The 144,179-nt window shown below is 46.8% G+C and overlaps 5 protein-coding genes across 9 annotated transcripts; 2 read left to right on the top strand and 3 right to left on the bottom strand.

Annotated features, from left to right (window-relative positions):
- Nucleotides 1–16,074: 16,074 nt before the first annotated feature.
- On the bottom strand, nt 16,075–21,036 carry prok2 (prokineticin 2). Its single transcript, XM_056437347.1, is given in 5 exon segments — nt 16,075–16,197; nt 16,461–16,586; nt 20,809–20,917; nt 20,919–21,006; nt 21,009–21,036. Coding segments are annotated over 5 exon segments (474 nt in total).
- Nucleotides 21,037–52,594: 31,558 nt separating this feature from the next.
- Nucleotides 52,595–67,347, bottom strand: rybpb (RING1 and YY1 binding protein b). Its single transcript, XM_056437889.1, has 5 exons — nt 67,192–67,347; nt 66,421–66,546; nt 56,245–56,553; nt 56,049–56,150; nt 52,595–55,865 (listed from the first exon to the last, which is right to left on the bottom strand). The coding sequence occupies exons 1-5, from the start codon at nt 67,215–67,217 to the stop codon at nt 55,613–55,615; spliced, it is 816 nt and encodes a 271-aa protein (XP_056293864.1). The 5' UTR covers nt 67,218–67,347; the 3' UTR covers nt 52,595–55,612.
- A 22,022-nt stretch (nt 67,348–89,369) lies between these two features.
- shq1 (SHQ1, H/ACA ribonucleoprotein assembly factor) lies at nt 89,370–119,168 on the bottom strand. Its single transcript, XM_056437884.1, has 12 exons — nt 119,079–119,168; nt 118,039–118,208; nt 117,816–117,880; nt 114,890–115,018; nt 114,626–114,795; nt 114,055–114,167; nt 113,852–113,949; nt 110,417–110,574; nt 109,889–109,942; nt 104,488–104,611; nt 99,531–99,651; nt 89,370–90,279 (listed from the first exon to the last, which is right to left on the bottom strand). The coding sequence occupies exons 2-12, from the start codon at nt 118,179–118,181 to the stop codon at nt 89,709–89,711; spliced, it is 1,746 nt and encodes a 581-aa protein (XP_056293859.1). The 5' UTR covers nt 118,182–118,208; nt 119,079–119,168; the 3' UTR covers nt 89,370–89,708.
- A 509-nt stretch (nt 119,169–119,677) lies between these two features.
- On the top strand, nt 119,678–134,399 carry gxylt2 (glucoside xylosyltransferase 2). Of its 2 annotated transcripts, none has more exons than XM_056438489.1 (7): nt 119,678–120,517; nt 128,094–128,292; nt 129,257–129,388; nt 130,648–130,899; nt 131,266–131,389; nt 131,633–131,805; nt 133,468–133,730. In XM_056438489.1, the coding sequence occupies exons 1-7, from the start codon at nt 120,183–120,185 to the stop codon at nt 133,642–133,644; spliced, it is 1,392 nt and encodes a 463-aa protein (XP_056294464.1). In that variant the 5' UTR covers nt 119,678–120,182; the 3' UTR covers nt 133,645–133,730. The 2 variants fall into 2 exon arrangements, with proteins under 2 accessions (XP_056294464.1, XP_056294463.1); XM_056438488.1 differs by having other exon boundaries at nt 119,679–120,517; nt 131,266–131,394; nt 133,468–134,399.
- Nucleotides 134,400–136,625: 2,226 nt separating this feature from the next.
- ppp4r2b (protein phosphatase 4, regulatory subunit 2b) lies at nt 136,626–143,159 on the top strand. Of its 4 annotated transcripts, XM_056438178.1 has the most exons (9): nt 136,627–136,779; nt 137,398–137,479; nt 137,777–137,947; nt 139,719–139,812; nt 139,894–139,931; nt 140,041–140,115; nt 140,258–140,413; nt 140,501–140,808; nt 141,589–143,159. In XM_056438178.1, exons 1-9 carry the CDS (start codon nt 136,746–136,748, stop codon nt 141,978–141,980), a joined length of 1,350 nt encoding a protein of 449 aa, XP_056294153.1. In that variant the 5' UTR covers nt 136,627–136,745; the 3' UTR covers nt 141,981–143,159. The 4 variants fall into 4 exon arrangements, with proteins under 4 accessions (XP_056294152.1, XP_056294153.1, XP_056294150.1 ...); XM_056438177.1 differs by having other exon boundaries at nt 136,626–136,779; nt 140,258–140,808; XM_056438176.1 differs by lacking the exon at nt 136,627–136,779 and having other exon boundaries at nt 136,792–137,479.
- The last annotated feature ends 1,020 nt before the right edge of the window (nt 143,160–144,179 follow it).

Raw genomic sequence — 144,179 nt, 5'->3', positions numbered from 1 at the left:
CTGGCTCCCAGTAAAATCTAGAATCACTTTTAAAATTCTTCTCTTAACCTACAAAGCCTTGATTGGTGATGCACCATCATATCTTAAGGAGCTTGTAGTACCATATTGCCCCACTAGAGAGCTACGCTCACTAAATGCAGGACTACTTGTAGTTCCTAGAGTCTTAAAAAGTAGAATGGGAGCCAGAGCCTTTAGTTATCAAGCGCTTCTTTTATGGAACCAGCTTCCACCTTCAGTCCGGGAGGCAGACACAGTCACCTCGTTTAAGAGTAGACTGAAGACCTTCCTCTTTGACAGAGCTTATAGTTAGGGCTGAATCAGGTTCACCTGGTCCAGCCCCTTGATATGCTGCTATTGGCTTATAGCTGCCGGGGGACGTTTAGGATGCACTGAGCACCTATCTCCTCTTTTTTTTCTCTCCTTAGGGATGAATTTTCATCTCTCCATCACACATTACTAACTCTGCTTTCTCCCCGGAGTCCTTGTGACTTCACGTCTCATGGGGTCATCGGACCCTATGAGACGGCATAGATCCTATCTGCCTGATGGATCGTCTGGGTCGTGGAATTCCTGCTACCGACTACACCACTGTCCTGTTGAGACTCCGCCCACTCCTCCTCCCCACCGCCATCTGCCTGATGGATCGTGGAGGTCTCCATCGTGGAATATGCCTACTATGAACTATTCATACACTCTGTCATATTCATTGAATGTATTTTAACTCTAAATCTGTCCTTCTGTACACATTACATCTATTGCATCTGTCCATCCTGGAGAGGGATCCTCCTCTGTTGCTCTCCTGAAGGTTTCTTCCCTTTTTCCCCTGAAGGGTTATTTGGGAGTTTTTCCTGGTCCGATGTGAGGTTTTGGGGCAGGGATGTCTATGTGTACAGATTGTAAAGCACTCCGAGGCAAATTTGTAATTTGTGAAATTGGGCTATACAAATAAACTGAATTGAATTGAATATATATATATATATATCAGAATCAGAATCAGACACAGTTTTATTGCCAGGAATGTTTACACAAACGAGGAATTTTTTTTGGCGGTAGGTGCAACATTTGGACATGACAAACAACAATCATCACAACAGAAAGACAACAAATAATGTGAAAGTGTTTGGGTGTGTGCTTCAAGTGATGTGTGTTTTAGTTAAAAGTGTATGTTACATGTGGCGTGTGTTTAAGTGTTTAAGTTAAAGTGCATGTAAATAAAGTGACATGTGTGTGGAGGAGGCCTCAAGTTAAAGTGCATGTTAAAGTGACGTGTGTAGAGGAGGCCTCCAGGAGGGAAGAAGAAGGAGGAGGGAGGAGGAGTAGGAGGAAGAGGAAGGAGCGGGAAGAAGGAGGAGAGAGGAAGGTGGAAGAAGAGGTGGTAGTCCTGGGGGTGACAGTCAGTCAGTCCCGGGCTCCATTGATGAGCCCGACTGCCGACGGGAAAACACTTTTGGTGTGGCGGGAGGTCTTTGTCATGATGGACCGCAGCCTCCTCCCAGAGGGGAGGGACTTGAACAGGGAGTGTCCAGGGTGGGAGGGGTCAGCGACAATCTTGCTGGCCCGCTTCAGTGACCTGGAAGTGAACAGGACCTGGAGGGAAGGCAGATTGCAGCCGATAACCCTCTCGGCCGAGCGGATGATGCTCTGCAGCCTGCGCTTGTCTTTGGCTGTGGCTGCCGGGTGCCAGACGGTGATGGAGGAGCAGATGATGGACTCAACGATGGCCGTGTAGAATTGTACCATCATTCTCCCTGGCAGGTTGAGTTTCCTCAGCTGCCTCAGGAAGAACATCCTCTGCTGGGCCTTCTTGGTGATGGAGCCGATGTTCAGCTCCCACTTGAGGTCCTGGGTGATGATGGAGCCCAGGAAGCGGAAGGACTCTACAGCGTCGACGGGGGAGTCACACAGGATGAGAGGGGCGGGTGGGGCTGCATTCCTCCTGAAATCCTGTACTTTATGAATATTATGTACTTTGACTTTTACTGAAGCACATTTGTGATGAAGACGTTGAGAGGAGATCTGAAGCCCCTCCACCTGGTTGGTGGTTTAACGTGAATGAAAGGAGGCGGGGCCTATGTGATGATGTCATCGGTCCCGGTGATTCATAAAAGGAGATCACAGAGAGCGAGCTGCTCGCCGACGGCTGGCAGGAAGAGACGCGGCGGAGGGGGGCGCCTGAATGCAACGTCTAATTATGCACTATGTGTGTGTGTGTGCGTGCGTGTGTGCCGTAGTTACCTGTTGTTGCTCCTGGATGTATCGGGAGTTGGCCGACACCAGGTGAGCCTCCAGACCTGTCCTGAGCTGAGGGACAAGTCGACAGAGCCTGGACACACACACACACACACACACAATATTATGATATAACATTACCTTGTCCTGAAGGCATGCAGTTTATTTTTACGTTACTCTGAACGTGTGTGTGTGTGTATTTGTGTCTGTGTGTAAACATCAACCAACCTCTCTATTCTTCTTCTCTGCCTGAGCCACAGCAGAAGGGCTGGACAGCTTGCACACACACACACACACACACACACACACACACACACACACACACACACACACACACACACACACACACACACACACACACACACACACACACACACACACACACACACACACACACACACACACACACACACCTCGTTACAGATGATGAAGGCCTGAACCAATCAGGAGTTCGGTAAAGTCAGAAAGATATTCACAGATTCGGACTTCGAAGATTGTTTCCATGAATTCTGACAGAATATTCATAATTATTTAAAAACACATTTCTCCAAAGTAAGAGGTGTCGTCCACTCATGGATCCCATTGAGAGTTATTTAATGATTTCACTCTCCACTTGATAGTGAAGCTATTGAAGATTTTTTCCATAAAATCTGAAAAAATATTCATAATAATTATTCAAAATCTTTTTTCTCCAAAGTAAGAGGTGTAGTCCACTCATGTGGAGCCCATTGATGTAGGAAATGAATGTGTTCACTCTACACTTGATAACAGTGAAGCTATTGAAGATTTTTTCCATAGAATATTAAATATAATTCATAATAATTATTTAAGATGAGTTTTTTTCAAAATAACAGCTGTAGTACAACACAGGGTGGCCATTTGACGTATGGTATACGTTATGTCAGCCTACACAATCTTTCAGGGGAGATGTTGAATATTTTTGGAATACGTTCTTTCTGGATTGCTTTTTGCAGACGGTCCCTGGGCTTAGGTCTCACAGCTGATCGCACATTGAGACCAACGTTATTCATCGATCTCGGAGACCGGCTTGTTGTCGACATCACTACGGTCACAGAGAGGTGTTGTTTGTGTTTTAACTCCGTTTTGTGAGAGCGCTATTGAGCCGGGAAGTCCGAATCTGTGAATATCTTTCTAACTTTACTGAACTCCAATCGGGGCCGAGGCAGGTAGATGGTGAATAGACTTGCTTTTTTATATATATTTATTCGTATTCCAACCACTCGAAGCACGTCAACATGTACACACACATTCACACCGAGGACAAGATGCTGTGCAAGACTTCACGAGAAGTGAACTGAAGCTTGAAGGCATCATTCGTTTTATTAATTGTTTTATTGATTGTTTTATTTGGGACCTCGTGACGACTTCGTCGTAGAGGGCTTTATCATATCCTAAAGTTGTTACATTTAGAGTGGCAGGACAAATCAGGACTGATTTGCCAGTCTTAAACCGGACAACCGCGGAGCACATCGACAACAACACAACAGTCTCATTTCCCAATAACAATTGTTTGTCATAGCTGGGAATAGAACACTGTATCCGGGGAGAGGGTTCAGGCTTTGAATGCGTTCCCGGTGTTACGGTTTAAGAAGCGACCGTGTTAACTGGCGACTTTGAACCGAACGTGTCTGTTGTTGTCGCAGTTAGACGGGTGTTGAACATAGGAAGAGAACATTGAGCTATACCGCCGGACACACATGCCGCCGTCAAACGGGAAACACCTCACTTAACGGGTGCACCGCGGGCTGTTGTGACGCGAGTGAGCTAACGGCTATACACGTAACACCTGGCTTACGGTAAACTTACGTGACCAAAATGCCTGTTTACCGACATCGTACCCAGCCGACACAGCGGGGTTTTCTCCGGTATCCACTCTGGTTCAGCTGGCGGAAAGCTCCCGGTCCCCTGCTCGATAGCTAAAGTTGTACAACATTAGCAGCTAACAATGTAAAACTGTAGCTTACGGTGAATGTGTTGGTAGACTGAGGCATGAGATCTCGCGAGAACCAATGAATGAGACTTCACTCTCACATGGCGGAGCCAGATCAAAGCGCATTCCATTGACGTCATAGAGTCCCTTATGTCATGAAGGTGACCTTGATCTTTTTTTCTATATATCGGAGTAGGTATAGCCAGTAGCCATAGAGGTGCAGTTTTTTCTTGTACAAGTGGACGTATAAGATAAGATTAATTTCAGAGACCATTGATCAAGATTTATTCCAACAATGTTTAAGTGTATAAAAAACATGTTTGGTTTTGCCGAAAGGAAAGAGGAAAACCAGGCACCCGATCCAAAGGGAATCAAGCTGGAAACTTCAGAATCCGGTGTGCAGCCAGCAAAAAGAAAAAGATCCAATCCAGAAATCAATGTGGAATATTCAGAATCAAGCATGCAGCCAGGAAAAAGAAAAAGATTGAATCCAGAATCCAGCGTGCACACAGTAACAGTAACATGGTTGAATCCACGAGAAATCAGCCCAAGCCCACAAATCGTTGTCCGATCGAAAGAGGCATTAAACAACTGCCGTGGTAATATCTGCACAACACATGTGACGCAGTCGCTGGAAGTCATAGAGGCGAAGAGACGATTGCGTAGGGAAACAATTAAACGCAAGGCCCTGGAGAATGAAATAAAGTCTCAGAAAAATAAGATGGTCCAGTTTGGTAAAGAGGTACTGGAACTTAGAGAGACAAGTAAGCAGCAGGTGAGAGAAAGATGTAAACAAAATCTGGAATGGACTTCGAATCAACATACAATAGCAGAGTTGGAGGAACAGAATCGGGTTCTTAGACAGGACAATATACAGGTCTCTGAGACTCTCAAAAAGACAAATGTGGAACTCCAGAGAAAAAAGGCTGTGGAGGCAGAATACAAGTCTCAGGGAGAGAAGATGGCCCAAGAGCTGGAACAGACACAACAGGCCGCCTCTCTGCATAAGGTTCACAATAAAGCTATTGTAGTCGATTTGGAGAAACAAATCATGGTTCTTACAGCAACAAAAGACGAGCTGCAAGAGGATATAGAGGAACTAGACACGTATCTGGTAGAGAAGATACACAATGCTGTATCAGAATATCAAATGAGGGTGATCAAGTTGGAGAGTAATATCCTTTTCCTGAACGCCGACCTTAGCGCCGCCCCTGCATTCGCCCCTGCAGCCGCCCCTGCATTCGCCACCTTTCCAAATTATATTGAAAAGGTTGACGCTGCAGCCGCCCCTGCATTCGCCCCTGCAGCCGCCCCTGCACTCGCCACCTTTCCAAATGAAATTGAAATGGTTGAATACAAGGCTCAGGGAGAGAAGATGGCCCAAGAGCTGAAACAGACACAACAGGCCGCCTCTCTGCATAAGGTTCACAATAAAGCTATTGTAGACGATTTGGAGAAACAAATCATGGTTCTTACAGCAACAAATGCCGAGCTGCAAGAGGATATAGAGGAACTAGACACGTATCTGGTAGAGAAGATACACAATGCTGTATCAGAATATCAAATGAGGGTGATGAAGTTGGAGAGAAATATCCTTTTCCTGAACGCCGACCTTAGCGCCGCCCTTGCAGCCGCCCTTGCAGCCGCCCCTGCATTCGCCCTTGCAGCCGCCCCTGCATTCGCCCCTGCAGCCGTCCCTGCAGCCGCCCTTGCATTCGCCCCTGCAGCCGTCCCTGCATTCGCCCCTGCAGCCGTCCCTGCATTCGCCCCTGCAGCCGTCCCTGCATTCGCCCCTGCAGCCGCCCTTGCATTCGCCCCTGCAGCCGTCCCTGCATTCGCCCCTGCAGCCGTCCCTGCATTCGCCGCCTTTCCAGATGATATTGAAATGGCTGACGCTGCAGCCGCCCCTGCAGCCGCCCCTGCATTCGCCCCTGCAGCCACCCTTGCATTCGCCCCTGCATTCGTCCCTTCAGCCGTCCCTGCATTCGCCCCTGCAATCGCCCCTCCATTCGCCCCTGTATACGCCTCTGCAGCCGCCCCTGCAGCCGCCCTGCATTCGCCCCTGCAATCGCCCCTCCATTCGCCCCTGCATTCGTCCCTTCAGCCGTCCCTGCATTCGCCCCTGCAATCGCCCCTCCATTCGCCCCTGTATACGCCTCTGCAGCCGCCCTTGCAGCCGCCCATGCATTCGCCTCTGCATTCGCCGCCATTCCAAATTAAATTGAAATGATTGACGCTGCAGCCACCCCTGCAGCCGCCCATGCATTCGCCTCTGCATTCGCCGCCTTTCCAAATGATATTGAAATGGTTGACGCTGCAGCCGCCGCTGCATCCCCCCCGCCAACCTTAACGCCGCCCCTGTAGCCACCGCCTTTCCCGGTGCTCCGTCCTGGCCGACTCCCTGTCCCGTCTCCGTCCCGGACGGCGCCGCTTCCCGGTGATCCGACTCCGTCCCGGCCGACTCCGGTTCCCCCTATCCCATCTCCGTCCCGGCCGACTCCCTGTCCCAGCCAACTCCCTGTCCCGGCCGACTCCCTGTCCCGTCTCCGTCCCGGACGGCGCCGCTTCCCGGTGATCCGACTCCATCCCGGCCGACTCCGGTTCCCCCTGTCCCGTCTCCGTCCCGGCCGACTCCCTGTCCCGTCTCCGTCCCGGACGGTGCCGCTTCCTGGTGATCCGACTCCGTCCCGGCCGACTCCGGTTCCCCCTGTCCCGTCTCAGTCCCGGCCGACTCCCTGTCCCGGCCGACTCCCTGTCCCGTCTCCGTCCCGGACGGCGCCGCTTCTCGGTGATCCGACTCCGTCCCGGCCGACTCCGGTTCCCCCTATCCCGTCTCCGTCCCGGCCGACTCCCTGTACCGTCTCCGACCCGGACGGCGCCGCTTCCTGGTGATCCGACTCCGTCCCGGCCGACTCCGGTTCCCCCTGTCCCATCTCCGTCCTGGCTGACTCCCTGTCCCGGCCGACTCCCTGTCCCGACTCCGTCCCGGCCGACTCCGGTTCCCCCTATCCCATCTCAGTCCCGGCCGACTCCCTGTCCCGGTGTTCTGTCTCCGTCCCGGCCGACTCCATTTTTCCCCCTGTCCCTTCTCCAGGGGGGGGGGGGGGGTGAAGGTGTGGACAGAGGTAGGTGTAGACAGATGGAGGTGTGGACAGGTTGAGGTGGGGAAAGGTGGAGGTGTGGACAGGTGGAGTTGAGGACAGGTGGAGGTGGAGACAGGTGGAGGTGTGGACAGGTGGAGACAGGTGGAGGCGGGGACAGGTTGAGGTGGAGAACAGTGGAGGTGTGGATAGGTGGAGTTGAGGACAGGTGGAGGTGGAGGCGTGGACAGGTGGAGGCGTGGACAGGTGGAGATGTGGACAGGTGGAGGTGGGGACAGAACCTCAGCACACACAGTGTTTGTTCGTATAATGCCTACTGATTTCAACAGAACACACACACACACACATATATATAAACCTGGTCACTTTATCTCAGGAGAGGAAGAGGCGTTCAATCTGTGAAGGAAAAAGAAGATTACTTACATGACAGCTCCAGTAGCTCCATGGAGGAAGTGAATTAAATCAGCATTAATTGCTTAAAATGTTTTTATAACAGTTGACTTCCCATCTATTAAACCCAGTCGTCAACCTGAAAAGTGAAGCCATTGCTCCAGGGGGCGACTCCTCTGCTCTTTACGGGAAGAACATCTTTGTTGTCGGACAGTTTCTTCACAAATCAAAATTAGTATTGCAAAATGCTAGCTAGCTAGTACTAGTGTTAGCTGGGAATTAAGCGTTTGCTGTGCTAACAGTACCTGGGCCCACTCATCGCCTGCTCCGACATGAGCTCCACCCCCTTTACAAAATATGTTCACTTCTGCCACCAAAAGCAAAATGGGCATGGCCATTATGCCAAATTTGTGACTTGAAACTTGTAGTCCACCAACCAACGGCTAACCGTGACCGTGAAGCCCTCAACTTCTAAAACCCCTTGGTCCTTGGTCCTGACATTTAAACTATTCTTGCAACAACACTATTCGTAGTAGTAATGTTTGTTCCTTCTCACTCTATATTATTTCCATCCATTTATCAAGTTGGGATCTAGTCCCGTTTCCCAACAACATTTCTAAATCTGCCCATCTTAAACTCCACCGATGTTTTTGCTTTGTAAATAAATAATGATCAGATCTTTTTTTTGGACAGCCCCACCAGCATTAGAGCACCCCTTTGTTCAGCTACATCTTTTTCCAACGGTTTTGATTGCTTTTTAAAATGCAGTTTTAATCTTTACTCATTTGCTCGTTGATGGGTCTCGTTTATGTTCTTTTTAATGCAACTGTATTTAATCTGTAAATGTGAGCTCTGTAAAGCACTTTGAATGGCCTCATGTCTGAATGCTTCTTTATAAATAACATGTCCTTGCAAACACTGCACTGTTTCAATGAGTTACTGTTTAATGATGGATAGTGAGTGTAGTGATTTAGGAATTTAGCGTCTCAGAGATGTTGTGGCCACATATAGTTCTGAGTAATGAAATAAATCTGATTGTTGAGCTCCGTTTTTTTTCTTCTACACATACGACCCGTGAGGCTCCCTCCTGTATTGGAGCGTATCACCTCAACGCTAAACCTCACGGCCCTTCCCAGGAGACGACCCTGCAATTCTGGGATAGCACTTATTATGGTCCTTTTGTAGTTCGACTGAGTTGAGGAAATGTTACTTCCTGTATTCTTGTCGTTCTTAGTTTATACTCTAGGTTGAAATGCACTTGTAAGTTGCTTTGGATAAAAGCGTCTGCTAAATGACATGTAATGTAATGTAATTCAGGCTCCGATTCGCTCCGTATATTACATTGACCCCACTGTCAATACTCACGCGTAAAAGTAAAAGTGGGAGTGACACACGACGGAGGCCATGGAGGAGGAACTACAACTGACCACTCGCTGTCCATGCATCACAACATACCCAACACAGGAAGCACATTCAATGTTTTGCCGTAGTAAAAGTGGAACGCTCAGCTGCTCAATGTGCATGCTGACGTCTGATGTTACGCACATCTGCTAACTGAGCTGGCAACAACAATCCATCTTAATTTCACACTATGGGCCTTCTGCCATCTGTTTTCAGACACATTCAACCACCCAGGGATGTAACCCATCTGTCACACTGGTTCTTGCTGAGGGAAGCCATTCAAGTGAAGTGTTCAAGCGGCATTCTCTCCACTGCCCACCAGGGGGGCGACTCCTCTGGTTGTATAAAGTATAAGAGAAGATTTCTCTAAATCACTGTCAAATATGGTCACTTGTGTTCATTGGCTGCATAAAAACAACATGGCAACGACCATAATCACATGCTGTGCCGAACTCAAGACTTCAAAACGTCATTATACAAACCAATGGAGGACGTCTTAATGACGATCCACTTCTTATAGACAGTCTATGATTTCATCAGACCAGGAACTTCTGGAAGAAGTAGGATAACAGCGAAATTCCAGTATTCTCATTACCAAAGTAAAAACAAAACCAAACTATGCACTTCAAGATTCAACACTCATCTTTTAAAGTTTGCATTAACCCGTGATATTTCGCTTTACACATGAAAAGTCAACGTACAGACACCTGTGGCTGCGATAGACGCGATATTTCTCCGGACGCCGTTGTTTGGGGCGTTTGGGGCGACGCGATGTGGGCGGCGCGTTTACAGCGGTGCAATTTTCGCCCCCAGCTGAAATATTTAAACTTTGAGGCGGTAATGTCGCAACTTGGGCCAATCATCTATCGAGTTGCTCCACGCATCATCGCTGTCCCGCCGCCGATGAAGGAAATGATAACGGTCTTTACGGAGACGAGACACAGAGATAAGCCCCGCCCCTCGCAGAGCGTCTCGACGCTTATGACGTGAACACGGCAAATGGTCGAGCGAGTAAACGCACGTGTTTTGGGCGACAAAAATCGCATCGCTTTTGGTGTGAACGCACCGTTACAGTGTAAGACCCTGTTCTGTGTCTCCTCTGTCTCCTTGATTGTTTCATTCCCTGCACATGCCGTCGTCTCGTTACTGTCTCATGCCATACACCCGTTTCCCCCAAGAAATATTATGCCAGTCTTTCCCCTGTCTCTTGCTGGATTGTTGTCTTGTGTCCGTGTTCCTGTCTTTCGTGTTGCTGGTGTCTGTTCTGACCTGCCTGCCCTCCGATCCTCTGTCTGCCCCTTTTTTTACATGCCACAATATTGTGAGAACATTTTAAAGAATGCACCATTGGTTTTCAAGTACTTTCATTCTATCAGTATGATTTTAGTCATGTCAGTTTTATTCCACCTATATAGCCTAAGATTAGCATCAAAGGGCTTCATAGAGAAAACATATTGCACTCTGATCATATCCTGATACCCAATCAGTTCAGATTAGGATGAACTAGATTTTTAAAAAAGTAAACAAATGCGTTATGGGTTTCGTCATTTTAGGTGGCTTTTAATGACACCAATATATGTTCAGGTTTTTTTGGTTTCACTTTTGTCCAGTCAAAAGAAGTGGAGACACCTTTATCTAGAGTCTATGATTTAAATTCTCTGCTCATTTTGCCTATATTCCTAAGTAAAAGTGCACTGCTATTTAAGATAACTTCATCAAGGATGAACAAATCAAGCCTTAAACTGCTTTCAATGTACCAAATTACACACATGGATAACATGTAAGAGCGTGGAAGTCTGAGCTGGTTAAGGCAAATCTAAAGAACAGGACCCAGATCTGCTTAGAAAACAAACCTCCATCAGGACCTTTGGATTACAAACCATTTTCCTCAGCCAGTTGTCTAAACGAGCCGTTTCCTCTCCTGGGCCACTTCCACCACAACATACACAACACCCCGTTTCTGACCTCAACACAAGATCTGGGTCCCGTTATCAGTTTGTGAAGGACCCGGTTATCCTGATCACAATGTTGACAATTTGACATCTAGGAATATAAAGATGATAAAAAAGTAGAAACTATGCAAAGAGAAGAGGAAAGTGGAGATGTAAAGTAAAAAAAGAGGGCAACACATTGAATGAGAGGCAGCCAGAGGAGCAGCACGAAGACGAGGAAACCTTGTGCGGACCGAGTGGCAGTCTGGGACACCTCGGCATTAATCACCTCCTACGTTTCCGAGGCCATTACATCTGAATAGTTTATCCACATTCCATAAGCGGCAAGAATAATTTAGGCAAGTCAACAGTCGATTAGTAGGATGAATATTTTATGAATCAATAATTCATGAGCCGCTGAAACATTTTAGCATTCAAACCTCTGAGGCAGTAGGAAGATGCAGCTGATTAAATAAACACGAGCCGACTGGGTTCAGGCCAGGTTCCAGCAAGCATCTGGCCTTGGGTGGGATGACCTTTGACCTTTAAACTTTTAAAGGTCGAAGACAGAATTGTGCCAAGAGAAAGTGGATTTTCTGTCGGGACAATTCATTTCGCTCAATGGGGTTGGATGTCTTTTGAATTTTAACATCTAGTTATAGAACTGCTTTTCGAAATCATGTTGCCTTTGAAATAATTTAATTCTCATTTGCCAAACCGTACTTACCTAACCAGACTTATCTGTGTAAAGAAAGACCCATCGTTTCAGCTTAGGGTAGTATGTGGTGTACATAGTTAATACATCTCTCCATGGATGACGAATAAATCAGAGGCTGTGGAGATGACCTAATAAAGCAAATTCACCGAGCAAGGAAGAAATAAGTCACAAACATGTTTTTCTTTTTGTTGTTGTTAATTCACAATTGCCACCTGCTGCTCAGTTCAATGTTCATTTGTAGCGTGTCGCTTGTCAACAACTAAGAGCAATTAATAATAAAAAAATTAAAAAGATAGAATTACTTAAAAATGCCGTAACTGTACAAAGAAGAAACCTCTTCACACAGAGAAGATCAGGACAAGTGCAATGCAGCATTTTTAAAACGAGATTATGAAATGAAAGAAATCATTCAAGATAAAATTGGGCTGTCATGCAAAAACGGCGAGTGAAAAAGTGACATTTTTAACTCCAGAGGTGAAATGCTTCTTGTAATGCCTATTCTTAGCACTGTGAAAATGACAATGTTATTTTAAGTGTCCGGCAGAAGAAATTATGCCAAATAATGTATGTTAAAACGATATGTAACCTCGACTGAATTAAAACTCCCTTTCAGGAAAGATATGCTCGACAGAAAGCTTAAAACCGACACGGAGATGAGGCCACGCCTGAAAGTCAGGCAGATTGTTCGACTGTCACGTCTTGGAGGGATACAAAATGAAACCTCTTCGACAGTCCGTGCAGAGAACTGATACATGCAGCCATGTGACCCAAATGCTCAAAAGTTCCTTCATGCATTAAGAATAAAAGGGATGAAACTCCCGTGGCTTAAAAACAACTCAGCAAATGTGGTTTTGTGGGACACAGAAAGCAGAACGTGGTTCAAAATGTAGCCGAACAGCAAATCCTGCCAGTTTTAAAGAGCCCTTGAACATTTTGGTAAGTGCGTGTGTTCTAATTCTTTCTGAGACAGAGCTGTGAAAATCAATTCCACTTTCATGTCTGAGCTTTGAGTACAGAGCTGAAGTCAGGATGTGGCTAGCCTAGCTTTGCATAAAGACTCAAAACAGATGCACCCAACAACAACAACTGACGGATCAACACGTCTAATCAGTTTAAGCGAGAGGTTTCCTCCCCTCTCTCTGCAAATCTAAGGTGAATAGGTTCCGGCTCCAGCACCGTATTTAACACCGGCCGTGTTTCCGTTTAAAAGTTCAGCTAATTTTAAGAAAACTTTTGAAATGTCGCCAAAAAAGAAAGCGAATTAGCCGCTTTTCCACTCACTGGTTTAGAGCAAATAAACTGGGCTTCAGCATAGTTGGGTCAGAAGTGGGAACTACAGGCTACGCTTTATGCATGATGTAATCCACCAGTAAATTCAAACGCGATACTTCAAAATATACATTTAAATATGCAAATGGATACACGGCTTCAGTGACATGATATTGGTGTCAATCTTCTCAGTGAATAAATGCACTTCCTAAAATTCCAACTAGAATTAATCCTTAAAGTCAATAAAATCCTCTTCTCTTACAGTATTTTTATAAGCACAAATACAAATATTTTCTCATTATTCTTATCAGAGGTGAGACTCGATAAGACCCGACAGCTCTATGTTGCCGTACAATAAAAAAAGTCTTACAGGGCACAGCGCCGAACGCTTTATTGCAAAGCTAACGCTGCTAATGCTCTACGGTCAAAACTTGCATTTACGATCAGCCGCAGACACCCCAAGCTCTTAGAACCATTAAGGAGAGAAAAAAATACACCCGGCACTGGTCCTGAAGAAGAAGAGATCCGACCCAGTGTTACTGAAGATAAAAAAAGGCACAACAAAAGGTCCTGAGGTACAGCAGCCGTCTAAACCGTATTGGCCACGCCGACAAGCTAATTCCAAATCAACAGGACTCTTAATCAGAAAATTACTTAAAACGTGTGAATCGACACAAAAGCAGCTCAGGTAGAAATGTCACGGGCTTTTTTTGAACAAACTTGTGCGATAACAGCTGGGCAGAAATCATAGGAATCACGTGGACCTCGCTTCACCGGAGTCAGACCGTGCACGGGTCCGCTACCGCGATGCTCAGTGCCTCTTGTGCTACCATGTCAGTGCTACTGAAGAAGAAGAAGAAAAAAGAAAGAAGAAGAAATGACCAGATATGGACTCAAGGAGGTAATATGGAGACATCAGAACGCCGAGGGGGCGAAGACGATCGTAAACTCAACGTTACTACAATGTGTAAAATGCCTGGTGTTAGATTCAATGATTAAAAATGTGCATGTGGTTGGTATATTTGAGGCTAATTCCAGTATTTTTAGATATTTATTCATCCCCAGGGGGAATTTGTTTGTAGCAGCAGCAAGCATGTTTACAATATATGCAATAAAATAAAATAGCAGGGAAGGACATATTATATTTAAGAATTGGAATAATGAATGAAAGAACATTTTAATACAAAAATGTAATTAAAATACAAATTGTATACGGTGTATCTTAGTGTATATCAGGGCTGCCTGCCCTCAGAGCACCCATGACCATTAGCATCGCGACACGCCCGCTCCTTCCTGACCGATGGCGGCACTCTGCTACCGGCGTGCTGAGGTCTTGTGGTGTAATTGCCGCCGGAGGCTCCTCACCTGCACGTGCAAATTATGTTTTTTTTATTTTTTATAGCATCGCGCCGTTCTCCGGACTCTGTGTGCCGCTCTTTTTTTGACCTTTTATAAACTTTTCCAGCCTTTCTAAACACCGAGAAGCTGCGCTGACCTCGGTGCTCCCCACTGGGGTTTCCCTGAAATACAATTTGGACAGCTGGAAATGTAGCTTATCAAAATAACGCTATCATTTAATGAGGTTTAGGCTGAGTCAGGTATCCACAGTTCTTAACTTCAGAATCTTCCGAGCTCCATTTTTTCTTGTCAAAACAAGCCGCCTACATTACCCGCAATGTAAGTAAGTAAGTCTTTTTGTTCCATGGACATGAACAGTCCTGGATGAAGTCCGATGTTTCTTCGACCGTTACCTACGTGCACATAGAAGACGAAATATGTTTCCCTCAAACCCGATTGCGCACGCAGTCTGGTTGTACGGGAATGAAACCGCCTCGACCTGGAGCTCGGGAATGTTTCTGCTCAAAAACGACGTGATTGAAGATCAAAACAGCCGAATCGTTATCCGTCAGTCAGTCCATCGATTCATTGACTCGTTACCAGTATTCCCTTATGTCAGTGGTCACTAACCTTTTTGAGCCCAAGATCCCTGACCTCCGCCTTCGTGACAGGCAAGATCTACCTATTGAGGCGTTGAGAGAAAACGACTGTCCAGACTGGACTTGCAGCTTGAGGCCTTTTTATTTGGCCTAATTATAATTGAATGAAATCAAAACACTTTGGTCTTTCTGCATTTCCCCTGCGCCCCATATGTAGTACCACTTTTCCCCACTAGAGGGGCACGCCCCACCTGTAGGACCACTGTGGACTACATTCCCCTCTTTCGGTTTTCTGACGTCGATCTTCCAGTCAGGAAGAAAACGTTTCAGAAGACACTTTATAACGTTTTCGAGAATGAGGAACAATGTGTTTCTGATTTTATTTTCATTTTATTTTATGTGCTCTCGCGTTCTCGTCATCATTTGAGCATCTTTTTTATACGATCGATGTGACTCATTGCGTTACACATTGGGCAAATCTAATTATAGCTTTGGACCTTGAGCCAACGCTGCGAATCACGGCCTGACTGATTAATTTCGTACGTGTCCGGCTGTTTCCTGCCGCGATAAAGACTCGCTGCCAAGGTGAAGAGGAGGAAAAGACTCTCTTGTCTGCCCTCGTCTTTTGACCACCATTCATTCTCCGTTAGCGAAAACATGAAACCTGACCACGGCTTGTTATGAGCGGATCATCAAACTGTAACTTAGCAGCTGGAAACTGTGAGACAGCATGTGTCATTTAGTCTTCTTACCGAATACTAATGAAGAAGACGGCTTGTTTCCATGCGGATTTTGAATCCAAGAATCGAATAATATACACATTTGAACATTGAATACGATAGAATGGATATATTATATATGTATATTTATATTTGGACTTCATTGTGAGGTGTATGTAACTGACATAACTTAGACTGAAGATGCACTTATACAGAGAAGGGAGCAGTCATCATTCCCCACATCCAAGGGGGCATTTCCCTTTAACTATAGAATTTAATTGCCTACAAAAATGACGATGCATTATATATATATATATATATATATATATATATATATATATATATATATATATATATATATATCTTTATTCAAAATAAATAATTAAAAACAAACGGGCAATTCAAGGCGGATAGTGAAGTGATGGTCCTCAGAAGTAGTCTGGATACTCGTATGTCGAGAGACATTTGGACATTCCCTGCACTAAGGTGATACACGACAAGTTGGGCATGCAGGGGCACGTGTGGTGGAGTCTTTTCCCAGCGAAAGGAACCTGAAAGCAGCAAGAAAGACACATTTTAGTACGAGATTTATTTCATTTGCATCAGGTTTAATGGATGTACGTGGAATGTGCCGAAATGCCAAGAGACTTCGAATAAGTCTTGTTAAGTGCTTCTAAGACATCGCTTTTTTTCTGGCTCTCTTACGAATAAATTTTTTGAGATGGGGTGCTTTTTAAAAGCATCGCTGCACTGAACGGGGATCAATCATTGGTGGGCGGCTCTCCGCTGCACACCTGTCTGCAGACGGTCTCACCTTGTGGCTCATGGGGTGACAGTTGTCTCCTTCCCAGCCCGCGGCCGTGCACATCCGCAGGCTGCGGAACCACAAACTCACCGCACAGCACATCCGTCCTCCACACTGAGAGTCCTTCTCACAGGCCTACACACAACACACACACACACACACACACACACACAGAACTGTGATTTAATTCAGCAAATTATTGACTTATGCAAATACTTTGGCTTTATGGACATGCAGTTATTTGCCACCATTATTTAAAGGAACAGAGTGTAGCATTTAGGACAGTCTATTGAATATGAATAAGCATGTTTTATTTAGTGAATAATCATCTGAAAATAAGAATTGTTGTGTTTTCGTTACCGAATGAGCCACTTATTTCCACGGGAGGAAGAAATAAGCCTGCCGCCACATTCCTACGGTGGTCCGGACCGGACCAATCAAAGCATTGTTCCACATAGGCTCAGCCGCTCTCCTGAATGCTGCCAAATCTTACACACTGCACCTTTTAATTCTGTAATAACAACGTCCCATCCCACTAATAATTAATGCTGAACACTACTATCGTGCTATATGAATGTCATTGTTAAAGGAGCAGTGTAAAGAAATTAGTGGCAACTAGTAAGGTTGCAGATGGCACTGAACTGAATACCCCTTGTCTCAGGCCTCCCTTCCCAAAGGGTGTTGGAGAACCATCGAAAGGCCCAGACGGTACTTAAGAAGTAGACGTGGTCACCCATTGGTTGGTGACCATCGTTATGAGGCCATTTTGAGGGGATCTCATTCGTAGACAGCGAGATTGATAACCGGATGAGGACATTTCATGAAGTAGAATGGGCACTCGGTAGAGCGCATACCTTCGCATATCACAAGATTGGGCATTGAATTATGAACATTTTGGCATTAGTTGCATGCCAATTGGATACAAATTGACCGTGTTATGGTAAAAAGAAGATTTTGACCTTCTCATGACATTGACCTTGACCTTTGACCCGATCGATCCCAAAATATAATCAAATGGTCCCCGGATAATAACCAATCATCCCACCAAATTTCATGCGATTCGGTTTAATACTTTTTGACTTATGCGAATAACACGCATACAAATAAATAAATACACGGCGATCAAAACATTACCTTTCGCATTTTCAATGCGAAGGTAAAAATGGAAACAGACTGTAAAACACAGACGACTCCTAGACCAGACAACGCCATGGGAGCGTCAGTCACAAGGTGGCCCCGCCCCTAAATCGTCCCCTGCCTATCATCTATTTGACTCTAAATGGGACCATCATTTACTCAATGAGCATCATGCTGTGTTGAAGAAGACTTCAAACTAGAGAATTAAAACATGAGCTCACGAGAATGTTTGGTGAGGTAGTAAATCAAATGAGAAGTAGAGTCATTTTCTCATAGACTTCTATAAAATATTTTTGTCAAATGCACATTAAGGCACTTCCACATTGGGCCCTCTCTACATGGCGACTCTATGAAGAGGACTCACTCCCTCTGTAGATATTAGTTATCAAAAACGCTTCTTCAATCTTAATTTCAGGTGATTATATGCCAATAGAAAACAAAATATGAATATTATTTTCCATTTCAGCCAACAGATTCCCCTGAATCCCACACACTGATCCTTTAACTTTAGGACACATTTTGTGAATGCACATTATTTGGTTTGAAATTGGTCCAATCTGCAATGAACAGCTGTCACTGGTGTAACTGCTGCTAATCTAAGGAGATACGTAATTGGTAATATGTATGTAGTGATATCACGCATACATGTTATGCAATCTATTTAAACACAATGATATGCAAATTATGATACAAAAAATAAATAAAACAGGTTGTGTGTTCAAAAGATTTTAGACAGGTGAGAAATGTAATATCAGCAGAAGAGCAACAAACAACGCAAACTGGTGTCACCCTAACAGCATATTATGCAAATGCTATTGTGTTCTAACACCATTAGTTATGTCATACCTCAACAAAACACCTTGGTATCGGTGGTGGTTTATTGTCTTGAGTGCCTGGGTGAGACGCCGAGTGACAGTTCTCGCTCTGGATGAGATGAAGAGGGACACAATGAAGAGGAGCAGAGGAGATGTCATGTGACAGACGAGGATGAACATCGCTTCAGTCTTATTGCTGCGTGTTCCAATCGCAGCTCACATCAGCCACCGGAGGGTTGTTGTGACAGCGAGGGCTGTTTTATGAGCACGTTATGGACACAATGTATGCTCATAGAATTATGTAAATCCTGATTTAGAAAAGGAAATATTTCGAAGAACTGGGTAAATTGACATGTCTATGTATATATATATATATATATACATATACAGACCCAAAAAATAATAACAATTGTACATATGCAGGCACGTGCACAGACATTTTGGGGGGCAGGTGCTCAAATCAAAAGAAAGGGCACCCAATGCCAAAAAAAAATTCTGACAGAGTTGAAGCATAATCAGCAAAACACTGATGATGATGTCCTCGACCTGCGTTTCCTATGGCAGCATCAGACCGCTAGCTTACATTTTCTTTATGAATAAAGATGAATTATTAGATAGCAACAACAGTACAAGCATTCTGATTGGCTAATAGGCGTCATGCCAGCCACGTATTGCCCTCCTGGTCTGACACAGATCCGTATTGCCCTCTTACGTCATTTTCAAAATGAGCGATATTGATAGACATCAACAGCCAAGAGCAGAGGTCCTCAAACGGCGGCTGTAGCTCAGTGGGGTAAGAGGGCCGTCCTTCCACCGCAAGGTCGTGGGTTCGATCCCCGCTCTCCCCATTAGCTGCAAGTCGAAGTGTCCTTGAGCAAGGCACTGAACCCCCGGGTGCCTCACCGCAGCCCACTGTTCCTTAATAACTAAGGTTGGGTTAAATGCAGAGAACTAATTTCCCCTTGGGGATTAATAAAAGTGTATATTTATTTATTCATTTTAAAACTAAGGCCCGCCTCCACATTTGGCCCGGCCCTCTGAACAAGAGAGGCCTTCTGATTTTTTTTCAGTCTGGCCACGAAAATCCTAGACTAGCCCCTGTTGAATAGAACGGAATAAGAATTCTCTCTCTCTCCTCTCTCTCTTTCTCTCTCTCTATCCTCTCTCTCTTCTCTTGAATTCTCTCTCTTTTCTCTCTCTCTCCTCTCTCTCTTTCTCTTGAATTCTCTCTCTCCCTCTCTTCTCTCTCTTCTCTCTCTCTTTTCTCTTGAATTCTCTCTCTCTCCCTCTCTCTATTCTCTAAACAAAACTAACGTCAGTAAACAGCTGGACGAGGCTTTGAAATCACGGAGTTTTTGTTTGTTTATTTGTTTAGGAACCGTCGGACCAGTGACGTCATGTTTTCAGCAGCGCTAATGTTGTGGTTGATTTATCACAAAACAACGTCAGGGGACAAACACCGTCAGGTGTGTCTGGTGCTGCGGGTCAGAGGAGAAGGAGGTGCAGCCGTTCGGTGGCGCGAGGAGCACTGCGCGGAGGAGGAAGTGGAGGAGGAGGGAGGGGCGCGGTGGGGGGAGGGAGAGGAGGGGGGGCTCGTGAGCGCCGCGGAGCGGTCGGGTCGAAATTCTCACAAGAACTCAAATAAATGCCCCGTCGGATATTAAAACACATTTGGGAGGACTTGATGACAGAAAGAGTAACGTTTATTCTTAAATACGGATGAATAAAAAAAATGTGTCTCCAGCAAAAAGGGCACTTTACTCATCCAGGGCAAAGGGGCTGGTGCTTGAGCACCACTAGGGCTCTATCTGTGCACGTGCCTGTACATATGTATATATATACATATATAAATACATATATATGTACATATATAAATATATATATATATATATATACACATTTTTTTTTTTTGGGGGGGTGGGCAAACTGATTGTTTACATCATAGTTCCCTTCATGCGTTTAGATAACTAAAAATGCAATAATGTGGGCTGTCTAAAATTTTCTTTTTGTGTTTTCCAAAATAAATAAATACATTCTCTGTACAGGATGCTTTAAATTTGTTCCAAAGCTAAACTCTAAATACACAGGATAATTAAAATACTGAAATTTAAAGAATAATTTGCAAATATTTTCATCAGAGAATGAATGTCACTTTTGAGGTTTTGGTCTAAACATAAATAAAATAAGACTGTGTGTACTTATTTGATGTTTTTAATTTTTGACCTTGTGTTAAAATGCCAATGTCAAAAAAATTACCGCAATTTGTATGGTAAGAATGCCATTCACACCAAAGAAAATATGAAGCAGTGCACGTCAGGCAATATTATTTATATTTGAAAAGCAAGCGCTTCCTTATTGCCATCACCCCCCCCCCCCCCCCCCCACACCTGTTTGCTCCTACTTACCCCTGTGATGACTGCTGTAGATCCGTGGGACACCAACAGCAGGGTGAAGAACAGTAGGAAGAAGGACCTCATGATGAAGAGCCGTCTCTTGCTTCTCTCGTGAGGATGCTGAGGCTGAGGCTGTCGGACTTTGCCGCATGTGCATACGTGACAGAGCGTGGAGACGAGTGGCCTTCAGAACTCACGTGTGGAGAGGGCTGGCGGAGGTTTATAAACCCAGCCCGCCATTCAGACACTCAGTGACTCACTCACGCCAAGCATCACCTCACAGGGGCTACAAAATAAACCACATGCCGAGGGTTGAAAGTTAACAGGACGAGCCTGCTTTTTAAGTTGATGTTTTTTATTTACGGTTAATTGTTTCCGTACCAAAAGTGTCATTCTTTCAATCACACATGCTCAAGGTGATTTAATGATTGGTGCAGTGCTGTTCAGCGTGACATCCTGACATATTTCTCCAGCATCTTCATTCCGGCCCCCTCCTCACTGTCAAAGAGTGCAAGGCCACCGTTTTGAATGCATCTTTTCAAGCCCACAGAGTGTCCTCAACAAGAAAAGAATTTGCGAATCCAAGTTGACTGTTTTTTCTCAGATTTCTTTTATATCCAATAATACACATGAAGAAGACCCATCAGAGTCTCAGTGTCACACATGATCTACATCCACACAATATACTGTATATTGTTAATCGGATATTACCCCAAAACATTTAAATTTACATATATTATATATATATATATTTATATATATATATAAATATATCTTTAAATATATATGTCAACAAATTTCATAATAAATCATTCTTTAAAGTAATTTACAGAGGGAGAGTTCAAACTTACCGAAAGTTATTTGCTATTTTTATCTGTTTCATATCATTGTAGGCTAATTCTAAATCTTTTCTTTATTTTGAATCGTTGTCTTATCGTCGTTCATTTTTGGAACCCAGAGAACACAAACACACAGTATTTATCCAACCTCTATCCAAGTGACTAATGGAGACAGATTTTGAAATGACTCCTACTTGTTCTTGCCACTGACGGGCTCAAACTGTTGTTATAAATGTCTGGCAACATTAGAGTCTCGCTCAAGGGAGAGTCTCAGCGAGACAACGGTGGTCCGGCGACGGCTGGTGTTGTCTTTCATCCATATGCGTCAAACTCAAGTCTTCAAAACATAACTCCACCGTATGTTGGATTTCACAGACAGCAGTTCAGCCGGAGCTCATCCTCTGATTCTCTCGCTCCTCTTCCATCTCCAATGTCATTTGTTCATAAACAAGCGAGTGTAACATGACACCAGATGCCCCCATCCCTCGCCATTAATCTGCTGCTTTTCTCTCTCTCTCTATAACATGACCCTCATGACTCTAGTTTAAGCCACGCCCCTCCACCTACTGAAACCATCCCAGAGAAGAGATTATGGAGGAGTATGGGTGAGCAATCGAAACAATCTCCACACAAGGTCGTAGCTAATCCTTTTTGTCGGATGTCCTTGCTTTCACGACATCCTTCCACAAAGGCTTCCACTCATGGACCCGCATCTATTCTCGCCTCAGCTATACAGTGTGTCTCACACTCTGATAGAAATGTACATTCTTTCCCACCAGGGTAGCCCACACTCGTGCATCACCTGCACCTGGAGGCTCTGAGCCCAGTAAACGCTGCATGGAGAGGATGAGTTGATGGAGTTCTCACGGAGCGGCGTCGACACCTCACTTGTTTACCGGAGCAGTCAGAGCGCAGAGGGCACAAAGAGAGTGGCGTCTAACGACAAGTGGGAGGAGTCTCTGTATGTCTTGCCGTCAGTGCGTGTGTGTGTGTGAGTGTGTGTGTGTTTGTTTTTCTGGCAACCGCTGATCCACTCAAGCTTTGTTTTGCAGAAGATTCTCGACTTCAAGTAATTATTTGTTTGTTTGTATTTGTATTTTATTTTTTATTCAGTCAATCAAATCAAATACAATACAATATTATCCTATATAATATACAAAAGAGAAAGACTGAAAAGGTATAGGTAGAAGCAAAGAATGCTTATAAATTCCTATCCTAAATTGAAATACAAATAAATCATAAAATTAATATAAAATAAAGAAGAAAAAACCAACAACAAACAAAATAAAAAACAAAATATATTTATATATACTACCACATACATCTTCCATATTAATACGTTTTTAATCTATTATGACAGGAGCAAAGGAGGAAGTCAGTATAGTATAAAGTATAATACTATACTGACTTATAAGTGTAATAGTATAAAAGGCAACGCAGTCCACGTATAGAGAGGAGGTCGGGGGTCAAACAAATACTGGACTTTCACCCAGGAGACCACTGACCGTGTTTACATGCATTCGAATAACTGGCTTAGTCGGACTGAAATCGAATTATCCGTTTCATGTAAACACCTTTGTTCGACTATGTGCGGTCCGACTACGATCCGATTAACTCCCCTGGATAACTCGATCCGATCCGGTTGATAATTCGACTATCGCGGCATGTAACGGTGAATTGGATTAGGAACTGGACTTTACGTCTTTGCGCATGCTTGAGATCCCGCCGCCCTCCTCCCTCCCTCCCTCTCATGTCGTGACCCGGAAGTCGAAAGAGTCGAAAGAGACGCTAATGTCACCATTAACATCATGCAAGAATAGTAGAGGGATGTAGCTTCGCCTTGCTCTCTGTTCGCCATCTTTCTCGAAATGTTGATGTTGTTGTTGTTGTTGGTTGTTGTTGGTGGTGGTGAAGAGGTCAAGCGGAAATGGCTGTATCACCACGAGTTGTAATGAAAACAGCGCCGCCTATCGTATCGGATATGACATGCTTTCGGCCAATGATTCGAATTACTCACTGCCATGTATATTGGGATACTAGCAGATCCCCCAAAAGATAGCAGAGTCCGACTAAAGCAAGATTCGAATTATACCATCATGTAAACGCACTGAATGTTTGTGTAAACTCCGGGAAACACAAAGCCAACGTTGACTTCTGACGTGTATCTGTTCACTCTGCTGTTCAGAGAACAGCGCGGGACCTTCTGCAGCTCTTCAGTGTGCGCGAAGCGTCTCGAAGGAGCCGCTCTTCATCATTCAAAGTGAGTACGATCTGCAATTATCTTCTCCGTCTGTCTGATTAATGTTGAATGTTTTTTTTTCGCAGAGTAGTGGAATGAAAGGTGCTTCCGCGCTCCGCCGCGCTTCACAGCTGTCTGAGTGAGTCAGTGGATTTGGGTCTTCAGCCTCGGTGCGTTTGTAATTCACACAGAGGCCGGGGGCGCTAAAAAGTGTGTGATATTCACACTCATCAACTCCATATCTACGATGGAGACGTTTTAATTAAAGAACCGGCGAACTGCGGGGCGTTTGGTCTCTTCGCCGTGACAAATCTGTTGCACGTAAACACTTTTGGAGTTTATGTTGGCTTCTTTTTTTATTTCCGCAGCCTGAAAACTCAATTTATTCCGGAGTTCGCTGACGAGGTCGTTAGCGTTGTAGCCGAGTAAACAAGCCCGTAAACAAGATTTAGATGTCTCATTAAGCCTGCCGGTTGTAAAGAGATCTGCTCCGGATGCTCATTATCTCACAACGGCTGAACTTGACATGGCTGTGTGTTAAAGACGGGCGCGCCACCGGAGGTACGCGGGGGAGGGGGACCGCTGGGCCGAGCTCTCGTGGATTTGAAGGCGTTTTAATGGGGACTTCACAAAAAGATTTGGATTTGCCGAAAAGCCCGAAGAAGCCTTTCACACGCTTGTGTTGATCTCTCATTTGATCCTTTCTGTAGGCTTATAGGCCTCTGGGGGACGTTTTAGGATACACTGAGCTCCTATCTCCTCTTCCCTCTCTACTTATGGATGAATCTATATCTCTCCATCACACTTTATTACCTCTACTTCCTCCCTGGAGTCTTTGTGACTTCACGTCTCATGGGGTCCATTGGACCTGGTTGTGTCTGATGCCTCCTGCCTGGTGGGCCGGCCTCCTGCTGATGCGGCAATGATGCAAGTTTCTCCTGATCCGATGTGAGGTCAAAGGTCAGGGATGTCGTATGTGAACAGATTTTAAACCCCACTAAGGCACATTTTAATATTGGGCTATGAAAAATATATAACTGAATTGAAAATCCATGACTCGCATGCTCTCAAGAGGATGGTGACGATACGCCGGAATCTCTCGCTTGAGGTATGAAGGTTAGGGTCCGAGGAGTTAGGGAGTTACTGAGGCCCGCGGCTGCGTGTAGTGTTTCTGATGACACACAGCGCCCCCCACAGCGGGGTGGGGGGCATAGAAAGAGTGCAGGGGGGGTGGGGTCCTCCCTTCCTCCCTTCCTCCCGCCCTTTCCTTCCTTCCTTTCTTCCTTCCCCCTTCATTCATTCCTTCCTCCCTCCCTTCCTTCCTTTTTTTCCTTTCCTTCCTTGCTTCCTTCCTTCCTCCCTTCCTTTCCTTCCTTTCCTCCCTTCCATTTGAGTCCATGACCAGGTTTCACCGTAGCTGCTACCCCCTTTCAGTTGTCATTACCGTGTCAAAGATTAAGCCGTGCTTAGTCTTAGTGCACACGGCTCCTTGGCCCTTTCTTTCCCACCTCCCGTCCTCGTCCCGCTTACACAAGACAACTGCCCCGGGGTGAGAGACGAACAGCAGGAGGAGGAGTCCTGGATAACAAGGCGCTCCTTTCATTTCTGACGAGACGTGGCAAACCCTGCCTCCTCCCTCTCTGCCCCCCAGAGGGTCTCTGATCGAGAGCTTGAAAGCTGACTGATATCTTAGTTACTCTGTTTTCTTCTTCTGTATCTGGGTAAAGCCTTGATCTTATAATATATATATATATATATACATATTTAAAAAGCCTTGATCATATAATATATACAAATATATATATATATAAATAAATATATATATATATGTATAAATAAATATATATATATATATGTATAAATAAATATATATATATATATATTATAAGATCAAGGCTTTACCCATATATATATGTGTGTGTGTTGTTACATCTTGTGTATCAGATCTCCAAAACAAAACAAAAATTTCTTCCATCCCTCCTTCCTTGTTTGAGGAGCGATAAAAACATGATGCACGACGATATCCTGGGAGCTTGTCAAACAAGCTCAATGAGCAAGCACACGTGTCTGTGAGGAGAAGTGGAGCAGCAGTTGCGGCGCATTAAATATGCAGACCGGTCCATAGATTTTGAGTGTCACGGGAGTTAATGAGTGCTGTGATTCATGTCGACAGCAGCTCTGTCTGGCTCCTTGATCACACAGAAAACACTCGACTGCTTTGAGTCGGGAACAGAACTGTTTAGCTCCCTCACTTCCACTTGTCCTCTGCCAGATTGTCTTGTGTTTTTCCGACCGAGCCCTCGAGCGATCCATAGTTTGATTATTCTGTCTGTTCCGATCTTGACGACGCTTTCAGTCAAGAATCTTTATTTGAATTATCTGTCTCCTGAGTCGTGCATTTGGGTCCACCCTAATCCCGTCGTGACATTGGCCAGATTGTAATGTCACGACGGGCTTGGTCGGAAAAACACAAGACAATCTGGCAGAGAGGGAGCTAAATAGTGAGGGACTAATGAGGGGATGGGCTGCAGGTGAGAAGGGCGTGAGGACCAGGTGAAGGGAATGAGGGACTAACGAGGTGATCAGAGGCAGGTGAGGGGAGTTGGATTGACGAGATGGGAAGCAGGATCTGGAATGACATGATACTTAGTGACAGGATGAAAACAACTAATACAAAAAGGAAGGCGTGGAGCTAAACTGTTACAGCATTAGACGAACACGCCAGCCTTGATTCGCTGTTACCGCTCCGATGGAGGAAGTCCAGCGTCATAATATAATTATACTCACTGTTTCATCTGTGAAATAATTCACTCAGTTTTTCTGTGTCCCTGTGACTGCCTGAATGAGTGAGTGTGAACTCACAGAGTGAGGCGTGAGTGCGTGATGGCTCGGTTTCAGACGCAGTGGGACCTCTGCAGCCCGGCACAGCACCAAATGTTGCCATCACATTCTTCATCTCAGAGCAAATACATTACACAATACATAAACAACAAAAAAACATGAATAATTATAAACTATCACGACATTGTGAATGTTTTTTTGTGCTATTGCTGCCTGGATTTTTGTTTTACTCCATGTTATTGTGTAATATAAATAAGATTTTATTCAATCTTTCACAACAAGTTCAGGCCATTATGTGTAATGGGGTCATGCAATTACTCCCCAGCTTCCCATTTGAACACAATTACCTTCATTCCCATAATATCTTTAATTTAATTTCCGCCCCGTACAGGAGCATCACATATATTATGCAATATGTCGTGGAATAGTTCATTGCCTTTCACCCTTTTGCAGCCAATTTGATTATCCTATCCTTTTATTCTATAACCAGGAAGTCATATTATTGTGTAGAAAAGTGTTTCACAAGAAAAATATCCTCATCAATAGACCCTCTGCCAACCAGCATCACCCCAGAGTCCTGTTAAATATATAAAATATGCTCTTTTTCTGCTGACTGCAACAAAATCCTTACCTTGATTGATCATATTTGGGCAGATATCACTCCTCCTACCCCCGTGGGAGAGCGTCCTTGTGCTGTGACTATAGATCTGCAAGTCATGTCTCGTTTCTTGTTGGGTTTGAATGCCACGAAAACTACGTACCATACACCGCAATTCACATATATTGTATAAAAGGAGCGGCTTGAACACAGGGCCATTGAACATAAAGAAAATGGTCACCGACCGTAACCTACTGACACGTTCTCATTCCCAGCTTGACTCATACAGACAGATTGTCTGGATCCGTTGGCATCACTTCTGTTTATTTAAATTTATTTCATAAGGGACAGAGCACATTAATTAAAAAAATTCAGTAAATGTGCCAGAGTTATTAGCCAAGAGGCTATTTTTTATCTGTAGTCCCGAGAGGCAGAAACCTAAACACACAAGATTACATTTACAATGTTTGTCCAATATTTATTTATATTTACAATAATTATTATAATTATGAGATTATGAAATAATAATCATTGTTATGAAATGCTAAATCATAATTATGAGATAGTAAGTTATAACTGATTTACAGGATCCTAATTTTTCTCATAACAATGATTATTATTTCGACTTACAATCTCATAGTTATGACTTGCTATGTCTAATGAGATGGTAAGTCAAGATGATGAGATCTTAAGTCATAATTATGAGATAGTAAGTCAAAATGATGAGAAAGTAAGTTATAATTATGACTTACAGGATCCTAATTCTTTCGTCACAGAGATGGAAACGGCCTTCCATACTAGTGTTTGTTACGTAACTTTAAACTTTTTAAAAAATGTGAAAAAAGTCTACGTTGAGTTTGACTCGGGACCTCCTGCCCATGCGTAACCGAGGAAACGGATGAGCGTCTTGATGTTGCCGCAGATGGATTCACACACAGGTTGAGTGAGTTGAAAGCCGGGCTCCTCTCACCCAGAAGCCAAAGGACCTGATGTCTCGCGTCTCTCACTCTGCCGAGTCACTTTGTCCAATTCCGTCCGAGGTTTACGAGGTCCAGTTGATGTCTGCCGATCTGCCCGGGACCACAAAGACATTGGACGGGTTTATGTCCACTTCCTGAAATAACCACGAGTGTTTCAATAGATTTTTTTCTAATAATGAAATGTCCAGACTCCACTTCCTCACAGGTGGGACTGTGACAGCAGCACAAAGGGGCTCAGAGACGCTCCGACGTCTCGCTGTGTGCGTTACACCGGTACCAGAACTCAGAGCGTGTCGATGCCTACAGGGGAACAAGATGGCTGCCATGTCCCCATCCTCAGACAGAAGCTGCTGTCTGCGTGGCAGATGTGCCAGCATCCAGGAAGATGAGGAAGTTGTTTTCTTCTTCTTTTTTTAGAAAAGGGAAGTTGTGGCAGTTATTTATATTTCTGTGTCTTGGAGGTTGAATTAACTTTCATGCTTTGGGGCTTCGAGTGGGATGAATCAGAATAGCTCTGTATCTGACAGGCGTCCTTGGACGTAGCGGGACATCACACACACATGCACGCACACACATGCATATACACACACACACACACACACACACACACACACACACACTAATGCACACACACTTCTCTCTCTGCCGCTGAGGTGATGCAACCTTTGAGAACATTTTAAACCAAAGCCTTCACTCGTGCACTCTGCTTGTTACATGAACAAAAGATGGATATTTTCATTTTTTTCTGTTTTAGAAACTGTAAATATAAACAGCTCTGTGCTTCTCTGTTAAAATAATTGACCTTTGTGTTATTTAAACTCACATGAGGTCATGTTAGTGTCATTGGAAACCTCCCTGTTTCTATAATATAAGGTAATAATGTAATAATCATCAACACAAGAGCAAGCCAAACGTTCATCACATTAATTCAGGGTCAATGCCATCAAATGAAAGGATTTAAATGCAAACATGAAGTTATATAAAAGGAGAAACTGCTTTGGTTTTGTTTCCTTCAGCGCGACAGTGCGTGTGCTATTATGTGAAAATAGATTCCATAAATAGAAAGCGTGGCTCGTTAATGTTTTTCTAATAGTGCTTCGTCAGCAGATTTATCCTTTAACAACATCGTGTGCAATTATGCGCGCCCGCAAGTGTGGACGTAATTCGTGTCGGATACTGCCTTCATGTCAGCAGCCAATCGGAGGCTCCGCTGGCTGCACTCGGCTCACACAGGGGCAGCCTGATGATTAAAGGCCCAGCGCTTTAATGGCCCCTGTCCCATTCATCGGGCTCCTGGTTCACCTCCAGCCTCTCCTGACGTCATCTCCTGAAGAAAAGGATCAAAAAAAGATCCCGTTGCTCTGCGGGAGGAAAGTGCTCTTCCTGCTCGAGGGCAGGAAGTGAGAGGCGGCCGAGCACACTGGCCCAAAGACAACCGGTTCTCATCAACTGCAAACCGGGACCGCGGCGATGTGTCGCCGAGACGAGCGAGGCCGACGTACTTGTTGATCGTATACCGATGAGCTTTCCTCTTCAGAGGGCACCGATCCGTTCACTGGGATTGGACGCGAGGTGAATTCACATGTTTTCGTGCCAGCTGCGCTTCTAATGAGGCGGTTAATTGAGCCGTTGGATTATAGGACACCGCGGGGCTTCCTTTCAATTAACCCAGTCTGGCTGCTCGTGTGGTAATGCAGTTCAATAATGATGAACCTTGGAAGGAGCCCGAGCGGATCCGTGTGTGCTCCTATTGGAGGCTAATTTTGATTAAGCAAGTAGTGTGTCGGAAGAAAAAAAACACAAAACACAATCTGTGTTGCTTTTCAAAATGAGTCTAAAATATCCTGCCTTTTTCATATATATATATTTTTTTTCTTTTTTAATATATATATATATACAAATGTATCATTTTTATTATTTGTGGGGTCTGTATATATATATATGTATATATACATATATATATACAGGACTGTCTCAGAAAATTAGAATATTGTGATGAAGTTCTTTATTTTCTGTAATGCAATTAAAAAAACAAAAATGTCATGCATTCTGGATTCATTACAAATCAACTGAAATATTGCAAGCCTTTCATTCTTTTAATATTGCTGATTATGGCTTACAGCTTAAGAAAACTAAAATATCCTATCTCTAAATATTAGAATATCATGAAAAAGTATACTAGTAGGGTATTAAACAAATCACTTGAATTGTCTAATTAACTCGAAACACCTGCAAGGGTTTCCTGAGCCTTGACAAACACTCAGCTGTTATAAATCTTTTTTTTAACTTGGTCTGAGGAAATATTAAAATTTTATGAGATAGGATTTTAGAGTTTTCTTAAGCTGTAAGCCATAATCAGCAATATTAAAAGAATAAAAGGCTTGCAATATTTCAGTTGATTTGTAATGAATCCAGAATGCATGACATTTTTGTTTTTTTAATTGCATTACAGAAAATAAAGAACTTTATCACAATATTATAATTTTCTGAGACAGTCCTGTATATGTTTATATACATATATATATATATACATGTCAATTTCATTAATCATTAAGAAAGACTTTTAGGTCAGAAAATAATGGCTACACACACACACACACACATAATGCAAAAGTGATGCGATGTGGTTCACATCTCTGAGGATTACATGGCAGCAAAGATGACGACTGAAGCACATTGTTCAGCTCAATTGCCCGAGCGCTCCTCTAAAAATTGGGCGCACAGCTGAGAGCTCTTGGAGGGGGGGGTCAGGGGGGACGTGGCACTCGGCAGAGAAAAGGAGGGGGTGGGGGGGGGGGTAGGGCTTTCACTTGAGAAGCAAGAGAAAGAAGAGATCCTTCTAAAGCTGCGGGAGGGGGATGATGCAAACGGTGGGCCACGCGGAGAAAGAGTCTGAAGCGAAATGTGTGTGTGTGGGGGGGGTAGAATAAAGCTGACCTAAAAACCCTTACCCGCCCTTTCGTACGGGCTGAATTCCTCACGACGGAGGCGTCCCGCTGAGCGGGCCTTGATGGGTCTGATGGGTCCGACGCAATTTGAGGTTTCAATTTCCTGCCAAAAAGTGAACGAATCCCAGAGCGGAGATGATCCCTCTTTCTTTCTCTCGTTCTCTCGGTGTCAGCGTGAATCAAAGGAATGCTGAATGGGAAACTTCAAGAGCCGCGCGAGGCCCCTCGCTGCAGCTAATTTGATAATCGCTGTTGATTTCCGACTCTTTCAGAGCGGCGCGGAGCGTCCCGGGAGGCGACGCGTCCCATAAACCTGTGAATGGCAATAGCTTTTGTCACCGGGAAGCCCCAAAAAAAACGATATTGGATCAGCAAACTCAAGATGAAGGCGGGTATTATACGCACACAGATCACTTGTGACACGTTATCTTTTGTATCCCGCGTGCACCCGTCTCTGATTCCTCCTCTCGTTCATATGCAAACACCTGGAGTGCCTCTCGGTTCCGCTTCACGTGAGTTGTCGCGTTTCCGCGTGCTAGCGCGTCTGCTCTCCCTTTGTGGTTCGGACAGTCGTTCCTTTCTGCTGCTTTTTGTAGAGATTTATTCATCGGCGTAAAAGGAAAAAGGGGGGGGTAAAAAAAAACATCTCCGTGACTGAACAGCGTGACACGGAACGGCAGGCTTTCTTCGGCGGTTATGAAAATTCAGTTTAATGAAAAGCAGAAAAAGAAAAGAAAACGTCAAACTGAGCCCAGAGAGGAATGTGAGCCCGTTTTCCCGCCTCTTCATAAACTAATTCATTGGCGACCAACCGCCACCGTACGTATCGTTTTCACGTATTCTCGGAGTGTGATTTGGTCTTCAATGGACGTCAACCTCCCAGTGTGATCACACACGTCCTGGACTGGACTGCGTCTGTGTGGGTACAGAGGAATGGCCGGGAGGCGGGGCTACATCTGTGTGATTCAGCATCTTGGCTGCACAAGACGAGATGCCCGTGCCAAACCATATACACTGCTTTTAAAGTCCAACAGCATTGCTATCATTGCCAAATGTATTGTAATATCTACAAAGTAACACCAAATGTTTAGTATGCCAGCATTAAAAGCAGTTTTCCCGAAACAGTTATTTCACCGAGGTCCTAAAATGGCCTTGTGTAATTAGATACAGTATATTATCATAAATAAAATGTTTGTACGTGCTGATCTGGAGTCAGTTTGGTAGGATTTGGGTATAAATAAATTATTTCATTTAAAATATGGATTTTTATTTAAAGATATTCATGTAATTTGAATGCGAAATAGGTCTACCCGAACCAGCGGACAAAAAATTCAACCCGCGGCAAGACTTCAAAAGTAGCCCAATTCCACGGGAAAACCGCAGACCTGGCAACACTGGGAGTGAGACAAGCAGGGTTTAAATACACAGGGCGGCGGAGGTGATTGGACACTGGGGAACGAGACACAGGTGGACACAATGAGGGCGGGGCCAGCAATCACACGGAAGGAACCAATCAGGAGCAGGGCGGACAATCGCAGGGAAACAGACGCCCGGAGAGACAAGGACTTCAAAATAAGACACAGAACAAGACACGGAAACTGTGGATCACGACAGATGTGCATCATATGAGGACAGCTTTTTTTTGGTGGTGGCTACACTCACTGTCTTTATCGGAAAAAGAGAGTATTTCAAACTTTTGTGTAGTCGACTGCTCCTCTGTGCTGATTTCCTGGAGAGCTTTTCTGAATCATGCAGCACGCATCACTGTCCAATCACCGCCGCCCTTCAATGGCAGCCGGCATCCAACCTGTCTGCATGCTCAGAGTACCTTCTTTTCTTTTTTTAAGCCCCGCTAGCGCCTCTTTGATCGGGTCAAAGGTCAAGGTCATGAAAAGGTCAAAATCTTCTTGAATCGCATGGAATTTGGTGGGATGATTGGTTATTATCCGGGGACCATTTGATTAGATTTTGGAATCGATCGGGTCAAAGGCCAAGGTCAAGGTCATGAAAAGGTCAAAATCTTCTTTTTACCATAGTGCGGTCAATTTGTATCCAATTGGCATGCAACTAATGCCAAAATGTTCATAATTCAATGTCCAATCTTGTGATATGCGAAGGCATGCGCTCTACCGAGTGCCCGTTCTAGTTACCTCAATGTTTTGTTCAGGGGTCACATTTTCAGAATCTTACAATATGTACTCATGAGCTTTTTCTGGGTAAAAAAAAAAGCATATGACAAGGTATTACATCACACTTAAGAGACATAGGCAGAGAGATTTTGGGGGTTTGCGTTGTATCTTTGTGCCGGAAAGCTCAGACGTCAGTGTGTTAAGATTTCTCGAGGTGTCCCTCTCTTTCCTTTAAGAGAGCAGTCGCACAATGGGCCTTCGCTCTCCATCTCCGGAAGGTCCACCGAGTTCCCAAGATCACCTCGTCTGCCTCCCAGAAGTATCTTCTGCGTGGGCTCGCTGAGCGGAGGCCGTATTGTCAGTGAGCCCTGGCGCTAAACCTCTATGCGTCACACCGGCTCCAACTAACCCGGTCCACAGGAGAGCTCCAGGTGTCCCAGAACAGCAGAAAACGACACTATAATGAATGACGTAAAGTCTCTCTGCCAGATGACGACGGGAGCTGAAGGAGTGTGTGTGTGTGTGTGTGTGTGTGGCTTTCAGCCCGTCAGCGTGCGGTTCACGGGGAGGAGACGGAGACGTTCTTAACACCTGGATCCCATCCTCCCCGGGGCCCTGAGACGTGATGATGGGATCCCTTTAAACGTTGATCACTCGGGCGCTCACTTTCCCTGACGCCCCCCCCCCCCACCCCAGCCCTCCATCAAGCCTCTGCACACACTAGTCTTTAACGAGCGGCACCAACATCAAAGGTTTGATTCGCTTACAGAGGTAAGAGCTTGAATTTCTCAGCGTGGCAGCGTGGCCCTTTGAGTAAAAGCACCCCAACCCCCCCACACACACACACACGAAAAATGGCAGTGTGTTATGTCATATCTCCATGTCGAAGAGGGGAGCCGCGTATTTACTCCCTGGATATTTCACGTCTCCTTAATTGACTCGCTTTTCGCAGCTCGCCTCGCGGCTCCGGCCGACGCCTTCAACCACTCATCCCCTCTGAGGCCGCCGCCGCCTCGGGAGGTGGCATCCCGCCGACGGCACGAGGTGCCACGCATGTGATGAGTGTGGCCGCTGCTTATGTTTCCGTGTGTGTGTGTGTGTGTGTGTGTGAATTTGACTCCGGGCAGCAGATGCCCAATTAACATATCCCCATAATTAGGAGGACGTGGAAGGACGAGGATGAAGATGTGAGGGAAGAGCCCGGTGTCCGTCCCGTCTGAATATTCATGTGACATCCTTGTGACTTTCAATTTTTTTTCTCTTCCCGTCTGCACGCACGACGCCCCCGCTGTAATGTGTCACACGACCTTGACGCTCGTGTTCATTAAAGCTGAAGGGGGTCTTATTAGCGCTAAATGAAAGGGGGGCCTACGGTGTCACTTTAAAAAAGAGGTGGAGGGGGGAGGGGGTGGGGTGTATTGTGGGGGGGGGGTGGAATACAAAGACAAAGGCAAGTCTCTCCGCTCTTGTTTCCGGCCCGTCGTGGGAATACGTTGTGCCCTCTTCGCGCAGCTGCGTGTTTGCATTTTCTGCATGAGTAAATGTTGTGACCACCACCCCCCCCTCCTCCTCCACCACCAACACCCCCCCCACCCCCCACCCAGCTCTGAGATTTAATATGTGCAAATGCGTGTTACCGAGTTCAAACATGTTCTACACTGTGATTAAAATAAAACAGCGACAGTGATCTTTAGCACACACACACACACACACACACACACACACACACACAAGGGAGAGACAATGAAGAACGAAGGGACCAGCAGAGAGAGAGAGAGAGAGAGAGTGCTGCACTCACTCCGTCCATCTCTGATAGGAACTTCTGCTCCAGCGGCCCCACCCCGGCACAGCCATTGGGTTCCCCCCCCCCGGGTCGGCTACTTCGACTTCCAGATCAATTATTCACATCTCTCTATAAATATCAGGCCATTTTTAAACGGAGGAGATACCATCTGAGGGTCCATCGAAACTTGGACCCATCAGCTCGTGCCCGAGGACAAAATGACAGAATCCATCAATCCAGTATATTTAAGTGATGACGTCTAAGGCCTAAATCAGTGGAGTTGTTCGACAGTTGTTTTCAGACTTTTTAGAAATACAGGCCCACATAACGTCAATAAATTAAAGCAAATCACAAAATTTCAAAAATGCCGATGACAAAACGGTACAGTAGAAGCACGCGGTAGTGAAACAAGCAAAAGTGGATGGGTGGAACTAACAGGCCCAAAATTAAACTAGAAGGCTTTCTAGAACGTCGCGCTTAGGGACCATGACCGCATGTCGGATGCTGGGAGTGAGACAGAGTTGTAAAAGCACAGGTGTTACTAATAACACTAAATATTAATGTTCGCCCCCCCCCAATGCTCCAGTGAGAGTGATGAACAGCATATGAATGCAGAAACTTTAGGACACTGGACATCATTTTGGTGTCTGAAGCGTTCTGGTTTAGGTTTTGTTGTCCGTATAGCATGCAGGTAAACCAACGTGATGTCCAATTTATATATATATATAATAAATATATATATATATATATATATCATAAGAAATAACCACAGCCTCTTCCGTGGTGGTGGCACGTTCACACTTCAACAAAGACTTTTAATTTCGACATAATGTCCAATGGGCTTGTTTACGTATAGAGCGCCTTTCTGAATTTGTTCTTACCATCTAAACTGCGCCACTGTATCTCTGAGTGTTGCATACTCACACAGGAGCTTTTCGTTGGTGTCTCCACCCCAATAAGGGATCCTGATTAACTTCCCCGCGGCATTGTTTCCATGGCGGTGACACAAAATGTTTCGACCCACCAACACGCGATGGTGGCTTCACGTATTTCTGCGGGATCAGACTGGGATAAACGGTCCGTGGCGGCGGATTACGTGACATAAATACACCATACTCACAGCAGGCAGGCTGACATGCTCAGCATGGGGGAGAAATCTCTGCAGATTTACATCTTGAGGTTGTGTAATTATGTATAACGCAACATCACCGCAAGCCTATTTTCAACACTTTGATATGAAGGGAGGGAGAGAGAGAGAGAGAGAGAGAGAGAGAGAGAGAGAGACTAATAACTTGCTCATACCGAGACTCGAGGAACCATTTGTCATAACCGGTGGCACTCTTAAACAGTGTTGTTCTTTTCTCTCTCTGGGGTGGCTCACATATTCACAGCCTGTTCCACATTATGGTTTGATGATGACGCATGGATCTAATCAGAGGGGGTTGGGGAGCCTCAGAAATGGCGCTGGAAAAGAAAAAACGGAATCTGCGACCATCTGACAGCAGCTCCAATTAGACATCTGCTGCGTTTTCCAAGGCTGTCTTGAGAGTAATGTGTTTACAATTAAACAGGAGAGCTGGAAAACGGGCAACGGGGGCCACACGTCGGCCTCCTAATGGGCGACGCTCGCCAACGGGGGAAGGAGGACTCGGTGTGTGACGGGTAAGCGGAGGGCCCGGAGGCCTGAGGGTGGGGGGAGCCGGAGGGGCCCGGGGAGCTTGTCATATCTGGTTAGCCGGAGGGAGACGCGGTGGCCAAATGGGCTGCATGGAGCACCAGGAGCGACACATTACAACTGGGTGTCACCGCTGATCACATCATATCATCACTGCCCTCCATCCAGCTGACAACTCAATCAATGGTCTAATTGACTGGGAGCAGGGCCGCCGCGCTCCCAACAGGTGCCAGTGCTCTGGAAATAGCCAGGCTGCAGCACTGATTTATTATGGGATTCCATTTTTTTTTTTTTTACAAAAACTAAGATTCATAGCTCAGAAGCAATGAATTTCAGGTGGAATCCTTCTCTATTTTACTTCTGGTTTGAACACAAGATGGCAGAGTTGGACTATAAAAGGCTCAGTTTTTTCCCCGCCGGCTGTTTTTCTGCCTATTTTGTTTTATCGCCCATCATAAAGTTTTTTTACGCGCTTCATCAATCTGTGTTGGGGCGGTGATGGTATTCCAAAGCCTGTAGACTCGTCTAATATGTCGACAGAAAGCAGCAGGGGGGGTTCTCCCCCCTCCCCTCCCCTCCCCTCCCCCATCTCTCTTTTCACGGTGTCTTGTTAAAATTCCCTGTGATTAGCCGCGGGTGACATTATTTCCCCCTTTTTTGTCTTTTTCTCATGGAGTCTGAGTGCGAACGTGCTCCGTCTGAAATGTGCCGCCTTCGTGTGTCATTAGAGCAGAGAGTCCGTGTTCATCCTCGATTATACATGTTCATCCTTGATTATACGTGTTTATCCTTGACCGTGTAGACATTTATGCACGGGCTCTTCAATTTCCAATTCGAAGCCGACATTGACGAGAAGTCCTCAGAGGGCCACGTGCTTTGTTTATTTGACCGTCTCCATATCCATGACAACAAGGCAGCTCCATCTGCCTCCGGTAGATTGCGCAAAATGATCAAAACTCCTGCACAGCAAATCTCCATCTCTAATTCTGACAATTCGCATGTTTTTTCTCCATTGACTCCACTTTTCTAGCCCCCGATGCCCATCAAACCTTTCCGAGATATGCTTTCCGACATCCAAACGGCTGCGTCATCCAGAACCGCACGTGGATCCCGCCGAGCGAACATCTTGGGAGATGCAAAGATTTCATCGATAGGGTTCAACAAACTGACTGACTGAGGAAACGAGAGGGATGGGAATACTGGAATCTTCAATAAAAAAAAGAATAGAAAACTTCTACGGTTACATACGCCGCTGGAGACCGGCCAAGTGCAAAAACACACACATGCATACACACACATGTGTGCACGTCTTCATCAGTAGGGGGTTTATTTGGAGAGTTTCCACTTTAAATCATCGTGTTTATTGTGGCTTGCTCGTTGCTGGTAGTGCATGGAGAGTCTGGCTCTGGTTGCGGGATAAAGCCCAAGTGAACGTGTTCCCAGCCCTCCTGCCGGGCAGCGAGAAGGAGCCTGGATTCCCATTGGTTGGCGGTGAAACAGATACACGGAATTTGACTGGTTGAGCCTTCCCCGTGTCTGTCTCCCTGGGAAAGCTCGATTGGGCCGGGATCTGCCAACAAGGTCTCATTTGAGGTAAACTCCCCATCTGTCAGGTATTGGCGGGTATATGCATATGCTTATCCCTTTAATACCAGCCAAAACCAAAACACAGACGCGCAACTGAACAAATCTAGAAATCTACTTTGTAATGTTTGGGTTTTCGGTGACTCTCTAGTGTTTTTCCCTTCGATGGTGTTTAGACATCACTCATTTATGTGAAGACAAGACGAGACCACACATGAAGAAACTATATATATATACAGGAAGGAACAAAAACATATAGAGGACCTTTCTATTTGTTTGTTTTTCAGAGTTGCCCGTCTCTAACAGGGATTCAGAGATTGTTCCAAAGTGCTCAAATGGAGACAAAATGATGTCATTGTTGTCTGCAGGAAATAGAAAAAGGCCCCATCCAGGTTCGAGGGGATCAGTGGGCTTAGAAACCAAAGGATACGTTCCTGAACCAAAAGCCCGGCTTCATAAATCTGTTTTTCATCGGCGTGTATGGCACAAAGCCACGCGGTTGATGTAGTGAAACGATTAGTTGGGCTTAAGCAACAAAACAAGTTCAATCAGGAGAGGCCTATTCCGAATTCAACAATAATCTTTATTACATCGGGATAAACAAAAATGGAATCCTGCATAGCCTTTGGCGATCGGACTCCTGAACCAGGGTAAACAAGGGGCAGTGACGCTGAGTTCTGATCCGACAGAATCTCCCCAGAAGTCCAGACACTGGTGGTGGTGAAGAAAGGAGTTGCTGCCTGGAGGTGAACCGGGTGGAGGAGGGTCTTCAGGTTCGAGCTGAAAGGACAACCGTCAGCAGAGTAGAGAACTCCTTTATAGTTGGACAGAAACGATCCGATTGGTTTTGAGACATCGGGCCGCATCTAATTGGTCGCTTAAAAGTGGACACTTATGCATGACCCGCCGTGTAAAGAGAGTCTTCCTACCTTCATTTGTTTAAGTAGTAATTCCTGTGTTTGTTTGACCCATCCCCCACATGTCCGTCGATATTCAACGTATCCGTAATTTGCAGAAACAATACAAACAGTTTTCTTTCCTGGCAGCTGAACCGAACGGCAAAAAGTTCTCATGAGGATTTTGAGGAACATCGACTCTCTTCATTTACTCATATCAACCTTGACTCACTGAATGTTCATCAAGTGTTCCTCTTTAAAGGCGCTCCAGGCGCTAAATGTGGAGGTAAAGTTGTAGTTTGACAGTTTGGGGTACAGCCTCATTTGCTTTTTAGCCAAGCATTACATATAAATCGATCGATATCCAACCCCTGGAGCCGGGCCGGCGATTACCTCAGCTCAGTATAAAAGACGACACCGCCTCCCACTAATTAACACGCCGCAATCTCATTCGTTTTCATCCCTTTGAAAAGTGAATGTTTCAACACCAGAAGTTGGAACCGTTTTCTTGACGAGGAGCGGAGGCCTCCTTGAGTCAGCCCCGGTTGCCTGACAACCTCACGGAGGCAGCAGGGAGTTTTCGGTTCCCCGTGAACCGCAAACAAATGAGATGGGACGTGCAACGTGGTCAGCTTCCAACAACATCTCTCACCCTTGAAAATGTTTTTTAAAGACACAAGAGCGATATCGATCTTCTCGTCTATTTCATCTCTCAGCAAGAAAGATTGCATTTCCAAAGTGTCCGACTGGGAGAAAAAGGAGGAGAAAAACAGTAATTTGGGTACTTTTCCAGCAACCTGTTGCTAGGTAAACAGCCAACCACATGCTTTTATGCGGCGAGCACGGAGATAAAGTGATAATCTCAGCAGACGGACTATAAACTCATTTTAAATGATTACAGATACACTATCATCACACGAGAGCAGCTGTGAGTGTAAAGACAATATAAAGCATTACAAACTCTGGACTCACTGCACCGACTGTGATGATAGGAGAATGTTACGGATTCCTGTTTTTCTTTTCTTTCTCCGGTCAATGGGTTTTTTATCTTGCTTTAGCCGGCTGACTCCCTGTTTCCACGGCAGCGCGGAGCAGCCGAGGAGCGTAACAGCACAGCAGCCTGCTTTCACATTCATAGAAATCCCTCGCCATTAATTCCCGAGAATGGAGGTGAGTTCCAATGCTGATGAAATATATGAGAGGAGCAGAGGCAATTTCTAGTTTTTAAGCCAACAGACACCACCTCGACTCCATTCCGCCTGGGCTGGTTGGGGCTGGATGGTGTGGCGATGGTGTGGAGAGAGTGGGACGATTGTTCTTTTAGGGGGGGGGGGGGCGGTATTTATCGGCCAGTAAATCCCCTGCATCTCAATTAGACTATGAAAACATCAGTCGGTGATGAAAACATTTTTTTATTCAAGACTGCTGCAAACAAAGCCGAGCCGAGGCGTTCCCATACTGCAGATATATTTGTCTCCTTAACGGCACGTTGCATGGAAAAAAGAAAAGAAAAATAAGTGTGTCATACACGCGTTGGCATGCTGGAGCGAGAGCGTAAATGATTCACCGGCTTCCGTGGGGGGCCCCGAGACGCTCTGTGGGCGCCGCGGGAGAGTCGCTCGGTATGCGGCGCCCGGTTGTGCCAGTTTGGCAAGCAGGGCGTCGTCGGTTGGCACGGCTCACGGCCTTTGTAGGCACCGACATTCTTTAACAGGGTTTGGAACAAACCGTACGCACCCGTTCACCCCCCCCCCCCAACCCCCAACCCCACGCCTCCTCTTGAATCCAGACAACCATCCCCACTGGAGCCTGAAATCAGACTGGGGCTCATGCGTGCCGCACTCTCCTCTCAACATCTCATTACGCTCCCCGCTGCAGACAGCCCCGGTGCATAACAACCACGTTGTGAATTAAATGTCACATCAGAAGCACCTTTATTTTCCCCCCTCCTCCTCCTCCTCTTCTTCTTTTTCTTCTTCTTCTTCTTCTGCAGTGTCTTCATTATCTGTCGCTGTTGGGAGCACCGCAGCTGTGTCGGCAGCTGTGGTGCGTGTTCATCGACGGCTCCGCAAAGATTAGAAGACTCTCAAAATGCTGTCGAGAACCGCTGCCTAGAACCGCTGTCTAGAACCACAGTCTAGAACCGCTGTCTAGAACCACAGTCTAGAACCAGCCTAGAACCACTGTCTAGAACCGCTGTCTAGAACCACAGTCTAGCTGTCGAGAACCGCTGTCTAGAACCACTGTCGAGAACCGCTGTCTAGAACCACAGTCTAGCTGTCTCGAACCACTGTCTAGAACCACTGTCTAGAACCACTGTCTAGAACCACAGTCTAGCTATCTAGAACTGCTCTCTATCAGTTTAGAACCACTGTCTCGAACCGCTGTCTAGAACCACTGTCTAGAACCGCTGTCTAGAACCGCTGTCTAGAACCTCTGTCTAGCTGTCTAGAACTGCTGTCTAGAACCACTGTCTAGAACCACTGTCTAGAACCGCTGTCTAGCTGTCTAGAACCGCTGTCTAGAACCACTGTCTAGAACCGCTGTCTAGCTGTCTAGAACCGCTGTCTAGAACCACTGTCTAGAACCACAGTCTAGCTGTCTAGAACCGCTGTCTATCAGTTTCGAACCACTGTCTCGAACCGCTGTCTAGAACCGCTGTTTATCAGTCTAGAACCGCTGTCTAGAACCGCTGTCTAGCTGTCTAGCTGTCTAGAACCGCTGTCTAGAACCGCTGTTTATCAGTCTAGAACCGCTGTCTAGACCGCTGTCTAGACCGCTGTCTAGAACTGATGTCTAGCTGTCTAGAACCGCTGTCTAGAACCGCTGTCTAGAACCGCTGTTTATCAGTCTAGAACCGCTGTCTAGAACCGCTGTTTATCAGTCTAGCACCGCTGTCTAGAACCGCTGTCTAGAACCGCTGTTTATCAGTCTAGAACCGCTGTCTAGAACCGCTGTCTAGAACTGCTGTTTATCAGTCTAGAACCGCTGTCTAGAATTGCTGTCTAGAACCGCTGTCTAGAACCGCTGTTTATCAGTCTAGAACCGCTGTCTAGAACTGCTGTCTAGAACCGCTGTCTATCAGTTTAGAACCGCTGTCTAGAACCGCTGTCTAGAACTGATGTCTAGCTGTCTAGAACCGCTGTCTAGCACCGCTGTCTAGAACCGCTGTCTATCAGTTTAGAACCGCTGTCTAGAACCACAGTCTAGCTGTCTAGAACCGCTGTCTAGAACCGCTATCTAGCTGTCTAGAACCGCTGTCTAGACCGCTGTCTAGAACCGCTGTTTATCAGTCTAGAACCGCTGTCTAGAACCGCTGTCTAGAACCGCTGTTTATCAGTCTAGAACCGCTGTCTAGAACCGCTGTCTAGACCGCTGTCTAGACCGCTGTCTAGAACCGCTGTCTAGAACTGATGTCTAGCTGTCTAGAACCGCTGTCTAGAACCGCTGTCTAGAACCGCTGTTTATCAGTCTAGCACCGCTGTCTAGAACCGCTGTCTAGAACCGCTGTTTATCAGTCTAGCACCGCTGTCTAGAACCGCTGTCTAGAACCGCTGTTTATCAGTCTAGAACCGCTGTCTAGAACTGCTGTTTATCAGTGTAGAACCGCTGTCTAGAACTGCTGTCTAGAACCGCTGTCTAGAACCGCTGTCTATCAGTCTAGAACCGCTGTCTAGAACTGCTGTCTAGAACCGCTGTCTATCAGTTTAGAACCGCTGTCTAGAACCGCTGTCTAGAACTGATGTCTAGCTGTCTAGAACCGCTGTCTAGAACCGCTGTTTATCAGTTTAGAACCGCTGTCTAGAACCACAGTCTAGCTGTCTAGAACCGCTGTCTAGAACCGCTGTCTAGAACCGCTATCTAGCTGTCTAGAACCGCTGTCTAGACCGCTGTCTAGAACCGCTGTTTATCAGTCTAGAACCGCTGTCTAGAACCGCTGTCTAGAACCGCTGTTTATCAGTTTAGAACCGCTGTCTAGCTGTCTAGAACCGCTGTCTAGAACCGCTGTCTAGAACCGCTGTTTATCAGTCTAGAACCGCTGTCTAGAACCGCTGTCTAGAACCGCTGTCTAGAACCGCTGTTTATCAGTCTAGCACCGCTGTCTAGAACCGCTGTTTATCAGTCTAGAACCGCTGTCTATCAGTTTAGAACCGCTGTCTAGAACTGATGTCTAGCTGTCTAGAACCGCTGTCTAGCACCGCTGTCTAGAACCGCTGTCTAGAACCGCTGTTTATCAGTTTAGAACCGCTGTCTAGAACCACAGTCTAGCTGTCTAGAACCGCTGTCTAGAACCGCTATCTAGCTGTCTAGAACCGCTGTCTAGAACCACAGTCTAGCTGTCTAGAACCGCTGTCTAGACCGCTGTCTAGAACCGCTGTTTATCAGTCTAGAACCGCTGTCTAGAACCGCTGTCTATCAGTTTAGAACCACTGTCTAGAACCACAGTCTAGCTGTCTAGAACCGCTGTCTCTTGGACATTTCCCCCAGTGTCTTGGCCTGACTGCAGAGCGTGGCGCTGCGTTGGAGTGACTCTGGGGAGTCGGGGTCGTCGTGTCGGTGTAGCGGAACGTGTCCGCGGCCACGAGGCCCCGCGGTCGAGAGAAAAGAAGCCATGATCTCGTCGCATCCTTCCGGAAGGCGAACAGGCGACGCTGTCAGACTGTTTTCTAGCACTGAGTAATCTTGTTGATGTGACAGAGCACCTTTCAGAGGGGCAGTCTGACCGGAGAGACGATTCCTTCTCCTCCACTGAGAGAATTTGGAATCCAGAGGAAAAGCTAAAAAAATAGACATAAAAAAATAAAAAAACACGTCTCCCGAAGCCCGTGGTTGGTCCAAGTGAATGAGTTCACGTTAGCTTATACCTCCAGCCGCCCGGGATCGCTCATTAGGAGCTTGGCTGAGCGCTCGAGGTTTTATTTGGACGGCTCCCAAATGGAAACGCACACGTGGCGCCGCGCCAAGCTGTCAGCCTCGCGCAAAGAATTGCAACGGCGAAGGGTTGCCGGCTCCTCGGGATGGAGCGGTCCCAGGGCTCTGTCAGCGGAACGACGCGAGGAAGGCGCTGATCACCTCTCTTCCTGCTTTTCGACATTCTCTGGACAGGTTTCCTGTTTACAACTGAGGGTGATGCGAACCGTTGACGCAATAACACGATGGCTTAGAATGGGCATGTTCACCAGTCAAAGGATAAGCTTAATGCTTAATGGAAACCATTTGTTCGGGGCTAATTAGCCTAAATGATAAAGTAATGCATCCCCCCCCCCTCTCTCCCTCCCGTTAAGAGACAAGAGCATTCAGGAGGAGATGAGATTCGCCGCAACAACACAGGCAGCAGAGCAGATCGGGGATTTGATCGCGCGGGCACGACCTCATCTATGGAGGACTCAAAATGACTTAAGTATAAATAAATAAATAAATAAATGCATGAATAAATAAATAATGTTAATAATGTATAATAATAATAATACAGGAATGAATAAATAAAAGTTATAAACTTATATTTATTCATTCCTGTATTTATTTATTTATTTATACATTTATTTAATCATTTATTTATTTATACATTTATTTAAGCATTTATTTATTTATTCCTATATTTATTCATGCATTTATTTATTTATACTAGTGCTGTGAAAAATAACGCGTTAACTCAGTTAATTAAATTACAGGTTTAACTAGTTGTTGTTTTTTAACGCATTTAACGCATGCGCAGAATGAGCTTCCAATCCGTCTGTTGTTGGTCGTCTCTACAGCAGCATGTCATTCTGTCTCTAGTGTCGCGTTAACACGACTCCGATCTCCGCCTCGCCCGCAGAACTCGGATGCGCGTGCGCGCGCACATCGACGAAAAAGTCACTTGCAAAATGAGCTTCCAATACACCACTTCAATCTGAACTCTGTCCGCTCTCATGCAGACGGTCTGTTACGACTTTTACTTCCTGTAGATCAGGGTCTCAACACGTCGATCGCGGCGTAGTGTCGGTAGATCGCATGACATTAAAAAGATTGGCCCGCCCCCTGACATGTTCTCTATAGCACGTCTTTGTTCTTTTATTAAACTAAATGTCTGTTGTTGATCGTATCTCCACAGCAGCATGTCATTTCTGTCTCTTCGTTGCGTTAACACTTATCGATCTCCGTCTCGTGCGCCACAGAGCTCCGTGCGCGCGCATCGGGACCGAGCAAAGAAAAAGTCACTTGTCAATCTATCCCTGTGTCCGGGCCGGTGAGGTTTCAGCTTTGCAGCGGTGTCCCCGCCGTCCCTTTCATCACGGCCCAGTTCATGAAGAAAACCCACACAGTCAGTTTGCCTCAGCAGCTGCTAGAGGAAGACTAGAGGCCTTTAGATTGTATCATGGTGGAGTTAATGGTTGACAAACAAGAGAAAAATGTTCTGTTTAACCCTCCTGTTACCTTTACATTTACTAACATATTTAACCCTCGGGGTCAATTTGACCCCAGCAATTAAAACCTCCAGAAAATTATTAGAATTAATATTGCTTCCCAAGTTTAAGTGTGAGGTAATTTATGTTTGTTTGTTGACTACAATAGCCCTTTAAATAAATAAAAAAGTTGATATTTCTTATATGTTTGACACAGTGAAAAACAGCCTGGGGTCAAATTGACCCCAAAGAACACCGACATTAAACATTGAATGGGGTCAAATTGACCCGAAAGGTAACAGGAGGGTTAAACATTCTGTTTAGGATGAAGATGTATTAATGTTCCATATAGAAGAAAACTGCTAAATAACTGCTGAGTTGCAGCACCATTGTATAGAAGAATGTATAAATGTATATATCCGTCTTTTGTCATAAATCTCTATGTTCTCACAAAATATACCGAGAATATCGGTAATATGTGATTAATCATGATTAATCCACAGAAACCTGTGATTAACCCGATTAAAATTTTTAATCGTTTCACAGCCCTAATTTATACTTAAGTCATTTTGAGTCCTCCATACTCATCTTCCTCGAGTCTGCGTTCCCTCTCGAGGCTGGAGAACATAGCCGTGGGCTCAGCGAGCGGGCCCTGAGGGCGAGCTGCGACGGAGAGCAGAGGCCGAGTCTCTGACCTGCAGGTGAAGCCGCTTTACAGGCCTCTCAAGGCTCCGGGGTTCATCAATAATTTACCGCGCCGCCAGTCATGTTCACACTATCCTTAAGCCCCGTCATTATGATCCCCTGAAGCGCAGCCACACACATCGAACGTGTGCACGGACTCAGACTTGTTGGTTGGCTTCCTCCTAAACAGAAACACACACATGTACGCTATGGGGACGTTGACGTTGTCCCCAAATAGAAGGAGAGTTCCCACGATTTGATGTTCGTCAAATTGCTGTTTGTCCCCACAACATGAATGATTCAGACGCACACACACACCATGACTTATGAGGACATTACATTTACTTACATTCATTCACCTTACTTATTAATCCTACCTGCCCCCCCAGCCTAATCTTAACCCCTAACCTTAAACCAAGGTCTCCCCCTAAAATGTTATTATTTACACTATGATGAAGTGCAATTGATCTTGTCCCCAGAAAAAAAGGCAAGTCCCCACAATGTGTATGTGAAATCAGATTTAGGTCCCCACAAGACACCAGAAATACACACACACACACACACAACTCAATTTACGTAATGGGGGCCATGCATTTCCCCCTGAAAGGAAGGCGGGTCCCAACAATGTGCAAAGAGGGTTTACATAAGTGATACACACACACACACACAGATAGTGGATTAAACGATATTATCATTATCTTGTATCATCTCGATGAGCCGCAGATAATCACAAGAGGGCAATAGCTGTCGCAGTGAGGCCCATTCTCAATGAATGGGAATGTAATGTAAAATATTCCGAGATGCATCGGATCGTCTGAAATGGCTGCATCTTTTTTTCTCTCTCTTCCGTATAGCTCTTGGCACAAAAACGGAAGAAAATATGCAGCTGCTGCAAACGAAGAAAGAAAAAGAAAAACTCCTCCCACAGACCGGCTGGAAAAAAAATCAGAGGTAAAGTTCTTCAACAGAGATTTACTGTCCCACTTTATGAGCACCGAGGCTGCTGCCCAATAAATCTGTTATGGTGCTTTTTATTGGGAGATTTGATCTCGGCAGCAGATTGGGGAGAGGGGGGAGGGGAGGGGGGAGGGGGAGGAGTGCACAAATCCGCCTGACTTGCGTTGCGGAGACCCACATTGATCATCGTGACGGCGTGACGGCGGCTCACTCATGTGGCGAGTCATCGCGGAGCTTCCCCCCCGTGGACTCGAGCTTCCCGCGGTGGGCCGCGGCGTGACGCGCACCGTCTCATGGAGACGTCTTCGTCGGCTTTGTCATAAACTCATAATCAACGTCGATGGGAATGCGGCGCGGAGCTCTTTTTTAAGGCTGACGTCTGGACCATAAATACACGACTCTGAAAACGAGCCATCATCATCATCCCCGCCGCAATTACGCAAGCGCTGCTGGCGAAGACAAATCCATTTCCCTCGGAGTGGAGGTCGATGTCGTATTGATTGATAGGCGTCGAATAAGTGGTTTCCTTTCCGTTGTTTACAGCCGGGAAGGTTAAATTGGGACTGCTTGGGGTTTATGTTTCACAATATGCTTTTTATATGAACGCTTCAGAGCGGGAAAAACAGAAGAATTCAATATGATAAAAATAAAAATTGGATGCAGCCCTCGCTATTATGATACTTGCCGGAGGACGGATCCATCATATTGATGAAAATACACGAGGAATTCATCCTTGTGGGATTATTAGACCCCTGTTTGTCCGGAGTGACGGTCAGGGTGCAAATTAAGTTTGTCAATTTCTACCCGTGTCTTTTGTGGGAGCTGTAACCCAAAATAAAGGTCATATTTGAGGTGGAAACACACAGGATGTGACCACACTGTATCAGTCACTCCCCAAAATAATTCGAAATAAGTAGCAGGAGATGTTCTGCCTGTTTTTTTTAACGGTAGTTTGATAGATTTGTTTCCCCCCCCTATACCTGCAAAAGACCCCCCCCCCCCACTCCGCCTCCGATTGGCTAGTAATCGTCGCCATCTTCACAGAATTTCTTACGTTTTATTGCTGATCAACAAGATCGGAGGAAGGTTGGTAGGATTATTGATTTCCACTCAGATGTGGAGGTTTTCATAAGAGTGGCAATCTTCTTTTTTCATTATTTTTTTGGGGGAATCATAGACTTGCCACCATCTACAACAAGGGGGGGGGGCGGCAACCTTCAGAAGAAGAACATAAAAGCGTTGAAACGTGTCAACGCAACATCACACTACATCAGAATGTTTCAGCTGGTGATATCATCGGAAGCAAGTGAAGGCTGTGGTTCAGACGCCTGTTCAGAGTGAGCCGAGTTCACTTACCAGCCCTTTATGCAAATAAGGGACGGCATCGTCTCAGTTTGCAAAAAAACAAATGTGTTTCTGCACTTCCTGTGCCTCGTCTGCCGGGAAGAAGAAATCCAAAACACATTTTTGTAACGCCCATAGATTATTTGAATCGAGTGCATATAACTACGATAGAGGACATGCACATCAGATAAAGTAAAATAATTTTACACTGACTTTGGGGCGGTTGAGATTATTTCTTTGGACGGTGGTGACAGAAACAGTCTGGCGGCTATAAGGAAAACATTTTATATGGGTATCAGTCGATGTGGTTCATTGACGATCGGCAATCGCTGTCAACATTTAGAAAATGTTTCATCTTGAAAGGTTCTACTTGCTACCTTCTTTTGTGTGTCTTCTGATCCGAAAACTGTGATAAAATCCGAAAACTGTCCTTTTTGTGACGCGTAGCTCCCCAACTCTCCACTTAACGAACACTAAACCGGTTACCAGTGAAACTTTATCCTCTGAAGCTCATAATTCGTTCATACGGGGCTATTTTCATATTTTCCGTGAAGAATAGAACTGAATTATTTTTCTCTCATCGTCGCTGCACTCGGCACCGACACAAGCTCCTCGTGTATAATTTAATTATTTAAGTGTGTGATTTGCAGTTTAACCAGTTAGATTTAGCACAAACGTAAACTTGCATGATGGGATTTTTTTTTACTTGATACTGTACAGATGGAGGAGTGTAGTGAAGGAGAAGCTGATTTAAATGACTCCCTTAAATTTGCCTCTTGACGACAACGGCTCACTGGTAAAAAAAAAAAAAAAAGGGAAAAAAAGACCTTTTAAACAACCAGCGAGTGAGCCGAATGTGTCGCTGATGACACGCGTCTATTTAAACCCGGCCTATCTTCCGGAAGCACTCATCCGCGGCCTCAAACATCAAATAAATTGCGGTTCTGAAAGGGAAACGCGGCTCGCTTCACCTTCTGCTTCACACATTGGCAGCCAGCGCCGCTCCCGATTTCCCCCTTTGCACAGAAGTGGTGGTTTTCTCATCGGCAGATGTTGGACCCTTTTCCTCGACGTGTGGCTCGAAGGCTCGAAGACTCCGATCGGAGGACGGGCCACGTGGTCGGGAACCTCGAATAGGAACGACCCCGGGGAGGCTTCGGTCTGCTTCCCTCCGGTAATCGAGGACAGGTGACGGAAAGGAAGCGGGGGTTCGGTTTTATGAACGAGAGACGCCGAGATTACCGTCTCGCGTTTCTGCCTCCTCGTCAGAATGCTTTCATAGCATTCCATAGGATACATTACTGATAACTAGGGGCGTGGCCTATTTGAGTGGGGCTTCAGCTACATTTAGGTTTACGAAAGGGACACAAACCGTCTCCAGGGAGTGAGACTGTGACCGAGCGGATTCGAAACACAAGAAATAATCAACATCTCTCTTTTCTTAGCATTAATATATATTATGATAATATATATATATATATATATACACTACCGTTCAAAAGTTTGGGATCACTTAGAAATGACTTTATTTTTCAAAGAAAAGCACTGTTTTTTCAATAAAGATAACATTAAATTAATCAGAAATACACTCTATACATTGTTAATGTGGTAAATGATTATTCTAGGTGGAAACGTCTGGTTTCTAATGAAATATCTCCATAGGTGTATAGAGGCCCATTTCCATCAACTATCACTCCAGTGTTCTAATGGTACATTGTGTTTGCTAATCGCCTTAGAAGACTAATGGATGATTAGAAAACCCGTGCAATTATGTTAGCACAGCTGAAAACAGTTATGCTGGTGATATAAGCTATACAACTGGCCTTCCTTTGAGCTTGAAGTTTGTAGAACAAAATTAATACTTCAAATATTAATCATTATTTCTAACCTTGTCAATGTCTTGACTATATTTTATATTCATTTGATAAATAAAAGTGTGATTTTTCATGGAAGACACGAAATTGTCTGGGTGATCCCAAACTTTTGAACGGTAGTGTATATATAATTAATTTTTTAAGTGGTAAGGACCAAAAACTATTGACACTGAACTAGTTCATCTTGATCTCAGTGATAGTGTCCGAATGAGTATAAAATATCACCATGACCCTGAAATGATGTCTCTATGAGCTGTTGGAAACAATGGATATCCGGGGGGGGGGGCAAAGAAATGGCTGCCCGCGCAGACATACCCTGACATGCCCCTCCCCTTGGGGCTTAGCCCCCCCTTTCTTTGAGTCCTACGAACGCCCCTGCTATTAATTGATCTCCTGCTCTGTTTGGATTCATCCCGACTTTGAGAACCCCGATGAACAAACACCATGAAGGCACCACCAAAGGCCAACTGCTTCCATTTCTGACTCCATCACATCTAATGGCACATTTTTTTATTTTATGTCTTGAAAGCGTCTTCTATGTCCATTTTTTGTTGTTGTTGCCCTTGCTATCCTTGGGTAGTGACCGGAAAGCAATTTTCTTTTTTAAATTTTGCTCCAACGATTGTAAAAGTTGAGCAAAGTATTCTCGCTCGTTAAGAATGTACTCAAAGATTTAAAAAAAAGAAGGTATTTCTACAGATGATCTTTATTTTTAGGCATAAAGAGGACGACTGCCCATAACAACGTGCATAAACACTTGATCAACGGTAACCGCTCCATAATTATTCAATGTGCTGTATCTTCCTCAGCTGAGTGTGAGCTCACGGTGCATAATTAGTGCACGGTGCAGGGATTTCTATAAGGGGGGGAAATGGTTTTACACGGAAATTGGCGAGAAAGAATAAGATTAGATAAGGAGCAGAAAGTTCAGACTAGTGTTATACTCGTGTTATTAATATCCAGAATGACAAAGAGATCCACAGATGTAAATGTGACTCATCGTTTCTTTTCTTTTTCCCGTCAATCCCACGAAGAAAAGGCCACGCCACGAACATCTCGGAGGTGGAGGAGAGCAAAGATGGTGCAGTAAAGGTGGAATAAAGGGTGAAGGATGAAGAGAAGATTGATGAAGGGATGAGGGGAAGAAGAGTTGAGGATGAAGGCATGCAGGGGAAAGGGTTAAGGATGAAGGAATGAGGGGATGAAGGGAAGAGGTGAAGGATGAAGGCATGAGGGGATGAAGGGCAAGGGATGACAAGAAGAGTGGTGAAGGAATGAGGGGATGAAGGGTGAGGGATGAAAAGAAGAGGGATGAGGGGATGAAGGGATAAAGTGACAGAGGAAAGTAGGGAATGAGAAGGGATGGATGAAGAGATGAATAGTGATGAAGGGAGGAGGGGGAAAGATGAAGGAATGAGGGGGTAAAGGGTGAGGGATGAAGAGAAGAGGGGATAAATAGTGACAGATGACAGGAAGAGGGTAGAGGGATGAGCAGTGGTGGATGAAGGGAAGAAGGGTGAGGGATGAAGGGATTAATAGTGGTGAAGGGAGGAGGGGATGAAGGGCAAGGGATGAAGGGATGAGTCAGTGGAAGAGCAGATTAAAGATGAGGGGTGAAGGGATGAGGAGATTAACGGGAAAGGAAAGAGGGGACGAAGGAATTAAGGGATGAAGGGAAAACGAGGAGTGAAGTTAGCTACCTGCTGTACTCATCACCGGCGGCAACAAGAGCTCTGCAGCCATTGGTCGGAGCATTAGTGGGCGGCTTCCTCTGGAGGCAGACACGACTGACAGCTGTCATCAACACGGGGGCCGCCCTCATGTCTGGTGTCATGTGACTCCCTCCATCCTCCACCATGAACACACACACACACACACACACACAGACACAGACACACACACTCCCCGGGACATCTCAGTCAATAGTCTGCCGCCTCAGATCCATAACACACTTCCTGTACTTCGGTGGCGGAGGAGCATACTTTTGTTTTCATTTATTATATTTTTATTTCAAAGGACACAAAGCAGCCATGAAACAATATAACTTTAACCATTTTATTTGTGAAAAACTACAAGCAAAATTCATAAATAGACATTTCTATTTGAAGCGGAGAGAAGAATAAATGATAAAAGGTTAGCCTATAAGCGCAAAGTCGTGCACATGCCAGAAACATGTATTATTTTAACATTATAAGCTTAGACGAGTAGAGCCGCGATCTGCTGAAAAATTCTGCATACTTTTTTTTTGTCCACACCGGGAACATAATGTGACCATTTCACACGGGGAAACAATGACACATCAGCTATAAGTTGAACAAAAACCCCCAAAAAAGCATTAAAACAAAGAATGGATTATTGTACTTTTTTTTTTTGTGTCCGTTTTGTCTTTTTCAAACCCGAGCAATAACTTTAAAAGCATTGTACAAAACATTGTTATAGCAAGAAATGAGTTTGTATAATACACTTAATTCACGGTTAAGGTTATACAGTCAGGAAACATTCTATATTTGGGTCTCTGACAAACAAAAGATACAAAAAAATAAAATGTAACCATCTTTACACAGTAAATTAAGGTTACTGGTCGCACACAAGGACAGAACTGCTTGTGCGGAAAAGAAAAAAACAGAAAAAAGAAAAAGACTTCAGCTCCGATGCCATCAATTAGTGTTTTTTTTAAACATTTTATATACAAGCAATAATTCATAAACTCAGCAAATGGCCACTTTGTCAATAATTTAACAATGAATCCGTTGTGGTGGGAGGACTTGGGTCAGGTGGGCGTGGTTGCAGGTAAGGCAGGTGAAAAGGTGGCTTCTTCGGCCCAATTCTAAACAGATTGCATTACAGAGGGTTCGTTTGTTGTGTTTTTTAAAAAAATTGACAAAACATCCCCCCCCTCGTCACATTCCCATTTCTTTTGTTCTATTCCCATCGCTTTTCCTCACTTTGAACACCGATTCCATATCTGTATGCTTAGAAAAAACAAATTCTATCGTGACATGTTAACCGTAGCTTCAGAAGAGCAGGAAGAAAAAGAAAAGAAAAAACAATAACAAAAAGAAACAATAACTCATGAACGCATTGTGTCTTGGACTTTAAACATCGCTTTACGACCCACACACGATTATGAACCCCGACGCGTGAGACTGACCGAGTCTCGCCCCTTCAGATCCTGGTCGGGTACGTGGAGGTGGGTTTTCTTTTGTGTGGGGGATGGGGGGGGGGGGGGTTAACCTCACCTGACCCTGGATTTAGCTGCTCTGGGAGCGGCTCCGGGGGCCTCTGTTGTTATGGGAGCTACACGCACTACGGTAGTTCAGCAGAGCAGGAGGCGGAGCTTACTGAGGCCCAGCAGACCCAGACCTCTACCCAGACACCCCCCCCCCCCTCCCCCGATTGAGGCGCGCACAGAGACAAGTGGACAATAAGAACACCGTTTACATGGATTATATTAGTCTTTATTTAAACTGTTATTCATCTCACACATTAGATAATTGCAATTCAAATTGTTATTTATTTGTCTATGTATCATGTCATTATGAAATTCCTTTGGTCCTTCAATAAATAAAACTAAGATATGATATACACATTTATTCTTTATACAATTTCATACAGTTAAAAGGAAATTATGTTGGTCTAGTGTCAGCGAAGGTGGACGTGAATTAAAACCCTTTAGTAAGCCTTGCTGTTTAAAACAAAATGTAAAGGGCAATTGTGTTCTATCGTCTACTGCAATATTATTTTTTTCCCCCCAGGAGTCTTAAATTAATAACAAATAATACAAAATAAAAAATTGTAAAAAAAAAATCAACTGAATTGTCAATCTTTGCACTCCCCGTTTTCTGGGACGTCTGGTTTTGAGAGAATAAAGATTTAAAGCGGCGAGAGAAAGAAGGGATGGAATCGATTCACAACAGCTTGACACAACGGCTCTATTTTTCAGTTCCGGATGGTTTTACCAAGCGGGACCGCCCTTCGGTCGCCACAGACACTAAACTCCGGCTCCGGAGCCGAGAGGACGGCTCCGCCTCGAGCCGGAAGAAAAGAAAAGAAAAGAATTAAGAAAAAAAAAACCTCAATATCCAAGTACGGAATGCAGAAAATATCAACAGCTTTTAGTGTTTTACACAACGGCCTACACTGTACAGTTAAGGACATACGATACTGTATAAGAGATCTGCTATAGCAAACTAAATCATACACGATCTAGTTGAAAAAGTCAGGCGTCTGAACCGTGACCCGTACAGACCCGGACGGACCCGATGAAGACGACAGTGTTGTTGAGAGAAGTGAATGAGAATTTGATTCGTCAGCACTCTGTCACATTTGAGTGAACGGGCAATCCCAGATCTGCGAAACCGCTTCACAGTGTATCTAGCACCAGTGTGTGTGTGTGGTGTGTGTGTGTGTGTGTGGTGTGTGTGTGACTCGAGTCCTGTCATCTTAGTCATAAAAACGAATGATGGATCGGCGGGGCGACACGGCAAAGCTTCAACGTAAAAAAAAAAAAAGAAGAAGAGAATATCAAAGGATACAGGCGCAACGGGTAATAAATAAGGGTAATAATAGTTTAAAGTTACTGAAATGATGGTGTTATTGTGCCCGGCGAAGAATTCTTCTTTACGAAAAAAACGACGACAACAAACAAAAACAAAAAGGTCGATTTTGGCCTCACATCCACATAGAAATATAAAACAATACATACAAGTGTCTGGATGCTACCGCAGGGGAGGCTGTGGGGGTGATGAGGGGGGAGGGGGGGGGGGGGCGGGGCTCCATGCGTTGTATCCACGAGGGGAGTTCGCCCAGCGGGGCCCCCCCCCCCCATCCGGCAGGCTCACTGCACAGTTCCTCTCAGACAACCGACTGCCCTCCGCAGCCGGGGGTGAGTGTGTGTGTGTGTGGGAGGGGGGAGGTCATGAAATGGAGGCAGGGCACCAATGGGAAAGGTGATATCTCTCCCCATATGGGATCCATAGTGTCCAGAAACGTGTGTGTGTGTGTGTGTGTGTGTTGGGGGGAGGGGAGGAGGACAAACATAAGACGGGGCTACGGGACCTCAGAAGGACTCGTCGCGCCCCACGGAGAGGAGGTCCCCTTTGGGCGTGGAGGCCCGCGAGGAGCCCTTGTCCATGCTCTCGGAGCCGGAGCTCTGGTGCTGCTGTTCGGAGCCCGCGCTGGACGTGATGGTGGACGAGGACGTGGAGGAGGAGCGGGTCTTCTCCTTAAAGTCTGTGATGATCACCGTCACGTTGCCCACGGTGATCGCCAGCTGCTGGGCGGTGCTCCGGTCGATGTTCTTCAGCTTGGGCCTGAAGGGACACACACACACACACACACAGACAGACGTCAACAAGGAGACACGCTCAACGCAGCGCGATGTCTCGGCTGTACATAAAGCGAGCGTGGGCGTGGAGTGTAAAAGATCATTTGTGAGTCATTTGAAAGGTAGTCGTCGACGTGAAGCGGCGTGAGGACGCGAGGCGGCTACACACCTGGAGATGTGGGAGTTCTTGTTGGTCTTGGTTGCTGATTTTCCAGACTGAATGCTGTGTTTGTCGCTGGGCGGGCTCTGGTGGTGGTTGTCTGATTTGGGTCTGGGGGGGGGGGGGCACAGAGAAGACAACAAGGGTGAGGACGGCAGCAGCTCACGGGACACGCAAACACACAGCCGGGCGACTCGCCGCTCACCTGGTCTTTTTGCTGCCGGGCTTCCTCGTGACGGCCGGGACGATTTCCCTCTCTTTGTTGGGTTTGTCCGTGATGGGCTTCGGCTCTGCGTCGCTCTTCTCCCTCTCCACCTCGGGGGGGTTTCCCTCCGGCCTCGCCGGCTTCGGGCGCTCGGCCTCCGGGCGTCCCTCCCCGTTGGCGTGGTCGCCGTCCGGGCGCTCCCGGTCCGCACGCTCGCTCCTCTCTCGCCGCTCCTTCTTGGGCGGCGGCGGCATCGGGTACTGCTGGGCCACCTGCTGGGCGACCAGCTGGGAGTTGATCCGGGGTTTCCTGCGGACGGGACGGAGGCGAGAGACGGATTAGCCTGGGGGGCGGAGCCGCAGCAACGCAGTCACACGACGGCCGACAAAGAGAGAGGGGGGGGGGGGGGGCTGAGAGTTTGGGTTAGCACGGAGGCTCCGTTTCGGAGGGCTAATCTCGTTAGCTCACGGCTGTAATAAAATGAACGCGGCGGATCACAAGGTGGGACGTTTGCAGCGCGTCACTTAGGTCCTCTAATCTGATCACTGCACGGCGGGCCCATTTGTCACAGACTCAGATTCAGTTACACACACACACACACACACACTCTTATATTCAAACATTCCTCATCTGGAGGGGGGAAAAAAACTGCAAAAGCCAGAGCGAAATTTCAAAGAATCCCCCCGATCCCTTAAAAGAGGCTCTTCACTCGAAAATCTCAAAAAAGTCACGTCCAGAAATGTGCCAAACATGCGCGGCGCAGCAGGACGCAGCCTCTCGCGCCATCAGCTGCGCAGAGCCTGAATTTGAGAAGGGAGGGGAAAAACAACGCTCCGCCCAAGTCGGATCGGCTGAGCCAAGACGCACACCTGCAGCATCATGGACACCAGCTGGCAGCATCTGGGGGGGAAGCAGAGGACCTCAGGGGAGAGAGAGAGAGAGAGAGAGAGAGAGGGGTGCTTTCTAGCCAGCAGCGTGGCTAATCACAGGCCAGGACCGGGCACGCACGGCGAGGAGTGAACCGGTTGAAAAGCTCAAGCGTGCAATCAAAAACAGCCTGGCACGGCCCCACGGGGCCACTCGGGGGGGGGGCCCCTCAGCGGGAGCACGACCCGCCCCTTTCCGGATTCTCGTTCCTGGCAGAAGTTATTTGTTTATGTCCCTGCAGGAGGCGAGGAGGTCCCTCGAGCCCCGGGGTCCAGGTGGGAATCTGTAGAGACTCTCGTCGCCGAGGAAGTCGGGGGGAAAAAAAACTCAATTTGAAATAAATAACGAAGCTCTCGGCGGTACGAAAACATAACGTTGAAAAAACAGAAGAAGCTCAAGAGTGCGTCAGGCGCCGATCTGGGCGGCTCGCTGTGGAGGCGGGGTTTCAGACAGCTGCTTGAGTGGCTCGCCTCAATATGGCGACGTCGCATATCGGTCCAGTCGCTCGTCTTTCACCTCTGACACGGCGGACGCTCGGCCCGTCCGTCTCGGGAGCAGAGTATTTTAGAAAGAAATACATTTCGGACGATCCGATTAATTTTGCTGCTTTTGTCCTCTCTCCCGCTTCACGGCCCCACCCCCCCCCCCCCCCCGTTAGACGGAGAGAGCGCCGCCGATCGATCGGGGCGTAATGGAGCGGAGCGACACGATTTGTTTAGCAATTTCTGTGCACGGTTCTTACACATTTTGACCGATGGATTTCCAGGACTTTAAACCAAATGTCCAAGACCAAACTGAAATCTCAGTATAAACATGAACAATTTAGAAGATGTTGCGTATCGAGAGCGTACGCCGGCTTATATTTTGAGCGTCTTTCTTTAAAAAAAAACAGTTATTTCAAACTCGGCGTAAATGAACATGTGATTATTACAAATTTCCATGACTTTTCCAAAACTTTGATGATTTAAGTTTCTTCCAGGACTTTTCCAGGCCTGGAAATGACCATTTACAAATTCCAAGACTTTTCCAGGTTTTCCATGACCGTACGAACCCCGTCTGTGATTTGCGATTCAAACCAACGTGAGTTCCTTCCCAATACGACAGATCATTTTGGAAAGCATGAATTATCATCATGTTAATTCCCATGCGGCTCTACGTCTCTCCACTCATTTACACCTGCCAGGTCATTTAAAACGACGTCCAGCCTTAGAAATAAACCGTTGTTTGTTTGATGTCTGAAATAACGCTATAACGTAAAAGAAGGGCGTTCTGTAATAACAGGCTTTAGAAAGAGGAAGGAAAAGCGAGGTGACGGACTATTTGAACATGTTAAGACCATCACATTGCCGACTGTATTCTAACACTTTCTTCATAAACCATCCCTCGCATAATGTTCATTTGCTAAGCAGCCACCGACACCTGCCAGGGAAAACCTGGACCACCCACGTTGAGTACCAGGACTCCTGGTCATAGTCCTCAGTAAGTAACTACGACTGTCAACTATGTCGAATGTTTCGGATTTTAAGTTGATAAGCAATTCATGAATAAGAAGTGATAATTAGGAGTTTATGGCGTTGGACCTCCTCGCCTGTGTTCCCGACAACAATTTTCAATTCTGAATTCCCCCGTCCCGTTACTACGTCACTGACGTAATGCACCTCCTCCCCCCGCGGGGGTCTCCTGGGTCCGTCGAGTACTTCTGGATTAGTGATCAGAGTTTGACGCGCGGTGAGAAAATCCCCCGACACGCCGCTGAAAAAGCGTGACAAAGAATTTTTGTGCTCACAGGCGCCTTGTGAAATAATTGTAATTTCAAGGAGGGAGGGGGAGTGGGGGGGTCCGTCTCTCTCTAACACTCGCCTGGGAGTAAACAGATTGCGATCGCTCACAGTATCCAGCAGGACAAGAAACAATTGTATCTGGCCGTGAGAGCGGGTTGGCCAAGGAGTGATTGATCCACGGATAAATCCCACGCCTCTTTTAGAGCCTGTTGCGGAGACGAAGGCCCGGTCAGAGTCCGAGATTTGTGGCGGCGGCGGCGGGGGAGGGGGGGGGGGTGGCGGCATCCCCAGTAGTTAAGCGGTGATTCAGTGCCAGCTGTAAGTCAGCCATGAGTTGCTGCTGGCGTGATCGAGCCACCGCTCTCTTTGCCCCATTATTTATTTACTGACCACACACAGCCACGCTCCACGGCTCATTAACATGGAGAGTCTGCTCGACACCATGTGTGTGTGTGTGTGTGTGTGTGTGTGGGTGTGTGGGTGGCCCTGAACAGCTGGGGAAATAAATTCCCCCTCTGCATTAAAAAAAAAAAAAAAAAAGGGAGAAAAAAAAGAAAAAGAAGCTCTTCATATCCAAAATGAATCACGACTCAACATTTAATTACAATCCGTCCACGTCGTCGAGCGGAGAACGTCCGGATGAAAAACGACCGTCGACCGGCTCCGTGTTATTTCGTAAACATCCAAATCGAAAAACATTTGTGTTGGAAACGATCCCGGGGCCCGATCGCTCCGGCCTCCCGCCGCCAATATATTCCTTGGGATTGGGCGCGAGTGTGTGAGCGAGAGTGTCAAGTGTGCAACGCCTGCTGTCGAATCACTTCCCACTGCGAGGGCTTACAGCTCATTACCTCCCCTTCACACAACAATAGGCCGTGATTGACGGCTCCTCCCGTGCTTGGCCCGAAATTCCGCCGTCTGGGGGGAGGGAGGGGGGAGGGATTCCCTCCACGGGACGCCCCGAAATGACTATCATCGCGCGTGAAAAGCTCCTAATTCGGTCGGACTGACGCCTCCGCCTCCGCTGGGCCAGAACCGACCCGGAGACGGACGTGCCTCGGCTCGGCGCTCTCTCTCTCTTCGTCGGCCCGAGAGAGAGAGAGACTGCTATCGCAGAGGGAAACTCTTTCCAGAGAAAGCAGAAAACAATGAGCCGAAGAGAGTGAGCGAGCGATGGAGAGTGTGATATATAGACAGAGACAGAGAGAGAGAGAGAGAGATTGAGGGGGCGCAGGAAAGCCCTCATTAACACAGCTCTTTTATTTGAAGTGCCGTGTGGAGGACAAGCAATTATGTCCTGCCAGTCCAGTGAATGCAGCGGCAGACAGCTGAGCAAAGAGGGGGGGGGGGAGGAGAGAGAGAAAGAGAGCGATAGAGAAAGAGAGAGACAACAGTATTCTTTGACCGTGGACTGCCCACCGGACCGCCCACTCTCTCTTTCAGACTTTGGAAATAACCGGATCCCTGCAGCACGAACGTGGGCTCCTCGTCCTCAATGAAGTGCAAAGCTGTGCACAAACATGAATCATCCATTCATACCACACACACACACACATCTTAAGATCCAGAATGCAACTCTTCCACGGGGCTTTGGTTGGGTCGCCATGCAACAGGTGATCAGCGCGCCATTTAAATACGTCCGATTGTGCTTCGCATTATCAATTCAGAAACACGTAAAGCCCAATCTTCAGTTATTCGATCAATCCATGAGTCCAAAATATATTTCATTTACCGTGGAAACAAATTCATTTGTTATTGACGATCCTCTTCATGCTTATCAACTCATTAATTTTAGTTTGAGGACGAATAGTTGTACAAATCTGACTTCTGAATCCGTGTGACTTCGTCAAAAGGGGGAAACGGTTCAGCAAACTGATGGAACTCTCCGCCTCCGTTCTGACGCTGCCAACAGAGCATTAACGTCAACCTCCATACGTCATATTTTAAACAGAAAATCGTCTGATAACGATCGGCAGTAAAACTTTATTGCACACTTTACCTGCGTAATTAATCGGGGGGTTAGCGCTGAACAGGATCCATACGGACCGACTACGATCCGCCGGAGCGCTGTTCTGAGACGAGACAACAAGGGGGGAGAAATCGACCCTCGGCGAACAGGAAAAAAAACCATTCGCTTATTCGCGAGGACGGCGCCCGGAGAGCGGCCCGGGGCGACGGCGCTTCCCGTCCGTTCCACCACGAGTTCTTCCAGTCAGGACTTTGAGGGCTTTATGCTACCCCCCTCGACACCGACGACTCCATCGGGCCGTGAAGCACCTGTCGGCAGACGGCGAGCCGTGAGCTCCTTCCGTCAGCGTCACATGACTCCGTGTCGTTCCTTTGTTTTCTTCCTCTCCATCACTCCCTTCGTCCTCTTCCCAGCGATCGTCACTTCGGCCCCGTGCGTCAAGGAGAGCAGACGCGGAAGACTCGAGTGAGGAACTCCGGTTCAGGGCCGCCCAGCTGACCTTACAGTGAACCGCTATTCTCTGAACCATCTCCGGCCACATCGACGTTATTTTTTGTAATGAAAATGTCGTCGTGTGGACTTGGCCTCGGATCGACCAAATTTCCGGCGTGCCGTTTCTCCACAACGCTCCGGCGACCAGAATCAAACAATCCGAACTCCTTAACAATTCCTTGCACACTAAGTGTTCTGTTCGTGACGTCAACTCTGGATCGCCATCTGCGGCGATCGGTGCCGCTCGGTCCCTCGCTGCGTGGACGACGGTAGAAAACAGAAGAGGCTGCGCCGACTCTCTCTCTCTCTCGCTCTCTGGCCTCTCTTGCCCTCCCTTTCTCTCCTCTCCTCAGCTAGCTGTGACTCCACAACTTAACGACTCCCTCATTTCTTGTCCTCATATGCCTCTCTCTGTATTTTCCCCAAGACTCCCTCACACGGCTCCCTCGCCGCCGCACTCCTCGGCTATTATTTTTTTGGTTGTGTGTGCGGAGAGGAGGAGGAGGCCCCGATTCGGCGAGCTCTCGACATTTCTCCCTTTTCTCAAATTGGCTACTGTGTTTAATCACTCACACGCTGCCAAATCCCATGAAGTAATTAAGAACTTTTAAATCCGGCAATTAACATGTAAAGATTAGGGCTACCCGCTCGCGCTCAGGGCTTTAGTGCAGATGCTGATAATGCTGGATAAGCAAAAGCAGTTTCCTCTGAGCGGGGGGGGGGGGGGGGGCAGTGGGTGGGCGAAGGAAGTGCAGATATAAATTGAGCGCCGGCATGTCCCTCTTATGTAATTCCATTATCCCAGACAATTTGCCTTAATGTGACAGTGGTAGAATCCACAGATTATAATGGCTCTATTCCACCATTCCATGTAAAAGACACACACACACACACAAACACACACACATTGTGCAGCCTCAGCGCTTACACACAAGAAAGAGACGCAATTTTCTTTTCTTCAGCCCCACTCTTGGCTTCGGGATCGGTGTTCATCAATCCTGGTTCTAACTTTCATAATCTGTGGAGTTATGGGTTTCCCATATGGCCGTTTTATAAAGCCACAGACTTAACGCAAGACACATGTTTAAGGGCATCAAGCTCCACGGTAACCGCTGACGACCGAGCCGCAGAGGGCCGGCGGAGCGATCCGGAGAACACATGAACTTAAAACACACATCGACCGTAACGCGTGCGTGACGTGACCTCATAGGTCGGGCCACGCGAGCGACAGGAGACCTCACCTGCCGTCCGAGTGCGACTAAAAGACGGCTCCACGTCACGTGGCGTTGGATTCGGCTCCGGCTGCGTTCTGCAGAGTCGTCTGGACTCCAGCGAGTGAGATCGCCTGACAAAAATGTTGATTCAATCCTGAAGGCACATTTGCAGCACGTTAACTACGACATTACGACACTGTACGAAGTCGAATCAAGTTGCGTCAACAACGTGATACTTAAAAAAAAAAAAGGTGATTCATTGGCTTTATTCCCAACACCTATACAGGGTTCTTACACATTTTGACCAATGGATTTCCAGGACTTTAAACCAAATTTCCATGACCAAACTGAAATCTCGGTATAAACATGAAAAATTTAGAAAATGTTGCGTATCGAGAGCGTCTTTCTTTAAAAGATATATTCATTATTTCAAACTCGGCGTAAATGAACACGTGATTATAACAAATTTCCATGACTTTTCCAAAACTTTGATGATTTAAGTTTTTTCCGTGACTTTTCCAGGCCTGGAAATGACCATTTTTAAAATTCCATGACTTTTCCAGGTTTTCCATGACCGTACGAACCCTGCCTGTATGAATGAACTGTTATCTCCCACTGCTGTGCACATCGTGTATTATTAGTTGCTGCGGTTCAGGTTCGGTGTCATGTCTGCGGTCTGAGCTTCAGATAAACTGCAGACTATTTAGGTTTATTTAATCTCGTCAGGGCACTGCATGTCGCCAACCAGTGAGAGACGCCCGTTTGTTCTGTTGTACGCGGAGCACAGATGCCAGCTACTTGAAATGACAACGGGGAAACAGCGCAGAGATAACAGCGCCGCAGTCAAAGAGGCACCTCGAGACTTCCTGTGATCTCCGCCATCAATCAACTTTAGAGCGCTCCTAATGGCGAGAGGCGCATACCAAGCGGCGTCACGTTCGCGCGGCGATCCGGACGCCAGATGCATTTAAATATGAGAGCGCGCGTCTCACCGGGGGACGCCGACGCGAGCCGTTCTCCGATTACCGCAGGAGCGGGGCCGCTCGATGCGGACGCCGAACGCCCGGGCTACTCGGACTTGGAGATGAGCGGCGAGGTCAGGGTGCGGCAAAAAAAAAAAAAAAAACGCGGGAGGGCTCTCTTGTTTACGAGTCAGAGCGGCGGAGGCTAGATTTAGCCGACTCGGGTGTAATGTTACATCGCCGGGTCAACGGGTTCGGTGGACTGCGCGGGGCGAAGGAGACGGGGGCCTCTTCCTGCACGCCAGAGTTTGGCCCTCGTTAACACACACATTCTTGCCTTCATTGACCCACAGTTACTTAGCTCGGCTGCGGCTGGCAGAGGGGGGGTGAGGGGGGGCGGGGTGGGGGATGACAATGTGCAGTTCAAGCCTCTATCGAGTGTAAGCCGCTCGCTCACTGCGGATCACATTAATTGCGAGCGAGCGATGGCCACGTCGCACTCCTCCGTCAGACGTCCGCCACGTGTTGCACCGACGGCTCTTCAGGAACGGGTGGGAGGCAAACCTTCACCCGACGTGCTCTCCCTGCTCGGTTTGAAAACAGTCAACACAGACTGACCTTTGTCCCAGGAGTGTGTGTGTGTGAGAGATCGTGTGTGGAAAGAGGTCCCTTCCAGACATTCATGCCTCTCCCAGCAGATCAATACCTACCGAAGTCCAGCCGATCTCGTAGTAAACACAAAGCGACGACCCAGATCTCACTTAAACCTTGAGAGAAGGGGGGGGGGGGGGGGTGTTTTTCTCGACTCCTCCCAGCATGCGAGGGCCTCTATAATTAGCGCACACTTGTATGAAAGCAGATCCAAAGCAGAGCCTCAGATGAAAGGAGCAAGACAACCAGCCGCACGGCGCCGTGCGTGTGAATCATTTAGCCGAGAGCGCGGCGCCTCGTCCCATCCCTCGCTCGGTACGCGTCAAACGGCGAAGAAAAGACGGCTAATTAGCACTCATTAAAATAAGCGGCAGCCGCACGACTGCGTTAATCAAAGGTTAACCGTTCGCATCAAACAGAAATGTGGGACAACCGCTCCTGCGATGTCGCGCGCTCAGACGTAATAGAGGCGACTGGGCCGCTGCCAGAGCGCCGCGGCAGGACGCCCCGCGACGCGCTCGCCTCCGCTTCCTGTTCGGCGCGGCGGGCTCGCCCCGCGCCCGTGGTCTTAACCCTCCTGTCACCTTCAAATTTACTAACATATGGGGCCAGTTTGACCCCAGCAATTAAAATCTGCAGAAAATGATTAGAATTAATATTGTTTCCCAAGTTTAAGCGTCGGGTACTTTATGTTTGTTTGTTGACGACCTAAATAGCCCTTTAAATGAATAAAAAAAAGTTTATATTTTTTACACAGTGAAAAACAGTCTAGGGTCAAATTGACCCCAAAGAACACCGATGCGTACAAGTTATGTTCAGGACATTAAAAACATATCATGTGAATTTTACGTTTTCCCAGTTGTCCCCAATAAATTAGGAAAAGTCATGAAATAAAAGCAAAAAAAAATTTGATGTCAATCATTTATTTAGAGATATTAAACATTGAATGGGGTCACATTGACCCCAAAGGTAACAGGAGGGTTAAGCTGCACGCGACTCGGGAAAAGACCGTAGGGGGAGGGGAGCCAGGCAATTAGGACGGCGCTCGAGCTTTTGGATTTTCAGGAAACCGGCGTCGGTGCGTTCTCCCCGCCGTGTCCGCCGAGCCACTCGCTGTAAAACCACAGCTGGAAAGGTTAGCGTGGGGGGGACGTGTCAACAAACCCACAAGTGACTCATCCGTCTCTCCATCTCAATGCGCAAGTGATGACACGAGTAAACAGTCTCGCACCGCAGCGCCCGACACCTCATCAAAAACATTCCCCCGATCAGAACAAAACAAAAACCAAAAAAAAAAGGGGATCTCGTCGTGACATTCGGCTACACGGGGATTTCATCCGTTTCCCATAAGTCTTCAGCCGACGTTGTTCGGGGGGGAGATACAAACCTGTTGCTATAGACACCAATGTGATTAATCTGGAGGCATTTCCTGAGAGCGAACATGAGTGAATTCACTCGTTGTGGCAGATTGAGTTTCGAACATGATTAATCAAAGACACATGTCTTGGCTGACATTTAAAGAGATTTTTTTTTTAATGTGTAATTGTAAAAAAAAATGTCACTATCATGGCACAAGGTATAAAAAAAATAATTTAAAGTATAGATATAAATTTACAAACATATCTTGGAAACAGTCATCTCCTTACTGTACATCCATCACATGCAGCGTAAAGCTGGCTCGCCTGACCATCAGCAGAACCTCTGCAATCCTACAGGTAGGTGAAATGCACGTGCATGCATTCACCTCGTTTCATAAGGGAAGAGAAAAAGGAGCAGCTCTTTCGCTGTTGATGCACTGTTGCTGTACAGCCAACATGAAGTATGGTCCCCCTCTCTCTCCTCCCCCCTCCCCCCCCCCCCACCCTCTGGCTAGTGAGGCAGCCACCCTACCTAGACCAGTGCACGAAAGCAACGCAATGTGTTCGTCGCATAAAACAAGAAACTATACGGAGAAACCAGACAACGGCGGGCGGTGTTTTGTCACAGCCTGTCCGTCAACAAGTCCGCGTTCCCTCGCAGACAAATGGGCTGTCGATCAAAGTTGTCATCCGCTTAAAATTGCGATGCAACGCTGCTGCAGCCAGCCAGCCGAGCAGGGGGGGGGGGAGACGCTCAGACGAGAGAGAGAGAGAGAGAGAGGGGGGGGGGGGGGGGGGGGGGGAGAGAGAGAGCTACGTTACCTTGTGGATGTGCCCTTCCTCACATCGCAGATGCTGCATTTGAAAGCCTCGGCGGTGTTCTTGAAGGTGCAGACGCTACAGTCCCAGTACCCGTCATCGGCGGTCTGTTTGGCTTGTCTTTTCGGCCTGACAAATGTTAAGGTCAAGTTAGTTTTTTTTCCTTTCTCGCTTATCTCTTTTTTTTTTTTTTTGTGTGGAAACACCACCAACATATTTTTTTTTAACGAATTAACAAGCAAAGGAGGTGGTGGCAAGACGAGCCACGTTGTGTAAAAAGCGCAGGCTGCCAAGTGCCCGAATCACGGGGTTGTCATTACGTTCGTTGGGGGGGTTCGAGACCCGGGGAGCCCCCGTGGTTCATAAACCCCCTCCTCGGCGGCGAAGCTCCACACCGTCCGATCGGATCGCCAGCTAGGCTAGCGGGCAGGCGGAGCGCTGCTACAATCCTCGGCGTCGGAGCTTAGCATGTGGGCTAACAAAACCAATATCGAACAATGTCAATTTCGACATTGACCCTCCGAAAGGCTCCGTCGAGACGGAAGAGCGTTTCGGAGAATGCCAGGCGTACCCTCCGAAAAAATTCCCTTTGTCTGTTAAAGCGACTGTGTTGTAGGGAGCGAGAAGCCGCCATAGTGACTGCTTTATTCTAGCTAGCTGTGGCATACCGACTGAAAAAAGGGAGAAACGATCCCCGTGTGAGGGAGACGCATCCAAATATCGAGCCCGAAACGCGCGGAACAACGCTAAAACGGCAGCGGGCGGTCACATTACCTGGTCGGGCTCTTCTTGTCGCCCATGGTGAAGAATAGTCCTCGGAAATAAGAAGAAAAAGGGGCCTCTTTTAATTGTCAGTTAGTGTAGTGGGTTCCAGATAGAGCCGCTGCTGAAGCTGTTGGCAGACAGGCTCCACTCAGCGCTGGCTCGAGGCACCGCACAGCGACTGACTGCACTGCGCCACGTGACCGCCGCGCAGCCAATCAGAGCGCGAGTCGGTTTAAAAGTCTGGGTGGATGTTGAGCAGCTATTTTAATAACTACTCGAGAAATTTGACGGACCTCGGCTCACCTCCGCCCGCGCGCACACGCACGGAGATTACATCGTTGGCATGCTGACGTCATTTACAGTGCCCGTGATGAAACGAATGCGCGTGGAACTTTTTTAAAGACGGTCGAATTTTCTTTATGAGAATAAAAGTAAGCGATGCACACAAAGTAGGAGAAGTTTAAGAAAACAACTATAGGTTTGTCGATATTACTTATTTATTGTTATATACAAACACTTTTTTTTTAAATCCTGTCAACAAAAGAAGAGAAGAAGAGCAGGCAGCACACGCTCTTTCAACAGGTGGAGTTCTGCTGAAACCTGTTTTTTAATTGCATCTATGGAAAAACCATGAGGGAGCCGCTGTTTCCCAAAGGCAGCAGACGTGCTGATTTATTACGGTTAACAATTATATTATCACACGTAACAACAGTGCTATAAATAAAGTGGCAATGAATCAACTCTTAGACCACGAGGAGTATTTGTACACCAGCATCACAGGATGCCCCATACAAGGGATGTGTTGAGCCTCTCCCAACGTGCATCAGGTGACCGAGGGGAAACCTTTTTTGGACAGCTCTCAGAGTTTCAGAGCATACACATTCGCACTTGGTTTCACACATGTGGGCAGTTTATGGGACTGTGGGAGGGAGCCGGAGGAGCAGCCGGACATAGAGGACTCGCATGCAACGTGTGAAAGCTGTGATTTTAGATGCATTGTGTTGTGAAGCGATGTTGCAGTTCACACTTCAACTCTATAAAAAACTTTTTTTGGGGGTATATAAATACACGTCTTCGAGACCCTAATAAGAGACAGTAGACCGTCTGCATCATGGAATGTGTTGGCGCAGCGCCTCCGCTCTGCCCAGGACGAGGCCCTCATGGCGGGGGAGACCGAGAGTGAATCATGTGCATTAACCGCCCTCCGCGGCTCCGGGTCCTGCTGGGAATCCCTCGCCTCCTCTGCCCGGAGTGGATATCCGCGCCTCCACATCAGTCTGCCCTCCGCCCAGCGATAGCCGTCTAGCACGCTGCTCTAATTGAGCTTCAAGACAGCGAGGCCTCCTGATAACTACAATTCGGTCCAAACGACATCCCGCCCTGCCTCGACGGTTCCTTATTGAGTTTTTTTTTTGCGATAGCTTGTGAGCGAACAGTCACTTCCACAGAGCGGCGCGAGTGGAGGTCATTCGTATTCAGTTCTGATATAACAGGTACGAGGAACTTATTAACGAAGGTGTGTTTACTGAGAACAGCTGGACTAAAAGTAGAGATGATTGCACTTGTGGAGCAGATTCTTCCGTCGCTTATCTACTACACCCTTGAGCAAGGCGCTTACATTTCCCAAGACCAACAGATAGCCGCCGTTCACTATTTATGAGAGGTGAGCTGGAAGAGCGGGACATTATCAAATGGGGTGGGGGGCTGAAATCCACGGAAATAACGTAGAATAATTTCACAGGATCCAAAGGAGGATGGCGGGCGGGCTGAGCGTGTTCACGGGGGAACCAACATATTTTTATTATCCCAGAAAGACTCACAGAAAGTGGGAGTCGCTGTCAGATTGTTGGTTTGTCAACAATACAAAAAAGACTGTTTCAGACTGAATGTCACGGCCTCCACCGTGTCACACGGCACTCTGTCTGAAGCGCTGCAGCCGCCTCGAATACCAATAACCCCCCGGAGGGCTGCTCGGCGTCTGATAGCAGGAGACGGAGGCTGCACCGCTTCCGAGCGTGAATGCGGTAACACATGAGTAAAGTCTGTTTGGAGAGCTCGCTGGGTTTAATCTCGGCGGCAGACAATCTGCCCATCAAACATCCCCATCGAGTCCATATCGGCACACCTTCCGTTTTAGGTCCGGAGCCAGCGTCGAGTGCCAATGCGGGAAGCGGTGTGCACTTTGCGTAGAGAGGCGGGGTGTATGAGGCGGACCTTTTTACCCCCTCCGAAGGTAGGGGGGGGGGGGGGGAAGCTGGCCGTGACTATGCACCTTCTCAGACCGCCTCTTTGAAAAGACATCCACAGTGTTCCCCTTGGTCGGCCGAGCGAGACAAGAGAACGCTTGAGAGAAGACGTTCAAACCCCGTGAGACGGTATATATTCAAACTACCGGGCACAGACGCACGCCACTGATCTGAAGCCGGACAGGTGTGCGGCAGAGTCTTCTGTCGACCGTCCCACAAGCAGTTCTGGATGGAGCCGACTGGCATCTGAAGGGTGTGGAAGGCGAGGACGGCAATCGGACGAGTAGCGAGTCCGATTTACCGAACCCTCACCCTGCAGAAGACTAAAGTTTACAGTTCCCCCCAAACGTTCCCTGATCTCATCCAAGTCTTCTGGATGCCTGACACTAAGCGTACCTCGACCAAAGTTCCAACGCCGACACGACAGTCTTCCCGTCGAAAACAAACTTGCTTGTACGGCACGTCGTCCCGCCAGGTCCGAAGGAAGCGGGGCTTTAAAGATGTCCGTCAGAGTCTCAACAAACACTCCCGGACGAGCTTTCCTCGAAGAAGAAAGAAAAAAAGAGAGCTTGGGAGAGAGATATTCCAGCCTTTATCACGTACCAGTTCCGATGTGGGGAGAGGTGCAGGGCGAGGACTCTCCACGGCGGTTGGACCATCCGGCACTCTTGTAAAAGTTGCCATGTATTGTAGAAAGTCGAGAATGTTTGACACTGTTCATAATCCAGGGCTGTGCAGACTGTAAGGTGTATAGGGTTAGGGTCCCATGTGGCTGCGATGCCATGGTTGCGGATTGGGGCACTAGATGGGGATCGCAAATACAGCCTGTAAATAATCTACCATTCCGGCAATAAAATAGTTTACCACATGCGTAAAATTGTCAGAAATGAACATCAGGCAAGGTCGTTTAACCTGTAAAACATACCAGACGTCCAGAGAGCTTCATTAAACCCCAATCCTCTCTGTGCAGTGATGAAAGTATACGTGAGGGATTGTTCATGGGCAGGATCCAATTGGAACCAGAGCACGTGGCAATTGAACTCGGAGAATAAATCTGTTCGGCACCTTCAACATCCTCTTAGTGCCTCGAGTGCTTCGCTTTGTCTTGAGCATCCAGCGTTCGACCCGAATCTCGAAACCCATCCGCAACTTCTCCGTAGTGGCCCCAATGGGTCATTTCAATACGCCGCTGAATCATTCAAGCTGGCGCTCGCTAAAAAAAGAAGAAAAAAAGAAAGATGTGCCGTGCCACGTGTATATTCTGCCCGGTGAGCACAACCACCCCAGAAGAAGAAAAAGAGAATCAGCCCCTCAGGATCTGCGACTCGGACCGTTTCCCTCCGTTTACTTGTTCCTCGAGGAAGAAAAAAATGGAATATTCGGAAACTGAAGAGCGGAGACAAGATGGAGCGATCTGGGCCAGGAGTGTCAGAATTGGCTGCTAAAAAGGCAGCGGGACCGTAGATTGAGGACTCTCTCTCTCTCTCTCTCTTTCTGGCACAGAGTAACATTCCCCAATCGATACGCCTCGCACGGCGGGAGAGGAAACGCGTCTCTTATGAATGAGATTTTAAATGATTTAAAGCCTTTCTTCTGCACGTCTGAATCCCAGATTCTTGTTTGACTTTCACCCGTGATAAGCCCCCCCCCCCCCCCCCACGCCTACTGATGACGCTGTTTACTTTCTCCTCCACAGTGACGCCCCGTGCCTCTGACGAGTCGTCCGTCGGGCTCGGGCCTTATACCGTTGCCAACGATTTGACCCGCTCGACCTTTCACCTGCCGGCGATGCCCATGTGGGTGCACCTCTGCGTCGTTCTGCACCCGTCTCTATCCCGCTCGTTTATTCATTCCATTTTGCGTCGATTCATTGCCCCCGGGCCTGTCTGCTTTCAAAGAGCCCTGCTGCAATGTTAATCAAATTGACTCTATACGTAACAGCTCCTCCGACCGCTCTCTCGGTACTCTTCGCCATGATGTTTGCTTTTCAGCTCACGCTTCCATGGATTTCCAGGAGAAAAAAGAAGGGGAGAAAGAGAAGAACGGAAAAAAAGTACAGAAGAAGAAACTACCCGAGGACGAACGTGGTTGAATAAGCCATCTGAAGAAAGCCAGGCCCACGCGTTGTTGATGGTCGTTCAATCCTATTTGTATGTGTGTGTGAGTGTGTGTGTGTGTGTGTGTGTGTGTGTGGACTGTCTCATACGCTCACTCTCTCTCCCCGTTTCCAGGTCCATGCGCGGTGATGCATGGCTGCATGGGGGGGGGGGGATGGAGGGAGGCATAGGGTGGTGGGTGGGGGGGCGGTTGAGGACACTGTTTTCTTCGGCCGTGGAATGTCTTCATGCGTGTTCCTGTTTGGAGAGGCTGCTGCTCACGGCTCCCAGAAGTTGGCAGGAAACCACATGCTGCTTACACTGGGGCCGATAAGGAGGAGGAGGAAGAGGAGGAGGAGGAGGAGGAGGAGTCGAGAGGAGAGGAGAAGAAGTGGGATTGTAGTGGTGCGAAGGGAGGGAGAGGGGGGCTTCAGTAAACCTTCAGGAAGGTAGATTATCCCACGAAATGCTGGCAGAGCTTCAGGCTTTGTGCGCGCCGGTGTGTGTACGTGCGTGTGTGTGTGTGTGAGTGTGTGTGTTTGTGTTTGAGTATAGAGAATGAAGAGGGAGGGAGAAAAAAAGAGAAAAGAAGCAGCTCCTGAGTTTCAATGAATCTGGGCCAGGCTCCACAAAAGGGTCCGCAGAACAAAAGGCCTGCGAGCTGAGAATGTGCAGCGTGGTGTCACGGCCCGATCTCACGCTTTGTTAACTCTCAAACACAGCGGCGAATAAAGACGGAGACAATCACGCCTCGCTGGTCAACGACCTGCCTGTTGATTACAAAGCTGACCGCTCAACACCTTTTTCCCCGACTGCGGGATTCATACGCGAGTCCCCCCCCCCTCCCCTTCCCCCTGGGCCGCCTCACCGTGCACCACAATAATTTTTATTTATTTATTACATCGAGTCCTATGGAATGACATCCGTGTGTCACACACGGTACACACCGTGGGCGAAAATGATTGTTCCCCCCCCCCCCCCCCAAGTGCAAAAATCATGTTTAGTAGGCAATTAGTGTCAAGCAGAGAATAAATTATTCAGAGAAAACAAAAAAACAAAACAATAAAAAGGCTCAATACATTTATTTTCATTTTGCCTCCGATCCAGTGGAGCGCTGCGGGAATGAGTCCTAAAACCAAGACATGAATTAGCATGTCTGCACGTTCGCTTCCCTCGTCCAGAAGTCAACGGGATTTATTTGTTTGCATGGGTTTTGGTTCGATGCCGGAAGCTGAAGAGTAAGTAATTATTCCATAGTGAGTTTTATATATATATATATATAATTTTTTTTAAAAAGCTGTTGCGAACAAGTGGCCAAATGAGACTTGAACTCTATCCGGTCGGCCTTTAGCTCAGTGGTCATCTTATTCACGCTTCATGCCAGAATCGTAAAACGTGTTCGCCACAGAGTTTATTTTCTCTAATAATCCCAAATTTCAATGGGGAAAAAAATATATAATAATATATTCATATATATATATATATATATATATAATAATTCATAAAAAAGTTCTCAAGGGAACCAGTGCGACGCTCGCTTCTGTGTTAGCCTAAACAAATACGTCATCCCTGGCAGCACAATATGACTATAGTACAATTATACAGTAGGAAAATAGCCTCAATTGTCAGACTTATTTTCCTTATAATGATAGAATAAGATATATATATATATACATATATATATATATATATTTATATTCTTCTGTGTTCCAAATGTCCCATCCCGTGCAAAGAATTCAGACCCCAAATATAATTAGCTCCCTTGACTCATTATGACGCCGTACGATATCACGGTGGATCAGAAGACATAATGAACCGAGTCTTCTCCGCCGTCATGGGCAGAGACGTGACAAACGAGATTGGATAGCGGGGTCGCCGCGGGTCGCCGATCTTCTACTCCGGGAGACGCCGCTTCTCAGAGAGCGGGTGAACCAAATCAAATGTCAAACAGGATAAATATAGTCCACTTTTTTTGAGGGGGGGGGGGGACACGCTCCTCCGATGTGTGTATGAGCCTGTTGTATTTGAGTTTCTCCCCCTCCCCCCTCAACCCATCATAAAATTACATGGGCTGAGCCTCACATGTCCGACTGCAATCTATAGTAATTCCCTAAAGTGCACACACACACACACGCACACACACACACACGTACACACATGTTTGTACACACACACACAATCCGAGGGATTATAAATCAGAGGCACTTGGGAAAGGTTTCAGATGACTAGGGCTGATGTTTATGGTTTCCTATGACTGGATCCAGCTGTTTGGAGCCGCACAATGCCCCGAGAGGCGCAGTCAATTTGGCAGATTATCGTACTGACACATGGCGTGCCATCCAACCCACCAATCAATACTCGTTATTTCTAATCCCTTCAAATGTTTACTCAAGGAATGTGAATGACTTTCTGGCCAAAAGCAACACTGGGAAAAGTGCAATGGGGTGACGCGCTCCCCTCTCCCCCGAGTGGGGCGGGACCAAATCGAGCAATCAGACAAGACATCCATCACCGTCCTGCGCGGGGTGGAGTAAATGACCTTGATGTAGTCTTCACACTCAATTGCAGATACCCTTGGGCTCCATTACGGGGAGATATAAGCAGCGAGAGCACCGCCGGCCTTCACATCGGATTCCCGCGACAGTCGATGCGCCGAGCGCCGAAGCAGAGGGTGATTCGGGAGGAGGGTACAGGGAAGAGGAGGGGTGAGTCAGCAGGTGATGAAAAAGCACGGCATGGAAAATTAAGATGGAGTAAGAAGGGGCTCCGGGAGATGAGGAGGAGGAGGAGATGGCATGGAAGTGGCTGGAAAAGAGTGAGTTCGCAGATGGAGGACGACGGATTGTTCGTACGGACGCAATATAAGGGTCGTTTTTAGACGGGGAATACAAAATATATATGTATAGATTTCAAGAGTGATCCATCACAGCAGCAGCACATGATTGGATTCAATCATCTGGGAATATTAAAGCCCTCTGCCTCTTTTATTCTACTCTAGTTGCTGGAGAAGAAAGAAAAAACACCGGTGGGAGAAAGTATGCACAGAGGGAAACATGTTTGCACACACACACACACACACACACAGAGGGATATGTGCGAGATATTTTGATGGTGTGGCTGCTAAATCACAAACTTATTTTATGATATTTAAAGCTACTGTAATGGTTTAGCTCCATACCTTCCTTTTTTATTAGTTGTTTTCATCCTGTCACTAACTATCATGTCATTCCAGATCCTGCTTCCCATCTCGTCAGTCCAACTCCCTTCACCTGCCTCTGATCACCTCGTTAGTCCCTCATTACCTTCACCTGGTCTTCATGCCCATCTCACCTGTTGCCCATTCCCTCGTTAGTCCCCGTCTACTTAAGTTCCCTCACTTGTCCTCTGCCAGATTGTTTTGTGTTCTTCTTGACCAAGCCCTCCAGCGTTACAGAGTGTATTTATCTGTTCCCGTCTGTTTTGTTCCTGCCGGTCCTTGGAGTAAAGTTAATTATTTTCCAGTTCTGTCTCGTGAGTCGTGCATTTGGGTCCACCCTAATACTCCCGTGACAGTTACAGTTGATTGTAATTATTACCGGGCGTCACTGAGCTGATCCTTAACGAAGAATAACACTAACTTCATATGTTCTCATGGAAGATCGAACTCAATAAAAATACAAGGGAAACTCAGTCAGCGAAATTTTTTATTTGAACTGTTATGTTCATCATCATCCTCACTGTTGTTATTATTACTATCATTAAGAAATGAATACAAATACATTCAATTAAAATCAATTCCATTTATTTTCTTAAGTTCAGAGGGCTTTACAGTCTGTACACATTCAACATCCTCTAACCCGGGACCTCACATCAGTTCAGGAAAAATTCTCCCTGCAAAAATGTTTAAAGGGGGGAAATGGGAAGAGACAGGAAGCAGGAGGTAGGAGGCATAACAAGTACAGACAAGATCTGGACGCCGGTTTCCTTTTCATTTCCACTTTGTCGCATCGTTCAAGTCCGACCTGTCAGGGAGGAACGAGGCGTTTGTGAGCGCAGCGGTCCCCTCCCCCCCTGCAGCTGTACGAGTGGCATCATTAACAAAGGTCAGGTGTGCTCACTGTGAAATTATACACACACATATATATACACAAATTCCTCATTGACTTGTAAATACACCTGCTATCCTCGCCCAGGGGTGACAGCTTGCCCTTTTGCCGTCTTCCGTGGGGAGGGAGGGAGGGGGGGGGGGATTGACAGGGGCCCATTCTTGATTAAATTAGGAGGCTGCTGACAGAAACGCTCGAGTTAAACAAGCATGTAAATAAGATTAACATCAAGTGGCAAAAAAAAACAAGCCGACGGGGGTTGTTCAGGGAGTCCGACGGATTGTGGCACGCGTCCCGTTTCACGTACCAATTCTGGACCGGAAAAAAAACACATCTTGCAAATTGTAATTTTAAAATGGAAAGCCATTCATAAAATAATGTGGATGAACTAGGCCGGCTTTTTTCCAGATCTGTTGCTCTGACAACAGGAGCAGATAAACTTAAAGCCTGCCTCAGGGGAGTGAAACCCAGGGAAAGCCAGTTGTCAAAGAGAGTTATATCTCATTCGTAAAAGTATAGAGATGATGAGTTTCTCCCGGAAGACGTCCGTGGTGCTCAAAGAGCCAGATGTAGTGGTGGAAAGAATGAAAAATGGAAATGGCCGATCACCTCCTTTCCAGCATCCTGGAGTGGGTGTGTGTGTGTGTGGGGGGGGGGGGGGTCCTGAAGTTTTTTGACCATCACAATGAGATTCTTGCTGTGCTTCACTAAAATATGAGATTTATCGCAACATATTTATTTATAAATCCGTGAAATTCGATTGAACCGTCAACTCCCGAAGCTCTGAACACACAGCGGTGGCTGATGGGAATGGCATACATTCTGAAACTATACGGTCTTGCATCAAAGCGCAGGTCACATTTTTGTTTTGAGCTGTTGATGTCGCTGGATGAACAAAAAAATAATTCAAAAACGTGTTTCTACCCAATTTGATCACAATTCACCCAATTCACTCAAAAGCACAAATGTCAAACCAGTAGTGGCGATAGTGGGAAGGGTCACTTGGATAGATTCCCTGAGCAACAGGAATGTGTCCGATAGTTGTTGTTTTTTTAAATCGCAGAAGAAATACCACCAAAGTCGTGCTCCGGGGACCATAAAGGTCAATACAAAAACATCATGGCGGCTCCAACCAAAAGCCTCTCCGATATTCTCTTCTGAACCCAAGTGGTGGACTGACCTCCATTCGAATCATCCAGCAATCAAATTAAGCCAACATTACAAAGAGACCAGGGTCCCGCCGGGTTTGAAACGGGAGAAACACACCAACGAGCCATAGTCACACACACACACACACACACACGCCTCTCCAACACACCGCATGCTTATCACCACCAGGGAGGTCAAAGCACTCCCCAGACAAACCCCGCATGTGCATCTCGCTAATGATCGCCACCTTAGCGTGAACAATTTGCGGTCACAACATTGTGAGAAGGGCTGTCATGTGAGGAGAAACACACGATTAAGAGTCAAGCAGCTGCGTCCGACCCGACTGTCACGCGTCCCGACGCTCTGTCACGTCGGAGAGAAAAGGTTGCCGCTTGTCTTTGTCCACTGGAGCGAGTGTTTGCACAGCGGAGAAAGAAAAAAAGAAGGAGGAAAAAAAACTGGCCCAGGGCAGGTTTACGGGTGCCGCACTCAGGGAGGCTTCTTCTCCTCCGCCTCGTAAGCGATAAGGCACACGTGATCACGCGGGACGAGGCGCCGTGTGCATCGTCGGGCAGACGACGGACTGCCGCGAGGGAGGAGGAAGAGAAAAGACTGCGTAGTTAAGGAGATGATGGTAAACGAGGTCGCGGCTTAAGACGGCCCCTCCCCCTCTCCCGATAATACACATATATGGATTACGACAGAGTTCTGACCGTGGGATACATTTCACTGGGATTGTATCTTATATAATTCAACCCGACACATAGAACTGATGGATTGATTCGTCGGTCGGGTATCATTTAAAGAGCATTTAAAAACACTTTTCCTGACGGGGTTTAGAGTCGTCTCCGATATCTCCCAGCAGTTACGCTGAAGGCATTTAGTGAAGGAGTACATCAGGAGGGTCAGGTCAGGTGAGAGTTCATTAGGGTCAGGATTATAGGCCATGCTCTCGGGTTTCCATGGAGAGCAGGACGGCTCTCCTGGAAACCGATCCACTCTAAGCCCGACGAAGTAAGAAGGATCCACTTTTCTAGCAGGATACGATGAACACTTGCACAAATTATTCATATTCGGCTTCTCGTAAACAGTAGGGAAAAAAATGTCCGCAGCCCTCAACACAATGTTGCCCGTCAGTGGTCATGTGATCATGCAACAATGTCAAGTGATTGCTTTTTTTAGCTCGCGACACAGCTGGGCAGACATCCTTGGCGCCCAGACGAAATACCCCGCTGACCTACAACCTATGGAACCGGTGTCCCTTAGGAAAAGGAAGCTTCCAACTTTGGTGGTACTCTGACTTTTGTTTCTCTCTTGCAACACCGCCCAAGATTCACATTTATGATTCGTCAGGTTAGGCTGACGTCTGAATACAAAAACGATCCGATGGATCGGCGAAGAACGGATCCGTTCAAAGTCATCGCACACGGCTTCTAAATGTGACGCTGAATCATCACGTTAACATGTGTTGCACCCTTGGCATGAACTCTTCAATACAACTTTGTTCTTCTTTTTAGAAAAATGTATTATACAAATTCCCGGTTAAAGCAAGCACACACTGTTTTCTTCAGCCGGCTTCCCGCACCTGCTTTACACACGCCCCCCTCTTAAAGAGACAGTGCTCTTTCCCAACGGAACAACTAGCACTTTCCTCCCTTCACAGTATACAAAACATGAAATACCTTCAACACAAATTATAAGAAATAGACACCATTGAATTACATCAGTAAGAGATATGAAATGACATTTCAGGGTGCTACACCGGCATGAGTCATGAAGGCACACTTTTTCTTGGCATGGTTGCAAAGGGGGCAATGGACCTCCACAATGGTGACCAAATGATTTGGAGGAGGTCGCTTTGAAGTTCTGGAGAGGTAGACACAGACTACATGTAAGAACCAGCGAAAAAAGCCGAGTTAAAGCATTTAAAAAACCCACACACTTGGTCATTGTGTCGAAGACGCTGCAATTATGAAGTAGTTCCAATGAACTTGATTTTTAGGTCATAAAAAGCGTAAAGGGGACTTAGGGGCCTTTAAAACCAACTTCTAGACCTTTCTGCTGCATTTGACACAGTGAACCACCAGATCCTTATTTCCTCCCTTCAGGACCTGCATCTCAGGAACTGCACTCTTCCCTTTCTCATCCTACCTCAACGACCGCACTGACCGGAGAGGATCTGTGTCTGAACCTTGCCCTCTCACTACTGGGGTCCCTCAAGGCTCCGTCCTGGGTCCCATCCTCTTCTCGCATGGCTTTTCCTACCACAGCTATGCTGATGACACCCAACTGATCCTCTCGTTTCCCCGATCTGAAACACAGGTAGCGGCACAAATCTCTGCCTGTCTGACTGACATCTCTCAGTGGATGTCTGCACACCACCTGAGAAACGGAACTACTTTTCCTTCCAGGGAAAGACTCTCCCACCCACGACCCGACTACCTCTTTCAACAACTCTGTGTTAGCCCTGACACGACTGCCAGGAACCTCGGTGTGACACTCGACACATCTTTTCAGACTATACCGTGAAAAAAAAACATAAGCACTTCAGTGACACTTGAATGGCATTTACTTATAGTATTTTTGTAGTCTCGCTTTCTCAAAAAAGCGTTACTTTCTTGATTCTTGTTTGTACTGTTAGGTTGTCAGTTTATTTTGATAACATCTGCAGAGGTCTTATGTTTTAAATTAATACATATAGAAAGATATTATAATAGAAAATATTAGGGAGAATATTGATATTGTTATTAATGTATTATGAAGCATAGGGGTAATGTTTACTCTATGCGAATATAAATGGCAAGAATTAATGTATATTGCATGAGAGTGACTGTATGTTAGTATTATAGATTGACGAGGCCGGTTGAATTCCGTGAAGTGACTTACAATAACAGGGACTTTTATTGTGAAAGTGACTTTAATGCAGACAATAACAAGACAGGACTCTTATTGTGAAAATACTTGTTTAGTGACTTGACCGGAAGTGACGTTTTGACCGGGGCCAGGGACATTGAGTATAAAACTCCGTGGATTAGAGAAATCGGGTCTCTTCTACAGGTAGGAGGAGCCGGGAGCCGAGGAAGAGCGCCTTGAATGTTTGTTTTACACTTCCTGCCATTAAATGTTGATAACTTAATTCACGCGCATCCGGAAGCCTGTTTTCCATCATCTGCGAAGTGCCCAGTTTCAGAACTACTTTACAGTACTCATGGTTGAATGCACTTCTTGGAAGTCACTTTGGATAAAAGCGTCAGCTAAATGACATGTAATACATAAAGAATGAACACGGAGAGAAGGTGTCAAATGAACGTTTCCCCGTTGGGTTGGAAGTAGACATCCTCTCACAGCTTGGAAGATGACAAGATGCTCGTTTCCTCTCGTGGAGCCGGTGTCCAAAACCGAGGTCTGTTTCTCGACGAGAGCCCGTCACGATGCCTTCTGTCACCCGCTGGCATCCTCCGACAGGCTGGGACGGCTGCGAGACGAGATGCCAAGATGTACATCTCCGAGAATGAGCCCGCTGGCAGCAGACTCTCCGCTGTACGTTGCCCTCCATCTCCCTCCATCACTCACTCTCTCTCTTCCTCTCTGACATGAACACAGAGGATTGCCTACTTTGTGATTTACACATTGCTGCCTTTTTCAGGCTTCTGAGAGGCTCGTTGAGCTCCTTGACATGCACACAGCGCACGGGAGAAATAAGCGAGGTCAACTTTTCGAGATCCGTGTTGCACTGCGCACATATTAAAGAGGGGAAAGTGATGTTTGTAAGGCTTTACCTTCCTTTTGAAGAAACATTTTTTCACATCTTTTTTAACATTTTATTTTGCCTTGGTGTGACAGAAACGTCACACATACAACAAAGCAACACAATAGGTAACCCTATGAGATATATTTGAGCACCTTTTTACTTAAATGTTTATTACATGTATTATTGAGGTCGCAAATCTTTTCTTGAAATTGCTACAAGTTCTTTAAAAGACAATATTTTCTTGCAGAGGTTAAATCGGATATACACTACCGTTCAAAAGTTTGGGGTCATCCAGACAATTTTGTGTCTTCCATGAAAACTCACTTTTATTCATCAAATGAATTGAAAATTGAATAGAAAATATAGTCAAGACATTGACAAGGTTAGAAATAATGATTAATATTTGAAGTATTAATTTTTTTCTACAAACTTCAAGCTCAAAGGAAGGCCAGTTATAGCTTATTTCACCAGCATAACTGTTTTCAGCTGTGCTAACATAATTGCACAAGGGTTTTCTAATCAGACATTAGTCTTCTAAGGCGATTAGCAAACACAATGTACCATTAGAACACTGGAGTGATAGTTGCTGGAAATGGGCCTCTATACACCTATGGAGATATTTCATTAGAAACCAGACACTTCCACCTAGAATAGTCATTTACCACATTAACAATGTATAGTGTGTATTTTTGATTAATGTTATCTTTATTGAAAAAACAGTGCTTTTCTTTGAAAAATAAAGACATTTCTAAGTGACCCCAAACTTTTGAACGGTCGTGTAGATCGATACAAATTGTATCTGTACGCTTAACATATGAATCTAGACCCGGAAGACGGGTTAGCTTAGCAGAAAGATTGGAAGCAGGCGGCAACCGTTAACCCGGCTCAATTTGTAAGTCCAAAGAAAAATACTCCTCATCAGCTCCTCACTGGTCAGCACGCTATATCTAGTTTGTTTATTCTGTACAGAAAGTGAAATGTAGAAACTGCAAGTTGGGACTAACATGCTGGAACTTTTCTTTCCCTCGCTTTCAGTTATTTTGCTCAGCTATAGCTTAGCTAGCTATGTTAAATGCAGCGTATGACCACGAGTGGTGTCCATCTTCCCATTTAAATCTCAAGAAAATGTGTATTTCCCGAAACGTCGGAGCATTCTTTTAATATAAAGTGAAGAGCACCTTGTTTTGAAGAACAAGTGTTTGTGCAGCAGCCTCCGCCGGACCCCTCGGGGCATATGAGCGATATTATCTTGTATTTTCAGTCCTGAGATTCCTAAAAAAAAGGGGGGTTCCGGCATTACCCACGGGAGGCCGATGAGAGTTCCGCGAGCAAGCGTGCATCGGCTTATCAGCACACTGGTAGATACACTAGGGATGCTGGCATACCACACACACACACACACACACACACACACACACACACACACACACACACACACACACACACACACACACACACACACACACACACACACACACACACACACACACACACACACACACACACACACACACACAAAGGCTGGAGTCCGCTGACTCAACCGCAGAGATACATGTTGTGTGGGCGGGCGAGCGCCTCATTGATTTTTTTGTGTTGGAGAGATTAGTGTATGTTAGGTTTACACACTCAGGGCTGGGACAAATTAAAGAGGAACATACACTTTGAGCCCCGGCTGCAAATCCCTCCCTCCCTCCCTCTCTCTCTCTCTCCCTCTCTCTCTCTCCCTCTCTCTCCGTTCCTGGAGATCAGAGGACAGGCCGGACCAGGCAGCAAACAGATGTAATCCCAAAAATATGCATCTCAAGGTCCTTTTGATCCAATAATGAATGCTAATGTTATTCGACTGAGAAGACATCAGTTGAAATGAATCCAGATTTCTCATTCAAATTCATTTGAGCTCATGAACGTCTGCTTGCTAGCTTCCATCTTGTGGTCTTGGTTCAGAAAATGGGGGCCGGCTTTCTTGACTTTCTGCTGGTCGATGACTTTGGGCAGTCCGCTTCTTTTATCCGGCTCCCCTCCTGGGGTGACGCTCGATGGGTCCCCGCAGCTGTTGCCCGGGATTTCTCCACTCGAGCACCATTTTCTCAGTGGAATCATCGTCCATATTACGTTTTACGATCCGAGATGGTGACACGTCGGATTTATGGGAATCTCGCAGCGAGGTTGCAGATGGCGTCCAACTCAACCACCCTCCACTCACCCTTCCCTTTACAGGCACTTGGGAGAACGACGGTGGCTTTCAGGTAAAACCGCGAAAGGCCACCGTGGTAATCCCCCACAATCCAATACACTGTTCCTTTAAAGGGGACGTATTATGAAAATTCCACTTTTTTAGTGCTTCTATACGTTAATTTGGGTATCTGGCATGTCTCCCAACATAAAAACGCTGGGAAAAAAAATAACTCACGCGGCTTGTTGTGGTTCCTCTATGTCAGAAACGATCTGCTTGAGTGCGTCCAATGGGATCACCACCAACGTCTACGTAGATGTTGAAGCACGCCCATGTAGGGAGTCTGGCTACATGGCCTTGGACCGCCCCCCACCACAACTTTGCAGGTAAAGTTTATTTGAAAGTTGTGTTCATATTACAGACATGAGTCATCAAATAAGTCATGTCATCAAATACAACGATTTAATAAGTAAACAAGGTTTAAACGCTAATGAATGGAGGTAAAAACGTGACCCCCGCCCCTGCTTGGTCACTTACTGTTGTCAGATAACACTTTAGTTTACAGATGGAACTTTACTCATAGCATTTATATCTTTATGGCATTCCCGCTACTTGCATTTACACAAACACTTTCACAAACAGTAACTTATATAAACACACTGTATTTGCTACATACTCAAACATGCACAAACTATTCACGTACTCTAATCTCTAGCACCACGATGCTCTCAAAACCGCTAAGACTGTGAGACCTTAGCCAATGTACAAACAAACAGAAATGCAGAAGTGACATTCAGAAACGTCCTGTTGAGCCCTAACTTCTGGAACTTGTTCGGGAGCCTCTTCTTGTTCAGGGTCTGACTCTGGTTCAAAACGATACGGTTGCACGACGCTATCTTCATCTGCAGGCAGCAGCTAGGCGAGCGCATCTCGTGGAGGAGGGGGGAGGGGGAGGGGGAGGGGGGAGCTGGCTCATTAGCATTTAAAGGAACAGGCACTCAAAACAGGTACATCTGTGGGGAGGTGTTTTTGACAGGGTAAAAAGGGTGCCGTTTGAAATGATTCTTGTGGTATTTTGACCAAAATATGTTACAAACACTTCATGAAGACCCCAAGGAACCATATCAACTTGTGGGAAAATGGGCATAATATGAGTCCTTTAAGATTGTCGCCCTTAAAGAATATTTATATTAATTTGTAACGCGAGGAATCTCTGTCTATCTGCGTGTGCCGGGCGTGTCCTTCGCGTATCTCTGTAACCGTTCATCCGATCAACTTGCTGGAGACTCGAGGACGTGCGGCGTGGATGTCGGCGCAATTAGGACACGTTGAACCCGGCGCTCGGAGCAGCAGCGAGGGTCCGGGGCCCCCGGGGGAGCGGGCCGATCGAGCGCGTCGTCCGCAGCGGGTCTTTACGGCATTCCTTCATCGACCTCTATCGCTGTACTAAGGCGACTCCGTTTCCCCTGGAGTCAAGACGGGATGATCGGTTCCTCAAGAACAACCCCCCCCCCACCCACACCAAGTAATCAGCCCTTCCCGAGTCTGTTCCCAATGTCCATAATCGATGGCACCATCTTGGAGAGGGGCAGAATCACAGCTCCTGAAGAGGAGGTCGAGAGTCGGGAGCACACCGATGAATCCCTGAGTCCAGATACCGAGAAACACGCATGAGGAAATGTTTCTCTTCCCGCCAACTCCGCCGCGCCAACGCAAACAACCGATCGAATAACATCAGATTAAACCCTGAAGCACGAACTTCAGAGAGGTCAAAGTCTCCGACCGAAGGTCAGTCGAGGTTCGCCGGTCGAGCGTCCTCTTCCCGCACGAGTAAACAGATCCTCCTCGCCAACAGTTGTCCAAACGCCGGTTGTCTCGATGTCTTCCTCGCGAAGCCGCTCTGCTTTTGATATATTCCCCCGCGGTCGTCTCTTATCTGATCCGACACCGTTCCCACGGCTCGACGCGGCATTAACGCGCAACATGTGCGTTCCGCCGCTCCGATGTCACGGGAATCCACCGAGCTGCCAGTCGCGGCGCCGCGGATGTCGACGGCGGAGCCGAGGCCCCCGCGTTCTGTCACGCTTAACGCCGCTTCAGACGGTTTTTTTCTCTCTCTCTTTCTGCTCCTTGTTAACTCGCCCGCTGGAACGTTTCATTAGACCCAAGTCTGTTTTTTTAATCATGAGAATCAATTTTTTTTTGTAAACTAGACCGACAGCGTGAGCAGGAAGTTCTGACGGACCGTTTCTTTGAAACGTCGTGCTACGCTGACACTGATTTCCCTCTCTTCTCCTCCTCCCCCCCCTCCCCCATGTGTTACCCTCTCCGTTGATGCCGCGTGTCAGCTGGAAGGCACGGCGCTCAACCATGCAGATGTAATCTACACCTCTCCGCGCCAGACACAGCGACTGAAACGAGGCGGGCGGGCCGATCCGTGACACGCCGACAGGATCGGCGTGGCGACACATGTGTGGGTATCGGCTTTCATGTAACGCACCCCATGGGGGCGAGAGAGAGAGAGAGAGAGAGAATATATGGTCGGAGGCCAACTCGTGTAATCGGCGTGTCGAGGAAAGAAGAGGTGTTGGGAGGAGAGAGAGAGAGAAAAACTCCGCTGCACGACTGGGTGGGATGTTTCGCAGGTTGGCGAAGAGATCTGCCAGAGAGGAGAGGGGGAGGGGATAAGAGGAGGACGGGGAGGGGATAAGAGGAGGCCACGAACGAGCGACGGAGCATGAAATGGAAAGAGCAGGTTAAAGAAAGCGCGACGGCACCAAGTGGAAAGAGACCAAAGGTGGCTGGGTGGAGAAGTCCACAGGTTTGTTTGGGAAGGGAAGCGGGTCTCTGGGGGGGGTTATGGGCACGAGACCCCTTCGTTTTGCCGTCTGGTTGCAGCGTACCAACATCCGGGAGGCATCGTCGGTCCAAGATTCGGCCTCGCTCCCCCCCCACCAGAGCAGAACACACAGGCTCAAGATGTTGGGTCCAATGGCCGGAAAAGTACCCCCCCCCCCCCCCCCCCCACATCAGAGGATTCCCCTTCTCTTCCAGTCTGATCCGATTCAAAGACCAAAGAGCCGTTCAAACTTACTCCAGCTTGGAATGAAGCGATGTGCCAACAGTTCGATGACGCCGAACCCGGGTTCTGTTTTGATTTACACACACACACACAACTCCCCCCCCCCCCGCCCCCCCCCGACGTGTGTGTGTCGCCTTTCGGTTCGCAGGAGTCACACGAAAAAGTGCCGCTCGGTTTCCCGCGAAAGCAGCTCCGGGATGGAGGCAAGAAAACATGCGACGCCGCAGCCGAGGAAAGGAAGCAACAGTCGTTTTGTTCTTTCCAACTACCCCCCCCCCCCAGCGCACAGAGGTTCCCTCCAGCACATTCTCTCGCTGAAATATTAATCAGATTTGACAGCTGTTTTAGCTGCGAAAACAAACACAAGATCGGAGCTGCTTTTTTTTGGGTGCGTGTTCCATTTTTCCATTTTTTGGTGGGAAAGCTCAGAGACACACACACACACACACGTTCGAGCATGGACTGGCTCATAACGAACAACTGGGAGGGGAGGGAACACGCTCGAGACGGCGGCGTAGTCTGTGGAAGCAGCTTCATTAGAAATGGGCTGTTGTTTACGAGTGTGACATGTTGACAAGCTGCACCGACACGTGTGTGTGTGTGTGGGGGGGGGGGGGGGGGCTCTGTAACGGGGAATATATGTAGTTCATAATGGACCTTAGTAGATCCATAGGTCAGAGCCTCGGTGAGTGGCTGCTCACCCACGTGACTCCCTTCTCTACCTACCAACATCCCCGTGACGACAACGCAATTAACAAGGTGTGAGAACGATGATGATGATTTCACACACACACACACACACACACACGCGCGCGCAATTTGCAGCATTAAGCCGCCTGATAGCACATGTCCACCGGGAGTTAGCGAGTGATTTAACGGACATTGCTCATATCAATTAGAGGGAATCAGCCAGGCGAAGCTACTGACAAGTGGATGCCGACACTATCCACGCACGCGCGTGCGCACAAACACACAAGGGGGGGGGAAAGGGGGGGGGGGGGGGTATGCAAATAGCCCGTTTAGATAATCCCTCCGCCGTCGGCCAGAGAAGACACCGACACATCTCCACGCACTCACCCCCTCACCTGCTGCCCGCCGCGGGGGGGGGGGGGGGGGCGCTCGGCGACCGGGGCGAGACGGGCCGTCATCGAGAGAAAAGAGAGTCGCACAAAAGGGTTTCTATTTGCACGCCCATTGGAGGAGCTGATGAGGGGAGGGGGGGTTGAGGTGTCAGACCCTGGAGAGCACCTGATTCATTTCTTCTCGAGGGCTATTAATCTTTTCAAGCACCAGAATCACTTTGGCTCTCAGGAGCTGCAGAGGAGATTGAGTTCTCTATTACAATCAAGGGTGGGGGGCAGCGGCCACGTTGTCCTTGGTGCCGCCTCCCCCCAATTTACCCACCCCCCCCCCCAAACCCGAGGGAGGGCAGAGCCAACATTATGGCTGATTAGCTGTTTATCACTTCCTGGTCGCTGGTTCGTCTTCACGCGCCGCGTTTCACAGCACGTGCAAAACAAAAAGAAGTCCCGGCACGTCCAGCACATTTGGCTTCAGCGCATGCGTGTTACGCCTCGTGTTTAAAAACGCTTTCTTTTAAATGTGCATTCCCGCGCAGAATGGACACCCACATTGTCCATTTTATATATTCCTATAAACCCAGTAATTAGTGACTTGGTTTTAACACCCACTTTGTCTACGTCATCGCTTTCCAAACTTCTCCGTTTATCTCAGCTGGACGTTTTCAAAGTATCCTTCCGCGGGAGATTTGTGATCTGTTTTGTATTATCTAGACCAGAGGTTCTCAAATGGGGGTACGTGGACCCCTGGGGGTACGTGAAGGCCATCTCGGGGGGACGTGAGATTTGTTTTTAATATATTTAAAATAAGCATCCATAAAAAAGCCTTATATTTATTACAATATAAGTGTAAGTTAATACACGAAATTGTATATGCAAAATTCTGCTTGTTACATCTTTAGGCTGAAAACAAATTTCGCATGACTCAAAAAAGGTGGAGAAAAGTTTGATTGATTGATTCTTATCCATCTTAACCCTCAGCCATGCAATGGTTGTTTCTTTGTATTTAAAATGTTTAATTTATTTTTATTCTCGAGAAAGAAATGCTGGTGGCGATGATGGCCTTGCATTTCATTTTCTTTCTCCAGGTGCTCTTAAAGTACGCAAGTATACGAACGTGGGCAACGCGTTGGTGAAAAGGCGAATAGATCACGAGCCTCGTGGCTAATGGGCTCACGATCACAGCGGCCCACGATCACATTACTCCACTGTCCGAGACCCTCGAGGGTCAAAGGGCGCTCTCGCTACACGAGTAAGGGGCCGATTCATCAAATCAAGTCAAAATAAGAGCATAGACATCACATCTATTACTGCCCTTGTATAATTTATCAGCCACATTCACTCGTCTCTTGAAAGATGTCCGCCGGCGAGGAGCATTAATTGCAGGGAAAAAATACCACCCCAGAGTGAAGTGACGGGCCTCGGACCCGGATCCCCCCCGCTCAGGCTCCGGGATGTCTGCGCTAATGGTGTAGTGGGGGGGAGGCCACTTTAAAGGCCACTTTAAAATGAAAAACGCAGAGAGAGCCCGGTGTCACTTCATCAATGTGAAACCCCGGCGGGGAGGCAAAGCGCCGCCTGCGGGGCGGAGCGATCCCCAGACTCATGTCCCCTAGCAACGAAAGATGGAGGGGGGGGGAGGGTGTTAATGGGCCGGCTCTCACGATGCAAGTCATATCGGTCACAGCAACGAATGGCGCCCGTTCCCAAGGGCCGGGGAGGGTGGGTGGGGGGTAGTAGCTGCGAGGAGGTCGCCTCTCCTTTGGAGGTGTTTTAACGACATCATCCGTCTCGGAAGCACAACGCCGCCTCCTCCCCGAGGAGCCATCATCACCGGCCTTCATTCACGCCGGAGGAAAGGCTTCTTTTAATAATACTTTTTTTTCAAAACACACACACACCCACACACACAAAAGCACGCACTGGCCAATCACGGCCAGTTATTATGTCACAAAAAATCAATGCCAATCCGTTTCTGTAACTCTTTACCAGAATGAACCCAAAGCCGCTCTGGAGACACAAATCAAAATCTCTTTCCCTGCAGGGTGGATGTCACTGCAGCCTGTGAGGGCATCTCCTCCACGCACACGCTGGCCAGACCGTCCCCCCCCCCCCCTCCACCTAGGCCATGGAGGGGGGGGGGCTCTCATCTCTCAAAAGCTAACCGGCTCCGTCCCTCAGCTCTTCCCCGTTTGTCTCTCTCTCTCCTGCTCCACCAGCAACACTGAACCGCTGTCGGCGGCGCACCGCTGCTTGTACTGGATGAACGCCCCCCACCCCCCCCCTCCACCCGAAGAGGCTCTGGGGCCCCGGTAAATGCCGAAGAGTCTTTCTCCACTTCAATGATGCGATGGGAGAGCGGTTGGAGCCTTTCCCTCTTTATTTGGAAAAGAAGAGCTCCCTAAAAGTAGCTCACCAAAGCGAGGGCTCGTCGGTCACCACGTCCCCCCCCCCCCTTTGGTTAATTTAGTCCAAAATGCATTTGGAAACCAAGTTTCTTACCACACGTCACACACACGTCCCAAACTCTGTTGAATTACTTTTAATAATGAACATTTAAAAAAAGGGAGAAGAAAGAATAGAAAATCAAACTCCAGAGTGAGGAACAGATGAGCGTCTCTCGTCGTCTCTCCTGTTCTCAGCTCATTAAAAGACAAACGCACACACACTCGTTAAACCACCGCGTCAGACTGAAGTCAGGACTTCAACGAGGCTTATCGCGTCCATAAAGTTAGCCAATAGAAGTCTCCGTCGACAATCCGGCCAATGAGAGGCGGGTTAGAGCGCCGGAGATCGTTCACAAGTTAATTCTAAACCGAGCCGACGGGTCAAAATCCATCGAGGGTTCCACGACTCTCAGCGGACTCACGGCGATCCTCCGGCGTCCGGGACAATGAGCAGGGGGTTCCTGCGGGGGCTCGGCTCCAACAGAGTCCCGCCGCCGCTCCCCCCCGACGTGGCGTCCGCCGCTTCCCGGTCCTGGGAGATCGTCAGCGCCGCCGCCTGCTCGCCCAGCTCCTGGATCAGCAGCCTGGAGGGGGGGGCGTCCGCCTCGCTCCCCGCTGAGAGGAGTGCGCCGGCGGCGGGCTCCCGGGGGACGAGAGCGCCGGCAGAGGCGGGTCGGGGCTGCGGAGGGTCGTCCTCAGACGGCCCCGCCCCCCCTCCCCCGGTGGATGCGGCGCAGCTTCGCCCTTCAGCCTCAGATTCCTCGCTCTCGCCGGACGAGTCACCGCTGCTGCTGCCGCTGGAAGCTTCGCTGTCCTCACTGTGGGACGTCGGCGCTGCTCCCTCCTCCTCCTCCTCCTCCTCTTCCTCCTCCTCTTCCCCAGCCACCATCGTCGCTGCCTCCTCTAGCTCTTCGAGATCCAGCTCCAAGTCTTTTTTACACAGGGAGGCCGTTTGTAACGTCACAGCCAAGGCTGACATCTTCTTGGACCTGAGGAGATTTAAGAAAAAGAAAAAGTTATAGAAAGTGGGAAATAAACCTGAAAATAAAAGAGACATCAAACTACAACTTCATTAGTGGTGAGAGACGGAGAGAGAGCGACGGACTCATCGACCGGCTCTGCGTACTAAAGATTTAGCCGTAGGATAACCATCTACAAATCTAATACCCATTAACCATATCCCATTCTCATCGGAATGCTAAGTAGACCGCGATTTGCCGAGGCGTGGGAGGCTCAATGAGATATGGAAATATGGATGTTTAATAATGTAGGGAGATGCGCTGCAGTGATACGCGGGGCTCGTGCTCTCTCCTCTTCTTCCCCGCCACCACTGCTGCTGCTCTCCCTGCGAGAGGAAAGGATAGAGGGATTACAGAGAGAGAGAGAGAGAGAGAGAGAGCGGCAGCAGACCCCCTCCCCCCCGCCCTCTCACTTTCACCTCCACATTCTGAGAGGCTAAGCCAACAGTCGGAGGCTGCAAACGGTGTGGGAGGGAAACAATCAGAGGAGCCTTTTTTTTTTAGAGGGTGGGGGGGGAACGATCCCGACAGTGTGCTATTTTTTAAAATCCAACAATCAGGCTGTGGAGAGAATTAAAGCTGCGTTTCCCACCCAGACATTCCCGATCATTTCTGCCGCTGTGCAACTTTTTCTTTTTTAAAAGAAGAGAACACAAAAAAAGGTTCTGTCATCCCATTGTTGTCGACGTTTCCCGTGACGGGTCTAAAGACCAGGAGACCGAAGAGGGCTGCTGAAGGTCGCAAGGGGGGGGGGGGGGGGGGTTAGACACACTCTGTAGCCTGCAGCTCAGTGTCGCAGCCTAGTTGCATCTAAAAAACAACAACAACAATCCCGTTGATAAAAACAACAACTCTGGGTCTTTGTCTGACGAGTTTCGTCCGTTCAGTTTTCACTGACGCACGTCGCTCCGAGCTGAAGGGCGGAGCGGGAACACGAAGCGTCCGTCCGTTGAGCGCTCGCCGTTTATTTGGTTGCGCGTCAGAACGAGTTCCGCCATAAAACTCTTTCAAAATAACTCGTTTCGTTCTGAGCATCACTCACGACACGAACCGCCTCCTCCTCCCTCCTCCCTCTTGCGACATCTCTATTTCTCTCTTTAAAATAAAAATAAAAAGTGTTTGAAATGAGCCGGGAAGCCGACATCAAAGACCTGACGTCACCTTTTAATGTCGTTGCAGAAAGAGAAATGAGCTCCTCTCGTCTTCCCAAAATCGTCCTGGAATCAACCGATACACGGGTTCAAACAGCGGCGCTGTGTGTGCCAAGGTCATCCCCGAAAGTTCCTATACTTCCGGACATTACTACCCCAGGACCAGGTTTTATTTTTCTTATAGGGTGAGACGTCCCCGTAACGTCATGCTCTGCGGTCCAAAACACAACGAGTTCCTCAAAAGGTTCCTAATCCTCCAGGAACGTCCCCCGCGGTCCAGAGGAGTCCGGTTGAATGAACGCAGGCGTGTTTTTTTGGAGGAATCCTGCAGAACGGAAGCAGGGGAACAGATTGAGCCGAATTCAGTGAATTAAAGTCTGGACCGGGAACGTCTCCACGGATTCATAAAGCAGTGCATTAAACAACGCTACCCCCCCCCCCCCCCCCCTTTATATAGTTATGTCCCCACGGTGGACACTCCTTGAAGGGAGGGAAGGTGTTTTATTGCTTTTGAATGTCCTCCTACAAGCCCCCCCCCCCCAGACTGTCGGGAGGCCCTCGCATTATTCACGCCGGGAATGCCGAGAACTTAAGTGGTCGCTATTCGGCGTCCCGGCGCAGTTAGAAGGCGTGTGCGCCGCCCCTATCTCCATGGCGATTAGAAGATGACCTCTGCGGGTCACCGCGATTCAGACCGTCCATTCAGGGTGGGATAAAGTGTGTGTGTGTGTGTGTGGAGGGGGCTACTCTTGCGCTGCCATTCACATTTTCACACTGGGCTTTAGCCGCCCTCTCCGGTCCAATTAACCCGGCGCCGAGCACCGGGTCGGCTCCTCGTTAGCACGCCGGCCTAACGAGCGCCCTGTTCTGGCGAGTAAAGTGTTTATGGAAGGGCGGCGTAAACTATGTAAACAGATCTTATAGCGCGAGCTCTTCACTGTACACCGAGAAAGGAATACTCTTGTTTTGAGGAGGGGGGCGGGGGGGAGGGATGCCCTTTCTCACGTGGCGCCCATAACCCCAAAATGTTTTGGCAGTTTTCTCGGTCACAACGTGGCGGAATTTGGAAACAGTAGCCAAAGTAAAAAATTTGGGCAACCTGCCAGCTCAGAAGGTAGAACCCCCCCCTCGTGGTTTTAGTCGTGGAGCTGCAACATTCTCAAGCTACAGAACCCTGTAAGTCCCATCAAATAAAACCCCAGAGACATTAAAATGATAAAAAGCCACATTCGTACATTATGAAGCAGAAGTTACATCGCTTCCTGCATTAAATATGGTAACACTCTGCATTAATGCATTTCATACATTCTACCCACGAGTATTATTTGTGTATCTAAAGCCTAAAATGACACACTCTGTGCCACAGAGCTCCGATTCTAAATAAATCAATGAGCCCCACTGTTGCCCCGGGTGACACATCCCATCATCACTGCAGTGCCCAGCTGTCGCGGGACATTATTTTTGCCTCATTTACAACGACAAAAATCAATTTTTGACCCGTTTTCATGACTTGCATGTTCAGTATTGAACCGAGGGGCCACAGGGAAGAGAAGGGAAGCAATCGCTGAGGTGAAAAGACTAAATAACCGCCGCTGTGATCAGCCGTAAAGAGTTCTCCTGAGTGACAGCACATCGCCTCCAGACTCCCACCCCTCCCCCACGCTGCCGGACCAACGTCGTTGGAGCATAGATGTGCCGCGCTGGCACACTTCCCAAATCGATCGGACGAGCACCGTGATTACTCTCTACACACACGACCACGTCGGACACTCCAGACCAAAAAAAGACACCGCTTTCACTTCTTTGGTGTTCTGCCGTCTCCATGTGTGGAAGCCACTGAGCGCGGGCACAACCGATTTCTGCAAAAACAAAAAACAGTGACAAATGGCTCTCTCCCCCACACCCGACGACAGGATATGAAGACATTAAAATGTAGCCCCGGCTAATGATGACGAGTGTGCGCAGGCTCCGCGGAGCCCGTTTGCTCGGCCCCATAAAAGCCACTCGAGAGCTTCCTGTATCGCTGCAGCCGGGGCAGAGGAGCCTCCTGCGGGCGCCGCCACTTCAAAGACGGCCCTGGATTCCCTTCCCCCCCCGTGGGAAGTCATTATTGAGTTAGCATTGGGGAGGCGCGCTTGTTTTCGCTCTCCCCCGCCTTTGCTCTGCGGTCGGAGAAGCTCGGCCTGCGGTGGATACAAAGGCTCCGTCCAGGAGGGGGAGGGGTAATGTTGTACACAATCCAGTCATTACTGCACCACTGTTGTGGCTCGCCGTCAGTAAACTGAGGAGGGCTGGCTTTTTCAAGGTTAGAAAACTTCTGGCGAGACAAAGACGCCTCCTCTGCCAAAGCCTTTAGAAGAGAACGGTATGCGTGTGTGTGTGTGTGTGTGTGTGTGGAGGAGCCCGAGCTAAATTACAATCCGACGTTTCTTCCATCGGGCTCGTGCTCAATCAGCGCGTCCGTGCTCTTGAAAAAACATCGCGAGATAAAGCTCGTCCTCAGATGTATAAATCGGTGTAATACGAGCACCAGATTCCCTCAGTTTGACTCGGCATCCTTCCCTTGCTGGGGGAGAGAGAGAGAGAGAGAGAGAGAGAGAGAGAGAGAGAAGCCGCCACTGGAGCTGCTTATGAAAGACTTATTGTTCTGGGCAAACACTGATTTGTCATGTAAACATCTGTTGATTGTTAGCTTTTGATGCTTTCTTTTATTTGCTGCAGCTGTGGTTCACTCGTATCGGCGGCAATAAAATGTGAACGGCTTCACGACGGACCTTTAAAAAGTTCGACAGAAAACACTTTGCCTACTTGTGCCCGAAAACAGAGGCCGCTATTTGCGTCTGTAAACATCCGTTGAAATGTGCAGACTTGCTGAGCTAACTAGTGGTTGGATAATGTTTGTTTTTCGCCAGCAGCGTAACTCTGGAAATGACGATGTCCTGTGGATGGTCCAGAATAAGTTTGGGGATTTTTTTTGGAAATGTCTCAGTAGATGCATTCATGGTCCCCGCAGGATGAAGCCTGTCGAATGGCGGACGCCCGGATTTCTGCCCGAGCGACACCGACGTGTCGACGTCTGTCTCTTCGAGCGAAAACCTTCGCCGTCGAGCGCCGTACGCTCAGTCTGGCTCCCCGGAGGATGAACCCTGACGACTTGTTTTCCCGCCCCAAACGGGTGGGGGAGAGTCACATGTTTTGACGTCGATTGGATGGATGACCACAAAACTTTGCACAGAGGTTCACGCTCCCCGCAGGGTGAAGTGGAATAACCTTTGAGGATCCACGCTCGCAGATCTCACCGTCTACCGTCGCGAGTAAGATGTTACTATAACCAAGAAGACATTTTTCTTCTTCTTTTTCTTCAAAGCCCCAGCAGGATGGACCTTAAAGCTTCTTGAGCTTCTGTGCGGTGACGTGTTTAAAAGCAAAAAAGCTGAACATTTAAGTGCTCTGCAAGACGAGGGTTTAAATTAAATGCAAAGGATTTTATTTAAACCTTATTATACCGCTTTTAAAGGACCACTTAAAAAAAAGGACTGTTCAAATCGCGACGATAATCCGTAAATGCAGTTTTCTATGACCGGTAGTTGTAACGAGCTAGTTGCCCAAAGTCTCACTTATTTTTGGGGGGATTTATGTAAAGTGAGTCGTGGATCATAAGAAACAGGAGAATAGACGAGGATGCAGAGCCAACAATACTTTGATGTGGAATATTTGATATATAACGAGAGATAAATGAACAATCAACACAGGGGACAAAGGACTAAAACCGGGAGAGCGTGTTCTGTAGTTCACCCGGGGGCTTTGAGGCTTTAGATGTGGGAGAGTTGTTAAAAAGCACGTTCCCGTTTTGTTTCCCACATGATAATTTAAGTCTAAAAGTAGAGTTGAAAATGTCATCTACAGCCTCTTCGCCGTTGCGGGGCATTGGCTCGCTCTCAAAAAGGTCAAAGCCCTCAGGTCCTGCAGCTTGGCAAGATAAAACCTTTCATTTCCACTCGACTGTTTGGGTCCTTCACTACAAACTGCATTCAGCTCATTATTAACTGCTTTTACATCTCTATTCACCTTCTGATTCATGTCGTCCCTCGCACATTAAAGCCCTGACATGTTGTCAATAAATGTACACGGCGTCTGCTTCACATTCGACTGTCAACATCTCGTGCATGCCTCTCAGAAAAGGGGTCGGGGGGGGGGGGGGGTCTGACGCTCGCAGCATCTGTTCAGACGGGGAAGAAAGAACCCGTCGCCGTAATCGATTGTAATAACTCGAGAGGGCACTCCAAACACGGATGAAAATTATGCAAGTCCGTGTTTAAGATGAGCGTCTGCTCGACACAGAAAGCTGGAGTGGCCTCACGCTGGGAGGAAATCTGTACTACTTATCCCCGTTAGCGGGGAGACATTTACATCTTTGTTCTCCCCGGCGGGGGGGGGGGGGCGCCTCTGAGCCCCTTCAGCGCGGAGGCCAACGTCTGATGGAGCGGCTCCATTATCCGCTTCAAAGCCGCCGGGACGGCCGCTTGACAGTCGCGGGTGACGCTGTCAAACGGCTGGTTGTCACATCAGCTGTGTGGTTGTGGGGGGGGGGGGGGGGGACACACCAAGGGAGCCGCCGGGCTACGAGACAATTCCCCTTTTCCTTCCACGTGGGGAAGCGCACCGCCACAGCAGTAGCCCGCAACACCTAATTGGAATTCCCCGAGGGGGGGGGGGGAGCCCGCGATTACCTACGACGCTCCGTGGCCGATGGGAACGTCGGCGCGAGGGCGTCTTGAGCTTTAAGATTACAAAGGGCGCGCGGAGGGGAATTGAACCAGCCGTGCACAACAGGGTTAAAAGCGGCGGGGGCGGGGTGTAAATGCCACATGCACTCACAAAGCGCCCGACCGCTGACACGCCGACCCCGTAATTGACCCCAAGCGTTTCCCCAGTTGTCGGAGCTCCAGATGCAGGGCTCTGCAGGGGAGCTGCCAACTCTCTCCGTGGCCGCCATAGGAGGAGGAGGAGGAGGAGGAGGGTGTGTGAAGAGATCCTGAGGGCTGCTTCATCCTCCAGGAATCTAAAAGGATGGAGAATGTGTACGACTTCATTCTTGGGCGCTTCCCTTTGTTGTCGTCATGCGGCGCAGCGCGCACTCTTTTCCTCTTCTTTGGTGAAAACAACACCCATTGTTTAGTGTGTGTTTTTTTTGTGGACCAACTATGCCTCGACCATTTCTCGTCACATTTTCCAGTCTCTGGAGCAATGTGCAATTGTCCAATTCCCAGTTAAAAAAATAATAAAAATAAAGAATTACGGCGTTTTTCCTTTTCTGCTAATGACTTCATATGGAAACATGAATCTCACCTTACTCTCTCTCTCTCCTCCCCGCCCTCAAAACCTTGGAGCACAACGCTTGCATGCTGCCATGTTTTTCCCCCTGCTTAAATCTAATTGACCCAATTATTAGAAAGGGGGTGGGTGGATGGCTGCAAGTGAAGCAGCGCTGGAAAAGGAAGTCAAAGCGTCTCCTGATCCAACCGAGGTACGGTAACACGACACCGGGCGCTTCGCCTGTGCCGGCTGCCTTGAATCTACGCTGGCCTCTCTCCAAGCTTTTCCCTTTTCCCTCTCGATAAAAGAAGAGAGGAAGTGAGGCGACTTGGCTTTTTCTTCGCAGTCCAGCAGCTCTGCGGGGGGGGGGGGGGGGGGGGTGCCTCGGAAAGCACAACCTGAAACTAATAGACTGGCGACCGCTGCTCCATTTGGAAGATCGTCTGGCAATAAATGGGTTCGGGTGAGTGAGTGAGTGGGGGGGATTTACCATGAGCAAAATCTGTGTTAAATTCTGGAACAGTGACTCTCTCCCCACCCCCCCCCCCCGCCCCAAAAAAGAGAAAGACAATGTGAAGAGCAATTGGCTTTGAGGTCACGCCCCCTTGATTTCAATGTTCGCATTCTTTTCTCCGTCTTTTAGGACTCTGTGTGTCTGGGTAAAAGGTGGGGTGGGGGGGGTGGTGCCTAAATCCCACTGAAGCCTTTACGACGTTGTAAATTTGAGATCGATGTCTTGCCAGTCAGAGAAAGTTTAGGAGTAGAAAATGCATGCGGGACGGTGAGTATATTATCGGCCACGTCCATCATGCCCAGCTGATGGCGGCGTTTGCGCGCGAGTGACGAGACACAAGAATTGGGGGGGGGTATAGATTATATCTCATTTTACCGCTCGGCTCCCAGAGGCGACTCAATTCAATTCAATTCAATTCAGTTTATTTGTATAGCCCAATTTCACAAATTACAAATTTGTCTCGGAGTGCTTTACAATCTGTACTCACTTAGCGGAGGATGACAAATCCTGCGGGAGGAGGTGGAGATCTCCCGCCGAAGAAAGCAGAGGCTACGCAATCCGTCATCGAACCTGTCAGACGGTATGGGGGGGGGGGGTGCGTGGAAAACCGCGATCGCTCCGAAGCTCAGAAGAAGAAGGAGATAAAAAAAACAAAAAAACTGTGCCGCTTTGCATTTCCACTGCAGGCTCTCTTTTGATCTCACGCTCGCGGCGGCTGCTCGGGATCTCTACGGAGCAGGGAGAGTTTTGTCGGAACTAAGTCGGTTGCTTTTTCAAGTGGTGCGGAGGCGTAAGTGCTTTCCCCCCCCCCCAATCCAAATGTCTATTCACACAACGGGACGGCTTGGATGTGAGGATGTAAAACCTTCCTTCCTTCCTTTATTGTTGGGAGAAAAAAAGAAAAAAAACTCAAACAGGAAATAGGGGGGGGAAGTGTAAGAATTCAATCACAGGCGCTGCCACGGGAGCACCGGGCTAATCCATTTAATGATCGAGGCCGGGGGGGGAAGCAGCAGCCAGCATGTTAGGTCAAGCTGACATTTAGTTCTAATGAACAGGCGGAGGACCAGAGGGGAGGAGGAGGTGGTCTTCTCAGAAAGATATCTGAAAATGTCTGTAAAACTAGACGTGTTGTGCGTTTACCCGGGAGTCAACGCGGAGTTAGAACAGGATAATCAATGAACGCTAATCGCTCAGCTAATTGTTCATCCGCGACTGTTTGAAGGATTTGGGTAACTTTTTGTCGATCGTCGGACTGAAACTGCAGCGGGGATAAGATCCTAACGACACCCAACCCCGAGTGCTTATTACATCGTAATAGTCCGTTTCATTTGGTGTCCCGTCAATGTCGCCTTTGGGCATGCATCGTCTGCCAAGGGCGACCTCTTTTTATACCCAATTTATGATGCTATTAACTATATATTTTAAGTGGATGAAGGGTTTTATTCATGGGACATCTGGAGAAACAAGTTGAGCAAACGTTCGGGCAGAAAGTTATACATTCCGGATTTAGGATTCCAGCACATGCATCATCTTTAAGAACAGAACATTCTGAAATGAGTATAGGAGGAGGAAAAGGGCATTTAATCCCTGCAGATCTTTCATCGTGTCTGCATCTGGGCGCCGAGCCTACAACATCAGGCAAACATTTTTCAACTGGGCTTTTTCCAGGAGAGCGCACAACTTGGCTGAACCCCGGCCAAGAGGAGAACAGGGCTCATTACTCAGCGATGTGCTCGCAGGCTCACATTTTAAATGTGTAAGCAATTGTGAAATATGGATTTTGGAGGAGGAGAGAGTGAAGCGCCGTCGAACCGATACCAATTGATGGAAAAGTGCAGATTTTCGGAGCGCTCGGCTCGCGATGCTGCAGCGTGGGGTCACAACCACAGATGATACGGGAATAGCTCCGCCTCCCGCGACCCTCTCGTGCGCACACTTTTAAAAGTTCCACGCGGAGTTGATCTGCCGAGCGCGGCCGGCCGGCTCTTTTAAAACCGGCGATGATCCCGGAGATAAGAGAGAGGTGTCGGATGTCTCGCTGGCTTGGGTCATTCAATCGGCCCTGCTGTGACAAATGACTCGCCTAATCCCCTCCTCTAAAGCACCGATGCATCATGGGGGCAGAGAGGAAGGTGAAGGTCCATGAGTTGTGTGAATGCTTACACACACACACACTACGGAGTACATATACAAACCACAGGCAGTGGGTTTGTTCGTGTGTGTGTGTGTGTACTCACTTGACCCTCTGGATCCAGACGCAGTAGTCTGTGATGTACAGGTCGTTCAGTATGTAAGCCGGGTCGTTCTCTCGAAACACTCGGTGAATATCCAGCAGGCATCGGAGGACGCAGGCTCTCCCTGGCAGGCAAATGGAAAGAACAGTGTTATTGGCGCTCGCCGTCGAGGACGACGACGCACGGAATGCCGGAACCGGGAAGTGGCTCGCCCGAGGCAAAAGAGCCAGAAGGGGAAGAGAGCGATGTAATAATCTTTTTGCTGCTCAGTCTGTCGATTTAAATGGCGGCTCTGCTCAGTGCTTTCTTGTCAAGAATAGCGCTGGATGCGTTTGATGATTTTCAACTTGACTTGGCATTCAAGCATCACTACAGTCCTAATCTGAATCATTGAGGTCTGACAAAGCCAAGGGCCTGATAGATATATATATATATATATTGCAGTAATCAATAATTCATTGCAGCGTTCTTTGTGTGTGCATACTATTAGATCCAATATCGGGCACTTAACTACACAGCTTGAAGTGCTCGGGGGGGCTCTCAAATAAAATAAAATAAATCCCACCTGGTCTTAAATGAAGGGTATCAACATGTCAAAGCCGTCAAGCCCCGAGGGCTGGGGGGAGGAGGGGGGGTGGGGGGCAGCAGGAATCAAGATAAGACTGTCAAAACCGCGTGCAGGCGCAAATATCTGCACAGTGTAGACCTCAAGCGTGCTTATTGGGGAGATATGGGCTCTTTGGGGACGCGGGGGAACAGATGCCTGAACAACTCGGACACACGGTCCAGAAACGGCTCGTAGTTTCATCCACACCCAGCAAAGAGCCCACGACGCTTCTCCATGGAATTCAAATCCGATCCAATTAAAACCACGCCAAGCAACGAGGTTGAGATGCGCTCGTTGTCTTTACGCCACATGGTCTGTGGCCAACACCTGCGCTGTCATCATACGGATCATTTTAGCTTTCAACACCACAGAGAATCTCGGCTCGCTGCAAAGCCCCCCCCCCCCAAACACTTCTCCCTCCAATCAGGCGTATAAATAGAAATGATGTGGCCGGCGATCCACCCGGGGCACAGAAAAAGCTCCCCTGCACCTCCGCGGAGCCGCTTGGCATTGTCCAGACACATTCCAGACGTATCAAAATAAACAGAGCACTCCCAGTGAGGAAGAGCCTTCAGCAAAACATTTGGTTCCCATTTGAGAAACGGGACCGCATGCAGGGAACTTTAACTCGGGACTTGGCTCACGCGCCGGGGCAAACATACGCTCGCCTCCAAGAGTCGGCGTACGGAGGGACGAGTCGGAGGAAACGCACGACACCGGCGTTATGCGGTGAGATACGCAAAATAAGGAGGCGGGGGGTCTCGATTAGGTGCGAGCAGGTTACCCAATGAGTGTGGGTGGGGAGCCAAATATACTTCAGTAATTCCTTCACGGCTGCCAAGTGAGGAGGCTTGTGTTGACGCCGAGGCGGGTGTGAGGTGGAACAACAACAAAGCCTGCTGTGCTCTGGCGGCTCAGTGGTGTGCAGCAGGGTCGTCCTTCAATCAGAGGATCGGCGGTTTGATCCCCGGCTCGTGCCCATGCCTCGGGCATGAGTCCGGGGGGCGGCTGTAGCTCATGGGGGAGAGTGGTCCGTCCCGTAACCACGAGGTACCCGGCTCCATCCCCCGCTCTCCCCGTCGTTGCACGCTGAAGTGCCCTTGAGCAAGACACTGAACCCCCAGTTGCTTCCCTCTTAAATAAATAAGGATGGGTCAAATGCGGAGAAGAATTTCCCCAAAGGGATCAATAAAAGTGTCTTTTTTTTCCTTTATCTGGACAGAAATAATGCAGAGATTGCAAAAAAAAAGCAGCAGAAGCCGCCAGCCCCCCTCCCCCTCCCACCAACGTCCCCAATCGACGCTTAATTTCCAAATGAAACGAGTGCATCAACATTATCGTTCATCCAGCTTGGAATCGGAGTCTAAGGATGTAAAGAAACGTTTCTCTGCCTTCCACCAAATATGTGCTCGGGGGGCTATAACAGTGAGAACAACATCTGTTTCGGAAGGATCGGATTTTAAATTTCTCTCGGTTGCGAGGCACGGAACAGATCTATCGTCTCTGGATCTACTCGTACGCAGCAGTAAGTGAGTAGGAGGATATATATTGATACACTTCAGTATCGCAATATTGAACTTTGTTTTAATGCTCCGATGCCGCGTCGACTCTCAAAAACAGACATTCAACAAACACCGTTATGTTAGTTGTTTTCCAGATTTATTCGTTTCCATGTTTTTATTACATTTGTATTGTTTTGTTCTACGTTATATTGTTATGCAACCTTCCCCGAGTCAAGTCAAGTACTTGGCCAATAAATGATTCGGGAAGATTTTTGGCAGAAAGAGGCTCATTTTGTGTTGTGTTCAAGGCCCCGACCGCGAGACAGCATTATAATCCATCTCCTGTATGCATCTGGTGGTGTGCAGAGACAGTTGTCCTTAAAATGGAATTTAAAAATATATTTTATCACCTTTCTTCAATACATCTCAATACATTGAACTGTATTCTTGATGCACGTCATATCGCCAGACTCCTGCAAATACACCGTAGTAAATCAAGGCTCGTAGTTTCATATCAGGAGAGGCTAAATTTCCCCTTCGATGGCAAGTATTTCATTTGGGATGATTGCGTTTCCATATGAACGGAGAGAATTCCGGGGAAGGACTGCTGCACCTCACGCAACAATACGAGTCCGTCATCCGCAGAGAGGGAAACGGTGAAGTGGGATAAAGTCTTCTGGGTTGGATGACTGAACACTGCCTTAATGGTTCCAGTAATACCATTAATAATACAGAGGACAGCGCTTTTCTAAAGCTAAAGTCTTTTTTGTTCACTCGGACGAAGAACATTGAGTCTTCTATTCATTCATCTTATTGAAGTGTTTCTGGGAGCAACAACAGGCGGCGGGAGGAGTTCACGTCTCAACCGAGCCGCGACCACTGCCCCGACGTCCCGACCTCGGTCAAATATATAGATTTGAATAATCTAGTTCAGGACATCTAGTTTGAAATCAATGCACATATTGTGGCAAATCTCTCTCTAAACTGTGGGGGGATGGATGCCTCACAGACAGAGGCCCACATCAGCACCCATAACCGAAAGGATACCCCCCACCCCACGCTCCTCTGTACCTGCCCAGTAGCTCTTTAGTCCAAACCACTCTGGCAGCGTGGAGAGTATTCTCAAGGAGCTCCTCCACCGGCTTCCTGAGGGCTGTTCAAATATTTACCCCCCCCCCCCTCCCCCGCATAACATTTCCTTCGAAAGGCCTCAACCTGTGCGCCGCCACTAATGGGTTTGTTTTGCTAATACCTAGGAGAATGTTTGCTTTCGCGGCCACTTAAAAAAAAGAAAAAGGAAGTGCCGCGAAACCTGTAGCGCGCGTTCCCCGTTTGCTTTATTATCCTGACAAATTAATTAGCGTGTAAAGCGACGCTGGGAGGAAAGCCGCCCTCAAGACACACGCCGGGCCGAATCGCTGTCGCGTCACAGTTCATTAAGGAAAAGCCCAGGAGGTGCCAGACTTCCCTAATGCGTGCAAACAATCAAGATTATGAGTCAAGAGCAGGAAAAACAATATGTTCCCTCCCACCTCGATGAATTGACAAACAATCAAAGTCGACGTTACGGCAGAAAAAGTATTTTCGAGGTAAGAGAGACGGTGGGGGGAGTGACTCCAGCTGCTCTTTGCCTGGCTCTCTTCATCAACTCGTCTTCCTACTTAATGAGGCGCGCAAATGCTAATCTGCAGCTTAAAAGGCCTTTAATTTGCTGTCATTTACCAGCGCTGAAATCATCACAAGCTGGATAATCTTCGCCCTCGCGCACCCAGAGTGTGTTTACACCGCGGCGTTTCATCTGTCCGCGGGGGCTTTTGATTGAAAGATTACTCTGGGATTTGAGATCTCCAAGTCAACAGTCCGTTCTCCACTAATCCAGCATCGCTCCCCGAGGTGGTGGGAGTGGGGCCGCTCTCTTAAAAAATACACACACACACACACACAGGCTCATGAACCAATTTCTCCAAACTCAAGTAAAATTTTAAGAATAAAGAACGCAAATAAGGCGCGTTTCTATCAACTGGCGTGGGGAAGAATGAACCACGGAAGCAGGAAGAAGTACACGGTGACAAGAAATGGAAGCCTTGACTTTTGTCAATTCCACCATTTTATTAATTTTTGCAACCAATAAAGGGAAGTGACCATTTTTGGAATGCGGAGGAGTGGCGTATGAAGTGGCAGCAACCTGTCAATCCCAGTGGGCCCGCCCTACAGCATACCCTTTAATCTATTTGACTCTAAACCGACCATGATTTACAAAATACTGTGTCGAAGAAGACTTGAAACTCGAGATTGAGACCATAAACTCATGTTCACAATGTTTACTGATGGAATAAATCGAGAGAAGTAGAGTCATTTTCTCATAGACTTCTATGCAATCCGATTTATGTTTGCAACCGGAGGAGTTGCCCCCTGCTGGTCAGTAGAGATAATGCAATCTGTTCTAAGACACTTCCGCATTGGCAGAACCCGAGGTTGCTGCCTGGTTGCCCACTGGAAAGATCTTCTGGGATTGGTTTCAATTGGGCAAGTTTTAATTGTCGACCCATGTCAGCGATCATGTTGTAGTTCTGGGATTGTCCGAGAAGACACCGACCAAAGAAACAGCTGATCGGTCATGCAAGTTAAATGTTCGCCAACTCCAAATTCCTTTTTGCAGATCAACTTGTTTCCATGAAAAAGGGGGAAAAAAACACCTTCAAGCGACCGTAAACAGTCCAACAGTTTGCATTTCGCTTTCCCACTGCAATACTGCAAAATGCACATAAAAGCATGGACATGGCAGGTTCAGCATGTGAGTGTAAAGGAGGTTGGGGTTGGGGGAGGGGGGGGGTGCTTCTTGCAGACTCACCTGACTGCAAAATCTTCGTCGTGTCCCGAACAGCCGCGGAGGCCATTGCAAAGTGTCTGTAGAGCGGGTAGCACAAAACCCTCCGTCCAAACGACACCAGGACGTCTCGCAAGGAGCTGTACGTCTGCAGAGCGGAGAACAACGAGCGTCAAGACGGCCGTCCAGCACACAGCAAAACAACTAGGTTTTTATTAGATAATAGAAGGGACTGGCGATGCGGCCGACAGTAACGTTTTCGATCTGGCCATATATGTAGAGCCCGGGAATATTTTCCTTCACCCTCCTTTTCTTTATTCTAAGACTCCTCATGGTGTGCATCGCAGTCGCTGCTGCGCTAATCACTCCGAACAACTCCTGGCTAAACAGGGGCTCACAACTCGTTCACGCGTCTCCAGCCCCGGCCTGTTAATTGCGGCTTCTCTCCAATCAATGCCTTCGCGCTCAACATTTCTGCACGAACGGACACGCGACAGAGGCAGAGACGCGTCATCTGGCATTTCCCCCCTCTCTCCTCCGTGGCTTGTTAGGGACGTGGTGCGGGCTCGCGAGCGCGTGTCATCCCGGATCACGCTCTCCCCCCCCCGGGCGTGTTCGGCAGGAGTGTAAATAAGGTCTGCTGCTGCGGGGAGCCGCTCGCAGTCGCAGTCGACTGAGGACAAGCAAACATGCGGCAGATGGGAGGGAGGAGGGGGAGGGGGGCGAGGCTGTAGCGGGGAGGTGAAGGGAAGAGAGAGAGAGAGAGTGAGAGCTGTGGGGGAGAGGGAAAAAAAGAAAGAAAAAAAAGATAGAGCAAGAGAATGGAGTGAGGCAGCAGAGCAGATTTCAGCGTTGACACACAGCCAGCCAGACAGGCTGGCTAAGGCGGAGAGGAATCTGTTGTGGAATACAAGGTGAAGGGAGGGAGGGAGGGAGGGGGGGATTGAGCGAGGCGAGATTGTGAATGGGAGCCGACAGCTCTGCTGACTGACGAGCAGTAAGAGAGCTGCCAGACAGGTGGTGACTGTTCTTAACTCCACCGTCAGCGCGTGGGGGGGGAGGAGGAGGAGGACGACTACTACACTCAAACTGTGGTCACGGTCCCGGGCAACCAAACTCCTCCGGCCAGCCTCGGTGGCGCGTTTGCACCACACCTCAAGGGGGCGCTGTGGGACACCGCCGCGGTGGAGCGCGAGAGCTCAACATTTCAGAAAGTCCAATCAAAGAGCGGTCTGAGATGAGAAACTGGATATGATGAAAAAGAAGGCCAACGGTACAAGTCCGTTTACATTTAGAGGTGGACGTTAACAATGATGTCTTGGCTTTTAAACTCCTGCAACGGGCTAAATATCACATGCAGGCACATTTCCGACGTGCCTCTTTCCCGTTGCCACAGTGGCCAAAACTCACGGGTATCGTGGCACGTAGACGTGTTCCCCATACCAAAAAGGCAAAGCACGACACACAAATATGAAATCATTCAAACTGGTGGCCGGAACATAAACCAGATACAGACATAATCCGTTTATATTATCTGGAAGTGAAAGTGTACACGCGGCGCATTCCGATGCCAGGCGTGACGGGCAATCTGTGTCATAAAGATGCGGCACGCCGCTCTGATGAGGGCCTTTTGTCAGGCGTCTTTGTGCCAACGAGGCAATTAGGTGCTCGAGCTTCCCGAGGCGGCGCCCGCATTACCGTGAATTCACGACTGCCTATTTAATTGGACCGCCGAGCTGAGAGGAGAAACTCCCCCGACGTGTCAAAGTGAACAGAAAGCGCACGCTGCGGAACAAAAAATCGACACGAGGTATTGGTTGCGGAAATGTTATGAAACAAAACGTGTCGCCGGCATCAGGGATGCAGCGCCAACGATCGCGAGGTCGATGTCGACCGAGAGCTGGATCGGGTATCGATGGCGACGAGGGACAATCTATTGAACTAAAAGTCTTCACGTTATGCTCTATGCATTATTGCATTTACCGGGAATATTGCAGATTCTTTTCACAGGTTTCTAGGTCACACCCTGGACCTTGTGTTCTCTCTGGGTCTAGATATTGATCCTATCCCTACTGATCAGATTTTCTTTGATCTCTCTGTAAATACTGTAGGTCCTAAACAAACATCTTCATGGATGACAGACACGGTCTAGAGTTCGAGAAGAAAGTGTCGCAGGACAGAGCGGCGGTGAAAAGCCACTGGGCTGGAAGTGCAGCGCACATAGTTTCATCTTGGAGTGAAGGAAGCGAGAACTGCATACTTTGCAAACCTAATTTCTTCCTCAAAGAGAAATCCTAAGATTTAGTTTGACACAATTAACACCATTGTTTCACCACCTGTCTCTATATCACTTTGCTTTTCTGCTGATTAGTGTAATGAGTTCCTTACCTATTTCATTGATACGGTATTGCTCCTGGGATTTGTTCACCCAACTGTAGCTTCTCACAATCTCCTACCATGCTGGACTCTTTCCAGCCTATCAGCCTGCAAGAGTTGATGGACTTAATTAATAAATCAAAACCATCATCACGCCGTCTGGATATTATACAATTTTTTTCTATTTCAGAAAATCCTGCCAATTATTGGTCCTCCTATAATAACGATTTTTTAATTATTCCTTGTCCAAAGGAAGGGTCCCCTCCCATTTCAAGCATGCCACTATCCAGCCGTTATTAAAAAAAACTAATTTAGATTCTGCTTTGCTCATGAACTACAGGCCGATATCAAAACTGGCTTTTCTGTAAAAACACCCCAGAGAAGGTTGTGGCCGTTCAACTAACTGCTGCACTGGAGAGGCAAAAATATGTTTGACAAGTTCCAGCTAGGGTTTCGCAAACAGCACTCAACTGAAACCGCTCTCCTGAGGGTTTCAAACGACTTATTAATGTCTACTGACGCAGGTGACTGCTCCTTGACCTCAGTTCGGGGTTTGACACCCTACATCATAACATCATGATTGAGTAGCTACGTGATTGGGAGGGCATATCAGGCACAGCGTTGAGTGGTTATCATCTTACCTCGCAAACAGAAGTTTGACTGTCTCGTGGGAGACATCCCTCCACTGTGGAGTACCGCAGGGCTCGGTCCTGGGGCCTCTATTACTTTCTTAATACACATTACCCCTGGGACAGATCATTAAAACCTATAATGGTGCTTATCATCTATATGCAGATGATTTCCAACTCCTTTAAACCCAGTGAGGCCTTCAGGTTAACGAGCCTCCTTGATTGTGTCAATGCTATTAAAGACTTGACAGCAGAGAATTGCTTACAGCTGAATGATAAGACGGAGGTTCTAGTAATTGCACCTGATGATGTTGTCCCTATGATAAAGCCGAGCATTGGTCCACTCTCCTCTGCTGTAATCTCGGGGTAATTTTTGACACATCCTTTTCGTTCAACCCCCATGTCAAGTAGCCGTCTAGATCGTGTTTCTTCCACCTAAGAAACATCAGCAAATTGAGATTGGTTTTATCGACAGCCGAATTAGAGATGAACATGCTTTTATCTCTTCTCGTATTGATTACTGTAATGCACTTTTCTCCTCCCTCAGTAAATATGCGATGAACCGCTTGCAGGTAATCCAAAAGGCTGCTGCCAGAATACTGACACGGACAAATAGACGGTCTCACATCAGCCCGATACTCAGGTCTCTTCACTTGCTCCCTGTAGAGCAGAGGAGCCACTTTAAAGTCATCACTCACTCACATACACTGCACGGTCAGACTCCTTCATATGTGGCTGAACTACTTCGCCTCGCTGCAACAATTAATCTTCTGTCAGTCTCAGTCCCACTTACTGAAAAAAACTGAGACCGAGCTGTTTGAGGCAGTAGCAAAAGCAGTGTGAACGCCGCATGCCTCCCCTCAAGGTTTGATTCTCGGGAAAATAAACACCAACTCAAGACATACCCGTTTACACTGGCGTTTGGTTAATTACATATTCTATGGCCTGCTTTTTATCTGTACTGTTCATTTATGTTACTTATTCGTTTTATTTGTGCTTTTTACTGCACCATCTTTTACTGTGTATTTTACTTTGCTCTTTTAACTGTGAAATGTTTTTGCCCCCCGTTATTGTCAATTTGTTTTATTTAACTACTGTACTGCACTCTGAAAAGTGCAATATTAATAAACCGTACTTACTGTTGCTAGTATCTGATTTATTGTTCTCATAACAAATTAAATAACTCTATCCGTGGGACTATTTATAAATCTTGCTTTAAAAAGAAAAAGAAAGCAATGCTCGAGTCAAGCCCGATGTTGCCTTGCATGCAAAAAGTATGACCAAGACTCTTAACTGATTTATGTTTACACTGGAAAGATGTAACCGTTTCCTGCTGTTCGGGAATGTCAATGTGGACCGCGAACCTCTGTACCTCTGCGTGTCACTGGATCTCACTGGAAAAATGTCACCCTTGTTCCCGTGGGCGGCGATGTCGAAACTCTTATTCCTACGCATTAACACATCAATGTTCACCACGAGAGTCTCTCTGATCATTTTACAACGCATCCAGAGGCAACCGCACATCCGAGAACAACAAGAGGGTCTAAAAACCAAGAGGTACGACATTCTTAGTCATATTCACATCGTTTCCATTTCAAAGAATTACAGTTCGGTGCGCTCACGTTGGCACAATCGCCGTTCTGTTGTATTTCTCTTATATTTTCTGTTAATAGGAAAAGAAAAAATACATAAGAAGCCAAACTCCAGACGCACCAAACGTTTATTAACCAACCACATCTGCTGTGTGCTGAATGATAAATATCCCATGATCATAACTATGAGGCCTGTGGCCATTTGTTTATTATTAGCATAGGTAATGCCTCCTCCCCCCCCCCCCCCCACACACACACACCATACAAGGGCAGGTGTTGTGTGCAAACACTCTGGCACATGGCCAAGAAGTGATGAGATGCCACAAAAGAAAATCTGTGAGAAGAAGTGAAATCAGGTTACTGTTAAATATATGTAAACAAATTAACATATGACTTTCTAAAGCATCCCACTGGTGTTCCTGGAAAAAATTTAAAAGCGTAGATTTAAAGCCATTCTGAAGCTAAACATGCATCATCATGCAAAGGTTTTTCAGTACTCAGAACATTTTCTTCTCCCAGAGAGAAGAGCAACAACTAGAAAACATTGGCTAATACCGGAAATCAACGGGCACTAACTTGGATAGAACATTAGTTTGATCCCTTCCTGCATGAGGCTCATCGTGTTCATATGAACCCGTCACAGCCGGTTCCTTGTCAACACACACCATCACCAATGTCTCAATATTGCCCCTCCCCCACCACACCCCCCTGCCTTTACTGACAAATAAGTGCTTGTCTTTTTGCTTGCTAATTGAAACCAGGGATGGAAATGAAACACAACTGTATATGCCCCTCCCCCCCCCCCTCCACACACACACACTCACTCACCTCCAGCCAGCAGAGAGTCCCGCTGAGTTTTCTGATCGTCCACGGGGACTCAACCTGCAGGGGACAAAAGGGGGCCACTTATCACCGCGACAATAAAAAGACAATGAATGAAATGAAATGATTTCCGCTTGGACAAAAGCATTTGCACAGAAGAGAGCAGAATGAACTTGGGGGAGGGGGCTCGTCGTCAGAATGTCTCCGTGTCACACGATATAGCGTATGGAAATTAAATGTTTAAAAATTCAACGTTCTGCTGTATCGAACATCACTGGTATTTCATGTGCCGGATTTTGCTCATGAAAATCAGGCCCGCTCACCTTGTCTCGCTGCAGCTACCTTAAGAGGAGCGACACAAAGGAGGCCTGGCCTGAGCTCTCGGATCGGCTGGTAATCTCTTAAGGCTCTGAATGAAACGGAAGGGGGGGGCCTAAAGGATTTGAGGATTGAGGGCTTTGTCATCCAGGGTTAAGTGCTGCTCTGGAGGAGTAGCCTCTTCTCTCACTCGCACACACACACACACACACTCACGTTGTGCTCTCCCTCCGTAGAGCGCGCCTCGTAGCAGTAAGCCAGCAGGACGTCCACCAGGCTGAGCCACGCTTGCTGCCGGCACGTCTTGTCCAGCAGGTACGAGCGGTTGGAGAACTTCCTCAGCTGGTCCTTCTCGTCGTCGGTGAACGATACAGCTGCACAGGGGGAACCGGGGATTCACAGTTTGATTTCAAGTCGACACAAAGCAAATGAATACTGTAGGGGAAATAAATAAAGAGCATGGTCAGAATTCCAACGCGTTGATTAAAAACTGGAATAGATGCCGCCGCCGCCGCCCAAAAATCGAATCACGTTGGCGCTGCCACGTACGTGTCCCCGATGCGCGGTTAGACCTTGAAATCCCATCGTTAGAACGGGTTCGGCTGTCCAGCTGCAGGTGGCATTCACACTCTGGTGCAGCAGCTCACGGTCGGTCAGAGAAAAGTTGACGTTGCTGAACGCCCAGGAACCGCTCTCATGGCACGCGCACACACCCGAGGGATCTCGGTTGTTGGAGGCATGTGATCAAAGTTGCTTTTCATGGCGACTTCTGCTCGAGGTTTTAAGGCCGTTTTTATTCCCCTCGGAACCGCTATGCTGGAGCAGTTGGGGTACATGGTGCCTCCTTGAGGTGCAACGTGACGGAAGTTGATGAGGAGCAGATGGGAAAATGAGGCGATTTAATGACATTAAATCAAGAACGTTTGTAAAGCCAGTCTCATTCACGTGCATTCTGACGGTCGAACGGCCCGGATTATGACAATCTCTCGAAAAACCTCTACTTCCCGCTGCAAATTCACCAACTGTTGCCTTTTGAAAGAGACATCTGACTAATGGAGGTGTGGTGGGAGGGGGGTGGTCTGTGGCAAGCCTAATGGGGCGACACAAACAGACTTCAATCCCATTTAAGCTATATGCGTGGCTCAGGATTGAGAGGCACGCTGAATGCTTGCAGGAGCGTGCTATGAGGTTGTTTTTTCTCTCTCCCTCCCAGCAGCTTATAAAACAGCTGAAAGCAATCTCTCTCGCTCTCTCCCCCCTCCCTTCTCTACCCCCGCATGAGGAGAAGAGAGTCCCTGCACCGATATGTGCAGGCTGAGATGCTATGCATTGGCTGGAGCAAGGAAGTGCACACACACACACACACACAATCTCCCTGGTTGCAGTGGGAACTTAAAACTCTGCAGGGAAGGAGATTCCTGCAGCATTACGTCAGGTCTCAGCTCCCTGCAGGCGCTACCTGACGAGCAACACACACACACACACACACACACACAGTCACACACACCTAATGGGAGGTTAGCAGACCGGATAGATGCACCCAGCCGGTCGTCTCCGCTGTGGAGCCCGTCGGGTCCATTGGGCATTAGCACGCCGGCTTCTGCCGATTGTAAATTAATTTCTGACCCAGTTCCTCCAGTTGGAACGGCGGCCCCGGCTCTCCGCAGCTCTCTGCAGGTCCAGATGGCCCCGATGGCACGGGGTAAACATGCTTTGTGGAAAACACCGCCGAGGGGGGTTGAAAAAAAAAAAAAAAAGGCTTTCCGCAATTTCCTCACAAGCGCGACGGGGGTCAGCGGCGTGACCTTGGACGGCAGGTACGCTTCATGTTGACACGCTGTGATCGTGTGAAGTATCGAATCATTAAAATAAATAAAAAAGGGTCACTTGACGACACACAGTTGGCTCGACGTGTTGGCGCTATGGAACGTGGTCGGGTTTCTAAAGCCAGCCATAACAAAGTGGTAGCAGGTAGAGGGGCCAGTGTGGGAACACAGGCCTCCAGTGGGCAGCTGTGGCCTGTCAGTGCCCCCCCCCCCCCACCAGACACTGGAGAGTTGTTTTTTGTTTTGTTTCACTTCATTAGCACTTGTATCCACATCCATCTGTCAGGTGTGACACATATATCAGACTCAGCAGGAGCGAAGGGAGGGGAAGAAAAAAAGACCGGCGCAGAACAGACCGGTAACCATTTTTTAAATATACGACAAACTGTTAAAAATCACGAGCGCGCTCTCCGGATTTGATGGCGGGCCGCTTAAACGTCCTGACTGATGCCATTCTTCACACTCAGCGGAGGCTAATGCCATTCGACCCGTCAATCAAGTCATTAAGTTTAATTTGGCCCATTTATCTATGCCTGGGCTCCCGACTGAGGCACTCAGCCGGGGGAGGGGGGGGGGATACGGGGGAGCTGTAATGTCCTACAGAGGCTAAACTCGGGCTGCGGCTAATGGCCTTTGCTGCATCGGTGACTGACGGCTGCTCATCAGCGACTGGTGGAACCCCCCCACACCAACCCCCACTGCCCACAACCGACGGCCTACTCCCTCCCGCGATAATGCCATCCGTTTAATCTAACTCCACTCGCAAGAGCACCACACCCCCGTGTACTACACGCAAGCTGTGGCTGGGAGCCACGCGCTTCAGCCGTGGAGGTGCTGGAATTCACAGGCTGTCGGCGGAGCCGGACGGCACGGTGATAAATAATGCAAAAAGAATCTTGCGGCGCTGCAGGGTGGGTGTAGGGGGGGGGAGGCGGTTCCAACCGACAAGAAGCACGTCACAATCGAAGAGAACGATTTTGGAAATGCATTGGAACGGATTGCAAAAGAAGAAGAGATCATTAAAAAAAAGGAAGGAGTTGAAATGATTGGCTTTTAGATTTGAGTCGCCGCATTTGGAAATCTGCAGCCGTTTAAAAGTCTGTCGAAAGGCGGCGGAGACAGTCGGTGATTAGAGGGAGCTCCAAGTTCAATTACTCATAATGGAAAGTGTCTTTCCTGTTTAAGAGCCCCGAGGCTCTTTGGTGGGTGGTGGTGGAGGGAGGGAGTGAGGGGAGGGGGGGAGGGGGGCTCTGTTGCTTTCAAAGCCGCCGATAAAGGGGGGCAGTGAAAAGACGTGCGGTCCTTTGGGGATTCACACGCTGAGAACAATGTCAGCGCCTCGCAGGCAACTCACGGCCAGCAGGCTCACGTGGAGAACTGAGCATGAACCCCAGGACAAGAAACAATATGCTACTCGTGGACATTTTGGAATAGTACGACTGGGGGATGGTAATTTTGTTTTTTTTGGTCAAACAATATCAACAAAACAAGCCTCGCAATTTCTGCAACTTTACACCACCTTCTGGTCGCCTCCGGTCACTACTCTGTTTTAATTGTTCGAGGAGCTCAAATTATTCACTTTAATGTTAACAGCTGATAGTGTGCCACTCATACATTTTATATTTACATTTATTTAATTTTTTTATTTTTATTTTGTTGCGTTTCTTTTTTGTTCACTGGGGGGCAAAAAAGAAACGAGCTATAACACGTTACAGTATTTCGAAAGCAGGCACATTTTCGATTGTTCCCTAATTCAGATTAAAAGCTCCGCTTCCCCCCCCCTCCCAAGAGGATTATGGATTATGAAGGGAGGACTTGAACTCACCAGCTTCTCCCTCCCGCTCTGTCGAAGGACTCAGCTTTTCCCACCATGGCATGAACTTCAGCAGCCCCTTGATCTCATCGTCCTCAAACAAATCAGCTCTGAAATGACACGAGAGCTGTGAGCGGCCAGCACAGGGTGAGAGGGTGGGGGGAGGGGAACGGCGCTCGAGGCTGTCAGAGGTTTTCCGACTCCGATAAACTCACAGGTAATGATCAGGAGAGAAAGCAGCCGTTTCTGCCTCGAGACGTCCCCGCCTCCTCTCGGCTGCCGTCGTTCCCTCTGGGTTCTTGACATCCGTCACGTCGCTCAGTTCCTCCTGTCAGGGCAGTCACAGCTGTTAGAACCTCGCAACGCTGTCTTTCAAAATGTCAGGATATATATTTATAGATATATACACACATACATGAATAAATAGAATGGGGCAGCGGTGTTTAGAAGTAAAAAATGAAATAAAATCACAACTTTTCAGCGGGGAGTTGCACCGCTCGGCCCAGGCAGCCAATCGAATCGAGCAAGGGGCGGGCTTTGCTACTTTACCGCTGCCTTCCTGTTTATGACGCTGGCATATGTGGGAAGTTGACATTAGCTTTTTTTCTTTTTTATTAAGATGAACTATATCTCTCCCCCCCCCCCCCCCCCCACAAACATAAAATGATCTGATCAAGCAAAACGGTAAAGAAACATTTTTTTCTTTCTTTCTTTCTCTCCTTTTGTCCATCCCATAATTGCGTGGGGACACTCATAACAACGAGTCATCCATATCTCTAGTCTCACCTGTAATCTTGCAAACACTCCACACCTCTGATTTCCAAAGCCATATTTCTGCAGGGCTCCCAGCTCCTCCTCGGAGCTCTCCTTGTACACCTCCTGCTCGACCTGCCAGTCAAAATCCTCCTCATCTCCATCTTCGTCATCGTCACCACCCCTCGCCGCTTCACCGCTTCCTTTGAAGTGCGAAGAAGCTGCGGTTGGTTCTCGAAGACTTCAGTTATGACTTTTTTGTTTGTTTTTTAAACAGGAGGTGTAGGTTTGACTCACCCGCGCTCACGTCCTCGATCAGTGGTCTTGCTGAACGGGAGCCTTGTGGGGCGAGGAGACTCGTGAGCATCTGGAGCCCCTCAAAGTGCTCTCCAGCTGTTTCCTTCGGGACCCGAAGAGTGACGAGACCTGCGGGCGAGACGAAGGGCGACGGCCATCAACCATTAGAGCTCCTTTGCAAAGGCGTTTGACAATAAGCAATACCCTTAAATACATTGGACATATAAAAAACACACTTTATATTTCAATTGAAATGTAACTAATTAAACTGACGAATTAATAAATCACAGTTGTGATTTCATTCATCTTTTGTCAAATGTCCTCTAACTATACCAAAATGTTTTGGGGATTACTATCTCAAATAAGACCATTCGCTTCCTTCTTTTATTTTGTATATATTGGGACTGAAAACTATTTCTGGGACTAGTAACTAGACAAAATAAGTCACTTCCTTTCCCAATAATTTCAGTTTGGTTATTTTTTGTACAAGCCCATTAATTAAAAAAAAATAGATCACAAATCGATTATACAAATAGGCATTACTTTCTCCCGAACAATACATTCATGCTTTATTTTTTCTTGCCATATATATATATATCTCAGAGAAAGGCCTTGGAAAAACATAATTCGCCAGCAAGTTGTCGATCACAGACTGCCCATTTGAAACAAATAAAAACTGTAATTGATCGTATTTCTGTGTCGTAATAAAAATGATCTCTGGAAGCCACCTGTGCACACAATGCTTCAAAGTTATTAAAAACTAAAACAGGCAACACATTATTGATAAAGTAGACCGGATTGGCCAGTCCACGGAGAAAAACAGATGGTCTCCTGAAGACTTCATAAAATCCAACCCCCCCAAGTATGAAATCTTAGATGTGCTTAACGATGGGAGCCGGCTAATTGCTCAAGTTGCAGGAGCCTGAAAGAGGGATCCTAATGATCATCGCTGCTCGTCAGAAGTCTAAACAAGGGCACTCATTAGTGCAGCTTTATTAGCAGATGTTACCGGCTTATTTAGTTAACCGGGGCCACGCTGACAGACGGCCGGCGAGGTGTCAGAGTCCATAAGGCAGATGTCCCCCATAAAGGCAACTTTGAGAGAGCATATCGAGGAGCGCCAGAAAGCGAGGTCGCAGACATACATACATACATACATATATACATATTGTAGCGGCGTTCCATCGGTGTTGTTTTCATTAAGCCACTAAAGAGCTGCAGACATTGAGTTCCCTTGCACGCGCATAACGGGAGACCGTTCATTTCCTTTTCTTCAGATTTTATTTTGAGCAGCAAAAAACGCTGACAAAGTACACAAAAGAATAAACGTTCAAAACGATCACACGGTAAAACTAGAATGGGCACTCGGTAGAGCGCATACCTTCGCATATCACAAGATTGGGCATTGAATTATGAACATTTTGGCATTAGTTGCATGCCAATTGGACAAAAATGTATCGTGCTATGGTAAAAAAAGAGTTTGACCTTTCCATGACCTTGACCTTTGACCCGATTGATCCCAAAATCTAATCAAATGGTCCCCGGATAATAACCAATCATCCCACCAAATTTCATGCGATTCAAGAACATTTTGACCTGTTCATGACCTTTGACCTTTGACCCGATCGATCCCAAAATCTAGTCAATTGGTCCCCGGATAATAAACAATCATCCCACCAAATTTCATGCGATTCGGTTCAATACTTTTTCAGTTCTGCGAAAGATTTTGACCTGTTCATGACCTTTGACCTTTGACCCGATCGATCCCAAAATCTAATCAACTGGTCCCCGGATAATAAACAATCATCCCACCAAATTTCATGCGATTCGGTTCAATACTTTTTGAGTTCTGCGAAAGATTTTGACCTGTTCATGACCTTTGACCTTTGACCCGATCAATCCGAAAATCTAATCAACTGGTCCCCGGATAATAAACAATCATCCCACCAAATTTCATGTGATTCGGTTCAATACTTTTTGAGTTTTGCGAATAACACGCATACAAATAAATAAAGAAATAAATAAATACACGGCGATCAAAACATAACCTTCCGGCATTTTCAATGCGAAGGTAAAAACCATCTGCCGTCTTGTCTAATGCGGCTCTTTCCTTACACCTGCTGCCGTCATGACGTCATTAAATCACCTGACTCGAGCATCAGTCATTAACATAAACATGTTTCAATATATTGCACCTATACCTACACCGTGAGCATAATTATTAATATTAAATTATAAACAGTTCTGAAATTTCAATTTACTAAAAACACACTTGTGGCTCTTACACATATATATATGTATATACACACATATATATATCTACACATCTATACATATGTGTATATGTATATATAAACATATATATATTATATATATATTATATATGTATATATTTTTTAAATAAAATCCGACAGTGACAAGAGACGAGGCAGGCGAGCTGTAACAGTGGTGACAATAAAAATGGCGCCGCTGGCCCTTTAAATGTTTCATCAGTCTGTTAATTTACCACGGCTTCAGCACAAAGAAGAAGAAACTCATCATTATCATGCACATTAATGTTTTCCAGAGGCCAGTTTAGACCGAGGATTTACACGCTGCTGCTGCTGTTGTTGTTGTTGTTCTAAAAACACCGTCAACATTGTTCTTTGTCCGCCGTCTGCAAACACCACCCGTCACATCCGAGCTCCAGGACACACTGACTCACATCCCCTCCAAGAACACACTCATAAAGATCTCGCCACAGGAGACATGGAAACGAATGCAGGACATCCGAGTCCTCCGGTTGTGTGTACGCAAAGTCCATGAAAAAAATTAAATGTTATGCTACAGCTATCTGTGCATTTACTGAAATACCTCAGCATTTTTTTATTTTATAAAGCCACCGTGAAACTGTTATGCGTCGTCATCGTTGAAGAATGTGACCTACCTTTATCGATGTCAAACTTGGCCGTTTCCCTCCCATCCTCCACTATTCTTCCAGGAAGAGACAATCTGAAGAAAGAAAAGAAAAAACAGATCCAGACTGTTACTGTCAAAAAATTGTTTTGAGCCTGTCAATCTTCTATTGCCGTCTAGACGGGTAACAAGCGACTGGAAATTCAAGTTCGAGGGACTCCGGCAGCCTCCCTTTCATCCGAGCGTCAGCTCACCTGAGGAAGTAGGGCTTGGCAAAGAACTTGAAATCTTCTCCATCGACGTGAAGGTCGAACTCCGAGGTTCTGGTGTAGGGCACGCGGATGCTGAGGATCAGGAACTCTGGATCTTGGCTCAGGTCAAACGCCGGAGTTAACATCCTGACCACCCGATTGTAACACGGACCCTGCGAGCATCAACGACAAGAGGGGAGGGGGGGGAAGAGAACCTCCAGCTCCAGTTACAGCGGATACAAAGGACCGCATTCCAGGGCCCGGCTGTGTTTGACCCGGTCGACTCCAGCGCGCCACCTTACGGTCGTTTCTAGCAAGCGTCGCTGTCGTGAAGTCGACTGAAACCTCCTCGAGCTGCAACCCACGTGTGCCAACAATGGTGACGTGCGAACTGTAAACAAGAGCTCGCGCACCACGGCTCGTGGCAAGTCACAAGCAGACGTCTTGACTCGAGCGCGTAACCATTTCCTTTCCTCCTCCGTCTACTCTTGCTCACTAACGTCTCGTTACCAAACATGTAACACTTGTTCACAGACGTGTGCGTCGCTTTAACCATTCAACCACATATAATGGCGTTTAACGACCTCTTCTGACTACACGCGTGTTTTTAACGTGTCTGTGCCAACGTTGAATGTAATTTGCTTAAAACTCCCCTGTAGCGAGCGTTACTTTAAACCTGGTGGAAGTTGATAGTTTAAATAAGAGTTGCATTGAGTTGTCATTGGCCTCAATGTATCCTGAATTCGACATTACATTCAAAATAAATTAAGCGGCGACATATGAAGCGACCACATGTTGGTCGAAGCCGCTTTGTGTCCCTCCAGCGTGTTTATTAAATGAAGTGTCGCTTCAGGTTAGCTCGCTGCTAGCCTTAAGCTAACACGCGCTGGTCTCCTCGTGCTTCGGCTAACGGTAGCACCGGCAGAGCTGACACCGCCACCGGACACTTCGTTTGTCTCGACGCGGGCGGTTTGAATAACCTTCATTTGGCGGTCACTAACACACAGCACACGTTAAGGAGACCGTTAGAAAAGGACACTCACCAGTAAACCACTGAGTTATCCCAACAGGCTCCACTGGCAGCTCGTGGATGTAGCGCCCATCCTTTACCGTAGTGCATAGTGTAAACGGGCAGCAATACTGTTCTTATAAAATTCACCTTTTTCTCTCTTCCTCTTTCTCTCACAACAAACCTTGATGGACAATACATATATTAGGATCCGTCACTCTGGCAATAAGTGGGGTGAAGTACTAGAAGTGGCACACATTTGTCCCCCAAGTTGAGTTCCAAGGCCACAAGATCCTCGAATATTAAAAATAATGTTTTTTATTTGTTAAATTAATTTGACAGCTCACGTTACGAGTTACTCTGTGCCTACTCTTTGCTTATACTGTACATGCATGCACACATTTAGCTATTGCAGTAGGATTTTAAAAATGGGTTAATTTTCACACTTTGGCATAGCATCATGGAACAGGCCTCCGGGATGCAGACTTGGGAGTCAAAGTGGACACGGGTCCCTAAATCAAAGCCTCTGCATGTGTGAGGGAACTGTTAAGATTCATAATTGCAAACCATGAGGACACAAGTTTATTTTGAAAACAAGACGATATCGCTTAAACATCCCCTTTGAAAAAAACAAATAAAGGGGGGTCGCAATTACACCTTCAAAGTGAGTGACTATCCTTTCACATTTGTTGTGTAAACTGCAGAAAATAAGTCACACAGCACGATAACTTTGTGGCCGCTTGACCAGCAGATGATGGAAAGTATTGCTTCTCACATACAAACTGTTGAGTTTTTAAAATGTATTGATTAAAGTCTATCGGGAAACTTGCTTTGCCAATAGTTCAATCTTTCTCTAACAAACAGAGACACATTTCGACCCCCTTACACAGCAATTGCAATATGATGGTGCGGTAGTACGACCGTGATTACGGTAAAGGGGAAGGAGCCACGCCTCCTCTGTGTAATCCTCCATGGACATGCAGAAGCTCCTCTCCGCTCTCCATCATCATCATCAACTGCAGAGAAATGCGAGCGAGGAGCGGTAACACAATGTCAACCCGGGCCGCTGCGCTCCGCCGCCCGCAGACATGAGCGAGGTCCCGTCTGCCTCTTCCAGCCGCAACAAGTCGCTCTCGCCATGCGGATAAACTGCAAAGTGGTCGTGATCGCCGTGTGTTTCGGAGTTTTCCTACTTTTGTACTTTTTGGGAGGCAACGCCGCGGACGATCCGCTGCGGGAAGAAGTTGTCGGGGAGGAGGGGAAAGAGGTGGCGGCGGCGGCGGCAGCTGCGGCGGTGGTGGAGGACGGGCTGTCTTCCCGGTCGCCGCCGGAGCCCGCACGCGTTGTTCCGGCGAAGTTTAGGAAGAAGAAGATACCGCCCGCCGGAGGAGTCGGCGCGCGTGCGAAGGAACCTCCCGGGGGACGCAAAGAGGGGAGAGCGATCGACACCGGCGTGTATGTGAATGCAAAGAGGTGAGGGGGTAGTTCAGGGGTGTCTCCGCCCTCCTCGGTTCGAGCCCGTTTCCCGTTTCGTGCATCGCCAACTACTTTTTTTTAGTGTCTCTTCTTAATCTCGTCTTTCTGTTCCGTGGTGGAAGTCAGGGGAGGGAGCGCGTCACGCGTTTCTTCGGGCCGTGGAGCAGCATCAGAACGGCCCACATTGAGCTCAAGGACGCCCCGGCTCTACAATAGCCTCGATCTGTCAAGGGACTCATGCATACGGCCATTTATCTGCTGCCTGGCTGCATTTTTTTACTGGCAGTATATTTTATATATTTGTAATTATTGTTATTGGACTGTGAATCAAGCTGCTGCAATCAGGGGGTGCTTACACGCTTGGGCTGAATTGTGAGTATAGAGAGCATGACTAATGTGGCTGGGTGGAAATATTGGCAGAGGACCAAGGCACACAACAGAGAGTAATACTTAGCTGACCTCTAAATCTTGATAATTTGACTCGTTGTGGTTGTTTTTAGGCCTTTTATTTCTGCCGTCTGCTGTGCTGAAGGGGGTAAAGGTCACCTTGAAATAACCCAATTGCAATTTATACGGAATACAAATGAGGACTAGTTTTAGGTGGACTCTTAACATAGTCTCACTGGTGAGGTATTTACTGGAAATGACTGTTTAATCTCGTCAAAGTCTGCCAAAAACCATCTAACGTGGGAGTGGAAAGCATATCCGGTGGGATTTTTTTCTTTTCCTCTCTGGACGCCAAAAGAAAAGCCGCAAGCTGCCAGACGATCTGATTTAATTTCTTTCCTGCCCTTTTTTTAAATTTAGACAAAAGGCAGAGTTTGTCTGTTGCTATTTCTGTTCAAGAATGGGAGGATTTCTTTTGTGTGTGTGTTCTTTTTCTTTACTATGTCTTCCAGCTTTCTAATTCCAGCCTCACACATCCCTTACGCCCCTCCCGCTACACACACACACACACACCTGGGCTGAATGCCAACAATGCCATAATAGCCACAACGTGGCTGTGGAGATACCAGCCAGTGCTATGTATTCTACCCCAGAAGCCAGACGGGAGGTTTCGGGACGCTGTTGGCTAGATAAAAGCCATCAAGGCGTTTACGTTTGAGAAAAGGACCTTTTTTGCGTCCTCCCAGGAACCACGCTCCTCCATGTGTGCTCGCCACTGATAAGGGAGATGGGGGTGGAAGGGGTCACCGGTGTCCTCCAAAGGGAAAGAAAAAAGAAAGCGCTCAAGAGTCACGACTGACTGCTGAGATTAGGGGGAAACGCACTGAGTAGCTGTGCCAAAGACTCCAAAAACGTTCCCCCATTTAATTGCGTGAGCTAATCAGGTGGCTGGCAGTAGAACAGCCACAGGAGTCCCAACAATAGGGTGTAGCACGCATACGACCCTTTGCAGAAAATGAATGAATGCAGGAGTGAATGCTGAAGTTCTGTTAAGCCTCCTGTTACCTTCGGGTCAATTTGACCCCATTCAATGTTTAACCCTCCTGTTACCTTTATATTTACTGACATATTTTACCCTTGGGGTCAATTTTACCCCAGCAATTAAAACCTCCAGAAATTTTTTAGAATTAATATTGTTTCCCAAGTTTAAGTGTGAGGTACTTTATGTTTGTTTGTTGACTACCTAAATAGCCCTTTAAATATATAAAAAAGTTGATATTTCTTATATGTTTGACACAGTGAAAAACAGCCTGGGGTCAAATTGACCCGAAAGAACACCGACATTAAACATTGAATGGGGTCAAATTGACCCTAAAGGTAACAGGAGGGTTAAAGTAGATGACGGGATAATAAGTCCAACATGTAGAGCTGAATGATCGACTTTTAGGGTGGTGCACTGTGGATCTTTGCTTCCAACGCTCCATTCATCTGTGGATCTGAGCAGCAGGCAGATTTCCTGTGCGGCGTGCTCCGTAGACAAACATCTCGAGTTTTTTCTTTTTCCAATCGGATCATTTCCTCTCGACACATCGCACTACTTCCTGTGGCCTAGAATAGAGATCTGCCCCACCAGAGAGACGCCTTTACATAAACCGCATGCTTCCCGCAGGGGAAGGGAGGTCGCAGATCACTCAGAGTTGAGCTTAACATGTTTAGCGGATTCATTTAAGAGTGAAATGACAGAGTTAGCCAAACAACAAACACTTGCTGGTTACAGATTCCCAAATAAGTGATTTTGCGGTTTTAAAATTGGCGATTTTGGGGTTTTTGGAGTGTTTGTCGGACTATAACAAGCAATTTGAAGGCTCTGGGAAATTCCCACTACTTTCAAGTATTTTAAACTCCAAACAGTGCATCGATTGATGGGAAAACACATTAAAAAATGTATCATGAGAATAAGTCGGTTGGAGCCCTCATAGACATCAACACCTGTGACGTGTAATACAACTGGGGGGTGGGGGGCCTTTACCTTCTAAGATGCACATCCCTTCACTCTGACCTGTTGATCCCCTTCAGTGTTGTGTTCCCCATGCAGACTAATACAGATGTATGCTGCCCCCTCTATCTGCTTCGTTATATTACATGAAGGGCCCCGCCTCTGCAGGATTAGATGGCCGCAGACACTTTGTGTCCAAACAAATCCCCGGGTCTTGTCACTTCAAATGGAGTTCAGCGGTGCGCCTCGCAGTAAAGAAGTCGCGCTCTCGCCGCGGCATTATGCATAGCTATAAAAATGTCATCTCGCGTGACTGAACTCTCTCTCTCTTGCCGGGAGTGTTTTTAAATCTCTACACTTGGCCTGTGCAGACCGATGTGAGGGTGGGGGGGGGGGGGGGGGGCTGTGTGAGCCTCATCAGGGCCAGTTAAATATGCCTGTGAGACTCGCTAACTCACTTTTAATCTACTAAGTGAATGAGTCATAGCGGGTGTGTGGAGGGAGAAAGTAGAACGGTAGGAGGACGTGCCTCGGGTAAAACGGTTTCTGAGGAGCAGGATTTAAGGCCGTAGATTGGCCAGTCTTGAAACCGTTCATTGATTGGTCGATTAGCTGATAAAGCACGGTGTCACTACCCGCGCTTTCCCCAGTGTAACTCGCCTCTTAGAAGGCATACCATGGTTGTGCTACGATGCAGATCTAATTTAAGTGTATTCGTATTCAGTACAGGCGCCGATCTCCAGTTCTGAAAAGGGAAGCCAGTGCTGAACTGTCTTGAACTTGCATTCTCGCCAGTGGCCATCAGGGGGCGACTCCTCCGGTTGCTAGACGACGCCTGATTGTATAAAAGTCTATGAGAAAGTTACTCTACTTCCCTCTTGATTTATTCCCTCCAGTAAACAGTTTATGATCTCAATCTCTGGTCTCCAGTCTTCTTCAATACAGCATGATGTTCATTTCGATAAACTATGGTCCATTTAAATGAAATCGGACCATAAAGCAGGGTATGATTTCGGGCAAGGCTACTTTTCAATTGACGGGTCGTTACCACGGCCTTGTCCGGTCTGGGAGTTCTCTGTGTTTTCATCTTGCAACAGTAAAAAATCCCAAATATCAAAATGGCGATGGAAATTCTTTCGAACAAACGTGTGACGCCACAGTGGATTTGTCTGCTTTTTACATTGATTCAGTGGTAAACACCATCATGTTGCATATTTCAGTGATTGTTTAAAAAAAAAGCGTGTATACAATGTCATCAAGTTTAATGAGCACCTCTTTGGCTGAGAAAAGAGTGGGACTTGAAAAAACATTGAGAGATTTGTGGTTTCACGGCGTTCAGCTGGACCACCTGATGTTTGTAAATCATCCCAAAAGGGCCACGGGGATTAAGGCGGACATCTGTGTCACCTGAAGGTTTGAGCTCTGCTGAAGTTTCTGGATTTCCTCTGCTGTGAGTCCAAGCCACGAATCGGCCTGAAGAAGCACCCGTGGCTTTCACTGACATGTGGCATTGCATTTAAAGAAAGCAGAAGACTGGTCCATCTCTCTCGGGCACAGGTGTTAAACACAAGGCCCGCGGGCCGAATCCTTCGCATCGTTTTAAGTGGCCTCTTGCGGCTTTAAAGACACGGATCACTCTTTCTTAAAGAAATTGAAGAAAAATATCCCATGCTTTTATTTTGAAGGTTTAGGATTAAATGGATGTATGTTGTCATATTAGAGACATTTTATTAGGTACAATATTTCTACACTCAAATAAATAATAATCAAATGCAAAGAGAGTTATTTAACAATATGTTCGAGGAGTTTATAAAGTGTTTCCGGCCCTTTAAGAGGGCAGCCATGATGCTGATTTGGCCCACGGTGAACATGAGTTTGACACCTCTGCCTAGAGGAAGGGAATAATGGAGGACATGTTCAGTTTTCAAGCCCACTGGTTCAACTCAAATTGAACAAGTCCACCAACTGACCCAGTAATATGCTGACTAATTAAATGCCTTCGATGTGTTTTTTGGTGTAGTCTGTACTCTGGTTCTTTACTCTGTACACTTTTCTTCTACTTTATCTTCAAAGATGCTGCTCCCGCCCTCCCCTGATATACTTTCAAAGGGTTGGCTGTGGTGCTTTGTAGGCAGGCAGAGGGCTCCTCATGTGTTCTCTCTGCAGCCAGGAATGAATTCTATGTTTTTTCTTCTTCATTTTTTGTTGTTGAATGCTCCCAGATGTGTGGAACGGTGCCATCACACAAAACATCATGTGTGCGGTCCAATTCTTAATGCAACAAAAAAAGGAATTAGTGTTTTTCTTTTGTCTCCAATTGTCCCACAGAAATTAGTTTCAAGGGCATTTACTTTTGCATGGCTAAGTGCGACCTAATTACACCCCGCCGTGTCGGTAGATATGGATTGCTGTTTTCCCGCGGGAGAATTTGGAATGCGTGTTCAACAACCTCGCCAGAGCGACGGCCTTTGAAGCGCGTCGGACAAGATTTCGCGGCACCTTTTTCCTCGTCTCGCCCTAATCTGCGGTTCATCATTGTCCCTCAGCCATGCAGAAAACGAAGTGTCACGCTCGGAGGCCGCCCTGCGAAACCCACCTGTCAAATTTCACTCTTCCCATCCTGGTTTTATGGCTGCTTCCCTCCAGGTTCCAAGGAGACGCATGCTGTTCGGAACGCAAAGCCTTTGATGGGAAAACGATTTACCAGTCACTGTTTTCCCAAAATAACCCTTCATGCTTTTTTCTTGTTTTTTTTCACGTGCCAGTCTCCTTTTCCTACGGCTATGACAACACTGATGTTGAACATGCTGTTATCACAACCAGCCCCTTGGAGCGTATGTACACTACCGTTCAAAAGTTTGGGATCACTTAGAAATGACTATTTTTCAAAGAAAAGCACTGTTTTTTCAATAAAGATAACATTAAATTAATCAGAAATACACTCTCTACATTGTTAATGTGGTAAATGACTATTCTAGGTGGAGACGTCTGGTTTCTAATGAAATATCTCCAGAGGTGTATAGAGGCCCATTTCCATCAACGATCACTCCAGTGTTCTAATGGTACATTGTGTTTGCTAATCGCCTTAGAAGACTAATATCTGATTAGAAAACCCGTGCAATTATGTTAGCACAGCTGAAAACAGTTATGCTGGTGATATAAGCTATACAACTGGCCTTCCTTTGAGCTTGAAGTTTGTAGAACAAAATTAATATTTCAAATAATCATTATTTCTAACCTTGTCAATGTCTTGACTATATTTTATATTCATTTGATAAATAAAAGTGTGATTTTTCATGGAAGACACAAAATTGTCTGGGTGATCCCAAACTTTTGAACGGTAGTGTACGTGAAGAACAAGTACACAATGTAGGCCCTCTGCTTCATGCTTCCCCATTGTACACATGTTTCCGTATCATAGAGGGAGACACTCTGCACTGCTTGGTGTATTTTAACAGCACTACTATCTCTGCAGAGAGAGCACATCTTATACATCAGATAAAGGGCTTCCTTGCCTTTTGAGCACAGAAGAACAAAGTCCAGTGGGAACTCAACAGAGCTACAAAAGAAAAGTGTGTGTGAGTGTGAGAGACGATTTCTGAAGGCACAGATGTCTTTGAGAACCAAAAAATCCCAGATTTTTCACCTCGTCTGTCTGACAAGGAGGATGAAAGTGATGAACTGCTATTTCCTGGAACGCTTCGCTTTTGTTTCTCCTGTCTTGATTCTCAGAGTGCAAAAATAAATGTCTTCGGCGTGTCCATGCCATTACTGTCCGACAGTGGGCATGTTTGACGGGTGAGGAGAGCCGGGATGGATTTAGTCCCAAGCGGAAGTGTTTTAACAGATGTATTTGCTTTGTGTCCGTGGATAGATTTGTTTGTGCTGCTTTTTAGCCTTCCTTTGTCTTATGGTGGCTAGCGTTAGCGAGCGTTAGCAAACCTAATTCAACCATTTCACTCTTTTCTCATTGGGCTATTGTAACATTTTGTTTCAGCATTTATCGTTATCCTCAGAACAGTTTTGTCTCATTTTACGCTAAACCGTGTCTAACATAATTAGCAATGTCCTAATAAGCCTAGAGAAAGATATATATTTGAAAGCATAATCTTTGCCAGCTAAGTTGGCTAGCAACCAGCTAGTTAGCCGTAGCTAACATAGAATGTCTTTTTTTTTTTACGCATGCTACTTTTTTTTCACAGCTGGGTAAAGGGGCCGCATTGTTATTTTCTTGTACGCTAGCAAGAACGGTAGTCTATCTGTTAAAAGACCAGCAGATAGTGGAAAGTAATTATTATCATAATGTTATTGTTTTAAACCTTTTAACCGTAACACCTCTGCTCAGTGAAGCAGCTGTCTTTGTCCATTTGTTAACTCAAGCCAACATTAGCTCAACGCCGGTACGGAAATATCCTTTTTGTTCATAAAATCACCGCTTTTTAAATTTAAATCACAATATGCGTCTGAAAATAAATTATAGTTATAAAACTCAAGTAGGTCAGCCCCACTTCTATCCTTTTATTTTACCACTGAGTCTAAATTTACATGACGAGCAGCTGAGATTTGTTCAAATGCCTAAAACTAAAATGGTCAGTTATTATGTTGTCATTGAAAATAGTCAGGCTGAGTTACAAAGACCAGTGTGGAAGCGATGCGCAACACATCCTTTTTTATTTGATGGATTTATGCAACCAGAAAATAACGGTCTTGAGTGGTATCTTTATTTCAAGCAGGATAGCGCTGCAGTGAAGCAGATAAAAGTGGAAAGAAATATGTTGACTTGATATATAGTTTTTGTGGATTTGTATATAAAAATGTTGTTAGTTTGAGTACTGCTTCCAACTCCCATTGTTTGGTGGCTTAAACCAATCAGTTTTCCAAAATTCCATGTTTGTCAATTCTACTATGGAGGTGTTGAATTACAGTTTCTCTCTTGGTTATTTTACCTCCACTTTCCCCCAACACGTGGCCTTGGTACCATTTACATCTGCAAACATTGTGGTTCAGCTGCATACTTTTTTCACTGAATCGGGTCCATGTGTAGCTCTCTGTCCTGAGTGTTGCTTTGAAAACACTCTCATGGAACTGTGTTCAGTTTAAATAGTCCATTGTTCATTTCCTATTCTGTTTTCCTTGTACTAGTCTCCCAGCCTAGTTTCACACTTGTCTTTTTTTGCTTGTGTTTACCAGTAAACGGCGGAATAACGCGGCCCGACCTGTGGCCGGGCACAGGCGGGTGAAGGAGGTCATGCACCTGGCCGTGGTGGCCTGTGGGAATCGTCTGGACGAGACCCTCGCCATGGTCAAGTCGGCCCTCCTGTTCAGCCTCAAGAGGATCACGTTTCACATTTTTGCCGAGGACTCGTTGGCCCCGCAGTTTGACGAGAAGGTGAGAACCCTCCCAGTGGCTCCCGGTGCCCAAATATCTACAGTGTCGGGTTTTTACAAAAAAATATTGAAAGTGGCATCACGGAGACTTTTTTTTTGCTATAAGCGCCACACTTTTTGGTTTGTTTTCTATGTGCACTTCTTTAGTGAGTCCTCTGACTTCTCATATAATCCAGCCCCCCCCCCCCCCTCTCTCTTTGTAATATATGATATCAAGATCAGAGCAGTTTTAACTCTGACTCCCTCTAGTACAGACATATAACCCTTTTATCTCAAGGCCAGGGAGTCGTATATCACCAAGACGCCCCTGCGCCTTTTCATTTTTTCCTCCAGCCCCATGCATCACTTCAAAGTCACCTTTACGGAAGTGCCTGGCGGGATTTCGATTAACTCCACTGATATGGTAACGCGCAGTCTATTAACATCGCGACTAGAAATGGAACACAAACGGCTTTTGAATCCGTACCCTAAACTTGTGTCGCGGCAAATCATTGCCATGCGTTAATAAAAAATAAAAAAAAGAGAAGAAAAGAAAATCTCCCCGTGGGCGACGGGGAGTTGTGCTAGATAATAGGTCACATATGCACAGCAACGAACGTATGGTTGGCCGCAGTGTGAAAAGACGTGGCGAACACGTGTTGGGGGAGATGGGGTTTGTCCATAATCTCGGCCAACGGCCCCGCGGCGCTCCCCTCACTCGTTCCAGGGACACGCCGATGGTTATTGCGAGTGCGCCGTGCTTTGTTTAGGCTGCAGCGTTTTAATCAAACAGCTGCTGGCGGCTGCGTGCGCGACCGCCTGGCGATGGGCAGTCTTTTCGCGAGGGCGTTTGAATGTCGGTGAAGCGAGAGAGAGGACAGTGTTCATTAACAGTGGCTGGTACTCCCGCCGCACTTTTTTCCCCCCCTTGCTCCACCTTCTGCAGACAGGTCCTTCTGTCTAAAATGTGCCCACCTCACTTGCAGCTGAAAACGTGGCCGCGCTCCATCTCCACCAAGTTCCAGCACCGGATCTACCCCATCACCTTCTCCGTGGGGAACGCCGACGAGTGGAAGAAGCTCTTCAAGCCCTGCGCTGCACAGAGGCTCTTCCTCCCCGTAAGCCTGCGTCACTTAATGTGTCATGAATCCATTTTGTTTCCTGCTTAAACAGCACTTCACCCTCCCCACCCCTTTTTTTTTTTGGGGTTTCAGCCCAGTGCATGGTTATAGTTCATTCATCACTGTGGTTATTGACAACTTCACACTTCTTTCTTTTCCCGCAGCATTTACTTAACGAGCAGTCTCCAGATGCTTCCATCGAGTGACGGACATTGATTTTTCTTTTTTCTGCCGGTGTCATTGAAATAACTTAATAAGCTTACTTGCCGGGTAATGAAGACACTGCCGGTCAGACGGATCCATTAGTCATTGCTCTGACTACGAGGCAATCAATGAACATTCACTCTTCGCTTTATTGGGAATACCATTTCAAAACCGTGTACCCTGTATGGATAGTCTGAAATGGGGAACGGCTGGATCGGTCCATCCTAAATGTTGAACTGTCCTGTCCTTCCACTGATGTTTTGGCAGTTAATTTTTGAAAAATAATAATGCAAATCCATCCGCTCTTGAAGTAGGTCTGTTCCACTCCTTTTGCACCATGCTCTCAGGGGGGTGAGGTCAGACTTAAGAATTGGTTCCGACCTGCACCCGTGCTGTGGATCCCCCAGTGAATCTCCTGTTTTCGCCAACTGTAACTTCAGGTGTTCTAGCCAATGTCATTGGTTCTGCCAGTGAATTAAATAAAGCTACAATATGTCTGAGAAGTCTCTTCGGCTGTATGACTATAGCTTAAACTCTTAAAAGTTTCTCGGATCTGAAGGGAGAAAAAGACTGCACAGATCATCAGTAGAGACAGGAAGTCAGCTTCTTCTTCTTCTCCTCCTCCTCCTTCTGCCCACAACTTTAATATTTGATTACATGTGAATTCTTCCACAGATCCCATGTCACCATTATTATTAACTCTGAACGCTGGACTCTGAGGTGCTCAACCCTTTCTAAACTAGGTGGAATTATCAAAAGTTGAACTAGAGTTCAATCGTAAGTTGGCAGTTTTATTAAAATATTGAATCTTCAGGGTTTAGTTTGCTGTTGAAATCCACTCCCCAGACATTACCTTGATCTGAACCGAACCTCTCGATGCCTGATGCATAATTTATTGTTTTATTAATATGCGAGATGCCGTCTGGGAGAGCGCGCTGTACATGCTAAAGAGCAGGTGCACCTAAGGGTGATGCCCGTTTTGAGTTTGTTTTAGATGAAAGATCTAAGAGGCCGTGAATATTAAAACAATGAACGCAACCGTGTCCCCCCAGGTCATCCTGAAGGACGTGGACTCGCTACTCTACGTGGACACCGACGTGCTGTTCCTGCGACCCATGGACGACATCTGGGACCTCCTGAAGTCCTTCAACGGCACCCAGCTGGCCGCCATGGCCCCGGAGCACGAAATCCCAAAGATCGGCTGGTACAGCCGCTTTGCGCGCCACCCTTTCTACGGGGTCACGGGGGTCAACTCCGGCGTCATGCTGATGAATCTCACGAGGATCCGCAGCACGATGTTCAAAGTAAGCGTCCAAGCATAGCCGCATTTCCTCACACTGATCAGTGTAAGACTTATCTAATAATAATTCTAAATGAAAAGAAAAGAAAAGCCAAAGTGAGCTGTGATATTCATTTTTTTTGCATTGTCTTTGAGTCGCAGTGCTGCGAGTGGGCAGCTATTGAAGCTGTCTGATTACAGCAGACTTCTGACATCAGAACTCAGTTTAGCAGCGCTCCGGCTCTTTCTGCTACCAGCAGATTGTAAGCGGGAATGCAAATGTGCTTCTCTTTTGAAGATGTGTTTTATTTATTTTTAGAAGAGGGGAAAATAAAGAATACAAAATTCTCTGGAGCTTCTTGGCAAGTGAAAGTTGGTGTTGGTATTTCAGAACAGCATGATCCCCACTGGCCTCTCATGGGAGGATATTCTACATCCACTCTACCAGAAGTACAAGAACCACATCACCTGGGGAGACCAGGACCTCCTCAACATTATCTTCCACTACAACCCAGGCAAAGTATTCATGTCTTCTACACTGATCATAGAAACACACATCGTGCGGTGCCGCCCGCAGTTTAGGACTTGATGGAGAGTCTTTTTTAATTTTTTTGCATAATCCACTTGGAAATTTGAGGATCTTTATCGTAGTTCTGTACTAGCTAGCTATATAAAGTTACTGTCATCACTGTGTCCTAGTGTCGTATTTAGATACAGTGTTTGGTGTACGACATGTTATTTTTGTTCTCTCCCCCCAGAATGTCTCTTCATATTTCCGTGCCAGTGGAACTACAGGCCGGATCACTGTATGTACGGGAGTAACTGTAAAGGGGCGGAAGAGGAGGGCGTGTCCATCCTCCACGGCAACCGCGGAGTGTATCACGACGACAAGCAGCCGGCGTTCAAAGTGGTCTACGACGCAATACGGGAGGTGAGCATTCCCGTTGTGCTGAGACGAGGGTTGGCCCGATACCGAAATTATAACTTCGATACGATACCTGCAATAAATATCACGATACCCGATACTTACGATACGGTACCAGAATTCGATACAATACCGCAAATACGATACTGGTATATTTTTCGATAAGAGTAATAAATAAAACGTGTATGGTTCCCTTTTTAACAGCTTTTTCCTGCCCATCTTTTTCAACACTTAACAAATGGCATTAATATTACTATTAGCCTACAGCAAGATATTAATGCATTAGCATAGCATTATCTATCCACCGCCATGTGGCCTTTTGTCTGGATCTGACCAGATGTTACATAGTTCCTTCCATAAGTATGAGCCTTTGTAGAGTTCATATTTTATCTTAATTCATGGAGAGGGAGCGGAGCAGTGAGTGCGCTCTGATTGCACGCTATTTTCACGAAGTATCGATCCAAAAAATATGCAAAACCGTATCATTTTGAACATACGGGTACACCTTTTTAGTATCGGTACACCGTGCACCTCTAACTGAGACGGTGTGAGGTTGATTCACAGTTCAGATCTGGTCACTCAAATACGATAATAAACTATTCTAATCAGTTGTAGGAGAAATTAAACAAATTATAAAAGTTAATTTGGTGTTTAAAACCAAATGAACTGAGATAGAAAACATCTATGTCGATCTATGACATAAATATCTTTTTTATATGCATAAGCAAAAACGTGTAAGTGAGATAATGGAGAGTTTCACAGTTGAAAAACACAGGTGTACCTAATCATGCTAACGAGGGCTGCCCTTCCTTCAGGTGCGTCTGTCCCAGGGTTCTGGTATTCTCCGTTATTAACACCAGTTATTGAAAAATCCGCTTCCCATAAACTGATATTTATCTCTTCGCCTGACTTTAAGGTTATGTAAAGAAGCGTATTTCCCAAAATGTTGCACTGTTCCTTTAACCCTTGTGTTGCCTTAGGGTCATTTTGACCCGAATCAATATTACACCCTCCCCCCGCTTTAGGATTAATTTGACCCCATTCAATGTTTAATGTCGGTGTTCTTTCGGGAGTCAACAAACAAACATAAAGTGCCTCACACTTAAACTTGGAAAACAATATTAATTCTAATAATTTTCTGGAGGTTTTAATTGCTGGCGTCAAATTGAACCCAAAGGGTAAAATATGTTAGTAAATATAAAGGTAACAGGAGGGTAAAACATTGAATCGGGTCAAAATGACCCAAAGGCGGGGGGAGGGTGTAATATTGATTCGGGTCAAAATGACCCTAAGGCAACACAAGGGTTAAGGCCTTCAGCTTTTAAAAAAAAGAAGAAAAGAGCATCTTTGAATATTTTCTCTGTGCTACAAATTATCTCTTGTTTACATTAAACAATCTGGGTCAATTTTTTTCCTTCATTTTTTAATTTAGAATTAGTTTTCTCTGGCTGCAGAGTCAGTCCCCCTCCCTGCTCCGCGGAGATAAGCCTCTTTAAAGACGAGCCGGGTCATAATTTATGATTAATACAGAACACCCTCCCCCCCAGCCCTGCTGATGGAATTTGTAAATGCCATTTAGCCCGTGATATGTTTCCATTTAAAAACCCATCAAATTGAAATTGCATTTGGATCAGAACTGACGCGGGACAATGACTCTCTGTCCTGCAGTTTCCCTTCGAGGACAACATGTTCCAGTCGCTGTTCTACCCCATCCAGACCAAGTTCCTGGACACGGTCAACACCTTGTGCGGTCGGATTCCTCAAGTCTTCCTCAAGCAGATCGAGAAGACCATGCGGAAGGTGTTCGAGGACAAAGTGGTCCGACACGTCAAGCCGCACAAATAAACTTGAGAGACGTGGACATGGACTCTCCGTTTTTAAATCTCCCGGTCCTAGCCATGGACCGTCACGCCGCCGTCGCCCAGACCCACCTGAGGGTGCTCTGTGTGGGTGTTTGCCGAGTATATTCGACACGTTCCACGTCCTGAATTTGGTCTCGTGAAACATCGGCGTGGGGGTAATAAGCCAATGTATACAGAGAAGCATACAGTGCTTGTCAGTGATGCCGTCGAATAGGTGTTGCCTTATTGCCGTCTCCAAATGTTCACGCTCCAGTTTTTAAACGTATGAGACGATTGAAAGAACGTTTTTATCATTAATTTTAATGTTTTATTAAGAGTTATGAAACTATGAGCTCTACGTCTCAAGTGTGGGCTAAAAGCAACACAAATTACAATCCATTGATAAACCCGCGCCTCTACAATCATGTGAACGTTTTACCGGCAGATAACAAGTTGAACCGCGAGCTGGGCGTGAGATGCCAAATGGCACCGTCGGTATTCAACATTACAGCACAACCGAGGAAATGTGGAGTTTCATGTTCAAGAGCCGAATGTTAAAATGCACTTTCAGAATGACGTTGCGACTGGATGGTTGTTCGCACGCAACGCGTCCACAGCTGATGCTTATCCGAGGAAACCAAAAGAGTGTATGAGTGAGTACGAGTGTGTCAGCATTACTTTCAATGTGATTTAATGATCTAAATGTGTCATTTGTTTGCTCAGCCGCCACGTGTTTTCGGAATAAATCAATGCAATGTGCCGAGTCTCATTTTATGTGTATGCCGCCGAATTTATGTGAATGTAAATGTTCCAGCAGAACGGATGCAAGGCATTCTTCTCACAGGTGCGCTATGCAGTAAGTAAGGTAAGGCCGATCGCAACACCATTACATGATGTGATTTTCTTTATTTTGTATATACTAGACCTTGATTGAACTTCCCACTGCACTGTGTGTGTGTTCCACCAATTGTTTGGAGTGGGGATAGAAGATATTCTAATGCTTGAGGCACAATGGAATATGTTGGGTGTCAATCCATAAGCGAGCTCAAAATGGACCTATTGTTGAGGAAAGTCTGGCATACATTTAGCTCCGATTTTATACATAACTGGACACGTATGCAGATACTAATGTTTAGAAGGAACTGCTGACATCTGGTCAATCTTTTGATCTCTAGGAAGCCCAATCCTTTTAGATGCTTGTTTATATTATGAATACAAGATAATATCAGTTCGGGTGGTGTCATTTGACATTGTGTCAGAATTCTCTGCAGAAATATTACAGTATAAACTATTCTGTATGAATACAACTTTCATCAGGGCTCACTGTGGGGCGATGGGCTCGATGTGCTGAATGATAATGAGAGAATGTTTCTGCAATAGTAAGAAATGCAGATGGCGCTTTACTGTTTTTTTTTTTTTTTAAACTGCAAACACTTGTTTTATTTATTGCATAACATTAACTTTCATTGAAGTGCTACTGTATTGTACTTTCACTTTGGGACGCGAGAAAGTCATTGACGTGGGTTGTCTGAGGGTTGTCTTTGTTTTTAAACCCTCAGATGCACCAGCCAAAAGTCAAGCGTCTTTATCCAGGACCCCCAACGGGCCCAGCACCCCAAGGCCCGTCCCAGACCGGCTCCTCACCTGGTCGTGACATTGGCTTGAAGGGTCCGGTCTGCCCACTGACATAACACGGTGAGAAGGCCAAGGACTCCACAGAACCTGAACGCCACACATTTAGTATATTGCTGGGTGTTTTTCGGAGTCCATGGCACATTTTTACCCTTTTTATACAAGTAACATTTATAAATAACTCAACCAAGCCACGAAAAAAAACAAAGACTTGGGTTGAATTGGAGTAATGTGTTATTTTAAGAAGTCTATTTTGGGGATGACTCTTATTCCATTGTTTTAATCTGTTTGTAAAGCTTAATTTAATTAGCTTGAATGTATGTATTTGTTGTTCCCTAAAGGGTTTCTATCAGATTGTACGTAAAATGTGATAAAGCTTCCAAACTAATTTCTAACTTAAAAGGCTCCTCAGGTTAGCGAAGCAGGAAGATTCAAAGGATTCAAACATCTTCAAGGAGCTGAGTGGAACTCTTTCCAACGTGCACGTCTTCAACCCAACTGTTGATATTCAGAAGCTACTGTGTAGAATAATTAATCGAAAAAGAACGCATTAGCCAGAGACAGTTATTTAGTACAGTTACCTTCCCAGTATTACCATATTAATAGACCTGAATTTGGGGGGGGAAACCCTGGCAGAGTTATGTACTCGACTGAGCGCACGTTTGTCCTTCTATTCTTTTATTTGATGTATTATTCATTGCATGACATTTACTTTGTTGTTGAATTGTGGCTGTGATCCTTTCATTCAATATGCAATGCAAGAAAGTCCTTCGTCTTTCCAATTGCACCGTGTGTCAGCCCGATGGCCAACTCAGATCCAGCCAAAAGTTCACTGTTTAAAATTTCCCTGAAGTACTGTCTGAGCTGAAAGATGGTTTCAAAGACCCTGAAACCATCTTTCAGCTCAGACAGTGCTTCAGGGAAACATCTGGACCACTCCTCCATACCTGCATCCGGAAACTTGCATATTTCTTTTAAGTGATGTCCAAATTCTTATTGTTGAGTTAGAAATTGACTACTGCAAATTGCTCCATTTGTATCAGGAAAGCACAATGTTGAATGTTACAATATCAGCAACAGCATAATGTATGTTTTTAATGTGTTGCTATATATATATATATTATATTATAATATGTGTATATATATTATATTCGTTTATATGTATTCGTTTTTAATCATATTCCATTATAACCCATCATAAATATATATGAATCATAATAAATATATTTCTATATTGTTTAGTTTTTTTCCGAATCGATGCCCTGTTGTGTTTTGTATGTTATTTGCTGGGTTATAATTCCGTCAGGATGTTGCCGTCGCGGCTCCGTGTCTGTTGCTGAGCAGGCAGTGACCTCGCGGCGCCATATTAAAATGCTCCCTCCTCTTTGCCTGTGAGGTCTTAGCTTCGTTAGCAGCAGCTAAACGGCAGCCTGCTTCTTCCATCCACCGAGACGGACCGAGAGCGACGGCGTGATGGAAATTGACTCTCTTCAAGAGGCGCTCAGAGGTCACTTCTGCGCACTTCGATATATTTAGGTGTTTCTCGAGACCGCGTGCGCGTGGCCCCCGAAGGCGCTGTATTATGCGAAAGCAAACGGATTCGAGCTAACGAGCTAACGTCGCTCGCTAGCGGCTACTCGCGAGCTAACGCTAACTACGAGCGTCTCTCACGGAAATGGGTCCGCTCGTTACAATCCATGAGCCCGGGAGGAAAGCGCACTCGAACATGACGCTCCTCTTCCCCCGGGCTGGCGAACGTCTTTGTATTTTGTCCCTCAATAATAATAGTATTCATCATCCGGGATGAAATAGCTGTCCGGTGTCAGACTGCTGTTTGTGTCGGCTAACTTCACTTGAGCTAGTTCCAGCTAGCTAGCTATTAACCGAGATAGGGAGCACCCGCTAGCCTGCTAACGTTACGTTATGTAGTTAGCTCACGTTAAATGGACAATGTTGTCCCCACAAAACCCCGCTAACGAGCTTCGTTTAGGGCAGCTAGCCAGAATACTGACTTTATTTAAAGTCGAGTTATCACAACGCGAGGTTGAACCAGAGCCTGTCCCCCTCCTGAACAGGCTCGTACACAACGTAATGTCGGTGTGTGCTTTTGTTTTTCTCTCCTCAGATTTTGATAAGAAGGCAAAGTCGGAGTCGTCTCCTCTTCTGGAGCAGTTTCTATGTCATGTTGCCAAGACTGGAGAGACCATGTAAGTGAACGTAGCGGATCAGTTATGCTCTCTTTACTAACGTCACTGCAATAATCCCAAACATAATACTGCTGTTATGATTCACGAACTGTTTTCATAACCTTTTTAAATCTGCCTTCCTGCAGAAATGTTAATGCAGAATTGTGTTTGTTGATTTTGGAAGCCTCTTCCTGATTAACACGTTTCCACGGCCTATGTGACATGCAAATATTGCATGCTTTTACCCGCCCCAAACAGTTATTTTTTTTACCTGTATGCTAATGGAGGATCCTCATTCTGCTTACCGTTTCCCCCTAGGGTCCAATGGTCTCAATTTAAGAACTACTTCCTGTTTAAATTGGAGATGGTGATGGATGACTTCAGCTCCTCGTCACCTGAGCAAAGAAATCTCGAAAATCCCAACGTGGAATCGATTCCATTTGAAGATATGAAGGAGAGAATCCTGAAGATTGTGAAGGGTTACAATGGGTAGGTGAAATGGCACGTATCCGTTGGACGGTGATAGTGGCGGGCGAACTGCATGGATGGAGTAGCCAGATAAAAGGCGTCTAGTTCCATGTGACGAATGCACAGCGTGGATAGGTGTCCTCCAGTCCTGCTCACGCAATTTGCGACACAGATGCATCTATTCTCCAACATCATTGTAATTACATTCTTCCATCGTGTAGTTCTACTGTAAAATTGCACAGTGGCTGTTTTTTTGTCGTTATTTGCGATGATGCAGAATAATGATTCTTGTGTGACACAAATCTCAGTTTACTCGAACTGTAAACTAACTACTGACACATTTTGTCACATTGCAATTATGTTGATGTCATAGAAGAGAAAACTTAATTGTGAGGTTGCTTGGAACCATTTTGATTTATATATTTTTATACGCCGGGGAAAAAAAAGTGAGTAAAGGTGCGTTCAAACCAAAAGCGAAACTATTTTTTCGCGTGTTTGGGCCGACGCGTTTACAGCGGCGCAATTTTCGAAATATTTCAACTTTGAGGCGGTCATCTCGCAACTCGGGCCAATTGGCTCTTGTGTTCCGCTCTCGTAGCTGGAAGCAGAAGTCTTTCAGACGTAACAGTAACTTCATGGGTGGAAGTGACCGAGCTGAGTGAGCCTACGGGTGATGTCATCAACCCAAACACGAGGGCGTTAGTGTGAGACGTCCACAACAAATACAAAGCAGAACTACTGGTTAGTTATTCTGGTGGATGAAGGAGATGATAACGGTCTTTACGGAGACGAGACACGGAGATAAGCCCCGCCCCTCGCCGAGCGTCTCGTTTTTGGGCGACGCGAAAAATAGTTTCGCTTTTGGTGTAAACGCATCTTAAGGCTGTTCACATGTTCCGTCTACAAACACGTGGAAAGCGCCACCAGTAACGCTTTCATCCAAGGTGATTGGGCGGTTGCACTCCTGTTGTCTTCGCTGTTGCTAACCAACCGAAACCTGGGCGCTGCTGTGATGACGACATTGTTTATTTCAGCAGTAAACCTCACGGACTAAATTCAAACAAAGTCTAAATGAAGAGAATATAAATTTCCAGCACAGTAAATCCTTCGCAGTGGCCTTTGCTGCTCGATTTAGTTGACCTTTCAACCAGATGTTGTGATGTCTTTGGATGGAAAGGGTGAAGCAAGAACAGTGTGGGACAGATTAAAGCTCACTAAAATGATTAACTTCTGCCATGGACTGATATTTACTGAAGAAAGAAAAGAGATCTGCCGGCTGTGATTGGTTAATCCTGACACGTGGTGCGCCATGAGAGGTTCAAAAAATAATTATGCAAATATATTTGACCAAATACCTCTATTGACATTGGTGGTTTCATAAAATATTTGCCCAATGAGATTTTTATACTTATTCAACGTCAAAGCGGATTAATTCATTTTATTCCAATCTATTCAATCTGAGCATTTGCGTCTTTTCTATTATTAATTATTCTATTATTTAGACCAAGTGATAAATCGAGGAAATAATTATCAGACTAAAGTTCAATGTAATTTAGTGACATGTTTAATGGGTGTAAATGATCACAAATGCAATTATTTGACAACTGTCATGTAATGACGCTACAGTAATGTACAATGATATATTGTTCCCTTTCTAGTGATGTTTATGTTCAACAACTCCCAGCTATCCCTGAGTTTTTACCGAATGTGAAAATTGGTATCGAAGACCACACCTAAATGACACTTTCCATTCCCTGCATATTCATTCTGTCGTTTCCCTCCTGAATTTTAGAATTCCATTTACGATCCAGCGCCTGTGCGAGCTGCTCACAGAACCCAAGAGGAACTACACAGGAACTGAAAAGTTTCTTCGGGGGATGGAGAAGGTATGTCCCAACCATCGTCGCTGTTTGTTTTTATTTGTTCTTACGTTTATCACTCATTTGGGAATTATTGTTTCTGTCCAGAATGTAATGGTGGTAAGCTGTGTTCACCCAACCTCAGAGTAAGTGTCACGTCCAATGAATTCCTTTTTTTAAAGAATAAACCAAATTACTATTTCATATTTCGTGACGCCTGTTTTTAAATTTATTATTTTTTACTTGTTCGTGCAGAAAAAATGGATGCAGTGCCGTCAACAGAATGAATGGAGTGATGCTTCCTGGGAACACATCTGCTTTTACAGAGAGGTTGCGTTGGGGAGATATTTGGCCCTTGATTCTAAAAAACACACATTTTATTTGTCATTATTGTAAAAAATAAAATAATAAATTCCATTTCCCTGATTTTTTCCCCCTGATGTTTAAAAAAAAAAAAAAAAAAAAATCGTAGGAAAGCGAACGGCCCTGGAACACCCCGGCCGCTGAACCGACCGAAGGTGTCTCTGGCCAACTCACGAGCAGCCAACGGCCTGCCGGACAGCACAGACGACAAAGACCTCAACACAGAGCAAGAAGAAGACGACGACGATGACGACAAAGACTCCAGGTATGCCGCCAGAGAATCTACTCTCCGTGTTCGACGCGATCCCACCGGAAGCCCATTTGAATCTCCCGCCTCTCCTCGGTTCGCCAGCGAGGTTTCGGCGTCGGGGGCTTCCCTCGGGAGCTCGGTGAAGAACAAACACCAAGAGGACGAGGAAGAGGACATGGAAGCCGAGCACCAGGAAGTGAAGAGACTTAAGTTCAGCAAGGACGATGACGACGAGGAGGACGACGACGAGGACGAGGAAGATCAGGAGGCGGACGCGCTGAGGCCTTCGAGCACCGCCTGCCTCTCCAAAGAGGCAGAAGCCATGGTCCAGGAGGACGAGGAGGAGGAGAAGGCTGGCTACGGCAAGGAGAACGAAGCCTCCAGCAGTGGGGCTGCCGCCGAGGACCAAGGTAGTGTTGTTGTTTTTAAGTGCCGGGTGTGTTAAATTGGTTTGTTTGCGATGTGCTTTTGTGCCACTGAGGGGGAATTATGGTCTGGGCTGTTTGTGCACACACACACACTTTCTTTAAAAAAAAAAAAACAGCTGGGTTCACTCGGGTCGGTGATGGGAAAACTTGAGCGACTTGCCAATCGCTCTTGTTTTATTTGGCACATTACACTCCAGTGTGATGTTTGTGTGTGTTTTACTGACATTCTTTTCTGTAATTTTGTCCAGCCCATTTGTGTCAATGTGGGGAGTCGAGATAAAAAAAACGTTTTTGGATTTAGCCCTGCGACACCACAAACTGCAGCCTCAAAGGGATCATACTGGTTTCCACACGCACAACAAAAACTCAACACTGTAACCGTGCGATTGGAGGACTGTTTATTAGCCTGCATGATTTGTATTACCATATTAACTGCTGAATGTACCTTGTACACAGAGCCTCCCAATGTTTTTCTTTTGATAAATTTGGATAATCATAATTGTATGAAATCTTTTTTGTTCATTTTATATGAGCAGCTTATTTCAAATTGCCTTTGTAATTCCTCATGTAGTAATGGTGGACTGTCTTCTTTCTTTCTTCTTACACGCACCATATTTTGGTTTCGCTCCTGTGGGCAATCTTCAGGCTTAAGAGATTGAAAAATCTAGTCTTATGTTTTCCGAATGATTTTCTTTGAAATGGGTCTGAATTTCCCACTTAAACTCGACGTACTCTTGTCGCACCCCGTCTTTTGCACCACAGAACCAACGAGCAGCACGCAGGCCGAGGCGTGTGCGGGCTCCGGCGCGGAGGCCGAGCGGGAGATGCCGTGCGGCTCCCAGGAGGAGGGCACTGACATGGATCAGACGGAGCAGCAGGCGCCTGCAGGCGTCCTGGGGAGCCCCGAGACCAGCAGGGACAGCGAGGAGAGCAACAGTGACCCAGTCAGCAGCAGCAGCAGTAGCAGCAGTAGCAGCAGTAGTAGCAGTAGCAGCAGCAGCGGTAGCAGCTGTAGCATAGAGAGTGCAGAAGCAACCAGAGAAGACGTAGCGCTCGCTCCCTCCAGCAGTACGTCTGAACCTCCTACAGAGGGCGCCATGGAAAGTGCCGCCTTGAACACTGGGACCACTGAGGAGCCTATGGAGCAGGACTAGACTGAATGCCTCTCCCCCCCCCCCCCCCTGCAGCCATGTGTGACCATGAACCAGCTTGTCCTTGAGTCCAGCTCGACCGTCACTGAGGACAGCGATACCTCGTACACAGGACAGACGCCTCGTCCCGCTTTTGGACACTCCTCCAAAATGGCTACCTGGCATTGATGTGGGCATACAAATAAATTTTCATTTGAAGTTTTCTTTCTTTTTAACTGGAATATATTATTGATCTTATTATCCTCTTTTAAAGTTTCCCCCCTTTTTTTTCTTTTTTTAAAGGGGGTCGGTTTCGGCAGTTTTGAGTTTCTTTGCCGGAAATCTTTTAATTCTTTATTTATTTTTTTACATTCAGTGGGGTTCGGATGCTCGGGTGGTCTGGTTCTTTTGAGACTTCTGCCACGTTGTGACAAGGCGGTCAACATTACGCCCGGTGTACGACACCGCCAGGGTCAGAACGGAGCCACGTCAGCCCCTGGTTATTTATGAAATGTTTATGGATATGAGCGACCACCTCCATTTCTGTTCCTGACTGGACTTAGTCAAACAGCAACCCACCACCGCTATATTATTATTACTCCACCAAGTTCCTCCAGGCTGTTGAGAATGTGTGTTTTAAATAACTTCTCTATCCTTATGAGATGGGAGACTTTTTTTTCTTTTTCTTTCTCCCCCTTCTAATTATTTTAACCACATTTTGTTTTGCATTGATACACTACCAATCCCACTAACAATACAATGACATGCTACCTTGTTGAGGCGTCTTCTGTAAAATGATATATTTTGGATGCATAAAACCACCATAATTTATATGATCAATTCAATGAGTTACTTTGGAGTATGTCTTTTATATTTTGGTTTCGTCTGCCAGTTGTAGTTTACAAAACCAGCTGTAAATACAAAGATGACTTCTGCTTTCTTTGTATCGTGATGTCACCATGTTGTTTCACCGACCGATGTCCGGAGCGGTCTCTGGTTCCAGTTCTACACCTGTTTCTGCAGCTGTACTTTTTGATATTTAGAATTTTAAATTTCTGTAAAGTAGATTTTTGTAGATTGTTATACGGTATGTGTTCACTGCCTTTGTGAAACCATATATAATTGTATAATTTCTGTGTATACTCTGGATGCTTCTGCTTTCAGTGCGGTATTCAGAAACGGCAATAAATGTTAACATTTTTATGCGTGGTGGTCTTGATTGATTTTCCCCACGGCCCTCGGGGGGTCAGTTACACCTGTGCTTTCTCCCGCCGACCAATCGCATTCAGGCTTTTCGAGGCAAGCTTCCTGCTTCTGGATCTACCGCTTTTCTCCACTTTTCTATTTTGAAGTTGACTAGAGCACTACAAACCTCTGATGGGCCCACATTCCACACTGTGTACTAATTGTTGACAGCATGTATTAATAGGGATTGATGCATGAAGGTGCGAACAGATGCCAAAATGCAGCTCCAGAGCACCACTGCCAATTATCAAATCATTAAGCCAAGTACTTTTTAAAGAGTGCAATATTTTTGTTTAGCAAGCTCTCGGAGAAAAAGACAAAAAAATAGAATGGGCACTCGGTAGAGCGCATACCTTCGCATATCACAAGATTGGGCATTGAATTATGAACATTTTGGCATTAGTTGCATGCCAATTGGATATCAATTTACCGCGCTATGGTAAAAAGAAGATTTTGACCTTTTCTTGACCTTTGACCCGATCGATCCCAAAATCTAATCAAATGGTCCCCGGATAATAACCAATCATTCCACCAAATGTCATGCGATTCGGTTTAATACTTTTTGACTTATGTGAATAACACGCACGCATACAAATACACGGCGATCAAAACATTACCTTCCGCATTTTCAATGCGAAGGTAAAGATGGGGAGGGAGGATTTTCTTTCGTGAGCATCTCCAGACTCCATTCAGGGCAGCGGAACGATGGGAACAGCGCAGGAAGAAAGTGAGGCAACACACGCCTGTCGAGGCCCGCCGCCATCTGTCATGGCGCCCTGTTCATCAAACAGAAGCGCCGAATAAATGAAGTTCCCAATATCTGCTTTCAACTGCGCTGACATTTGTCCAGAATCCCGAAGGAAATCAAAAGAAAGTGGACTGCATTAATCCACGCCGCGCCGCTTTAAACCGGTGGTATTTGAAGAGACTTGTCTCCGGGGAAACTAATACCAGGTCACGAGGGATTTTGAAAAAACG

The sequence above is a fragment of the Pseudoliparis swirei genome, chromosome 18, assembly GCF_029220125.1.
Source record: "Pseudoliparis swirei isolate HS2019 ecotype Mariana Trench chromosome 18, NWPU_hadal_v1, whole genome shotgun sequence".
Classification (NCBI taxonomy): Eukaryota; Metazoa; Chordata; class Actinopteri; order Perciformes; family Liparidae; genus Pseudoliparis; species Pseudoliparis swirei.
The sequence above is the reverse complement of the archived record's forward strand: the minus strand, read 5'-3'. Positions and strand labels throughout refer to the sequence as shown.

What these genes read in the sequence shown, in the direction of transcription:
- rybpb (XM_056437889.1), bottom strand. Translation starts at nt 67,217, where the DNA reads ATGGGCGACAAGAAGAGCCCGACCAG. An exon ending in CCCGGCAGCAAAAAGACCAG is followed by an intron (nt 56,151 to 56,244) that starts GTGAGCGGCGAG and finishes CCCCCCCCCCAG; the next exon opens with ACCCAAATCAGACAACCACC. An exon ending in AAGAACTCCCACATCTCCAG is followed by an intron (nt 55,866 to 56,048) that starts GTGTGTAGCCGC and finishes GTGTCCCTTCAG; the next exon opens with GCCCAAGCTGAAGAACATCG.
- gxylt2 (XM_056438488.1), top strand. Translation starts at nt 120,183, where the DNA reads ATGCGGATAAACTGCAAAGTGGTCGTGATCGCCGTGTGTTTCGGAGTT. An exon ending in GTGTATGTGAATGCAAAGAG is followed by an intron (nt 120,518 to 128,093) that starts GTGAGGGGGTAG and finishes TGTGTTTACCAG; the next exon opens with TAAACGGCGGAATAACGCGG. An exon ending in CACAGAGGCTCTTCCTCCCC is followed by an intron (nt 129,389 to 130,647) that starts GTAAGCCTGCGT and finishes GTGTCCCCCCAG; the next exon opens with GTCATCCTGAAGGACGTGGA.
- shq1 (XM_056437884.1), bottom strand. Translation starts at nt 118,181, where the DNA reads ATGTTAACTCCGGCGTTTGACCTGAGCCAAGATCCAGAGTTCCTGATC. An exon ending in CAAGTTTGACATCGATAAAG is followed by an intron (nt 115,019 to 117,815) that starts GTAGGTCACATT and finishes TCTCGCCCGCAG; the next exon opens with GTCTCGTCACTCTTCGGGTC. An exon ending in GTCTGGATCCAGAGGGTCAA is followed by an intron (nt 90,280 to 99,530) that starts GTGAGTACACAC and finishes AAATCTCCTCAG; the next exon opens with GTCCAAGAAGATGTCAGCCT.
- ppp4r2b (XM_056438175.1), top strand. Translation starts at nt 137,223, where the DNA reads ATGTTGTCCCCACAAAACCCCGCTAACGAGCTTCGTTTAGGGCAGCTA. An exon ending in ATTGTGAAGGGTTACAATGG is followed by an intron (nt 137,948 to 139,718) that starts GTAGGTGAAATG and finishes CCTGAATTTTAG; the next exon opens with AATTCCATTTACGATCCAGC. An exon ending in ACATCTGCTTTTACAGAGAG is followed by an intron (nt 140,116 to 140,257) that starts GTTGCGTTGGGG and finishes AAAAAATCGTAG; the next exon opens with GAAAGCGAACGGCCCTGGAA.